This window comes from Mytilus trossulus, chromosome 5, assembly GCF_036588685.1.
Source record: "Mytilus trossulus isolate FHL-02 chromosome 5, PNRI_Mtr1.1.1.hap1, whole genome shotgun sequence".
Lineage (NCBI taxonomy): Eukaryota > Metazoa > Mollusca > Bivalvia > Mytilida > Mytilidae > Mytilus > Mytilus trossulus.
In genome coordinates, this window is record NC_086377.1 from 41946202 (window position 1) to 42090380 (window position 144179).

Sequence of the window (144179 nt, forward strand, 5' to 3'; positions counted from 1 at the left end):
AACTACAGATATAATGAATAATAGAGATAGGCCATTTTGTACATATTCCAAGGGGAAACTTGATTCAAAGCATTATTTTTTACTGTTTCGTTGCATTTGATAGAAAAAGAGGACTTTGTGGCAAATAAATCAAGATTTTTATAGAGCCTTTAAAACAGATTTTTTTTTATAAAATTTTAAACATAAGTTACTCACTTGATTTTCTATGATGTGCTAGTGTTTATTTTTTACAAAAAGTTCTAAGCAACCTGTAAATTCCAAAACACCTCGTGCTGAGTCACTAAAGTCGAGCGCACCCTAAAAGGTGTACTTGATTTTGGCCATATTTATATTTGTTTTAACCAATAACTACATTTATAAAATTGTTTTAAGAAAATCAATGCTAGCGCTGCATGCAATAATCCCATTTCTACTAGTCATCAAATTGCCAAATATGAGAGTACAAGGATAAAGGCTGTGGATTTTCTATAAAAATCTTGATTTATTTCCTACAAAGTCCTCTTTTTTTATTAAATTCAATGAAACAGTAAAAAATAATGCTTTGCATCAAGTTTCCCCTTGAAATATGTGCAAAATGGCATATCTCTAGTATTCATTATATCTGTTGTTTTGATACAATTGAAGTTTGAAAAGTTCGTACAGAAATGGCTCCAGAAGGGTACATAAACCTTAAGGATTATGTACCCTTGTGTTGCTCCAATGCTAAACATGGAAATTTTATAGAAAATCCACAGCCTTTATCCTTGTTCTATCATATTTGGCAATTTGATGACCGATAGATATAGGATTATTGCATGCAGTGCTAGCATTGATTTCCTTAAAACAAGTTATTGGTTAAAACAAATAAAAATATGGACCAAATCAAGTACACCTTTTAGGGTGCGCTCGACTTTATTTACTCTGCACGAGGTATTTTGAAATTTACAGGTTGGTTAGAACTTTTTGTAAGAAATAAACACTAGTACATCATAGAAAAGCAAGTGAGTAATCTATGTTTCAAATTTTATAACAAAAATCTCTTTATTAAAAGGCTGTGGATTTTCTATAAAAATCTTGTTTTATTTGCCACAAAGTACTCTTTTTCAATTAAATGCAATGCAACAGTAAATAATAATGCATCAAGTTTCCCCCTAGTATATGTTTAAAATGGACTGTATCTATTATTCATTATATCTAGTTTTGATACAATTGATGTTTAAAAAAAAATCGTACAAAAATGGCTACAGAAGGGTACATAAACCTTAAAGCATGGCAGGACCTTTAGATATGAAAAAAATAAATAAAGTCTTTGTTTGAGGAAAAAAACCAACTTACCTGGTTTTTGAGTTAGCAAAAAGATAGCAAAATAAACAGACATACGAGTTTCATTTGATACGGTCCACTCAGTTACACAGTTAAAATCACCTATTGTTTGCAGGTGTCTATTGTCTCTAGTGTCCATTTAAATCAAAACAACTCACAACAACGATTATACTATTTACTATCATTCTCATATAAACTCAAAATACGCCAAATAGTTAAAAAGAACTAACCGAGCACCTATTGCGACAAACTCAACAAAAAACAATGCATACACATATGGATATTTCTTTCTATTGGCGATCATCCTTTTAAATTTAGTCATTCTTTATAAATTATGGTCATCCTTAACAATTTACCGTCATCTTTTAACCAATTACGGTCAGCCTTGTTATGAATCGCTAATCCTGTTACGGTCATCTCGATTACGATTTACGGTCATCCTAGCGAATTTTTCAAATCCAAATTCCCGTTTTATACACGTTCCTCGGTAGAGATTTGTGAATTCCGTGTGAATCTTTTATAAATTAACATCGTATCAAAGTATGCTTTGTAAAGAAAATGATGTAGAAACCCCTTAACAGACAATAAAAATACTGACCTAATTTTTCAGCTGACATCTTGGGATGACCGTGAATGCAGTTACGGTCATCAGCTTTACCCCAGTGGATATGCATGGACAATGGTGATCGGATAACTTAAATAAAGGTAATTATTTAAAATATAAATAGTTTTATATTCTGAAAAGTGAGATTATTGCTTAAGGAAACCTTATAAATCAACTTTTGAGAAGTTGTACCATTTCCAAGAAAAAATAACCATATTTATGTCAGAAACAATGTTCAATAGACCTCTTTGTCTGAAAGTCAGCCCTACAAAATGATATTTTGGACTTTTTTGTCACACTATATGCAAACAGGTAAAATTTAACCTGTAGGTATAATTTATTTTGATGGAAACCAATGAAACATTTATATCAAAAAGCTAGTAGCGAAATTAATTTGTGATTTTCCATAAACATAACAGGCAATGGGCCCATGCTTAATGGTGTGCTTCCTTAATATATGCCGGTGTTTGGTCTCAGTTTACGAGAGAACTATCCAACAACAAATTTCACTTTAAATTAGGGATGTAAACTCGGTAAAGAATTACTAATCGAGTACAGGTTGGATATAACGAGCGATTCTCGGGTACTCGCTCGAAAAAACATTTTAAAAATGGAAACACAAAATTATACCCATTTATTGTAGTGTGAGTCATTGTGTCATGGACGAAAAACTTTCAACACTATTACGTAGGACTTGCTAATAGTTCCCAAGGAAAATATACCCCAATTAATTACACATGTATTACCTATACAAATAAAGTAAACTGACATATATCTAATCAATCAATTAATAAACATCTATAGAAAAATTATTTCTCAAACAACAGTATTTAGGAACCGTAAAACACATTTAATGATCAACAAAAGGGTGATGATTAGAACTTACTAATGTTCTAAATTATTTTCTTAGGGTCGACACTGGGTGCAACGTTATTTCTTTTTATTTAGAAAAAAATTCTTGTCACTTTTTCTGAGACGAGGCGATTTCTCAAATTTTGTACGTAACTAACAGTCCTGCTAATGAACATATTTGCGTTGAAGGTACAGAGGTAGGGAAATGACTAGCTAAAAGTTTAAAGCCTTGGAAAGGTGCTCATGTTCAAAGCTTCCTCTGCTCGGAGAAATACAAATGACAATTTAACGCAAAGATTCGAAACGTAATTTAATTTTGATTAACTTGATAAATATCTAATTTCCTGGGAGGCGCTCTCAATATTTGTTTTTTGTCTAAGGCTACAGCATTTTAATTCCTTGTTTGACGGACCCGCCCGCAACTATTTTTTACTGACGGATTTTATTTTTCAATATTCCCGCTTCCCGAATCAGGAAAAGGGTATTCCCGCGCTGTTTTTTGTTGTTGTAAACATTAAAAAGATAATAGCGATCCAAATATATAAACATTAGTTTCCGTCCCCCTTAATTACATTCCCCTGCAAAATCATGTGGATTTTCGTTGTCTCCTAAAGTATGCATAAGGAGAAATGTTGTGAGTACTCTCAGATCTGTTTCTAGTGTCTTTTGTTGTCGGGATGTATAAGTACCCGGCCACGTCCACTTGTATTTTTGTCCATCTGATGAGTTGAGCCTTTTTCAACTGATTTTTGTTGTTCGTTCTTATGCTGTACTGTTATACCACTGTCCCAGGTTTGGGGGAAGGTTGGGATCCCACTAACATGTTTAACCCCGCCACATTATGTATGTATGTGCCTGTCCCAAGTCAGGAACCTGCAATTCAGTGTTTGTCGTTTGTTTATATGTTATTATTTGTTTTTTGTTCATTTTTTTATATAAATAAGGTCGTTAGTTTTCTCGTTTGAATTGTTTTCCATTATTATTTCGGGGCCTTTTATGCGGTATGGGCTATGTTCATTGTTGAAGGCCGTACGGTGACCTATAGTTGTTAATAATGGTGTCATTTTGGTCTCTTGTGGACGGTTGTCTCATTGGCTATTATACCACATCTTCTTTTTTATATTAAACTGCAATATTGTTTGCAAGCGTTATAAAGAAGATATATTAAAGTCAATGAACATTATTGGACATGTTTTGACCATATGATACTAGATAGATGTATAGTTCCTCGGGAAAAGGTTCTTGAAATAACATAAATATGTGCCCTTTGTACTAAAAGGTGGTTTTTACAACTAAAAAAAACTTCTTTATATCACTTGAAATGTACTCCTCATTAAAGGGATCGTTAAATTATTGAGGGTTTTTTCCCCACCTGATTTTGACTGGGATGGAGAATTATCTCATTGGCGCTTATTATATGACCCATGCAACATCTTATTTATACATAAAGTACCAAAGAGAAAAAGAATAAAAAATGAGAACATTTAAACGACTGAGACATAGACAACCAACTTATAACACAAAAACTGAAATGTACACACAACAACGAGCAGCTCTTACCCTAGCACGTTTGAAGTGAACACATGTGTTCTGATAAGATGAGCAGTTCCATGCTTCTAGCTGTCATGTTGCTAGTTATGTCATGTGGGGTGAAGGAGGAAAAACATCTATGACAATCCAATGGAGATAACTTAAAGCAGGTTTTTTTTGTAATTATCTTATTTTTCAAGATGAAACATGTGAAATTACATTATATAATACAGTATTAGACACAAGGTATACACAGTTAATTAATACTTGTCAGATCGATTAAATCATAATGGTATAATAAGATATAAATATTACAATTGATTTTGTTAATTAAATGCTGCTTCTAACAATTGCCACTTCTGATCCATTTATATTTTTTGTGTAGGGGTTAAGAAACATACAGAGTATTTTTCTATTTTAATCCAATACTTTAAATATTCTATCCCACCATATTTTGTGGGCAATACACTTTTACATCTACATTTGTATATAGAGTATTTAAATAACAACAATATATTATTAACTGTTTTACTGTCGACAGAATCCTCAGACACACCTAAAATGACCTCTTTTGCACTAAAAGGCAAGAAGATTTCATAATTTCTAATCCAATCTATAATGGATAACCAGAAGTTTTGTGTTACATCACATTCCCCAAAAAGGTGAAAAATATTTTCTTTAACGTCTGAACAAAATGTACATAGTTCAGTTTCTTTTAATTTACATTTATATAAAAAGGAATTACATGGTAAAATCCTATGAACAATCTTAAATTGAAAATTTTGTAAAAACGAATGTTTTGTTATAATGAAGGGCATGGAATAAATAGCATTCCAATCTGCAATCTGTAAATTTAAGTCTATTTCCCATTTTTTACGGGAAGAAAGAGATAATAATTTATTATCCTCCAGAAATAAATTATAGAAATAATTTACAAGACTTAGGTTCTTTTTTAAATTTATCTACTAATTTATTTTCAATATTATCAAGTTTAGAACTACCTACTATCCTAGTTTTCCATATATTTGGAATAGCACTTAAAATACCATAAAACTCGACAAAATTAGTATTGAAATTATACTTTTTCTCAAATTCTTCATATGAGAATAATGTATTATTATCTGACAACAGATCATTGATGAAAAATATGCAATTTTCAATATATTTACCCTTCAAAATCATCTTGCCATCCATTTTGATGTTTGGATTTAGCCATATGGACTGGGACAGAATATCGGTGTTGTTTCAACTTTCAATTTATTTTTCAATTTTGAAAAATTAACCAGGATATCATGCCAAAAGGGATTGACTTTTTTTGCTAAATAAAGCAATCCTTCCTTACTTAAATGTAAAATTTTGTCCCCCCCAAAATTTTTGTATATAACTAAGCAGCAAAACTTTCCAAGGAGAGTAATGTTGGGGGTCTAGTGATTTATACAGCCAAGACATTTTTACGCTATAACAAAAATAGTAAATATTAGGCATCCTAAGACCGCCATCACAGTGTTCGGACATAACCACTGTTCTTTTCACTTTATCTGGTTTTCCATTCCATAAAATTTGAAAAATATATTTTGAGTCTCCTTCAAAACCCCATCTGGGGGGTTAGGGAGGACAGTCAGAACTTGAACCAGAATAGGAAGTGCTAAAGTTTTAATTACAACCACCCATCCAATATATGTTAGTTCTCTATAAGCCCAAGTATTAATAAGTGACTTGATACTGTTTATCTTGGCTGTAAAATCACATAGAGTCTTATACCTTTTTGCAAGCTCAAACCATATACTTAAAAGTTTGAACCTCCCAGAAAGGTTCCAAACAAGATTTTTTTCTGGTAAAAGATTTTCCATACTACATTTTTTTTATCCAATCCATATGGCCTCAGTTTTGTCAACATTACACCTGAGTCCAGCACATTCTGAAAATTTATCAAACAAATTTAGACATTGATTTAGAGACTTTTGGTCACCATCCAGGACAAAGGAAGAATCATCAGCATATTGACTCAATAAAAATTCTGAGTCATTAATAGTTACTCCAGCAACATCAGAGTCATTTTTAATAGCTGCACTGAGTAGTTCCAAACTAAAATAAATAGATGAGGAGACAGAGGATCCCCTTGACGAACCCCTCTTTTCAATGAAAAATAATCTGAAATATATCCGTTTTTTAACACTGCACTAGAGGCATCACAGCAGCATGCCTTAATCCAACTTATAAATGTTTGGTCAAAGCCATAAAACTGCAACGCCTCTAGTATAAAAGACCATTCGACCGTGTCGAAAGCTTTTTCAAAATCACTTAAAGCAGTTTATTTTAATTATTTCTTTGTAAATAGGAAAACAAAACATTTCAGTTGTAGATGGATTAAAGAGATCTCGAATTACAAGTGGTAAATCAAGTTTTATACCATCTTGTTTTGATCAATATTGTCAAAATCTATTAGTTGTTGGTTACCAAAAAAAATCACTTGCCTTTATTTTTCAAGCTCCACCTCAAAAATTGCAAGGTACCTTTTTTTTATTATTTTTTATCGCTGGCCCAAAAAAATCCATGGATGTGAAGTTAGCAGCCGGTTCGTTATTCGATCTTCAATATCCAACCGGCTGCTAGCAGTCGGTTGGATATTTAAATTTATCTGAAAATCATAAAAAATCAATATTTGATAACAATAAAAGAATGATTTTAATAGTTCAAAGGAGCGAACAGAAACGTAAGGAAATCGTTTTATAACCCTATCAAGTTGTCTTAAACTCTCGTTGTCCTCGAAAATAAACCCGTATCAGCATGATCAGTGCTTATGTAAGTTGCATATTTGTTTTTATGATATATAGGTTTTTATCAATAAAACGATATCAAACAATGTTATTTTCTATTTCATATTTCTTAAAACAAAAACAAACCCGATGACTCTTGAAACATTAAGAAATATAAACAAAAGAAATAAGGAAAGCCCAAGAAACCGAAATATATAGTGTAAACCTACCTGAGACCACTTAAATGACAGTCAGACCCCCATGTTCTTTCAATGTACATAAAACTGGATGAATTCATAGACTCTGTATATATAAAGAATGTATCAAAAGGATTTTCGAGAATAAGGATATCTTCGATATCTATGGAGGGCTAAGATTGTCACTCTTCAGTTGAAATTGTCAAAATGTTAGGACAAAGGGCACAGGGCAATGGTGATAGGCCCATAATTTCTCAATATGCCTAATATTAAGCAGTTAATAGGTGGAAACAAACGAGGCTAAAAGGAATTTTCGTACACTTCCTGTCTTCTATTTTTACGGAGGGCCAAAAGTGCCAGTTGGATATTCAAAATATTTAGCGAAAACCTACCTGAGACCGCTTAAATGACGGTCAGACCCCCCCCCCTTATCTTTCAATGTACATAAAACTGGATGAATTCATAGACTCTCTCTCTCTAAATATATATATATAAAATATATACAACTCGTCTAAACATCAACCCAACAATGTTAGATCTGTAAATTTGCTTTCGCAAATTTTTGGTTCCTCCCTCGCCGGGATTCGAACCCATGCTACTGTGATATCGTGACACCAAATCGCCTGCACTGCAGCCGTCCCGCTTAACCACACGACCACCTGGGCTCTCAAAAAAAGAGCCTTCGGTGGGCATGTGTTACCTTTCCACGTCAGTTTTAATCCTGTCAAAATTTCAGGACAAAGGACACAGGGCAATGGTGATAGCCCCCTGATCTCTAAATTTGCCTATATATAGAGTCTATGATTTAGTTAAATATAATGAACTTTGAAAGACTAGGGGGGTCTCAACATTATTTAAGCGCTGTCAGGTAGGTTTTCACTTTATATTTTTTGGGGGGCTTTCCATAAATATTTCCATTTATATTCCTAAAGGTTTTCTAGAGTTAGCGGTTTTTCTTTTTTTGTTTTAAAAAATATCATGTATAAAAGTACATCTTTGAAGTTTTTTTTTTATTAACATCAATCTGTATTACATAAAGACAAATATGCAAGTTAGAAAAGGGTTTATATTCGATAACAACAAGAATTTACGACAGCTTGAAGAGGTCATGAAACAACTTGCTACGTATCTTATCATATTTTAACTATGACAATCATGTTTTTAATGTCAAAAAGATGTTTTTTTAGGATTTTCAACTTAATTTTTTTAATTTCCAACTGACTTCTAGCAGCCGGTTGGATATTGAATATCGAATATCGAATAACGAACCGGCTGCTAACGTCACATACATTAATCCCTAGAACAAGACATTAAATTTATGTGTCCTTATTGTAAGAAAGCAATAACAGTTTACAGGACACTTATAAGTCGAGTATCAAATTTAGTATTGCAAAAGGCCGATAATACACATGTTAATAATTTCATAGTGGAAAATCGATGAAACTGCAATTAAGAATTGTTGAGTGCGGTAAATAAAATGAATACACATCAATAGTTTAAGTAACATTTTTAACTGATAAATTTCAAAAAGCCAAGTTTTACATTGAATAAGATTGAAATACAATTCAATTATCTCCGTTCTGTTGCAAATTAAACATGTAATTGCATATTTCAATCATTGGTGTAGTGTACAATCACATAACATACAAATTTCACGGAACGTTGTTGTCATCATCAGCACCATACGCATTTGAAGTATTTGTTATCAAAACATGTATAACAGAGTCTTTCTTCTTGCAATCGTACTTTAGAATAACAGAATATATAATGTATAAGCAGGAGGCAAATAACTTTTAGTTTAAACAGTTCGAATATGTTCCTGAACGGTTACTTAGAAATGACATGTAAAATTGGAACTTCTATTTATATTTGATTTATCAAATTGTGATGTATAATACACTTTAGAATAACACGACATGCTTGATATGTATTTCCTTAAATCAAAATAAACTTTTAGATTCTGCTTAAATAAACTTATCTAGAACAAAATATAAAAGTAATCTCAGATCTGTACTAAGTATCTGTTTTGTTTTTTGGATGTACGAGTACCCGTCTACGTCCAATCTGTGTGTAATTAAATGTATCTTTTTATATATCCACGAGTTAAGCATTTTTCAACTGGATTTTATAGTTTGTTCTTATGTCGTGCTGTTACACCACAGTCCCAGGTGAGGAAGGGTTGGCGCCTTCAAACTAGTTTAACCCCGTCACATTTTGTATGTGCATGTCCAAATTGGCCTGTAATTCAGTGGTTGTCGTTTGTTGATGTGTTACATGTTTCCTTTTCGTTTATTATTTGGCTATTAGTTTATTGAATTGTTGGCTTTCAAATTTTTGTAAATCCAGGAAAACGCGTCGGACTTACAATTAAAAGAATTTTATTTTCATTTGTTATCATACAGCCATATTATCAAACCATATATAGCATGTGAAGGTTTAACATTGATCAATATTTTTAAAGTGGTATTAATCATAAACAAAATGTATCCCCTTTTAAAGAAAGTAAAACAGTTGTTTATCATTTATCATATTTCAGCAACAACCAATATCTTGGTGAATTACGAGTAACCAGCCAACCAACACGAGTATGGAAGCAGTCGACATTCTAGTGGAACACAGAGTGGTGTTTATGACAATATTGAGATTGTCGGTTATACTAATACTCAGATGAATTGCAATAACGAGGAATTGTACGAGAACATTTAGATATTTCTTATTTTGTTTATTTCATTATTACTTTAATTATAGTTTGTTTATGATAAATATAATTTCATTCTAATAACACATTAGACATTTTTGAATTTCTAAATATCAATGATTTTTATACATCGGTTCTTATTGGCTCTTAACAAATTTTCAGTGGCTACGAGTATCCTCAAATGTGTACTTTGTGTCTTTTGTGTTATGATGAATATATTAATACCATGTCTGCTCTGTCCTTTCGTAAGATGTATTTCTGCTTTGTATCGATTGAATGAGTTACGTCGTTTAAATTGAGTAGTTATGTCTGTTTTGCTCGTGCTGTATTGTTACTTACCTGTTCAAGGTAATGGTATGGTTGGCGCGAAAGAACTTATTGAACCGGCCACATTATAATGTGCCTGTTCGAAGTCAGGACCATGTTTATGGCGTGTAAATAAAACATCGTCATCCATTCAAGTTCACACTAAGTTAGTGTTTCACAAGCTGTTCCAGATGTGAGGTTGAAAATACAAAACGACGTTCAAACTCATAAGTCAAAGACAAACTGGCAACACCATGGTAAGAAAAAATCAACCAAACGACAGTCTACCAATAACAATATAGATTTTCAAAGATTAGGCAGGGTGGATGTAATCTGGGAGATAAAATAACCACATGTAGGCCTGCTAAATAGAAATATAAATTTTCCAATTGAATCTTAGTGTCCTTCTCTAGTTTTCGAGAAATTTGCCATATAATATTATATATTTCATGTGTAAAGTGATCATAACTATTAGAATGTACTTTATTCAAATACTTTTTTTTTTTAATTTGCTGTGTCTGACAAACAATATCCAAATGGGGTCCATACTGACATGCAAGTGTTATGGCCTTTAAGTTTATCAGTGCTTTGACCATGAATTGTGCAATTTTTCTTATAATACCTGAAAAAGTTACTTCTAATTTTGTTTTCCAATTAGAATAAGGGGAATGAGGTTGTAAAGTTACATTTCTTCAAAAAGACAACACTTGTCATCCACTTGTTACGCACATATATATAATTCTGTGTTCAGATTGGAATTCTGTTAATTACAGATGTTTTTGTTAGAATAAAACGTTTTCCCTTTTTTGTTTCTATATGTTTTCGTTATATCTGGATACGAATACTTGTTGTTTATTCTTTAGTTTTCTATATTGTGTCATGTGTACTATTGTTTGTCTATTTGTCCTTTTCATTTTTAGCCATGGCGTTGTCAGTTGTCGATTTATGAGTTTGACTGTTCCTCTGGTTTCTTTCGTCCCTCTTTTAATGCTCATTATTATGATTAATTGTATTATAAAAAAATATATACCAGTCCTGTTCAGAATAAAGGCTTACACTTCAGGTATAATCATTGATGGGTTATTACAATTACAGCTTATTGATAAACTTCTCAGATGAACGAATTCCGTATTGAAAATAAAACATATACAAGGAAGAAATGACGTATACCAATTGACGAAACAATGTCACCCAGGCCTTTCTGTTTTGTTGTGGACGATGTAGCATTGGTAAAGGCCGTACATTGACCTATATTTGTTAATTTGTGTGTCATTTGGACACTGGTGGAGAGTTGTCTCATTTGCCAGTATACCATATTTTCTTGTTTATATACACCTATGATACTGCAAGAAGGGAAATGTTCGGTGATAACACGTAAAGTATACATATACACAAAAAGCGCAGTTTGGCATGTTTCAAGTGACTAATTATGCTGCAAAAACCTTGATTCGGTTTAAATGATTGCCCTTTGGTCAATGTAGTTACTAGTGTTATGCATATTTCGGACACTCTGACAATAAATGTACTATACGCATATACAATGTCTATAAAGAATTATCAACAAATGACTACAATTGACTCATGTAATTTAACTATATATCTTTACAATTGAGAACAATATCTGCATTTACTGAGCCACATGCATAATTTAAAAGTTATGTTTGCATAGCCTTATTTAGAAGTTTGGGGGTATAACACTATTCTAAATGTTAGAACGATATCGTTATTTGTAAGTGTATCACACCTAATTATGTTGACCGCTAGTCGTCTGTTTGCACGTTTACTAGTGGTTTTGTTTTTCATTGTATGATGTGTACACGTTAAACCTACGATCATCAACCTAGTATACAAATAAGATGGAGACAAATAATGTTTTGCTTTATTTGTTCTTGTACAAATAATACTTCGTTTCAATTGCTTGCATATATACCAATATAGATGTTTGGGATAAGAGTTCATTTGATTTTTTTGTTTATTTGTGCAAATTTAAAAAGACAATTATTTGGATTAAAACAACTTCAGTAAGAAGGGACATGTAAATTACATGATAGGAACATCCTATGCACAGTGTAAGAAGTAATACCAAAACAAATATAGAACTCCGAGGCAAAATTCATTGGAAAGTCCCTGATCAAATGGCAAAATCAAAAACTCAAACATATCCAACGAGTGGATTGCATCTATCGATTCCTGACTTGAAAAAATGATTTTTGTATTCAGAAAATGGTTGATTAAACCGGGTTTTACAGCTAGCATAACCTTTCACTTATATGACAGTCGCATACAATCTCATTATATTAACAACGACGTGCCACCAAAAAAAACATACATATTGGATAAATATGTCAAAATAGGGATACAACAGTCAACATTGTAGTGTTATATCCAAAAAACTAACAAAAGCACAATTACACAATGATGGAATGTACTAGTACAGAGCCATGTCAAACAGAAATCACCGACAATTGATTAAACAGTAAAATGAAATAAAAAAAGGCTAAACAGAATTATGAAACTCGCTACGGAAAAAAAAATTCGATTGAAGTCATGTGCAAATAATTTTGATGTTTCGCAACAAAATACATAATTATATTTTATATCTTTTTAAATATATTTGAACTAAAAATTACCCGCGAAATATACTTTGGTTTATAAGATATATAGTTTTAATGTAAGGCAATATTAAGACCTTAATTCTTTTAGCGGATCACAGACAAAATAAAATCACTCAATATTACACCCAAATAAATGGTCTTCCCGACAGAAACTATTGGCGTTTGTGTTCTAATCGTAGGATATGTCAGTGTTATACCGTGGATTTAATTGGTGACATACAAAATAAAAACTGACACGGCTATTTTACAACAAATATTCTGACCCTGATTTGGTAAAAACATCTCTAGCAGGTTTACTAACCCCCCACTTCTAGCTGTTTTACCAACCCTCCAAAACATTTTGGCTGAAATTGTTTTGTATATGAATAGATCCGCACTTGATTTCAAGTGTTCCCGTGCTCAGACCCCTCCTCCATAAATATATGAGTGGGCTGAAAGTTTTATAAATTTATATGAAAGGAGGCACTTTCAAGCCGCACTTATGTACCAATTTTAGCCGAAAACCGAAGTAATTCCCCACCATTGAGAGAAAAATTCCTGTTGAATAAACCATAATACTTGCAGACAAAGAGGAAATGATGACGGCACGTAAATATTTGCTTTTTTACCGAAATATGTTTTGTAAAATGCTCCACTCCGCAAAACAATTGATTGTGACTCCCCCCTTCTTAACTTTAAATCCTGGATCCGCACCCAAATTCTGGTGTTTCCGTGCTCAGAAACACGCCCATTTATGAATGGACTAAAACAAATTATGCATTAATATACGATCGGGTTGGTCACATTCATGAATGGGAATGGGTCACACGGAAAATATCTTCACGTGTAAAAATCATGTTGACGAGAGCGCCAAGGGAATGTGTATACATATTAAAATGGGTTTCGGGGTAGGGTCAATAGTTATGACGACAACAAAACTTCAGAACCAAACGTTGCGAAGGACGGTCGATCCGAACTGGTCTTTTCCCGATTTTAACCGCCCCCTCCAAATACCCATAAAAGATATTGAAATGAACTTATAATAAATTACGCTGGTCATTACCCTTTTGTTGTATAAAACAATATTCGCTGATTTTATGTGAAGGAAGATAACGCGACACCCAATTTCAACTATATTCTATTGGACATATAGATACAAATCAGTTTATCACAACCAGGAAGTTAATTTTGGTAAGTACACATTTCTTTTCATTTCGGTTTCGTGTCATATATTCCGAATGAAAAAAGAATAAGTTTGTTCAACTTATTTAGAACAAAAGTATGTACCTGGGTTCATTGCTTTCGGTTGCGTGTTTGAGAATTTCTATATTGTTAAATATATTAGTATAAAGAAAATTTGTGTTGAAAAAAATATAGTTGTCTGCTAGGTGTACTAAAGAAATATTAAATAAACAATACACTTTTGTAAAACATTATTATACTGTAGACGATATTCAGTTGTAGAAATATATGTTTTGCTTCTTATTCATCAGCTTCGTGGTTAATATTTATTTTGATTCTAAACGTTACTTTCATGTAAATGACAAGTCTGTAAATAAATGCCATCACAGTGTATACAATTGACAATTAATTTAATATTTTGTTTTGGCTACTGATTGTTTGAATTTGATAAAGAAGATGTGGTATGATTGACAATGATACAACTCTTCATCCAAATTACAATGAATAAAAACAGATATAGTTCAAAGTACGCCATCAATACGGAGCATTGGCTCACACAGCATAACAAGCTATTTTTGTGCCTAAATTAGGCCGTTGGTTTTCTCGTTTGAATTGTTTTACATTGTCATTTCAGGGCCTTTTATACCTGACAATGCCGTTTTGGGCTTTGCTCGGTTTGCTTGAAGGCCAAATAGTGACCTATATTTGTTAATGTGTGTGTCATTTTGGTCACTTGTGGAGAGTTGTCTCATTGGCAATATTCCACATCTTCTTTGTTTCATGTTCATTGCAAAGATGTACATGGATAATGGAATAAAGATACACTTACATAGACAAATATTCAAATTGCATTCCACAACAGAATAGTCATACTATGCGTTACAATTACGAAAACATAAAATCAGCTTACGCTTTAATTTGTTGATTCCATTTAACAAATAATGTTTAACGTGTATGATAAAAAAAATTAAAACAAAACCGGTATACTTGTGAAACATCGAAAAAGGTTCAAAGATCACAAAACTCTCAGGTGCATTTTTAGAAGTTTGTATGGCTAATTAATTTCAACTTGACATAAAGGATATGTTATATACGCCTTATACCCTTTAAAGCTTGTTAATAGTAAAAACTATTTTTTCATATTATTACATAACTCCATTTTATTGCAGACGACTAACACAGTACTTATTAAAAGAACACATGTACCGATTAATTGCTGTGGGATATACAAGATTTTTGATTTTGCTCTTCATAAGGTGATCGGAAATACACAAGATTGTTTAGATCTTGATGTAAACCTGCGCATATAAGAACATTTTATCAGAATAGTAATATAATGACAACTAGAATGCTGTCTAATCGATTGAAACATTACGATTTGGCAGCACAAAAAATTCCCAACCAGGTTTAATATGAGGCTTGCTTTTCGTCAGAAGCAATTTTAGGCTTGTATTCTGATAACTATTTTCATAAAATTCTAAGTGTTTTGTTTTAATATTAAAATATATTTTGAGAAAAAAAAATGTATGTTTAGTACAAGACATTTAAGCAGTCCAAAAATAGCATTGCGACATATTTCAGATATACGTATATTCCTGAATTCTATAACTATTTTCACTATATTTTGCAACACGTAAGTCGATGGAAAGTATAAATGAAGCAAGTTTATCTAAACAAACATAATATTAGCAAGGCTCAACTAAAAATTATCAAATCACGTCCAAAATATGATTCTGGTGAATCCCCGTTTTCTTTTTTTAAACAAGGAAGTTTTCATTAAGCAGTTTATATATTATGTATTTAAAACATTTAAGGTCGATAATTCTATCAACATGTAAGTATATTGTATATTTGAAAGTTTTTTAAAGAACAGGTAACAATAAAAAATTATTCAAACTTTTCTGCAACATAAATTCTATGTAAAGCTTGATTTGCAATTTCTAAATACTATGCTTCAATTTGTGTAGTATTTTGGATATTTTTCGATTACATGAATGAAGATTATTTCAAAAATAAAAATGGCAGTAAATTGACATGTTTTGTCTCAGGCAATAGTATAATTAAAATGATGTCCTTTTTTGAAGAAAGCATATTTGAAAGCTTTTTTTTTTAACTCTCCGAAAGGATAATTCTCAACATAACTTTATTTCAGAATTCAAACAATATATTAAGTATTGTACGATATATATATTTATGTATATATGTATATATAGCTACACATATTTAATCAGAAAGACTGAGGTTTAATTCAAACTCTTAGCAGAAGGCATTTCTTTAAACATTTCTTTAGGTGCCACATAATAATCAAAATTGCAATGAATCATAAGGCAAACATCATAGACATCTTAATTAATCTTATATGTTATACCGGCAAGAACTTTGTGCGATTAAAATGTGTTTGATAGAAATGTTAACCGAATGAAATTGCAACAGTAATACATAGTAAGTAAACAGTCAATATGCACAAATACGATAAGTACATAGAAAAACAAATCAAATTAATATCTTCCTTGAAGTGACTCATTTCATTTTTTTTTAAATCTCTTTCAAATGTTTTTGATAATGTAGAAACTTACACAGATATAAGTATGCATGTGATGTAAATTTTCAGTATCTTATACGTTGAATCTATATTATTATATATGTATTAAATTTCATTTGGTGATCACTCAGTTTGAAAACTTGATGATATAAATATGCATGTTCACATTCAATGGGACATTATAAAAGAAAATGAGCCCGCATAAAGTAAATAGAACAAAATGTTTTTTTCATATACTACTATAATTGTCATATCGTTTTGCAAATTTCAAAATGTGTGGTATTATTGATTATTGTTTGCATTTGCTTAATTCCTTTTACTAAATAAATATGAATAATTTTTATTTGACGTTCTTCAAACGCTTAGAGTACAAACCCGTGATAAAATTTGAATATATTGTTTGTGCTGTTCCGATCACACTCCCACGTCGTTTGCTTTTTTATGCACTGGACTTCGTTAAACGTAAGAGACAGGGATCTTTAATCATTATCGATTGTAATTAATTACATGTTATCCAGTAACCCCAGTAATCTGTAATCGAAGGCATTTTCTATTACATTAAATCGAAATTTATAATGTGTAATCGATTACAGCAGAATAGTGATGTAATCATCGATTACTTTTCGATAACATTTCGATTACTGTAGTCAAATGGCTTCATGAAATATAACCGTTTTTAATGAAAATATGTATGTATTTATTACTTTGTTGAACAGATAAAATAGAATGAATAAATATGACTATATAGTTTATCAACTGTCTTTAATTTATATCTATTGTCTCATGCTGCATTATGATCAACTAGCTCCCCTACCCAATTAAACTGTATACCTAGCTTTTGAAACAAATGGATGTATGTGCTTTTCTTTAATTCATTACCTTTTATATACTATATGTAATATGAATATAGATTTGAAGTTGAAGTTAGAAGTTTTCTTAAATAAGAAATATGACTTAAGCTAAGTTCTGTACACCATAAAAGTAGTAAGTTCATTTGTTTAAAAATACCATCAAACACAATTTTCATTGAGGGTTTGAATTTAAGTTAGAATAGACAAACAGTTGATTCAGTATAAAGTCAACATACACATAGAAATTAAAAAAGTACAGACAATTCTGTTGACATTGAAATAATGGCTTTCCATTGAATTTTTTTTCAGATACAGATACATGTATCCCGTTTTGACACTATATATATATTATATATATCGTTTATAATTGGTTTATAGAATACAAAATTCTGAACAGACGTTTTGTCTTCACTAATCATATGATCAAATTCTTCTTATCAATAAGATACAGACTTTCATTTCAATTATGTTCCCCATGTTATATATCGTACTACATTGGCAGTTTTATTACCTGTAAATAGGGTGGTTATCCAAACAAAAGGATAAATTCTATCTTTAGAACTAGCTGAACACATTTTTTTCATATTTGTTTTCCAAAGAAAAAATCCAACATTGTGATTGCCTTTTTTAAATAAACCTGTTTTGATGAACAAAAACAAAAAAGCTAAGTAACTTAATTCAGCACTTTTTAATATGCATAAGTGATTGATGCAATGAAAGGTCATCTCTCATTCATGTTGAAAGTAAAAATGTCAGTTTACTCTGTTCTTTTACGCCGCTGTAAAATTAAGTTTATTTACGGGAACGGCAAATGTTTGCATTCACCTAGAGCACTTCCATTCAAATAGTTCCCGTATTTTTCTTAATAAAAAAGAAATTATCCATGGGGGCTTTAATTTATAACTTTTCAATGTTGTGTTTTGTGTACTGTTATTTGTCTTTTTGTAGTTTCATATTGTAGCCATTGCGTTGTTAGTTATTTTTTCTATCTATGAGTTTGTATGTCCCTCGTCGACGACGACTAAATAGTGTTCATTTATTGGAGATAGGCGAAAGATACCAACGGGACATACAAATCTATCAGTCCAAAATATTGTGACAACACATGGCTGAAGAGAAAAAAACAAACATATACTACACTGCATACAAAATTTTAGTCTAAGCAATAAATGATTAGAACTGTAATGTTCAAAATGTCAAATTCTTCCTTCTTTTCAGTGGTGATAAAAACTTGAATGCTTTCCCAAATCATGTGAAATGTATGTATGTGAATTCAAGAAAATAAAAATGTCAGATACAGGGATTATATTTCATTGAGAAAGCTTTTTGAACATATCTTGTAAGCTATAATTTATGGATACTATCAATTGTGTAAAATTGAACGAAACGAATTTATTCCTCCAACTACAGATAAAGAATACTGCATATACAGCTAAGTTTGCTTCATATCTTGACTTACATCTAGAAATTGACAATGAGGGTCGGTTGAAAACCAAACTTTACGACAAAAGAGATGATTTCAGCTTCTCAATTGTGAACTTTCCTTTTCTATGTAGAACCATTGCAGCAGCGGCTTCATATGGAGTACATATTTTCAAATGGATACGATATTCCCGGGCTTGTATTTCCTATCAATATTTCCTTGAAAGAGGATTGCTACTCACAAGGAAGCTTTTAAACTAAGAGTTCCAAATGGTGAAGTTGAAATTATTTCTACGTATGTTTTACGGACGCCATCAAGAGATGGTTGACGGTTATAAAATAAACGTTTCGCAGATGATATCGGATATTTTCCTTAGGTTGCAACTACAATACCCTTCCCTTTTCACGAATGTGACCTACCGAATTAGACTATTTACCGGATTTGTAAAAACATGAGCAATACGACGGGTGCCATATGTGGAGCAGGATCTGCTTACCCTTCCAGAGCACCTTCAGACCACCCCTAGTTTTTGGTAGAGTTCGTGTTGCCTTGTCTGAAGTTTCTTTGCTGTGTCTTCTGTACTGTTAGTTGTATATTTGTCTGTTTATTTCTAGCCATTGCGTTGTGAGTTTATTTTCTGTCCATGAGTGTGACTCTCCCTCTAGTATCTCGTGCCTCTTTTATTTATATTAGAATCAAGAGTATAGGCAACCCTTTAGAGATAAGCTTGTATCCTTTCATTGGTCATCAGTGGATTAAGGCATTACATGTATCTCTTTTGCATATATAGAATAACTATGGCTGTCACACAAATGTTTCAACGTCACATGTGATTTAAAAAGATGGATATAATTCAAGATAAGTATTCTAATCAAGTTATCTGATGATTTTATAACAAACTCAAGAGTATTTGTATATAATTGTGTTCGTAATAGTGCATTTAACTATGTTGATCTCTCTTCCAATATTAAACTGTGTAAAACAAATGAATAATATTATCATTATTAACACTGTATTGATTTAGACTAATTACTGACACTGGAATATTAAAACTGATATGTGGAATTCATTCCTTATCCCAACAACGCTGTTCATATGTACCCGTGTTGCTGATGGACAGGATGATGGTAAGTAGTTATGTTTAAAGTGTATGTTATCTTTATTTTCTTCCAGAATTATAATATACACATAGCTAATTGAGAAAAAATGGCATTGAGGTATTTCTATTTCATTCTCTAGTATAGTATAGGTTTACTATGGACTTTTCGATTAGATTTTCCTCTGAGTTCAGTATTTTTTGTGATTTTACTTTTTTTTAGAACGTTATTAAACAAAGTATAGGCTATTTGGACATCTTTACTTCTGTTCAGTAATGTTTAGAATTACCATTTTCGCAAATCTATCGTGTGGCTTTATTTGGAACAGATAATGACCCATATTTAGATAATGCTAAACACAAGTGTCAATGTAAAAGAGAAAGAGAAACTTCACACGAAGATAATAAATACAGGCATCTAGACATGTTCAAGAAATTATTTTGTATAATTAAGTTATTATTTTATCATTAACAGATGACTTACGACTGGTTGATGGTTCCCATTCCAGAGAAGGGAGACTTGAAATATTTCATAATGGCATATGGGGCAGTGTCTGTGACGACAATTTCGATTATCCTGACGCAAGTGTTGCATGTAGACAATTAGGTTTTCGGTATGGAACATATTGATGATAAAAATAGAACGTTCTTAACTATTTTCAATGAGTAGTCCAATAAATTATAAATAATAAAATAGCTGTTTATTCGGTGTGAGCCAAGGCTCTGTGTTGAAGGCCGTACATTGACCTATAATATTTTACTTTTATAAATTGTTATTTGGATTGAGAGTTTTCTCATTGGCACTCACAAAACATATTCCTATATCTATAGGCAAGGACCTCATAGAAATTGAAACAAAATATTACAAATTACATTATAAAAAACATTGAAACTAATATCCATTGAACAAAATTATAATAAAAATGTTTCCTTCGAACAAACATGTAACATTGCAATTCAGTGTTGTCCGACATTTCATGTACATTTGTGTAATATAATTTAGCATTATAAACTGCTTTCTGAAAAACACAATATTTTGAGAATGATACCCCTTTGATATGTTACTAATTTAAATTAAAAAGAAATCTAATTACATCATAAATTTTTTAACTTGAAAACATATCTGCAGAAGTATACATTCAATTCAATCTTTTAGATACATTTCATTTTAACGCTGTTATATAAATGAAAAAAAATAGAACACATATTGCAAATAACATGTATACTGTATCGTTTCTGTCATATTTGTTCTTCACTTTCGGTTTCTCTTCGAATAACGCAAAATACGTGGCTGGATTAAGAGTAGATGACCGTTATCAGAAAAATAGTCACATTGGCTAGAGGTATAGGGGGAGGGTTGACATCTCATAAACATGTTTAACCCCGCCGCAATTTTGCGCCTGTCCCAAGTCAGGAGCCTCTGGCCTTTGTTAGTCTTGTATGATTTTAAATTTTAGTTTCTCGTGTATAATTCGGAGTTTAGTATGACGTCCATTATCACTGTACTATTATGCATATTTAAAGGGGCCAGCTGAAGGACACCTATGGGTGCGGGAATTCGCGCTACATTGAAGACCCATTGGTTGCCTTCGGCTGTTGTCTGCTCTATGGTAGGGTGGTTGTCGCTTTGAATTATTCACCATTTCCTTTCTCAATTTTATACAGTATAAAACTAAAAACATACAAAACAGGAAGGTAAATCTTGAGAAATAAGTGATTTCTGAGGCAAGTTTTAACTTATAACATGTTTGTGTTTTGTGTTTTGTGTGAGGACATTTGTGTAGAAGGCATTCATTAGATAAAATTGAGATATCTTTCAATACACTTGATATACCATTTCCTGTTAACAGGTGTTTATCAGAAGTACAGACTTATACTCAAGGGGGCTACACTTCAAAAATATGGATGGACGATGTGGGTTGTAATGGTTTGGAAACGTCGTTAAAGAAATGTTCGCATAAAGGATGGGGAAGTCATAACTGTGGTTCACTTGAAAATGTAGGCATTCGATGCCTTGGTGGATGCGAAGGTGACGTAGAATAGTAGTTCTTATAACCTTCGTATTGAAATATCACTGAAAGTTATACAGAATTGAAGTGTTACATCTGCTTTTTGGATAACTTTGCAGCAAGATTATAATTTTCTTTACAAAAAACCTTTAGATAATAAAATCAAAAAAATTACGGATACAATAAAAGACCACACTATTATTTATCATGTTTTTTTATAGATTTATTTGGTATTTTAGCGTGTACCTTTTTTTTCACAAAAGCGCATGTCTGTGTTACGTCTTACTTTGTGGTTGATGACAGGAGAAAAAAAACTGCAATAACAGTATAACTCAGGTATCTATGAGTTTCAATGACTGGGAAGAGTAATAATACGCATTTCAAAACAATTTTAATTACAAACATGCATATCTTATGAATGTATTTGCATTCAAGGCTGTGAGTTCACTTTGCATAATGTTAACTATAAATGTATGCCGATTCATCATTATAAAGGCCTCGGATGTTCTTTATCTTTGTTTTTGTTTATATTGAATTAACGTCTCTCAGATAAACATTTTAAGTGTGTAGGTTGCACTTCTGTAAATATTTACAAAACACCTTTTAATAGGAACTCCCTTTGCGGCTAAAGCTGAGCAACTTTTACTTTACTTTTTACTTTACATGCTTTATAATGAAGTTTTGTACAAAATTATATCATATAATGGAAAGTGTATATCCACTTCTTTTGTATTCAAACGTCAAAACATAGGGCTAAGCGGCATATTTTCACCATTTGTGGTTTTTTTTTAAGATTTAAAGTTTAAACCTTTACTGAAATTTGGTATATCCTTCTTTCACTCAAAATTCTAAAATCGCCGCTTCCTTTTGTTTTTAGACTGGTAATATTCAAAGTTATTTCTCTATGAGATAAAAAATATATATCATAAATTGTATTGCAACCAGTCCATAAACAAATCAAAATGTGCATGATTATTAAATATCTCCATGAAATAGGCCTGGCTTGTGAAATGCAACATATATTATCTTGAAGGAGATTTGTGGTTAGTTGGAGGAAGTGATAACGGTCGTCTGAATATTTTTCATAGTGGTTCGTGGGGAACTATCTGTGACGACAACTTTGGATCAATAGACGCAATAGTTGTCTGCAAGCAACTAAAAATGCGGTGAGCTTTATTTTATAATAGGCTTCATTTGACGTACGTTACAAACAACAGACCTTTTTATTAAATACATGTGGAAATAAAATACCTTGAGAAATAGCATTCAATCGAATCAGAGTACGTGTATCCTGCGTAATTTGAAACACAAATTTTGACCGTCTCATAGTGAAAAACATCATGACAACGAATACTGCAACATATTAACATGGACCAACAGAAAATGAATTGGATATAAAAAATGAGAGGTGGTATGATTGTTAAAGAGACAACTGTCCACAAGAGACAAAATAACACAGAAATTAACAGCTATATGTTAGAGTGCTGCCTCCGACAATGAACAAAGCCCATTCCGCAAGGTCAACTATAAAGGCTCATTTACCAAACTCATCATAAAATCTTAGAATGTTTTATTTTAAACAAAGCAGAACAGTAAGGCCGAGCATAAATGATGATCACAGCTAAATTCAATTGTTTAAGAACATGGGATGTAATAAATCATATTGCATTTCTTGGTCTTACTATGGTATCTTATATCAAATATGATTTTTTTTTTGCAATGCAAAGGGCTACAAATGTACAACATTACACTGCTGCAGATGGAAATGGAACTATCTGGCTTGATGATGTTGCTTGCAATGGCCAAGAAAATAGACTTGACTACTGCAATCATAAAGGATGGAGTGTGCATAATTGTGGACATAACGAGGACGTTGGTGTAAGATGTTATGGTGATTACGGTAGTTTAGAAGGTAAACCGTATTTAAAATATAAAGGTAACGAAATTATATCATGTATTTTCAACTAAGAAACAAGAACGATCATTAAATATTTGTTTTACCATTACAAGCTACAAATGTATAGACAATATACATCCCTGATAATTCAAATTCCAGTATATGTCAGCTGTCAAATTGTTTATTTCTATATAAGTTAACATTGTTTTTGTATCAGTTAAGTGTGTCTGTTGTTCCCTTGTTTTTCTACTTTACTTATAGTTGATGTGTTACCTAGGTTCCCGATTGGTCCCTGGATTTGTATTCGCTTAATCGATTGATAAATATTTTTTTTGTGTTTTTTTTTTTTTTTTGGAAAAGATGTAATATCATATTGCGTTTATTTAGTATAACAATATAATCGAAACACCCATATGACATGCATATTTGGTTGGAATATCGATATGATAGCTGACATGACGAGTCCAAATGATGAACATGGTTAGCAATTGCAGATCCCATTCATGCATTCATCAATGAGAAAACCTATAACATTGCAGCCCAACATGTAAAACGATCCAATCAAGAAAACTGACGGCTTTAGTCATTAAAAAAACAGTAAATGAAAATCAAATATGCGGGATTTTCTCAATGTGTTGAAGACACATTGGTGGCATTGTGATGATTTTTTATCTTTGAACGACAAATGAACGACTTGTCGTCTTTTTGGTGTCACATTTTCCGTTTCCATTCTCAATTTAATGATTTACACCAATTGGTTTTACGACAAACTATTAAACTACGACAACAAAAATGGCCTATTTCACAAGCCACGTCTCGTTTGGGGAGATAAGTAAAATTGGGAATGTTACCAGTATCAAAATACATAGTATAGGCGAAAGTTGACTATTGACAAAGACTCAAAGTGAATATACCTGTAGGATTAGCACATTATTTCAACCTAAGTCATGTAAAATGCTGGGCATATAATTGTTAAAAAAAATATGCTGTACAGCCCTTTGTTTTGATATTTGAATAAAACAGTGTGCATTTTAACTTTCTATTCTATATATGTTTAACGAAACTTCATAGTAAAAGTGGCACAGCTGTTACCTCAAAGGAATATCTTTGGGACATTGCATTTTTTATATTTTATTTTTGAAGAAGTGTCAACTTTAACTATTATTCAAGATTGTCATTAAAACAAATTATAAGTTTGTGGAATGTTAAAAATATCTCAATGTAATCTTAAGTACTCAATTTCACAATAAATACCAATTAATATTAAACTTGTTATTCTTCTGATTTTGTTACTACAGGTGATCTACGATTACTTGGAGAAAATAATCCAGAAGAAGGACGCCTCGAGATTTACCACAATTCTCAATGGGGAACAATATGTGATGACGGTTTCGGAGCCACGGATGCTGTTGTAGCTTGTCGACAACTTGGTTACAGGTAAACAAGCAACATATACCCCGTTCTCATGAAGGGAGCTATATTGTATCCGTCTATCAGTCCATCGTTATTGTTCCTCTGAGTCAGTATGACACATGAAATTATTACTGCATCTGAAGCTTAAACTAAAAATTACGATTTCCTGACATTTTGAATCGAGCTTTATGAGACTTTATTGTACTTTGTACTTTTCGTATGAACACTAACACAAACATTTGCAATGGTCATTTCTAACCTTTTCGTCAAATCAAGGCTTGCTAAATTTGGAAATCTAGGTTGATTTTGGTGTTTTATTATATGTTTTTTTTTAAACCGGATATCATTTCATGATAACATTTTATCGAATTCTGTTTGGTACAGGTTGATTTTTTTTATTACTTAAATAGTTAAGAAACAGTTATTTTTTTATTAACAGGAATAAGCAAACCAACACATGCTTATTCGCCATGTTCATGGGCTCAGCTATAAAAAGTTAAATTGCAAAAATACTGAACTCCGAGGAAAATTTTAAAAAAGAAAGTCCCTAAACAAAAGGCAAAATCAAAAGCTCAAACACATTAAACGAAGGGAAAACAACTGTCATATTCCTGACTTGGTACCGGCATTTTCTGATGTAGAATGGATGGATTGAACCTGGTGCTTTAGCTAGCTATTTTTACACCATTTTTTGACCACAAATAATGTAAGTTATTATTTCAAATTAGGACATCGACTCCAACAGTGTACACATATGGTGGTGGAATAGACCCAGTATGGTTAGATGACATGGCATGCAATGGTACCGAAAGGAGAATTGCTAATTGTAGGCATCCAGGTTGGGGTGTCGAAAATTGTGGCCATAGCGAAGATGTTGGTGTAAGATGTACAGGGGAATATGGTGGTAAATAGAAATTTAGTTTTATAAAATACTATTATTTGTATCCGTTGTATGACAGTGCAATATGACACGACTATCCAAATATAAACCGTGTGACTCGCAAATCACGATTATATTGTCATGGTGTACTATCGTTAAATGATTGGATGTGTATGTTGATATACTTTCGATTACAAGTTGTCTGGCGTATTAAATTATATTCCTGGTAACTTTGATCATTATTTACACTTCGGGTCGTTACCACTGCTGGTATACGTTTCGTCTCCGAGAGGAACAACAGTCCAGCAGTCAGCACATGGTAATTTTTATAATTTTCCGTTACAAAACTTAGAATATTTCAAAAAAATCAAATTTGTACTTGTTTTGCTTTATGACTTTTTATTTATCTGAGCGTCACTGATGAGTCTTATGTAGATAAAATGCGCGTCTGGCATATTAAATTATAACCCTTGTACCTATAATAACTATTCACAACACTGGGTCGATACCACTGCTGGTGGTCGTGTCGTCCCCGAGGGTATCACCAGCCCAGTAGTCAGCACTTCGGGGTTGACATGAATATCAAGTACATGGTAATTTTTATATAGATATAGGAAGATGTGGTGTGAGTGCCAATGAGACAACTCTCCAACCAAATAACAATTTAAAAATTAAACCATTATAGGTTAAAGTACGGCCTTCAACACGGAGCCTTGGCTCACACCGAACAATATATCTACTTTTACAAAACTTTGAATATTTCGAAAAACAAAGAATTTTCTTATCCAGGAATGGATTACCTTAATCGTATTTGGCACAACCTTTTTTTTGAATTTTAGGTCCACAATGCTCTTCAACTTTGTACTTGTTTGGCTTTATAACTTTTTTGGTGTGAGCGTCACTAATGAGTCTTATGTAGACAACACGTGCGTATGGCGTATTAAATTATAATCCTGGTACATGTACCTATGATAACTATTTACATCACTGGGTCGATACCACTGCTGGTGTAGTTTCGTTCCAGAGGGTATCACCAGTCCAGTAGTCAGCACTTCGGTGTTGACATGAATATCAAGTACATGGTATTTTTTACATATCTACTGTTACAAAACTTTGAATATTTCGAAAAACTAAGGATTTTCTTATCCCAGGCATGTCTTACCTTAGCCGTATTTGGCACTACCATTTTTGAAATGTTGGGTCCTCAATGCTCTGCAAATTTGTACTTGTTTTATAACTATTTTTATATGAGCGTCACTGATATGTCTTATGTCGGCGTACCGCGTGTCTGGCGTATTCAATTATAATCCTGGTGCACTAATATATTATGCATTTATGAATGTCGCTGTCCTGATTGTGATTTTGTTTAATTGTACTTGATTCCTATCCTGTAATTTTGCCATATTTAGCATTGACATAAACATTTGATGTTAGGCTAATAAAAATTTATATGTGTATTGGTGTGTTGATGTGTAAGCAAAATTTTAATTTCCTATTGTTTTCCTTTCATGGTAAATATGTGACCCTGTTTTTTTTTGTTACCGGGATTAGTTTAATTGTTACCGATTTGTGGCTATTGGACAGTTATATACTACTGTTGCTTTCATTCAAAATTTCGAAATAAGACAGGAATTGTCACGAGAATTATTCTAGAACAATCTATATAGATACTAAGAGCAGATTATGACAGAAGCTTTTCGTAAGGGTTGTTAACCGTTATAGCATAACAAGACCATTTCGGCTATTATCTCGATCAGTTTTGGACAGATCTAACATATAATTGATATTATGGCTTTAACTTTTGACATAATGCTAACATGTCTATCGTTGAATTTATCTTCTCAGTTCTATATTTCGAAAAGTTTAAAATTTGTGTGTGACCTTTCATATATTAATTATTTGAAATTTACAATGGAAATGAGGAATGTGTCAAAGAGACAACAACCCAACCAAACAACAGAACACAGTCGAAGGCCTTTTAAAATAGAGTCTGTTTTATATGAAAGTTGATTTGATTTTTCGGGGTAAATCCCGAAATATTTTAAGACATCTGTGTTATACATGTTGTACATTGTACTTAGTTTATGTTGTCGGGATATTTCCTGAAATGTGTTTCAGATCTGTTTGTTAAAATGCTCTCTGCCAACATATACATGATATATGTAATAAATAATAATGTTGAGAATGATTTCGGGACATTTCTCGAATAAATCATTGTCACAAACATCTTTACTACAAAATTTTGAAACTTTCATATATTTCGGGAAATTTCCCGAACAATAAATGTAAATCTTATCAATTATAAGAATAAAAACATGGAATGTTGTAAAAAAAAATTGTTTCTTTATGAAATCTTCATTCAATATATGGTAAACATTGAAAAAGATTATAAAAAGGAATAAAATGGATGTTACTCTTTTAAAATTGAGGCTGTTATAAGTATTTGAAATTGGCAATGGAAATGAGGAATGTGTCAAAGACACAACAACCCAATCAAAAAACAGAACACAGTCGAGGGCCATCAATGGTTCGTCAATACAGCAGTCAATCCCGCGCCTGAGGTGTGCTTCAGCTAGCCCCCAGACAAGATGTTAACTAGTTCAGTGATAATGAACAAGATACTAAACTTCGAAATATGTAAATGTTAAAAATCTAAATCATACAAGCCTAACAAAGGTCAGATGCTCCACACTATGGACTGGGGCAAAATTGTGGCGGGGTTAAGAATGATACAAATCTCAATCATCCCTTATACCTCTAGCTAATGTAGCAAAAACAAACACATATCAATACGCACAGTAAATTTCAGTTTAAAAGAAGTCCGAGTCCGATGTCAGAATAGGTAACAAAAGGAACTAAATAAAAGGACAATGATACATACATTAAATACATTGACCAAGGACTTAAATACAACAACCATAATTATATACATATACTTCCTATTAACTTCATAAATGTGCCAAATGTATATTCAACTAAACGGTAAAGTTATATCAAAGCGTCAAATCTCCAAATTTGACAAGGGTGTATTTTCCAACCTCCTATTAGGTCTACTTATATCGACAATATACTGAACTTCGATGAATATCATTCTTGAACATCTTAGTTTGCTTCATATTCGAATATATGTTAACATTTGGCTAATAAAAAAAAATTGATAATAATTTGATACAATGCCTGTTGGCCATTTTGTTTGGTAAGAGTTATTGGGCAAAACAATTAGTGAATTATTGCGTGTTTGGGGAAAGGATATTGTTTTTCAATTAATCAGATACAAACATTACCTACATTAAGTTTGACAACGTCGTTGGTGTATATTTGGGAAATATTAAGAAATTGATATAACCAGAGTGAATTGTCATCAGAATTGAATGTTTATCAAATGTTACAGTAAATGGTAATTGGGGTTATTGGTCCGCGTGGTCACCTTGCAATTCAACTTGTGGTTCTGGTACAAGACATAGAACAAGACGATGTGACACTCCTTTTCCAGCATTTGGTGGATCATCGTGTACTGGAAACTCAGGGCAATCCCAAACGTGTTCTGGAAGTTCTTGTCCAGGTTTGTTTTTATCATATTTATATTTTATCAACTTTCTATATTGGAGAATGAGATGAATATATAGTAAAAACGTATTCAGCGTTAACTGTTTTTTTGTGAGTAGCTACATACACATGTGCATGTTCGTTTATTGTGAATGTCTAGATGTTAAAATCAATGCAATATATGATGTTGAATACCTAGGTATAAGATGATTACATGCATTTGTCGTTTGGTATATATCTTGATTAATAGATTTACACAAGAGTCCAGTTTAGAAATGCAAGCTGCGACGGTAATAGTTTACAGCAAGGAATATCATCTTGTTTGAATATATTGTTTTTGTTTGTGAGTCTCTGGTTTTTTTTTGCCTTCCAGCTATGGAGCAGCAGTAAATAACTACTTCACTGCAAAAACTCAGCACTACGAATGAAATAACTGAAAGTCAGATGTAGGTTAAAAATGTTTTTACACGAATGACATGATAAGCCATAAATGCATTGTAATATGAGTGCATGCACATATTTATATGCGAATGATAACATGATATAACAACAGTATTAATGTCGAGTACACTTACATATCACTTATTTATTGGTCAAATCTTTTTTCTCGAAATACTGCGCTTACTGTATTTTACACTTTTTCTTATGTAAGTGAGTGGAAATTGGGGATCATGGTCGGACTGGACAATCTGCAGTTCTAGTTGTGATTCTGGCCATCAAAGGAGATCCCGTCTCTGTAATGAACCGGTACCATCATCAAATGGGGCATACTGTAATGGAAATTCATTCGAAGTACTAAACTGCAGCATTGAAAGATGTACAGGTACGGCAGGCTCTTGAATTGTGTAAGAATTGTTTGATCTACAATTAATAAAATATTCTTAACATTCATAGCAAAATAGATAGATTACTTTGCTGGTTCTCGGTTTTTTGTTGTTGTTGCTTGTTTTACTTTTTTTTGAAAACAGGCAAATAATTCTTCAATATATGAATTCTATACCAAAAAATATAAAAAGGGAGATATTTTTTTACTTCCGGTTTGAAAATTTGCCTTTCCGGTATTGTTTAATAGTTTACTGAACACTGATTCTAATAATATATAGTTCTTTATACTTTTACATTAATTGAGTACAAAAACGTAGTGTAAAATGTCCGATGGCTTTATCATGTATATATATGAGGTAAAAGTCAACAAAGTAAAGGTCAACATATCGAATGTCGAATCAGTTTTTGACCTTGACCCTAATATCAAGGTCACGAAACAAGGGCGTCAAATAAAAAGACCCTCAATCTCAATTATATGATGAATGAGGTATATCGCCATGCGTGTAATTTAAAATTTAATAAGGAAGAAAACTATCATTTAATGTCTCTTAACCCTTTCAACTCAAATTTACGTATTATGACATGTCGCAACTCACAATTCTGTAAAAATATTTTGTTGATATCTTACAAAAATTCCTGAAAATAAATGATAACTGGCAAAAATCTAAATTTTTAACATCACCGTCTCCTTGGCCTTGACCTCATTTGTGTGGACCAATGACCTCAAATCACAAGACCCTAGGCCTCTATCACTTGTGTTTTTTTCTAGTTACAAATACTTTTCACTTAAATCAAATACAAAAGGGGAAATAACTCTCTTATGGAGTCTTTGTAAAGCTTTGGTCAAAATAAAAACGTAACATTCTGATGATATTACGAGCAATTTAGAATAATTCATTCGTCACTTTCTTTTACGGTTGCAAAGATCTCATTTCAAGAAAAACAGTATTTGGGGAGATAACTCTCACAAAGAAAAGTGTTCTGTTAAACAGGGTCAGTTTCAAAAGCGTATAGACTGTATGATATCATACACAATAAAACTAAGCGACATCTTTTGAAACAAAAATACAGAGAAAGTAAACAAATTAGGCGGAACAAAAAAAAATATTTAAAGAAAATCAATAGGTCTTTCCATGGAAATACCTAATTACTCTTTTTTTCCCTTAAAGTTAACGGAAACTGGGGATCATGGTCCGACTGGACGGTATGCAGTTCTAGTTGTGATTATGGGCATCAAACGAGATACCGCCTGTGTAATAATCCGGCACCATCATCAAATGGCGTATACTGTTATGGAAAACCGTTCGAAGTACTAAACTGCAGCCTTACAAAGTGTACAGGTATGTTTGTCTTTTGTGTCTTTAAAAAATTTAATTGTGACGAACAGTAATTAATCTTTAACCTTTGCTGTCTATCTATTCAAGGTACAAGTAATCTTAGCCGTATTTGGCACAATGTTTTAGAATTTTGGATAAAAAGTGAAAGAAAAAACAAACGAGATACAGATTCTGCATAGTTAAGGTAGCACAATACAAAGATTTTATAACTCCAACTCCCAAGTTTTAAAATGCTGTAACTGTCTTGATAATGCTTAAAAATTTATAAAAATGGTAGTTTTGGATAGCTAACAGATTACTCTTTTAAATTAACGCAATGTTAGTATTATGCAACAATTATGTAACCAATTATAATGTTAACTGTGTCTAAAATATTTTTCACCAAATTTCCACTTTCAAATGAAATTAGCTTCTGCATAGGTATACCTAGAGGGTTTATTGTATTATATGTTGTTCCTATGGCCATTATCTACAAAAGGGTGTCTCAGATTTCAGATAGAATAAATTTTACAAATTTTAAAGCTAATTAAACATTATCTTCTTTTATGTGGTTAGGATGTTTATACTCATTAGAGATTTACGAGAGAATGGAATACTATAGAGACATTCTGAGACACCCTTTTGAAGCCCATGTTGATTAAGATTTCGTTAAAATTTTCTGTATAGTAAAAGAGATGAAAGAGCTAAATTCATTCAAGTGAACTTACCTAGATTTTGCCACTAATTACGTAATAATTAATTACATAATGATTGCATAATAAAAATATTGCATTCATTTAAAAGATTAATCTTTTATCTTTCTATGTATACCTGTTTTATTAATTTTTATGCATTCATACGAAAGTTACAGCATTTCAAAGGTTAGTGATTGGATGTAAACAAATCTTTGTATTGTGCTACCTTAAACACGCATGGCGGAACCATGTTGTAGACTACATCAATTGTATTCGTCCATTTTGTAACTACTATCTAAGTTTAACAAAAGGTAACTTTAAAAATATCTTAAAAATCTGCTACGTTCTTAATCTAACAGTTAATTTAGTGTAAATATTAATGACATCGTGTAATAATGGTTTTAAAAAAGAAGTAGAACATAAATTGAGATCAAAATATCTATATGAACAGTTGCTATTGATTTTATATAGTACACATTTTTCTAAAATGTGGGGAAATTTATGATTCAAAAATAAATCAGGCTAATCACTAAGTGTGCTTTTCTGGAGTCTGTAACTAAACGGTTGTCTTGTGTTGCTGTTTCTCATACTTGTTTTTCAATGATTGTTTTGTGTTGTGGCGTTGCACCACTGTCTCAGGTTTGGTATAGGGTTAGCGAAACCAACCTAGCTAAAACCTACTGCATCTTAATGCACCTGTCCTATGTCAGAAGCCTACCACATTGATATCGCATATGCTGTTAACAATTACTCCTCTGACACAGCTATCTCACTTTTTTATTTAATCTTTTAAGTTGATGGAAGTTGGGGAGAGTGGAGTAAGTGGTCAGATTGTAATGCAACTTGTGACGGTGGTGTACAGAAGCGTACGCGTTATTGCAACAATCCATATCCTTTTGTTGGAGGATCTGCATGCTCAGGGATGGCCGACCAAATACTAATATGCGCAGAGATTATTTGTCCAGGTGAGTGATTCTTTTCTTAAAAGTATCAGTGTATCCATCACAGAGTCTATATAGTAACAATCGTTAATCAATTTATATCAATCAGTTCGGATGAATATGTATACCAGCATGGCCTTTTTAAAGTTTGTACAAATTTCGCATTTGTATGTTATTTTGTTTCTATTTTTATTTTTTATTTTATTGTATAACTTTAAATAGTCCAAGGACACAGTAACTGTCCTTTGGTTTGGTTTTCGTTGTCTACGAATATAGTCCCTAGTGTGGACAGTGTATAATTTGCAAACATTTTCCAAATTAATTTCTTGATATTTAATGCATGAAATGTAAAGTTGGGCAATGAAATTGAATGTTAAAAATTTGAATGCTGAATCTTAATGTTAAGTAGTGAGTTGGTCCAGTTGAAAATGTCATACTGAATTTCAGACCCTCTTATCACAGTATTGTCAATATATTGAGTTTGAGCTGGTAGAAGTTTCTATAATTTTGATAGTAGTTGTCCCATTAGTAGTACACTACACTGTGAACTACTTTTTTAGAAAGACTAGGTGCTATTGTTCTTATTTGATTTTATTGTCCAAAAGAAATGCGTTACGAAATAACTATGTTCTTGGGCCAAATAAACAGAGCTTAAAGTTTAATTACCGTTTATCGATTTTTCACATGTATGAACAACACATTAATATAACCTTCATGAATATTCAAGTCAAATCCAAGGAGTGAACATTCCACACGAAACCAGAAATTATCAAATGTATGTCACCGTAGGGCCTTCAATATTGAGTAAAACCCATTACGCATATACACCAATTGTATTTCATTTGTTGAGAAACTGTTATGATTGGGCATGAGCATTAAGAATACTTTATAGAAAAAAATTAATTTACATTCATCTATCTTTTAGTTTTTGGAGCCTGGTCAGAATGGGGAGTTTGGAGCTTATGTTCAACCTCATGTGGTACAGGAAATAGGACAAGGGGAAGACTGTGTGACAATCCTCCTCCCTCTCATGGTGGAGAGTATTGTAATGGCGATACTTTGGATTCGGATACTTGTAATACTCATGAATGCCCAAGTATGTGTATCGTATATATTATGTTAGTTTAGTTTTTCTTTTTTTTCAGACATTATCTTCCATATATAGAGAACGAATTAAAATAAATATCAATATATGCAACAACTTTAAAATCAAATGCTATAATTGATAACCTGGGAATGAATCGAGCGTTAAGGTAGGGATTCTTCGAAATAACATGTTACGTAAAGGAAGAAAAATATTTGTTTTAAACCTGAAATTTGAACTGTTCTGGTACAAAACAAAGAATCTAAAAAAAAATATCTTCTGATTCAATTTAGAATAAACATGATTCAGATATGTTTCTAACTCAGATACACATTATGTTTATTGTTTGGGAAAAAAACTATGTGGAAAACCATGACGATAAAAAAAAACAGCACTCCGAACTTGCAAACGCTGTGCGCTAATTCAACACTCAATTGCTATTACTGTTGCCTTTATATAACTATTTTTTCCTACTTGATGCGGCCTTTTTCCTACTTTTTTTTCTCATATGTTTATTAATTACTTCTTTCAAATGCTTTTTAAGATAAGTGTTATCTGTTTGAAATTATCAGTTCCACTTTTAAGTAAAATAATACTGTATAAATAATGGGCGTCCATTTCACTTTTCGGTGATCAACTAATTAGGTATGATAAAAACATAACTTTATAACTTTGAGAGCTTTATAAGGTGAAATACCACCAAATCATGGTACGTCACATCCGGTTGCATACGAAAGTAGGTCTAAAAAAATAGTCCCTTGAATTTGACCGTTGTAGGTAATTATTCCTACATTTTATTGCAGTAAAACTATTTCTGTATCATAAACACATGTCTTGGGTATTTCAAAACACCATTATTTTTTATTTGTGATTTCTATAGAAAATTTTGTAATCTTGAGGTTACATGGTGACTAAACCTTGTACAACGATACAATAAGGGGAGAAATTTGATTGGTTAACTTCCAATGATGGTTATTTTCTAATATGCAATGAAATGTTATGTGAAACATTTTCTATAGAAGTGGACAGGATAAAACTTTACTCATGCCAAGTATTTCTTTATTTAAAACAAAGATAAATTCTGCACAATTTTTTTAAAAGTGCAAATTTAACAAAGACTAATAGAGGAAAATCAATGGTGGTATTACACCTATAACAAAAACAAGGACCAAAACTTTAAGTGTCATATACATTTAAGATTAAAATGACAAATAAGCAACCTCAGTTTACTAATAAATTCGAAACTATCAACATGATCAACTGGAAAACGATAGAAATTTAAAAATTAATTTAAAAAAAGTACGTCAGTGTCAGTTCAACAGTCTTATTGATGATGACATTAAACTACCTTTTTACGGATTTATTTGTGAAGTAAAATTGCTGATCTCAATAGAAATATTCAATTAGTTAACAACATAACAAATATCAAAACATTGATTTACTCACTCCGTTGTTTCTATAAGTTATCATGTTTAACTTTTGCAAAGGGTCCACATTTTATAAGAAAGTCTTAAGAAACAACACTGTGTATACATTTTTCCTATACAATGCAGACTACATATACGAGAACTGGTGTGTTCAACAAAACAACTAAAAGGACACAATCATTATTGATGGTTTTTTTTCTTTTACTTCAAATTGTTAGTTTTTCTATCATTGACATATACTCTTATTTTTTGGTTGAATCCATCTATAATAATGTTCCTTAACCAATATTCAGCATTCAAGTACTAACCACTTGTAATTGGAACTAAACTACGTATAGTACCTACTGTCGACATATTATGCTGTTGGTGTTTTTATGTGCAACTGTTGTGATTCAAAATATTCCAAGAAGTCTGATATATTGTCAGCCTATACAATGCGTGTTGCAATGATGCAATATTTGTACATTCTCTGCATTTATGACTCCGTTCAAATGAATATATTTGACATATGGTTGTGCTATCTTTTTGTTGTTGAAACAAATACAACTTTATCATCTTCCATAATTTCAGTCGATGGTGAATGGAGTGAATGGTCATCTTGGGAAATTTGCAGTGTGACCTGTAACGGAGGATTTCAGGATAGAAATCGGAAATGTGATCATCCACCACCATCTAACGGAGGAATGTATTGCAATGAAACAACGACAGAAAGTCGTTCTTGCAACATCGTTAGCTGTGAAAGTATTTCATGTTTAAAACTATTTTTTTTAAATCCTTAAAAAAACAATGGATATGCTAAGAACAAACATAATTGTTTGTGACAACATCAACTATGTTTCTTAAGCAACCAATCAAATGTTGATTGAGCATATAAAGAGTAATACTCTTATTTTTTAATAACATTCATATAGATATATATATAATAGTTAATTGCTTAAAACATATTAAAAACTGATTTAATCTGGTGAGATATTACTTGTTTTAATGTGTCGAAAGCGTGCAAAATAAACGCCTCAAATGGTGGATGCAATTGTATAATATTTCCCCTTTTGCATTCTATGTATTTGTATTGTCTCCTTCTAAGTTAATGTAAACTCTAATCCGACATACTTCTAATGTCGGACTGATGAATGAATTAACCTTGTAATTTTTAAATTTTACCATATGATATTAGTTAATAATATCAAACAACACTTTGTAGTTGACGGACAATGGAGTACATGGCAAGAATGGCGACCTTGCAATACAACGTGTGGGAACGGATCCAAACACCGAATCCGGAAATGTGACAGTCCTTCGCCGTACTTCGGGGGCTCTGAATGTATCGGACTTGATTTTGACATTCAAACATGCTATCAAGACATATGTCCAGGTAAACTTATTATTAGTCTATACGTCCCCATTTTATGTTTATATGCAAACTTCTAGCCACAGGTGTTTTTGCCTCACTCTGTAATTTAACTCTAAATACTTTAATGTTTTACAGACATATGTCTGTTGATTGTGCTGGTGTTTTATTATAGCTATAATCATCAAGGAATGTAAGATGACGCTCAGTAAGTTGCTTCTATATCAATGGATTGTATGATACCTCTATCTGGCTTAGTCTAATCTATTGCTAGTCTTGACAGTTATCATACCTAAAGTAAATGTTTTTTTCTAGGAATTGCGGCTTCTTTAATCGATCTTCGATAATCGAAAGCAGTGAATACTGAAAGTTGTGTAAATAACACCAACATATAAACAACAAATCATTATTTAATTCGTTTGAAAAATATCCTATATACATTTTTCATCAATGGTTAATTCAGAATTTGAATTTATGCAGTGTAAAAGTTGCCATTATCTTCTATTTAATGTACACATTTTGTATTACACAGATGCACATCTACAAGTCAAAGTGGAAACATCAAATACGGTCTCATCTGCACTGCTTGGAGGTGTGGCAGTTGTTTGTATTATCGTTACTGGTGTCATTACATGTATAGCTTTATTTGTATTCCGCAGGTTCAGACCTACTAAAGTTGGTAAGTGTATGTTAAATATCACTTGAAAACGAAATAAATATATATACATATAGAAAAAACATATATTCAAATATATAAAAGGACAATGTTTCAATAAAGTTTGTCAATTATTAAACTTTTGATCAGGAAAATACCACTTTACAAAAACATTATAAAACTGGTCAATAAATGAAAACGTTTAAATGTGTTGCATTAGTTGAGTTTCTTTAGTAGGAATTTACGTTTAGATAAAATGCATAGAGAACCAGACATATTAAAGTTAACTTCTTTATAAAGTCTGAATGGGATATGTTCAAAATCACTTCTTTTTTTCAAGTAGTCTAAATACTTAATCAAATATGAATGAAATATATTTTCAGGGAGTTATGGCGAATTTCCCGCTACTTTTGATATATCAGTATTTTATTTGTACCTTATTCCAATTCATTTACAAAATTACAGCTTATAAACGTAACTGAGTCAAAAAACGAAAAACATTATAATTCAAATATTTTATAATGAAAGTTACATAAACAATATTGTGTTAGGAAACTGTTATTATTAGCGATGAAACAGTCGAATATATGATCACATGATGATTTTACCTCTTCGTTGAATGTATGGTGTTTTATTTCTTAGCAAAAAGAAAGAGACATGGATGGTAAGTTCTTATCTAATTTTCTTATAGTATAATTTGTATCTGCAACAATACATATTCGAACTGATTCTTCTGTTTGAATGCATCGTGAATTGTGTATATGCTTTATGCAATCTAAAAAAATATATCGTTTACGTTTTACTGATATTTTTTATTTTTCACTGTCTTAATTCACGTCAGTTTGTATAAACCACATTTTAAAAATTAGATAAAAAAAATACATGCATTGAGGTTATTTTTCATTGTATAAAAGCACTCATAGTAACACAACAAACCCATAGCGACGTCTTTATTGTCATATCGTTAATCGCCAATACACAATTATCAAAGTGTAACATAATCTATCAGTGATTACCATACATCCTTTATTTCTGTTTCAGCAACACCGAACGTCTAGATGAGTTAAGAGTAACTAGTCAACAAAATGATTATGATTGCATCGGAAGGGCTAGTGGTATACAGAGTGGCGTTTATGACACCTGCAGAAATACTAATAGTGATGCCTATGCTAATACACAATTCGCTGCTGAAAATATTGAAACAGGTGCTCGTGCTAACCATTCATGCAATGCTGACAATATGGAATCAGGCGCTCATGCTAACATTCCATGCAATGCTGACAATGTGGAGGAACTATACGAAAATCTGAAAATAACCTGAAGCTGTTTGATACAACTGAATAGTTATAAAACTTTTAGTGTTATGACATTCCGACTTATATATTTATAATAACACTAATATGGTCATCCATTGTTTGTTGGATGTGTACTGTTTAATATATTAGTCTCAGATGCATGTTTTTATCAGTTGGTATTGGCATTGCAAACCTAGTAGCTGTCATTAACAGCAACTTCTCTCAGATATTTCCTTATTGTCTTTTGGTTGTGTGTATATTTAAGTACACTGCTACGTCCATGTTGTGTTGTGTAATATATGTTTCTGCTCTATATTGATCTGATAAGTTATGCTCTTTTCAACTTATTTGATAGTTTGGTCGTATTTTGTACTGTTACACCACTGTATCATTGTAGGGCTTCGGAGGTGGATACCGTCAAATAAATTTAACCCCGTCACATTTTCTTTATGTCTGTCAAAATTCAGAAGACTTTAATTCAGTGCTGTCATTTGTTGCCGTATAATATATTTGTTTTTCTTTCATTGTCGTTTATCCTTTAATAAAAAAATCAGGCCGTTAGTTGTCTTGTTTGAATGTTACCTTTGTTGTTTCGGGGCCTTTTAAATCTGAAAATGTATTCTGGGTTTACTAATTGTTGAAAGTCATTCGGTGACCTATATTTGTTAATGTATGTATTCTGTTGACTCTCTGCTTTGGGTAAATAAAGAGTGACTATGCAACAATTCTCCTCATACATAGAATTGATGGGAATGCGAATCAGAACAAATGCAATGTATTTGTTTAAATAAGTACGACAGATTAAAATATGATATATATGAAGGTAGGGTATTTGTGTCGTCTTTTACCACACACATGTTTGATGCGTATTTATTTCAAGTCGCTAAACGTTATATTAAACTTCTTATACATTTGAATACTAATAATCTTAAATATCGTTAAGTATGTACGACATCAATATTAATAGAGCTAATGAATATGTGTGTGAATATTTTATTTTATTTAACACTACAACGTGTCTTTTTTTATAACTTGGCTACAAAACGTGTCAATATGAACTCGGCTATAACACGTGTTAATATTGTTCACAACAAATTGTCAATATAATAGTGTCTACAGCACTTGTCAATATATTACACTCGGCTACAGAACGTGTCAATATTGTATTGTCCCCAATACTTTTCGATATTACAGTGACAACACCATGTGTCAATATTTATTTGGTTTCAACACGTTTCAATATTATAGTGACAATACCATGTGTCAAAGTTTACTTGGTTTCAACACGTGTCAATATTTGTTTTCTACTTCACTATATTCCGGCGGAGGAGCAGATGGGGGACTTCCTACTGTCCAGGCTGATGCAGGAATATTGGTGTAAGCTAATGGAGGCGGCTGATTTAATCTTTCTCTATTGTACAGATCTCCAGAATATAACTGTTGTGGTGTTTCTTTAGCCTGTGTGAGCTGCATTTGAAGCTGTATATTTAAGTTCTTTATCTCCGTCAGTTCTTTTTGTAGGGTTGTTACCTGATCTTTTAGCGAATTGTTTTGATTTTTTGTTTCAGTCAACTGTTTGTTAAGTTTTTCTTTTTCTCCTGTCAAAGTCTGATTTTGTTTCTTTAATTGATCATTTTCTGCATTTCCTTTGTTCTCTAACTTGATGGCGGCTTTTGGTGCTGCGGTCTTTGGTACCACCTTGTGTGAACGTGAATGTAGTTTCTCGTTTTCTTTTGATCGGTAAGAACAACTAGCTAAAGTAGTTAACCCGAAAAGCACTAGACCGACAATGAAGCACATACAAAATGCTTTGTATGTAGCGTCACTACAGTGGTCTTCTAAACTGGTTCTAATCAAAGCACTTGTTTCATTTCGTTCACATTCCTGCAAAGCCCTTGAATGTTCAGAAAAACCACCAAGGAAAACTGCACCGACAACGAATGCAGCCGTAGCTAAGAAAAGCAATAACCATATGCATCCAATCTAAAATTAAAAAAAACGTAACATTAACTCATTTTATATACTAAACGTATAATCCGACACATTTGGCACCAGAAAAAAATTGATTAAGCAAACTCATCATGTATACCAGTATAATATGCCTAATCCAACACACTTCGCAGCAGAAAAAAAATGTCGGATAAAGAAGGGTGTTTTTTTTTTGCAAGGATATTAATATTTTGGGACAATTAAAATGTGTCGGTTGAAGCGGAATGATGGAATACTCAGGTGTCGGATTAGCCAGGTCACACTGTACTAGGATTAAAACATACCACACTTACTACTTTAATGTTCCGATCTGAATTAGTCGTTCTGACTTTGTATATAAACAGGAAACAGGAAATGAATAAATATTTTAGAAAATAAAAACCCAACACATAGAAATGAAGCTAGAACTCAACATGAGTACTAAATACTTTAAGCTTAGTTTTTAATACTAAAAAATCGTCGCAGCGCCTATCGATATCAGCTCTTATGTGGGTTTTTTCTCATGATACTGGTTGGAGATTTATGACATACGATCTAATAGTCTTCAGAAATTGTGGCATCCGGTTGATGTATACAGAGTTATCTCCCTGTAATGTTATGTACCGCATCAAAGTGTTTAGAGGTTCTACATATAAAATCATAAACCTATATCAATATTCATTAATAAACTATATAATCATCTGTGTACATGTACAAATGTAGTTATGTAAATAAAAATAAATCTTTTTTTTTTCTAAATCTAATTTGACTATCAGATGTGGGTACAGGTCTTATTCCGCCATAGGTTTGGTGTCTCGCGGTTCTAACGTCAGAAGCCTCTGGACGTTGTAAGTATTGTACGGGTTTGTTGTTATTTTTATTATTTATGTCTTTCGGAATTTGTGTGTAGGTTTATAAATAAATGATAACTTACTGAATCATCAAGTTCCTTCTGTTTGTTCCCCCTCACTTTGGTTACAGCAATACATGCCCATATAGCATTTAACAGTGCCTAACAAAATAAAACATGATCTTGGTAAACTGTTTTCATATCACCGACTTTTGACTCCGGAGTTTATATTGTTTCGACAGATTACCTAATCATTGGTATGACATTCTGGTACTCGGTCAAGCAAAAGCAACGTAAATATGTAGGTCATTTGCAAAACTTGCAACATATTTTAGATTTCTTTTCTTTCGATTTGAGATACGAAAAGTATCAATGCAAATGTAAGGTGAAAGTTCGAGCCAGCCTTGTCAAGCCATTATTAAAACTTAAATATCCGTCGAAAATGAGATACAAAACTAAGATAACATATCAATATGTTTTGCTTATTTTGTTCCTTAATCAATGCTCTTTCGACGGAAGTACATGTATCAATTTTAAATTATTGATTTTGTTTAAATCGTATCTAGGTACAATTTTTAACTTTATCTAAAAAGGACAATATTTTAGCGGTAAATTTATATTTAATTTCGATTTTTTTCATTTACATCAATCCATAATTCTTATATGATTTGCATATCTATAAATACTTGAATTGAATTGGTCAATTATAATTTTTCTCTGAATTTACACTTCGATAAACCATGTTTCCGAAACTACTTGTGTAATCTATTCATGATTGATGCACAAGCTTGCAGTGATCATGGGATTTTCAGCAAAATGTGATTTAAAAACAATTGCATAACAGTTGAGACTATTCTAGTGCATATATAACAAACAAAAAAATGTATTGCACTAAATCTTCGAAAATGTATAAAAATAAGATTTAATCAAATTCAGCGAAATTTCATGAAGGATTTGGCGAGTTTACGTCATGGCAAAACACGAAGTCATACCAATGGAAATGTTCAAGGGAAAAATTATTTCGTTACGTGTACGCTTCAAATTCGGATAACATTTAATTAAAATAAAGTTTTTGAGGTAGGTGCTATTTCATTTAAGATTCCGCTGTATTTATCGGACATTTATGGGTTTTAGAAAGTCAAGATGGCGACGTAATCCTTACTTACGACTTGCCATTGTGCTTTTGATGGTAAATATATATATAGTAGGTCATCAACAAAAAATTGTTTATTAAATATCACAAATGTTTGGCTGAAGAATTATAAGGATTGATGTGTAAACCGATGCTCTTAATAAACATATTTTGACATGATGAATACAAAACAGTTCCATTGCAATGCATACTTTTTCAATATGTGTCAATGGATAATTGAGGGGTTTACAGAATACAAAATGATGGGCAGAATACAGGCGTATATAAAGAATAGAGAAAAATGGACCAAAACAAAGAACAGAATATAATCATAAGCTTACAGACCAAAAAGATAAAGAATACAGAATAATCGACAGAATAGAGAAAAATGACTTGACAATTTAAGATAACAGCAATTTGCCTTTTCAGAATCTAATGGGCTGTGGGTTATTTCATTGTTCGTACACAAAAATGACGTCGCATCATTGGATTGAGTTCCATTGATAAGTGTGTTTTAAACCAATCACAACGTTTTGGTGTACGCTTTAGAAAATATTACTCAGAATGGATTAGATTCTTAAACAACGAATTGAGCCCCTCCCTCTAATCCAGACCCTCGTACTATGCAAACAACAATTGTGGAAATATACCTGCGCCATGATTTTAGTGTGACATACAAAACGGTACATTCATTTGGCTATCATACTAAATATATTTAAAATTTATAAGCTCCATAGGCTTATGCTCCCTGAGATATATCAAGATTTTACCTATTGGTTTTCGTATAAACGCTCTGTAAGTTATAGATCCCTCCGCGGATTATGCTCCCTGGGCTAGATCAAGACTTTACCAATCGGTTTTCGTGTTATGGCTTTTTAGGTTTAAGATCCCTCCGCAGATTGTTGTTCCTGAGATAGATACAGAATTTACAAACGATTTTCGTGTAATTGACCATTAGGTTTAAGGTTCCTCCGCGGATTTTAGATCTAGATACCCAGTGTGTTAACCTTAATAAGTTGAATGCGACGTCACTTACCACTGGGGCTATAACAAATGCACCAATGTAGTACTGGTACCATTTACTAGTGTCCCATGTCTCATCATTAGAAAAATATTGAGCTCCAATTCCTCCCAGTACAAAAAACATACATGCGCATACAAGAAAAAATGCAAAGCTACAACAAAGGCTATCGACAGATTTTTCTTTATCCGCAACTGAAATAAAATAGAAAATTATGTATCTGGCGTAAATATAAAATTTCAATCCTGGTATCTTTGATATGCGTTTATTTTCATTTGTATTTTAATAAAATGTTCATATTGTCATTAATAATCAAATCTTATGAAGAATCATTGTGTATACAAACATATCTTTCAAATACCAATAATGACATATTCAATACGATGTTGTTGTTTATCGAGCCCGTAATTAAGATGAATTCCATGTAAACTTTTCTATATTTTTCATATATACATTTACTTTTCTACATTGGCTAGAGGTATAGGGGAAGGGTTGAGATCTCACAAACATGTTTTACCCCTCCGCATTTTTGCACCTGTCCCAAGTCAGGAGCCTCTGTTAGTCTTGTATTATTTTATTTTAGTTTCTTGTGTACAATTTGGAAATTAGTATGGCGTTCATTATCACTGAACTAATATATATTTGTTAAGGGGCCAGGTGAAGGACGCGTCCGGGTGCGGGAATTTCTCGCTACATTGAAGACCTGTTGGTGGCCTTCTGCTATTGTTTTTTCTATGGTAGGGTTGTTGTCTCTTTGCCATATTCCCCATTTCCAGTCTCAATTTTATGTAAAAGATAAGAATGTTTTCCATGTAATCAGATCTTTGATATTTATTTGTTTATTGTTTTTTATGTTGATGTTGTTATATATTTGATATATTAAAACACACAATTCAAATGATCTCAAATGTACAAGTATTGCTAAACACCTAAGAAAGATTGTCCTTTATTTTGTCGATACAGATAAGTTGATATTGCACAAGTTCTTCATTTCATTTCCGATCTCTACTGTGTGTCTTATGTGAGTTTGTTAATTGTTTTTGTGTTATGTGCTGATCCAATGCTTAGGTATCTTGTCTACTCTTTAATATTGTTGTTTTTTTGCAGTTACACAACTGTCCCGGGTATAAGAAAGATTCTCCTTCATTTTGTGGATACCGGATAAATTGATAGTGTCTTCATTTCATTTCCGATCTCTACTTTGCGTCTTATGTGAGTTTCTTAATTTTTTTTGTGTTATATGCTGATCCAATGCATAGGTATCTTGTCTACTGCTTTAATGGGTTTTGTTTTGGCAGTTACACAACTGTCCCGGGTTAGAAGAGGAAACTATGCGCATATAACATGTTTTCCCCGCCTAATTTCTGTTGTGCTTGTTGCAAGTCAAAACACTGTGATTTGTTGTTTATAATATGTTGAGTGCCAATGAGACAATTCTCCGTCAATATAACAACGAAAGTATAAAATGCTACCAATTATCGGTCAAATTACGGGGTACGGCCTTCAACGTGGAGCTTGTGTTTAAACCAGAAAATAAGTAATTAAAAAGGGGGGGAATTTCTAGGCTACTGTAAAACAATTTAAACAGGATAACCAACATTCTAATATATAAAGAACGAGAACAGTTTGACAGGATCTAGATGGCGCCAGGGGTAGTCGGGAGCCTTTTCACGCTCCTCGTTTTTAGTCTAATAAACCGTTTAACACCAGATGATATCATACTAAACCATCAGAATCATCACGGAAACAAAATTAGCTGTGAAACATTTATAGTCAAAACAGGAAAACAAGTCATACTAAATGATTTTGTGTTAGATTAACTCTACCCCCGATACGATTTACAAAACATCAATGGCGGCCATACAAAAATAATAAAACCAACAAGAAAAGTAACAAACATTCAATCTTATTTTATGTGTTTACTGTTGATATTGAGCGGAGACATTTCTTTAAATCCAGGCCCCACAAAGTTTCCATGCGGCATTTGCAGCAAAGCTGTTAGAAAAAATCAGCGAGGCATAGTATGTGACGAATGTCAATATTGGTTTCATGTGAAATGCATCGACTTACCTGTTGCAGAATACAACATATTATCTCAAACATCAGATAGCTGGTACTGTAAATCGTGTACCTTACCACAATTTTCAAATTCATTTTTTGACATTAGTCTGGAGGAGAAGTCAAACGCACCTAGCCAGAGTTATCTCCCTTCTTCACCTGAGGAGACTTCCGATGTCAACAGCAGATGGCAGTTAGGTCCGCTGCTGTATGCCCTGAGGTAATCGGTGCCCTCAGGTAATCGTGGCAATAGTGCCCATATGCGTAGTAATAACATGATCTAAAAATAGAATAAACTAAAAATACATCATTGTACTTTCTATTTCGACTGACAGTATATGTGCGAAAAATAGGAGAAAACAGGAACACATACATTTTTTTACAATAAGTTACGACAAATAATTCACGAAAAAAATCCAAATATTCGGTTTATTTGTGATCATTGCAACGTGAACAGATATTTATTTAGTGAAACGTAAATGACTTAAAATAATTAAAAAGATAACAATTTTGAATGGCGATTAAAACTTTTATAATAATAGTTGTCAAAAACTGGTTTCATAGAGATTTATGTAAATAAATGTATATACAATTATTTAAACTAACTATTAAAGAATAAAAGTTATCCACACATGCCTAAGGCAGCAAACATTTGTTTAACGGGGGGGGGGGGGGGGGGGGGCATGGATTTTTTTCCTTCGGCGAAAGACAATATTTTTTGGAGAAAGGTCGAAAACATTTTTTCTTTCATTTCAATTTTAGCATTACATATAGTGGCAGAACAATTAGAAACAAATTTGAAAATGAAATGATTGCTGCCTAAGTTTCGTGAATGTCCTGTTAAAACTTTGACTATCATTGTGTTTGGTAATATATGACACTTACAAATGGACAGATAACGCATATATTGATTTTGGTTACTTCTTTTAAAGTAACATAAGTAGAAAATGATAAAATTTAATAGATAGCTAGGTTATTAAAATCAGTCCATCTTGTTCGACTGCATGAGGAGCAGTGGCGGATTCATTCATTTAAAAAAAAGGGGGAGTCCCCAATCCAGGACACAAGGAGGGGGTTCTAACTATATGTTCCCATTCAAATGCATTGATCTCCAAAAAAAGGGTTCCTATCCCCCAGAACACCCCTGGACCCGCCACTGAGCTGTTACAAAAAATATCGCCTTAAACTGTCACGGCATTATTTGAATTTAAGTGTACTGCATGCATCTTGCACTGTAAGATTAGCATTAACACTAATGCAAAATTGTTTAATAATTACCACTTTCGTTGGTTTTTTCTTATCTTTGTTTGAAATGTATTTTATTTAAAGCTTCTTTGTGTACTATTCTTTGATTATTCGAAAGGGGTAGTAGATATATATATATATAGAGAGAGAGATGAGTAGTTATCATTTCTGTACACTAAAAATAAATACTTCGTGTATTGTATCAGAGATCCTTGTTTAATTCCTACGAGCAGGTAACACCTCCCGAAACGAAGCTTATTTTTATAAGCTAGAGTTAGAGGAGGGGATAAGGTCTCTGCACAATGCTAGGCGGTGTTGTCGTAGAAGTTAGAAATAAAGTACAGGTTCCAGCCCCGGCGACGGGGAGGAAGTTACGAATCAAATCTACTCTAACGTCGTTAGGTTGATTTTCTAGGCACTTTATATATACATATATATACAACTAAAATAGAAGAACCAAGATAACGATATGTATGCGTTCAATAATGATACATATATATAAATGAAGCTGTGGTATAAATCCCAATGAGACAACTGTCCACAAAAGGACACAGAAATTAACAACTGTAGGTCACCGTACGGCCTTCAACAATGAGCAAAGTCCATATCGCATTGTCATCTATAATTGGTTCAGAAATAACAATGAAATCCAATTCAAACGAGAAAACTAACGGCCTTAATGATATAAAACAAATGAACATAACAAATATGTAGCACATACTAGTAAACAAACGACAACCACTGAATTACAGGCTCCTGACTTGGGGCAGGCACATACGTTTTTTTTCTCATAAAAGTTGTACAAACAATCGATATGGGAAAAGTATTCCATCAATTATATCAAAGTATAAATAATCATAAATCTTTATCATTTAAGCAAAGCATACATTTAAAGATCCGTATTTTACTCGATTGGCTTTAAAATAGTTAATAATATATGACACTAACATATGGACAGATTACGCATATATTGATTTTGGTTACTTCTTTTAAAGTAACATAAGTAGAAAATGATAACATTTAATAGGTAGGTTATTGAAAATCAGTCCATCTTGTCCGACTGCAAGGAGGGCAGTGGCGGATCCATCCATTTAAAAAAGGGGGTTCCCAATCAAGGACACAAGGAGGGGGTTCCAACTATATGTTTCCATTCAAATGCATTGATCTCCAAAAAAAAAGGGTGCCTATACACAGAACACCCCTGGACCCGCCACTGTACCATTGTTCAACTACTAAATTGTCTGTTTTACTTACTAGTACACTTGGTACAATAAAAAAAACCTGATAATAAATTGTTCAAATAAGGCCTTTGAAAATAGTGGAATAAATTACCTTTGGAGTGTCAAAAACTCGTTGGAAGTACTTGATAAATTGCATGCATATATTGGTGATTTTAAATCTGTTGAAAGTTTTGATTTGTCTACCCTATATACCACTTTGCCTCATATTCTTATTAAGACAAAATTCACATCCCTAATAAACTGGGCATTTAAAAAGTCGGAATGCGAGTACATATGTTCAAACTCTTTGCGATCATTTTTAAGTAGCAATAAACAAAAGAACTATGTCAATTGGACATGGTTTGATACTATTTATGCGCTTGAATTTTTATTTGATAACATTTTTGTTCGCTTTACAGATTCCGTATATCGTCAAGTTTTTGGAATTCCAATGGGGACTAACTGTGAACCAATTATTGCGGACCTGTTTTTGTATTGTTATGAGTTACAACTTATGACTTAAATTAGCAATGACCCATCAAAACAATATTTGATACAAAATTTTAACAATACTTATAATAGATATTTGGATGATATATTGGCTCTCAATAATAACGACTTCCGTATGTATACTAAAGAAATTTATCCTGTAGAACTTACTTTAATTAAAGCTAATGATAACAATGACCACTGCCCTTTCCTCGTTCTTGATATCTATATCATAAACGGGAAGATTAATACAAAAAATGTTGATAAGAGAGATGTTTTTTTCATTTCCTATTGTTAATTATCCATTTGTAGATGGTGACGTTCCCTTGTCTTCATCTTATGGTGTTTATATATCTCAACTTGTACGATTCTCTCGTGTATGTAACAACGTAATAAATTTTAGCGAGAGAAATTTATGTATTACATTGTACTAAAAAATTATTACACCATGGTTTTCGATATCACAAACGGGTCAAAACATTTACTAAATTTTATCATCAGTATCAGGAATTAATTCGTAAATATAACTCAACATGCAGACATCTTATACGTTCAGGTATTTCACATCCAATTTTTTTATGGAAATATTCTATATAAAGAACAAAAATGTTAGTATTCTCCTCAGAAACTAACAAAACCTTTAAATAGACTTATTTAAAAGGGATATAGTTACGATACTGGTTGTCAGGTCATTAAAGATTGCATATTTTGGCTTTAATATTGATTCACTGATAGAGTCTTTGAATCGGAACTAAACACATCTATTTCTAATAAACAGTTGTTGGCATGACACGGGTTATGTTCTTCTCATATATTTTATGATAGTATGATACTAAACCCCTAACGGGAGGGATTGTGTCTGATATTCATATGATGAACACATAATCTTTCAATCAGTTTAATTGAGGTCTGGAGCTGGCATGTAAGTTAACTGCTAGTAGTCTGTTGTTATTTATGTACTATTGTCATTTTATTTATTTTCTTTTGTTACATCTTTTGACATTGGAATCGAACTTCTCTTGAACTGAATTATAATGTGCGTATTGTTATGCTTTTACTTTTCTACACTGGCTAGATATATAGGGGGAGGGTTGAGATCTCATAAACATGTTTAACCCCGCCGCAATTTTGCGCATGTCCCAAGTCAGGAGCCTCTGGCATATGTTAGGCTTGTATGATTTTAAATTTTAGTTTCTTGTGAATAATTCGGAGTTTAGTATGACGTCCATTATCACTGAACTATTATGCTTATTTTTAGGGGCCAGCTGAAGGACACCTACAGCTGCGGGAATTCTCGCTACATTGGAGACCCATTGGTTGCCTTCGGCTGTTGTCTGCTCTATGGTCAGGTGATTGTCGTTTTGACATATTCACCATTTCCTTTCTCAATTTTAATAACTATGTTTCCGATTTAATTTTGTATTCTATAAACGGCATCTATATATTTACACTACAAATCTACAACTCTAAGTCTATGGCTACACGTGCTGGTCTTATCTATATTCATGCATACTATTCATTAGCTGTGTATGAGTATTAAAATCGTATCATACGCGATGATGACCAGCCAGTACACACTGTAAGGATTTTATTCACCAGTATTAAAAAAGAGAAACATTGCAGTACGAACAGTAGTCTATTTTTTTTCATTTGACATTACTTTGAAAGTAACGTAGTTACAAGCACAGATTATATAGTATATAACTGCTTTTTTAAAATGTTAATTGTCTTAATCAATCTTATGTGAGAGATGTTGGATACGTTCAAGGAAACACCTCACATCTCAAGTGGACTTTTGTACATGGTCAGATAACCTTAGGTCATCTTTAAATTACTGTGTATTTCCTGTATCTCAGATCATATCTATGATTGCTCACATGGTGAGGTTACCTCAGGTTACCTCTGTATGATTGAACATTGTGAGGTTACCTAATATTACCTCTGTATTGCTGTACATGGTGAGGTTACTCTGTATTACTGCACATACTCGTATTACCACACTTTGTATAAACTTTACAAAACATTATTTTTTTTAGTTTTCCTCAGGGCACTTCTGCATTTCTATACATGGCCATGTGCACATGTTAACTAATGTCATTTCTTAACTACTGTATATAAATATGTAACCTCAGAATACCTCTGAATGTTAGAATATGGTGAGGCTACCTAAGGTCACAACTTCATGGTCATTGTACAAGCTGCATGTTACCACAGATAAACTTTGCAAAACGCTTATTTTCTACAAACCTCAGGTTACCACAATTGAAAGTTCATAACTCCCTTCGTCAGCTTAGTCAGTCCAGGTTACATCTATGTTCTTTTTTTGTTACGCACAGGCTACCTCAGGTCATCTGTAAATTACTGTACATGACCAGGTTACCTCAGGTCATCTGTAAATTACTGTACATGACAAGGTTACCTAAGGTCCTATGTAAATTACTATACATGACCAGGTTACCTCAGGGAACCAATGTACTACTGTGCATGGTAAGGTTACCTCTGGGAACTATGGTACTACTGTGCATGATCGGGTTACTTCAAGGAACCATTGTTCTACTGTGCATGGTCTGGTTATCTCAGGGATCCATTGTACTACCGTGCATGGTCATGTTACCGAGGGAACTATTGCACTACTGTGCATGGTCAGGTTACCTCAGGGAACCACTGTACTATTGTGTATGGTCAGGTTACCTCAGGGAACCATTGAACTACTGTGCATTGTCATGTTACCTCGGGGAACCTTTGTACTACTGTGCATGGTCAGGTTTCCCCAGGGAACCATTGTACTATTGACATGGTCAGGTTACTTCAGGGAACCATTGTACTACTGTGCATGGTCAGGTTACCTCAGGGAACCATTGTACTTCTGTGCATGGTCAGGTTACCTCAGGGAACCATTATACTACTGTGCATGGTCAGGTTACTCAGGGAACCATTGTACAACTGTGCATGTTCAGGTTACCTCAGGGAACCATTGAACTTCTGTGTATGGCTATGTTATCTTCGGGAATCATTGTTCTACTGTACATAGTCATGGTACCTCAGGGAACCATTGTACTGTTGTGTATTGTAAGTTTACCTCAGGGAACCATTGTACTACTGTGCATAGTCAGTTTACCTCAGGGAATAATTGTACTACTGTGCATGGTCAGGTTACTGAGGGAACCATTGACTTCTGTGCATTGTCATGTCTCCTTAGGGAATCACTCTACTACTGTGCATGGTCAGGTTACCTCAGGGAACCATTCTACCACTGTGCGTGACAAGGTACCTCAGGGAATCATTGTACTACTCTGCATTGTCAGGTTTCCTCAGGAAACCAGTGTGCATTGTCATGTTACCTCAGGGAACCATTGTACTACTGTGCATGGTAAGGTTACCTCAGGAAACCATTGCAATACTATGCATTGTCAGGTTACTCAGGGAACCACTGTTCAACTATGCATTGTCAGGTTACTCAGGGAACCACTGTTCAACTATGCATGGTCAGGTAACCTCAGGAAAGCATTGTACTACTGTGCATTGCAAGGTTACCTCAGGGAACCATTGTACTACTGTGCATGGTAAGTTTAGCTCGGGGAAGCATTGTTCTACTGTGCATGGCCAGGTTACCTCAGGGAACCATTTCACTACTGTGCATGGTCAGGTTACCTCAGGGAACCATTGTAATTCTGTGTATGGCCATGTTACCTCAGGAAATCATTGTACTACTGTGTATGGTCATGTTACTACAAAGAACCACTGTACTTCTGTGCATGATCATGTTACCTCAGGGAACCACTGTACAACTGGGCATGGCCAGATAACGTCAGGAAAGCATTGTACTACTGTGCAGGGAACCTTTGTACTATTGTGGATGGTCAAGTCTCCTCAGGGAATCATTGTTCTACTGTGCATGGTTATGGTCCCTCAGGGAATCATTGTACTGCTGTGTATTTTAAGGTTACCTCAGGGAACAATTGAACTATTGTGCATGGTCAGGTTACCCAAGGGAACCATTGTTCTACTGTGCATGGTTAGGTTACCTCAGGGAACCATTGTACTACTGGGCATGGTCAGATTACCCCAGGAAATCACTGTACAACTGGGCATGGTCAAGTAACCCCAGGGAACCATTATACTAATCTGCAGGGAACCATTGTACTGTGTATGGTCAGGTTACTTAAGTGAATCATTGTACTACTGTGCATGGTAGGTAACTTCATGGAATCATTGTACTACTGTGCATGGTCATGTTACACCAGGTAACACTTTACAACTGGGCATTGTCAGGTAACCTCATGAAACCATTGTTCTACTGTCCAGGGAACCATTGTACTATTGTGCATGTTCAAGTCTCCTCAGGGAAACGTTGTTCTACTGTGCATGGTCATGGTACCTCAGGGAACCATTGTACTGTTGTGTATTGTGAGTTTACTTCAAGGAATTATTGTACTACTGTGCATGGTCAGGTTACCTCAGGGAACCATTGCACCACTGTGCATGGTCAAATTTCTTCAGGGAACCATTGTACTACTGTGCATGGTAGGTAACCTCAAGGAATCATTCTACTACTCTGCATGGTCAGGTTACTTCAGGGAACAATTGTACTACTGTGCATGGTAAGTAACTAGGGATACATTGCACTACCGTTCATGGTCAGGTTACTTCAGAGAACCTTTGCACTACTGTACATGATCAGATTACTTCAGGGAACCATTGAACTACTGTACATGGTCATGTTACCTCATGGAACCATTGTACTACTGTGCATGGTCAGTTTACCTTAGGGAACCATTGAACTACTGTGCATGGTCAGATTACCGAGTGAACCAATGTGCTTCTGTGCATGGTCAGATTACCTCAGTGAACCATTGTGCTTCTGTGCATTGTCAGGTTTCCTCAGGGAACCATTGTACTACTGTACATGGTCATGTAAACTCAGGGAACCACAGTACTACTGTGCATGGTCAGGTCACCTCAGGGAACCATTGTACTACTGTGCATTGTCATGTTACCTCAGGTGACCATTGTACATGTACTACTGTGTATGGTCAGGTTTCCCAAGGGAATCATTGTACTACTGTACATGGTCAGGTTACTGCAGGGAACTATTGTTTTTCTGTCCATTGCCAGGTTACCTCAGGGAACCATTGTACTACTGTGCATGGTAAGTTTATCTCAGGGAACCATTGTACTACTATGCATAGTCAGGTTACCTCAGGGAACAATTGTACTACTGTGCATTGTCAGGTTACCTAGGGAACCATCGACTTCTGTGTTAACTCATGTCTCCTCCCATTGTACTACTGTGCATGGTCAGGTTACCCCAGGAAATCACTGTACAACTGGGCATGGTCAAGTTACCTCAGGGAACCACTCCACTACTGTGCCTGGTCAGGTTACCTCAGGGAACCATTCTACCATTGTGCGTGGTAAGTTACCTCAGTTAATCATTGTACTACTCTGCATTGTCAGGTTTCCTCAGGAAACCATTGTTCTACATTGTTCTACATTTAACCTCAGGGTCATGTTACACCAGGTAACACTTTACAACTGGGCATTGTCAGGTAACCTCATGAAACCATTGTACTACTGTCCAGGGAACCATTGTACTATTGTGCATGTTCAAGTCTCCTCAGGGAAACGTTGTTCTACTGTGCATGGTCATGGTACCTCAGGGAACCATTGTACTGTTGTGTATTGTGAGTTTACTTCAAGGAATTATTGTACTACTGTGCATGGTCAGGTTACCTCAGGGAACCATTGCACCACTGTGCATGGTCAAATTTCTTCAGGGAACCATTGTACTACTGTGCATGGTAGGTAACCTCAAGGAATCATTCTACTACTCTGCATGGTCAGGTTACTTCAGGGAACAATTGTACTACTGTGCATGGTAAGTAACTAGGGATACATTGCACTACCGTTCATGGTCAGGTTACTTCAGAGAACCTTTGCACTACTGTACATGATCAGATTACTTCAGGGAACCATTGAACTACTGTACATGGTCATGTTACCTCATGGAACCATTGTACTACTGTGCATGGTCAGTTTACCTTAGGGAACCATTGAACTACTGTGCATGGTCAGATTACCGAGTGAACCAATGTGCTTCTGTGCATGGTCAGATTACCTCAGTGAACCATTGTGCTTCTGTGCATTGTCAGGTTTCCTCAGGGAACCATTGTACTACTGTACATGGTCATGTAAACTCAGGGAACCACAGTACTACTGTGCATGGTCAGGTCACCTCAGGGAACCATTGTACTACTGTGCATTGTCATGTTACCTCAGGTGACCATTGTACATGTACTACTGTGTATGGTCAGGTTTCCCAAGGGAATCATTGTACTACTGTACATGGTCAGGTTACTGCAGGGAACTATTGTTTTTCTGTCCATTGCCAGGTTACCTCAGGGAACCATTGTACTACTGTGCATGGTAAGTTTATCTCAGGGAACCATTGTACTACTATGCATAGTCAGGTTACCTCAGGGAACAATTGTACTACTGTGCATTGTCAGGTTACCTAGGGAACCATCGACTTCTGTGTTAACTCATGTCTCCTCCCATTGTACTACTGTGCATGGTCAGGTTACCCCAGGAAATCACTGTACAACTGGGCATGGTCAAGTTACCTCAGGGAACCACTCCACTACTGTGCCTGGTCAGGTTACCTCAGGGAACCATTCTACCATTGTGCGTGGTAAGTTACCTCAGTTAATCATTGTACTACTTTGCATTGTCAGGTTTCCTCAGGAAACCATTGTTCTACATTGTTCTACATTTAACCTCAGGGAACTATTGTACTACTGTGCATTGTCATGTTACCTCAGGGAACCATTGCACTACTGTGCATGGTCAGGTTACCCCAGGAAATCACTGTACAACTGGGCATGGTCAAGTTATCCCAGGGAACCATTATACTAATCTGCAGGGAACCATTGTACTGTGTATGGTCAGGTTACTTAAGTGAACCATTGTACTACTGTGCATGGTAGGTAACCTCATGGAATCATTGTTCTACTGTGCATGGTCATGTTACACCAGGTAACCACTTTAGAACTGGGCATTGTCAGGTAACCTCAGGGAACCATTGTACTACTGTCCAGGGAACCATTGTACTATTGTGCATGTTCAAGTCTCCTCAGGAAAACGTTGTTCTACTGTGCATGGTCATGGTACCTCAGGGAACCATTGTACTGTTGTGTATTGTGAGTTTACCTCAAGGAATTATTGTACTACTGTGCATGGTCAGGTTACCTCAGGGAACCATTGCACTACTGTGCATGGTCAGGTTTCTTCAGGGAACCATTGTACTTCTGTGCATGGTAGGTAACCTCAAGAAATCATTGTACTACTCTGCATGGTCAGGTTTCCCCCAGGGAACCATTGTACTACTGTACATGGTCAGATTACTTCAGGGAACCATTGTACTTCTGTGCATGGTCAGGTAACATCAGGGAACAATTACACTACCTTGCCTGGTCAGATTACTTCAGTAGTCATTGTACTACTGTGCATGGTAAGTTTTCTCAGGGAACCATTGTACTAATGTGCATGGTCAGTTTACCTCAGGGAACCACTGTACTCTTGTGCGTGGGCAGGTTACCTCAGTGAACCACTGTACAACTGTGCATGGTCAGGTTATTCATAAAGATAGACAAGAATGAGATTGACATATAACTTAGTAGACTGAATTTTTTTCTGAACTCATTTTTTCTGTTTGTTTATAGGTTTATGGTGAATGGAAACATAAATATAGACTTTTTAAAAAATCTTGCATCTTTTGGGGATATCATTCCAAGAAAGTGGAAGGATATCATGTTTACTTGAAGTGGTGAGGTCTAGTAAAAATAGCAAACAGATAGTAGAAAAAAAATGAGTTGACTTCACGATTGCGTAACGTTTTATTCTTCGTGGCAAGACCCCCTTTTTTCAATTAAATCACAATTTCACTTTGGTACATACATGATATAAACATGAATTTTTTTTCTAAGATCAGCTGTTTTGCATGTAAGCCTATGGAGCAGTCAATAAAAAGACTGCAACCTTATGTTAATTTAATTTTAATCGATTATATTTACTGTTATTTTTTGGGTTACCTGAGGTAATCCTGTTATGAAAGAATACTTCGTAGATACTTTGCTGGTATATACATTTATGCTGTAATTACACAATTTCTTAATTTAAAATGTAGGACTTCATAGATTTGTATTGTTTATGCGATTATATGTAAATGTTACATGAGTTCACTTGAGTTAAATGGGTTGTATTTGGTGCTATAATTGCGGTTACCTGAGGTAACCCTGTCATGAATGAATACTTCGTAGATACTTTGCTAGTCTTTACATTAATTGTAATAAACCAACTTATTCATTTTGAATGTAGGACTTCATTGAAGTTATATTATTTATGGGATATATATGTAAAGGTGAGCTCAAATAACTTCAGTTAAGTGGGTTATATTTGCAATTATATTTGGGGTTACCTCAGGTACCCCTGTTATGAAAGAATGCTTATTAGATAGTTTGCTAGTGTAAACATTTATGTTGTAATCAAATAAATTCTTTATTTTACATGTAGGACTCCACACATGTAAATTGCTTACGCAATATTTAAAACATGCGATCTGTCTTAACTCGATATAAATGGATTATACTTGTAGCTATTTTATTGGTTACCTGTCATGACAGAATACTTAGTAGATACATTGTTGGTATATGTATTTATGGTGTAATAAACCAACTTCTTCATTTTCAATGTAGGAATTCATTGAAGTTATATTGTTTATGTGATGTAAATGTAAAGGTGATCTGAATTAACTTGAGTTAAATTGGTTGTAATTGCTATTATTGCTTGGGTTACCTCAGGTAACCCTGTTATGAAAAAAATATATATATATGTATACATTTGTATTTTAATCACACCATTTCTTAATTTAAAAATGTAGGACTTCATAGAGTTGTATTTTTTATTTGATGTTATTGTTATGGTTACCCGAGGTTATCCTGTCATGTAAGAATACTTTGTAGATAGTTTTCCAGAATATACATTTAAGTTGTAATAAACGATTTACTTTTTTATAAATTTGAACTTCATAGATGTGTATTGTTTATATGATATTTAGGAAAGGCAACTTAAGTTAACTTTATTTGAATTGATTATATTTACTGTTATATTTGGGGTTACCTGAGGTAACCCTGTTATGAAAGAATACTTCGTGCATACTTTGCTGGTATATGCATTGATGTTGTTATTACAGAATTTTTTAATTTAAAATGTAGGACTTCATAGATTTGTTTTTGTTTATGCGATGTATAGATATATGTTACCTGAGTAAACTTGAGTTAAAAGGGTTGTATTTGTTGCTATTATTAGGTGACCTGAGGTAACCCTGTCTCTCAGGTAACCCTGTAATGAATAAAATCTTCGTAGATACTTTGCTAGTGTTTACATTAATTGTAATAAACAAACTTCTTTATTTCAAATGTAGGACTTCATGAAAGTTGTATTGCTTATGTGATGTACATGTAAAGGTGAACTCAGTTAACTTCAGTTAAGTGAGTTATATTTGTAATTATGTCTGGGGCTACCTCAGGTACCCATGTTATGAAGAATTCTTTGAGATAGTTTGCTAGTGTAAACATTTGTGTTTTAATCGGACAATTTCTATATTTTAAATGTAGATCTTCATAGATGTGTATTGTTTATGTGATATTTCTGAAAGGCGATTTAAGTTAACTTGATACGAATGGATAATACTTGTTTCTATTTCATGGGTTACCTGAGGTAACCTATCATGACATAATATTTAGTAGATACTTTGCTAGTATATCCATTTATGGTGTAATAAATCAACTTCTTAAATTTTAATGTAGGAATTCATTTAAGTTATATTGTAAATGTGATGTATATGTAAAGGTGATCTGAATTAACTTGAGTTAAATAGGTTGTTTTTGTTGTTTTTGTATTGGTTACCTCAGGTAACCCTGCTAAGAAAGAATTCTTAGTAGATACTTTGTAAGTGTATACATTTATATTGTAATTCAACATTTTTTTAATTTGAAATGTAGGACTTCATAGATTTGTATTGTTTATGTGATGTATATATATAAAGGTGACCTCAGTTTACTTCAGTTAGATGGATTATCTTTGTTATAATTGTTATGGTTACCTGAGGTAACCCTGTAATGAATGAATCCTTCGTAGACACTTTGCTAGTGTTTACATTAATTATAATAAACAAACGTCTTTATTTTAAATGTAGTACTTCATGAAAGTTGTATTGTTTGTGTGATGCACATGTAAAGGTGACCTCAGTTAACTTCAGTTAAGTGAGTTATATTTGTAATGATGTCTGGGGTTACCTCAGGTACCCATGTTAGGAGGAATGCTTTTGAGAAAGTTTGCTAGTGTAAACATTCATTTTGTAATCGGACAATTTCTTTATTTCAAATGTAGGACTTCATAGATGTGTATTGTTTATGTGATATTTCTGAAAGGCGACTTAATTTAACTTGATATGAATGGATAATACTTGTTTCTATTTCATGGGTTACCTGAGGTAACCCTGTCATGACGGAATATTCAGTAGGTACTTTGCTTGTATATCTATTTTTGGTGTAATAAACCAACTTTTTCTTTTTAAATGTAGGAATTCATTACAGTTATATTGTTTATGTGATGTATATTTAAAGGTGATTTGAATTAACTTGAGTTAAGAAGGTTGTATTGTTGTTATTGTATTGGTTACCTCAGGTAACCCTGCTATGAAAGAATTCTTAGTAGATACTTTGCTAATGTAAACCTTTGTATTGCAACTTCACAATATTTTAATTTGAAATGTAGGACTTTATATATTTGTATTGTTTATTTGATGTATATATATTAAAAGGTGACCTCAGTTAACTTGAGTTAGATTGGTTATCTTTGTTGTTATTGTTATGGTTCCCTGAGGTAACCCTGTAATGAATGAATCCTTCGTAGAAACTTTGCTAGTGTTTACATTAATTGTAATACACAAACGTCTTTTTTTTTTAATCGGACAATTTCTTTATTTTAAATGTAGATCTTCATAGATGTGTATTGTTTATGTGATATTTCTGAAAGGCGATTTAAGTTTACTTGATACAAATGGATAATACTTGTTTCTGTTTCATGGGTTACCTGAGGTAACCTGTCATGACATAATATTTAGTAGATACTTTGCTAGTATATCCATTTATGGTGTTGTTATGATATTGTAATTATTATGTTTATTTATGTTGGCCTAATTTGTGTTGTATGGCCTGATAGTTGTTTACCAAATAATCTTATAACTGTGCAGTTTAGAAATCACTGGAACAATCACAGATACTTATGGAATGATTGGAACTTTCTATTTGACGATTCTAGAATGATCCTTATAAAAGATGCGTAATTTAAACTTCTACGTTATTCCAGAAACTTCCGTTGTAACTTTCCAGGATTTTCCACAATGTTCCGTTCTAGCGTGTTCTAGAATAATCCGTCACAACTATATATATACAGACACTAAAGTTAAACTCTCATAATTAAACTTGGACATAGACATTGATAGACATTAGTATTCACAGCATTTGGATTGACACTTTTATTCTACAAACAACATCATACTGGATTGTGACATTAGTAGTGAACGTAATATTCAAATTGGATTCCGAAAGAAAAAGATAACAGATTGGACTCATATTTTGACAGTTAAGTTAACAGTAATATTTGTGTAATATCTTTTGTAAACTTTTGTATATTAAATATTGTTAAATTTTACTATTGATTTGTGTCTTTTGTTGGCTACAATTTAAAGGCGATTTCTGGCCGTAACAGAAATTGGGGGCTCGTCCGGGATACTGAACATATTTTATTCAAAATTTGTTTAATATTTTTATTATAACTAGCCAACAAAATACTACAAAATGGCATTTGATGCTTGTAAATTTTTGAAAACGCCAGACCTGGAGAGTTTTGATAATTTAAAGAAAGAGGAATTAGTGTTGCTTGCTAAACAACTGAAATTAGCTTTTAAAGTATCTATGAGAAAACAAATTATAAAAAATTTGGTTATAGACAAACTAGTTGACGCAGAAATTTTAGGTGAAGAGGCTCTTGAACTTAAGGTCGAAAATGTTGACGCCTTTAAATTAAAACAGCTTGAATTAGAACATGAACTTAGATTAAAAGAACTGGAAATGAAGGAAAGATTGGAAATGGATAAACAAGAAAAAGAAGATGAATTCAAATTAAAACAAGATGAAATTAAATTAAAACAGGCAGAACTTGAAATGAGGGAAAGGCTAGAGATGGAAAAACTGAAAATTGAAATGGTCAAAGAAGAAAGCAACACTAAAGTCCAGCCAAAATCAGATTATTTTGATGCAGCAAAAAATATACGTTTGGTACCAAAATTTTGTGAAAAAACAGTCGACAAATATTTTCCACAGTTTGAGAAAATTGCTAATAATTTGAAATGGCCAATGCCGTATTGGACTACGATGCTGCAAAGTGTTTTTGAGGGTAAGGCAGCTGAAATATACTCCGCACTTCCATCAGAAAAAAGTTCTGATTATGACACTGTGAAACAGGAAGTTTTGAAAGCCTATGAGCTAGTACCAGAAGCATATAGACAGAAATTTAGATCTTATAAAAAGTTTGATTCGCAAACCTATGTGGAATTTGCTCGGGAAAAAGAAGATCTATTTGATAAATGGCTTACTTCAAAGAAAACAAATAACAATTTTGATCACCTAAGACAATTGATGTTATTAGAAGAGTTCAAACAATGTGTTCATTCAGAATTAAAAACACATTTAGACGACAAAACTGTTGAGTTAATGCAGCTGTTATTTCAGATAATTATACTCTTTCACATAAAAGAAGTTTCAAGGGTCAAAATGTTAATACTTCCAGTGGAAATTACAAAAATCAAAGCACTGAGCATACTGATAGTAAGCCTGTTCCACAGAATAAGAGTCAGTCCAGTTATAATATGTCTAGTCCAAAATTTGATACTTTTGAGAAGAAGTCACTGACTTGTGCTTATTGTAAGAAGATTGGTCACCTGATGGCTGATTGTTTTAGACTCCAGAAGAAGAATGAACGAGATAATAAGCCGAAGACCAGTGCTTGTACGACACCTTATATTACCAGTACATTGGAATGCCCTGCGCGTCAGGCTTTTAAGTCCAGTTTTTGTGATTACATGGAGGAATACAAACCCTTTATGTCTGATGGGTTTGTTTCTATTGTTGATGATACCACTCTTCAGCCTATTAAGATTTTACGGGACACTGGAGCTTCTCAGTCTTTATTGTTAGAAGGTGTGTTGCCTTTGTCCGAGAAGACTTCTGTTGGTGCCTCCATTTTGTTACAAGGTGTAGAGTTGGGTTGTATAGATGTTCCTCTCCATCGTATTTATCTGAAGTCAGATTTAATAACTGGACCAGTTGTTGTAGGTGTTCGTCCTAATCTCCCTGTTGAGGGTGTTACCTTATTGCTAGGAAATGATCTAGCTAGGAACAAAGTGGTTGCTGAACCAATTGTTACCAGTGAACCGGTGGTGGATGTTAAATCCCTTGAAGATGATGCTGAATTATATCCAGCTTGTGTTGTTACTAGGGCGATGGCTAGAAAACAACAAGATGAGATTTTGCAAACAAACAAGTTTGATTACATGGACCTTTCTGACTCTTTCATAGCTGACATTGAAGGTCCTGGTAGCTCAGAAAAGGCCATAGTAAGACCACCTAGTGATAACAAGAATGTTATTATGCCATGGCCGGACGTAAACAGCCATTCATTAAACAGAAAGAACCTTTTCGAAGAACAAAATAAAGACATTGAAGTTCTTCAGCTCCGCAAAAGGGCTCAACCACAGGAGGAAGCAGAGAAAGTGGCTGAATGCTATTTCCATCAGGACGGCATTTTAATGAGGAAGTGGAGGCCTCCTGATGCTACCCCAGAGGAGGAATGGAGAGTGGTATACCAAGTGGTGGTGCCTAAAGTTTATCGGCAAGAAATTATTGGTCTTGCCCATGACACCCCCTTGGCTGGGCACTTAGGTATAAGGAAGACTTGCCTAAAAATATTGCAACATTTCTACTGGCCCAGACTTAGAAACAATGTTGCAGAATACTGCAAATCATGCCATATATGCCAGGTTGTTGGTAAGCCTAACCAGAAAATACCACCAGCACCTCTTCTGCCTATTCCAGCCTTTGACGAACCTTTCAGCAGAGTTCTAATTGACTGCGTTGGACCTTTACCAAAGACAAAGACTGAAATGCATATTTATTGACAATCATGTGTACATTTACCCGCTTTCCTGAAGCTATTCCGCTCAGAAATATCAAGACACCTACTATAGTCAAAGCTTTGATCAAATTTTTCACATTAGTAGGACTTCCTAAGTCTATACAGTCCGACCAGGGATCAAATTTCATGTCAGGTTTATTTCAGCAAGTCGTGTACCAGTTGGGGATTGCTCAGTACAGATCAAGTGCTTATCATCCAGAATCTCAAGGTGCCTTAGAACGTTTTCATCAAACATTGAAGAACATGATTAGAACTTTTTGTCTTCAATTTGACAGAGACTGGGATGATGGAGTTCACTTTCTACTTTTTGCAGCCCGAGAGGCTGTTCAAGAATCCCTTGGATTTAGTCCATTTGAGTTGGTATTTGGTCATACTGTAAGGGGACCGTTAAAATTGATTAAGGAAAAGTGGCTTACTGAACATACTGACTTGAATCTTTTAGACTATGTATCTAGATTTAAAGAAAAATTGTATACTGCTTGTCAAATTGCTCAGAAAAACTTGAAAAATGTACAGAACAAGATGAAAATATGGTATGATAAAGATGCCAGGGACAGAGTTTTTGATCCTGGTGATAAGGTACTTGTATTTTTGCCAGTCCCTGGACATCCTTCACAGGCTAAATATTGTGGTCCTTATACAATAGAGAGTAAAATTAATGATTTGAATTATATTGTAAAAACTCCAGGTCGGCGCAAACAAAATAGAGTGTGTCATATTAATATGTTAAAACCATATTTTGAGCGTACTAATGTATGTGATAGTAAACCAGTTGCCACTTTAGGCATTGTTCAATTTGAGAACAATCATGACAAACCAGATGTAATTGAACCAACTTTTAGTTGTAAAACTATGGAAGAAACAGTTAGATTGAAAAATTCAGAAATTTTGACAAATTTAGACTCAAAAGTTGCACATCTGTCTTTTGATCGTAGAGAAGAAATAAAAACTTTGGTATTTTCTTTTAAAAATCTTTTTCCAGATGTGCCAAACAAAACCACTGCTGTTTGTCATGATGTTGATGTAGGAGATGCTTCTCCAATTAAGCAACATCCTTACCGGCTCAATCCACTCAAACTTGAAGTTATGAGAAAAGAAATGAAATATATGCTTAACAATGATATTATTGAGCCGAGTAACAGTGAATGGAGCTCTCCTTGTCTACTTGTGCCAAAACCAGATAAAACCTTTCGTTTCGTGACTGATTTCAGAAAAGTATATTCAGTCTCATAATCTGATTCCTATCCGATTCCAAGGATAGATGATTGTATTGACAACATTGGTCAGGCAAAATTTGTGAGCAAATTTGATTTATTGAAAGGTTATTGGCAAGTTCCATTGACACAGAGAGCTCGTGAAATATCAGCTTTTGTTACACCAGATGGCTTATTTCAATATACTGTAATGCCATTTGGCATGAAAAGTGCTCCAGCTACATTTCAAAGAATGATCAATAATGTTATAAAAGATTTAGACTGTTGTTATGCTTATATTGATGATCTTATTGTATGTAGTGATAGCTGGGAACAGCATTTAACACATTTGTATGATACTTTTGATAGATTGTCAAAATCAAATTTGACTGTTAATCTTGGTAAAAGTGAATTTTGTCAGGCCACTGTTGATTATTTAGGGCATACAGTTGGCCAAGGTCAAGTAAAACCTATAATGGCTAAAGTGGAAGCTATTTCCAAATTTCCTCCTCCTACAAATAGAAAACAACTTATGAGATATTTAGGCATGATTGGATTTTACAGGAAATTTTGTTCAAATTTTGCTACTGTTGTTCAACCATTGACTCATCTTTTACGAAAAGACTCTAAATTTATCTGGAGTGAAAATTGTCAAAACGCTTTTGAAAATAGCAAATCACTTTTAATTAATAGTCCAGTTCTGATTACTCCAGACTTTGAAAAACAATTTAAACTTGCCGTTGATGCAAGCGATGTAGGAATAGGAGCTGTTTTATATCAAGAGACAGATGATAATGTTGAAAAACCTATATCATATTTTTCTAAGAAATTAGATAAACATCAGAAAAATTATTCAACTATTGAAAAAGAGTGTTTTGCAATGTTGTCAGCACTTCAACATTTTGATGTATATTTGAATCCAACTGTGCATCCTATTCTTGTTTATTCTGATCATAATCCTCTCACCTTCATGCATAAAATGAGAAACAAGAATCAGAGGTTGACTAGGTGGAGTTTATTGTTACAAGAATATGATGTAATTGTAAAACATATTAAGGGTAAAGATAATGTAATAGCTGATGCTTTATCTAGAGCTTATTAAATCACTTTGTATATATTATGTATTTTTGTTCATATTATTCATGATAAGTTTTTGTTACACTAAAACTTCTTTTAAGGGGGGAGGTGTTATGATATTGTAATTATTATGTTTATTTATGTTGGCCTAATTTGTGTTGTATGGCCTGATAGTTGTTTACCAAATAATCTTATAACTGTGCAGTTTAGAAATCACTGGAACAATCACAGATACTTATGGAATGATTGGAACTTTCTATTTGACGATTCTAGAATGATCCTTATAAAAGATGCGTAATTTAAACTTCTACGTTATTCCAGAAACTTCCGTTGTAACTTTCCAGGATTTTCCACAATGTTCCGTTCTAGCGTGTTCTAGAATAATCCGTCACAACTATATATATACAGACACTAAAGTTAAACTCTCATAATTAAACTTGGACATAGACATTGATAGACATTAGTATTCACAGCATTTGGATTGACACTTTTATTCTACAAACAACATCATACTGGATTGTGACATTAGTAGTGAACGTAATATTCAAATTGGATTCCGAAAGAAAAAGATAACAGATTGGACTCATATTTTGACAGTTAAGTTAACAGTAATATTTGTGTAATATCTTTTGTAAACTTTTGTATATTAAATATTGTTAAATTTTACTATTGATTTGTGTCTTTTGTTGGCTACAATTTAAAGGCGATTTCTGGCCGTAACAGTGTAATAAATCAACTTCTTAAATTTTAATGAAGGAAGTTATATTGTTAATGTGATGTATATGTAAAGGTGATCTGAATTAACTTGAGTTAAATAGGTTGTTTTTGTTGTTTTTGTATTGGTTACCTCAGGTAACCCTGCTAAGAAAGAATTCTTAGTAGATACTTTGTAAGTGTATACATTTATATTGTAATTCAACATTTTTTTAATTTGAAATGTAGGACTTCATAGATTTGTATTGTTTATGTGATGTATATATATAAAGGTGACCTCAGTTTACTTCAGTTCGATGGGTTCTCTTTGTTATTATTGTTATTGTTACCTGAGGTAACCCTGTAATGAATGAATCTTTCATAGACACTTTGCTAGTGTTTACATTAATTGTAATAAACAAACGTCTTTATTTCAAATGTAGGACTTCATGAAAGTTGTATTGTTTATGTGATGCACATGTAAAGGTGACCTCAGTTAACTTCAGTTAAGTGGGTTATATTTGTAATGATGTCTGGGGTTACCTCAGGTACCCATGTTATGAAGAATGCTTTTGAGAAAGTTTGCTAGTGTAAACATTCATGTTGTAATCGGACAATTTCTTTATTTTAAATGTAGGACTTCATAGATGTGTATTGTTTATGTGATATTTCTGAAAGGCGACTTAATTTAACTTGATATGAATGGATAATACTTGTTTCTATTTCATGGGTTACCCGAGGTAACCCTGTCATGACGGAATATTCAGTAGGTACTTGGCTTGTATATCCATTTTTGGTGTAATAAACCAACTTTTTCTTTTTAAATGTAGGAATTCATTTAAGTTATATTGTTTATGTGATGTATATTTAAAGGTGATTTGAATTAACTTGAGTTAAGTAGGTTGTATTGTTGTTATTGTATTGGTTACCTCAGGTAACCCTGCTATGAAAGAATTCTTAGTAGATACTTTGCTAGTGTATACCTTTGTATTGCAACTTCACAATATTTTAATTTGAAATGTAGGACTTCATAGATTTGTAGTTTATGTGATGTATATATATTAAAAGGTGACGTCAGTTAACTTGAGTTAGATGGGTTATCTTTGTTGTTATTGTTATGGTTACCTGCGGTAACCCTTTAATGAATAAATCCTTCGTAGAAACTTTGCTAGTGTTTACATTAATTGTAATAAACAAACTTCTTTATTTTAAGTGTAGGACTTCATGAAAGTTGTATTGTTAATGTGATGCACATGTAAAGGTGACCTCAGTTTACTTCAGTTTAATAAGTGGGTTTTATTTGTAATTATGTCTGGGGTTACCTCAGTTACCCATGTTATGAAGTATGCTTTTGAGATAGTTTGCTAGTGTTAACATTTATGTTGTAATCAAACAATTTCTTTATTTTGAATGTAGGACTTCATAGATGGGTATTGTTTATGTGATATATTAGAAAGGCGACTTAAGTTAACTTGATATGAATCGATAATACTTGTTTCTATTTTATGAGTAACCTGAGGTAACCGTGCATGACAGGATATTTAGTAGATACTTTGCTAGTATATGCATTTATGGTGTAATAGACCAACCTCTTAATTTTCAATGTAGGAATTCTTTGAAGATATATTTTATGCGATGTATATGTAAAGGTGATCTGAATTAACTTGAGTTAAATAGGTTGTATTTGCTGTTATTGTTTTAGTTACCTCAGGTAACCCTGCTATGAAAGAATTCTTAGTTGATACTTTGCTAGTGTATACATTCATATTGTAATTCCACAATCTTTTAATTTGAAATGTAGGACTTCATAGATTTGTATTGTTTATGTGATGTATATATATATTTAAAGGTAACCTGGGTGAACTTGAGTTAGATGGGTTATCTTTGTTGTGATTGTTTTGGTTATATGAGGTTATATGAGAATACGTCGTAGATAGTTTTCCAGAGTATACATTCAACTCCTAATAAACCATTTCCTTTTTCATTTGGACTTCATAGATAAGTATTGTTTATATGATATTCAGGAAAGGCGACTTTAGTTAACTTAATTTGAATGGATTATATTTGTTGTTATTTTTGAAATAACATGAGTTATCTCTGTTATGAAAGAATACTATGTAGATAATTTGTTGGTATATGCATTTATGCTGTAATGACACAATTTCTTTATCTAAAATGTAGGACTTCATAGATTTGTATTGTGTATGCGAGGTTTATATAAATGTAACCTGAGTTAACTTGAGTTGAATGGGTTGTATTTATTGTAATTATTCGGGTAACTCATGTAACCCTGTCATGAATGAATACTTCGAAGATACTTTGGTAGTGTTTACATTTATTGTAATAAACAAACTTCTTTATTTTAAATGTAGGACTTCATGAAAGTTGTATTGTTTATTTGATGAACATGTAAAGGTGATCTCAGTTTACTTCAGTTAAGTGGGTTATATTTGTAATGATGTCTGGGGTTACCTCAGGTACCCATGTTATGAAGAATGCTTTTGAGAAAGTTTGATAGTGTAAACATTCATGTTGTAATCGGACAATTTCTTTATTTTAAATGTAGGACTTCATAGATGTGTATTGTTTATGTGATATTTCTGAAAGGCGACTTAATTTAACTTGATATGAATGGATAATACTTGTTTCTATTTCATGGGTTACCTGAGGTAACCCTGTCATGACGGAATATTCAGTAGGTACTTTGCTTGTATATCCATTTTTGGTGTAATAAACCAACTTTTTCTTTTTAAATGTAGGAATTCATTAAAGTTATATTGTTTATGTGATGTATATTTAAAGGTGATTTGAATTAACTTGAGTTAAGTAGGTTGTATTGTTGTTATTGTATTGGTTACCTCAGGTAACCCTGCTATGAAAGAATTCTTAGTAGATACTTTGCTAGTGTATACCTTTGTATTACAACTTCACAATATTTTAATTTGAAATGTACGACTTCATAGATTTGTATTGTTTATGTGATGTATATATATTAAAAGGTGACCTCAGTTAACTTGAGTTAGATGGGTTATCTTTGTGGTTATTGTTATGGTTACCTGAGGTAACCCTTTAATGAATCAATCCTTCGTAGAAACTTTGCTAGTGTTTACATTAATTGTAATAAACAAACTTCTTTATTTTAAATGTAGGACTTCATGAAAGTTGTATTGGTTATGTGATGCACATGTAAAGGTGACCTCAGTTTACTTCAGTTTAATAAGTGGGTTATATTTGTAATTGTGTCTGGGGTTACCTCAGGTACCCATGTTATGAAGAATGCTTTTGAGATAGTTTGCTAGTGTAAACATTTATGTTGTAATCAAACAATTTCTTTATTTCAAATGTAAGACCTCATAGATGGGTATTGTTTATGTAATATTTCTGAAAGGCGACTTAAGTTAACTTGATATAAATGGATAATACTTGTTTCTATTGCATGGGTTACCTGAGGTAACCTGTAATGACAGAATATTTAGTAGATACTTTGCTAGTATATCCATTTATTGTGTAATAAATCAACTTCTTCATTTTTAATGTTGGCATTCATTAAAGTTATATTGTTTATGTGATGTATATGTAAAGATGATCTGAATTATTTTGAGTTAAATAGGTTGTTTTTGTTGTTTTTGTATTGGTTCCCTGAGGTAACCCTGCTATGAAAGAATTCTTAGTATATACTTTGTAAGTGTATACATTTATATTTTAATTACACAATTTCTTAATTTAAAAATGTAGGACTTCATAGATTTGTATGGTTTATGTGATGCATATATATTTAAAGGTGATACCTGAGTTTACTTGAGTTATATGAGTTGTATTTGTTGTTATTGATTTGGTTACCTGAGGTAACCCTGTAATGAATGAATTCTTTGTAGATACTTTGCTATTGTTAACATTAATTGTTATAAACAAACATCTTTATTTCAAATGTAGGACTTCATGAAAGTTGTATTGTTTATGTGATGTATATATATGAAGGTGACCTCAGTTAACTTGAGTTAGATGGGTTATCTTTGTCATTATTGTTATGGTTACCTGAGGTAACCCTGTAATGAATGAATCCTCTGTAGACACTTTGCTAGTGTTTACATTAATTGTTATAAACAAACTTTTTTTATTTTAAATGTAGGACCTTATGAAAGTTGTACTGTTTATGTGATGCACATATAAAGGTGACCTCAGTTAACTTCAGTTATGCGGGTTATATTTGTAATTATGTCTGGGGTTACCTCAGGTACCCATGTTATGAAGAATGCATTTGAAAAAGTTTGCTAGTGTAAACATTTATGTTGTAATCGGACAATTTCTTTATTTTAAATGTAGGACTTCATAGATTTGTATTGTTTATGTGATGTATATATAAAGTTACCTCAGTTGACTTGAGTTTAATGGTTGTATTTGTTGTTATAATTGGGGTTACCTCAGGTAACCCTGTCATGAATGAATACTTCAGATCATTAATTGAACTTTTATAAAAAAAAAAGTTTATAATTTTACCAGACATCCCCACCCTACACGTACATACGAAATGAATGATCGGTGAATACAAATAATAAAGTCATTTGGGAAGTTTGTTGACATCTTTTGTATTTGGTCACATTAAAATTTGGTATTAAGATCTATCTAAATAAGAACTATATTTTCGTGCGTATTTAATCAATGGCGCATTACCACGATTACCTCAGGGCACCGATTACCTCAGGGCATACAGCAGCGGACCTAACTGCCACCTGCATGTCAACACGGTGTTTTCCCATCTGAGAAACGTGCGGAAACTACACCCAAGAAACTTTATTACAGCATACCTAAACATCAATAGCATAAGGTATAAATTTGATGAAATAAAGGAAATATTAAATGATAAAATTGTTGACCTTCTATTCATTGCAGAAACAAAACTGGACGTCTCGTTTAATGACAGTCTATTTGAAAGTGAAGGGTATAAACTTTATCGACGTGACAGAAATGCCAGCGGTGGTGGTATCCTTTCCATCATATCATCAGATATTCCGTCCAGCAGAAAGATTAACTTAGAATGTGAGACAATAGAAAATATATCACACGAGGTGTACATCAATGATAAGAAATGGTTGATAATGGGAATGTACAAACCCCCTTCAATGACGGGAAATACTTTCTCAGAATCTTTTTCAAAGAACTTGGATAAAATAACTGTAAAATATGATAATTATATTGTACTTGGTGATTTGAATTTTGACATGTTAATTTCTGACAAATGTCAACCTTTAAGTGATATCTGTGATATTTTTGATTTAGATCAATTAGTGAAAGAACCAACTTGTTTTAAAAAAGATTGTAGACCATCTTTAGTTGACGTCATTTTGACGAACAAAAAGTCATCCTGTTTTAAAACCTTAAATTTTCCAACTAGTATTAGTGACTGCCATAATTTTATCTCTACCACTGTAAAGGGTCAGTTGCCTCAACAGCAAAATGAAAAAAATATATACAGGAGCTATAAAAATTTTGATATTGAAAACTTTAATAATGATATTGCTAAAATTAAAATTGAAATTGTAGATGGAGTAACAACTGCAGAACAGGTAAATGAGATCTACCAAACATATGAAAATAACTTTATTAAAACACTAGACAAACATGCACCTTTGAAGTCAAGGTATCCCAGAAAAAGTCCTCTTCCATGTATGAATGGAGAATTAAGAAAAGCCATATACAGAAAACACATGCTATTTTCTCAGTACACCAAAAAAAGAAATAATCATAATTGGGAAAAATTCAGACAGCAAAGAAATTTGGTAAATAAGTTAAAAAAGAAATCTATGAAAATATATTTTTTAGAACGCTGTTCTGGAGGATCAAAAAGTGCTGGTTTTTGGAATACTGTCAAACCTTTCTTTTCAAAAAAATGCAAATCCCAAGGGCAAAAGACTATTTTATTTGAAGAAAACAAAATTATAAATAATTCAAAAGATGTATCAGATATTTTTAATAATTTTTTTGCTACTGTCGCTGAGAAGATAGGAAATGATGTTATATATGATCCATTAAACAATCATAGCATAAATGCCATACATGTACATAAACAAAATCACTTGAAAACAGATGCCAATTTTAAATTTCAAAAGATGACATCAGAAAAAGTGGAAAAAATCATAAATAAAGTTAATGTCAAAAAAGCAACTGGATCAGATGGGATACCAGCAAAAATAGTTAAAGCTAGTAAATCTGTCGTTGCACCTCAGCTAACCAGTCTTATAAATTTGACTGTGGACACGGGCATATTTCCAGACAAACTTAAAGAAGCCCAAGTTACACCCTAACATAAAAAGAGTGACCCACTACTTAAATCAAATTACAGACCAGTCAGTGTGTTACCTATTTTTCAAAATTTTACGAAAAAATATTTGAAATACAGTTATACGATTTCTTTGATTCCATTTTTAACCCTTATTTATGTGCTTTCCGTAGAGGACATGGATGTCAGACTACGTTGCTCAGATTACTGGAAGACTGGCGTAAAGCTTTAGACAAAAACTTATATATAGCTGCAGTTCTTATGGATTTATCAAAAGCTTTTGACTGCTTACCTCATGAAATTTTAATAGATAAATTACTAGCATATGGTGTTTCTCCACATTCAGTATCTTTATTAAAATCATATCTTTCTGATAGAAAACAGCAAATTAAAGTAAACGGTGTTCTGAGTAGCTGGGCTGACATCCAAAAAGGGGTACCCCAAGGTTCTATATTGGGGCCCCTTTTATTTAATATTTTCATAAATGATATTTTTTATTTTGTTAAACATGGTACATTATATAATTATGCGGACGACAATACTCTGTCTTTTAGTAGTCCGGATTATGACCATCTCATATCAACATTAGAATCTGAGTCTCAAGTGCTTATTGATTGGTTTAAAGAAAATAAGATGCAGGCAAATCCTCTGAAACTCTTCTTGAGAATGCAAAGGTTCCAACCCTACAAGTAAGACGCATCAGGACAATGGCACTTGAGACTTATAAAATTTTAAATAATTTGGCTCCTGTATGTTTACAAAATTTAATAAAAATTAAACACACTAAATATTCTTTTAGATACAGCAATATTTTGGATGTACCACAGGTAAGAACTACCTCATATGGAAAAAAATCTTTTAGTTTTGCTGCTGCTACTTTATGGAATAGCTTACCTGACCACTTCAGGACTGTTAACAGTTTCTCTCATTTTAAGAGTCTTGTACAGTCCTGGAGTGGAACAGAATGTTTTTGCTCTGCCTGTAGAGAACTTTGTGTTACAATATTTATGCTTTTTATGTTGCATTAACAGCCTGCGTTGCAACTGAAATTTTTGTTTTTTACCTTTTAAAATTTGAAATATTTGAAATTTTTACTTTATAAATCATAAATTAGTTAAAAATTAATTTTTAAACAGAAAATTTTTAAAAATTTTAGTGCTTCATATATATGTTTTGGTATTTTGCAAGGTAGTATATGCTATTTGCTTAGAGTTAATTTTTGGTACTGCTTCTTATTATTTATTGCATGCTGCATGCCTTGTTTTATTTGTTATTGCATATGTTTTTATATTCGGTGAAAAGCTCATTGTTTGTCAATATGCCGAATCCAAATAAAGTTTTACTTACTTACTTACTTACTTAACCAACATTCTAATATATATAAAGAACGAGAACGATATACACATATGGACGACACCAATAAGAGAAAACCACGTACATTTGCATGCTAACTGAACAACAACTTACTGAATAGTGTGTTCTTTTGTTATGACATTGCACGGTATGGGGAGGGTTAGAAGCCCGCTTATATGTTAAATGCCACCACATCCCGAATGTGCCTGTCCAAACGTCAGGCGCGTACCTTGCCTATATACTGTGTAGTTGTTTTCGAGTGGTTGTCGATGGTTGCTGTCTGTCTCTTGTTTATAGATATAGGAAGATGTGGTGTGAGTGCCAATGAGACAACTCTCCATCCAAATAATAATTTATAGAAGTAAACCATTATAGGCCAATGTACGGCTTTAAACACGGAGCCTTGGCTCACATCGAACAATAAGCTATAAAGGGCCCAACAATTACTATTGTAAACTATTCAAAAGGGAATACCAACGGTCTAATCTATATAAAAAAAAACGAGAAACAAAGTGTTTGAATACTAGTACTAGTTAATGTGTGTTGTCATGTCAGGCCTTTCATGGCTGACTTTACGGTATTGGTTTGCTTATTGTTGAAGGCGTACTATAACCTTCAATTACTTGAATCACTTTGATTATAATGGATACTCATTAGCTACAGTTCCACATGTCCTTCGTTTTGGTAGACATTAGAACACTTACATTTTAAGGAAAACAACTAAAGCTAATTTAGTGTTTGACCATTGCATTTAATAAAGCCGACTACAAAGGTACACATGTTTGACCAATCACATGTTAGTGACAAGGATTGAACTGTATCCACTCCTTGCTTTATTTTAAAACTTCGAAAGGTAAAGCAAACAATGATACATTAGAATACAATATAAATTAGATATCCACCAGACCTATAGCGAAATATTATGCATGTACCTGATACCATTGTTTTCTGTGCTGTTTGTCTTTCCTCTGCAATTTTCTTCTATCTCCCTACAATTAGTCATAAAAGATATGCATACATCTATATGCTATCATTTTAATGCTAATTTAATACTCAATTCTCAATAAAGTATGGTATTTCAAAAGATTATATTTGTTGTAATGTAAAAAAAGGTTGCCGAAATTTTGGGCCACGCTTCTTGTGTAGTTATTTACCATGGAAAATACAGGTTTCAGAGCTTTTTAAAAAGGAATGCAGACTATACATACATGTAGCTGATGTTCTTGCGGATCTGGCCGTTGCCCTCTGTTATTTATTATATGTAATACATGATGCTGCCAAATTTTTTTATATTCTTATCATCTTTATACAAATGATATTTCGTGTAGTTGCTCGGGTCAAAATGAACAATCACAACCTTGTGCCGATAAACGGTCTGATATGAAAAATAACATGTAATTATCTTTTTATCATATACTTCAGCAGAAGATATACAGACAAGAACTATAGAAATAATTTTGTTTGTCTTTGCAATTTCAATAAATATTTACAGACAACCAAAACAAATTCTTTACTTTAATTGTTTTATTGATATAACAAGCATTTTATTTGTTTTGTCATGTTCTTCAATAATATTGTCACCTCATTTATGTCTTTCAAAACAAGTTTCACTTAATTCATTTTTGCTCCTCAACTATTTTGGGAAAAGTTTTATCATTTGCCGTTTTCCGCGTTCTGTTGTCGTTTTCAGTAAAATTTCCGGAAATGCACGAAGTTGCATGTGATAAACGTCACGGAAATTAACGGAAAGGCATGTGATAACATTCCGGAAGCAGTCAATAAAGGTACCTTTATCAGCCCGCTATGGAAATTCTAAAAAATCTGGTCAATAAACCGAGCAATTCTTTCATAGCCTATTGATATTTTCAAATGTTATTGAACTGTAAAATTTTAGTAATATTTTATACAAGTATATGATAATATCAGATATTGACATGACATCTGGGATTTACTTGAATAAAATATTACTTACATTTTACAGTTCAATAAAATTTAAAAATATTAAAAGAATTACTAGGTTTGTTGACCAAATTAGTACGTATTTCCTAAGCGGTCTAATAAAGGGACCTTTCTTGACTGCTTCCGGAATGTTATCACATGCCTTTCCAATAATTTCCGTGACTTTTATCACATGCATTTCGAAAACGACAACACAGTGCGGAAAACCGCAAGTGATTTAAAACTTTTCACAAAATGGTTAAAGAGCAAATTTCAAACTAAGAAAATGATAATTGATGTGAAAAGATAAACACAATGCAGGTTATTTCAATAAAAAACAATTAATAGGAGTTTGGTTGTCCCTAAATTATTATTAATAATTTTATTATAAAAAATCATTGAACGACAACATTTTAATTAATAGTTCCTGCCTGTATTTCTTCTGGTGAAGTTTACGATAAAAAGATCATAACATGTGATTTTTCATATCACACCTTTTATCGGCCCTCGTTCATGATATTAGCCCTCGAGCCAGCGGTTATTGTGCCGATATCATGACCTTAGGCTGATAAAGGGTCTGATATGAAAAATGCCATGTATTAATCTATACTTATCATATACTTAGACTAAATATTATATGATTTTTACCGTATGATTATAGCATTAAATTAAAATATTTTCCATATTTTTCGAATTGGTGCTTAGCGGGCTGATATGAAAATTTTATCACATGCCTTTCCGTAACGTTATCACATGGCATTCCGGAGATACTCGGTATATTCCGGAAAATACACCTCAATTCTACGTTTTGAGTGAAAAACATTACAAAGTAGTGTACTAAACAATTATTTAAATTCTGGAAAGTATGATTGTGTAAAATAACTAAATTAAATTAAAAAGAAAAAAAAAGAAAAAAAATTGTATTTTTTAAGTTTTTCTGAAACTTAGAAAGTTACTTTAAAAAAGTTGTCTTTTCCAGACAATGTTTATTATGTATATTGTTGAATTATTTTTTTGTCAATTTGTCCATATAAAATGTGTTTTTTTCTCTGTTGCGGCATATGATAGAAAGATTTCATATTAAATGTATCAAATTTTAGGTTCGACGTCCGTGAACTTTTTACTCTTTCAACTTCTTTTCGGGAACCACGTAAAGGGATCAATATATGAATCTTTTATTTTTCTCTACTGTTGAAGCATATGATACAAAGATCATAACATGTCATTTTTCATATCGCATGTATTATCATCCCTCGGTCAATATCAGCCCTCGAGCCATGCGGCTATTGGGCTTATATTGAACCTAGGGCTGATAATACATGCGATATGAAAAATGCCATGTAATAATCTGATAATACAAAATGTTTCATTTAAACCGTCATGTCACTGATCGTATATATATAAGTATACAAATATCATCGCAGTATTTTCTCTTGATATTATTACAATATTTTATTCTTGAAGTACATTATATACTTGGTTATATACACTCACCTTAAACAAGGGTTAAATCCGACATTTAATTTGAATTAAGTCAGTCATTATGCATAAGTCTGTACGAATATAAACCTTTAAAAGGCTCGTTTTTGTTTACTGGTCTCCATGATGGATTATAGTATTAATATAATTGATCGAACAAGTGTCCATGTATTGATCTTGAAAGTATATAAACATACATGTACATGTACAGTATATATTAAATATGCCAAAGTCAAAATACAAGATTTTTAATTTACACGGATTGTAGATCTTAACCATGATCTAACCATGAAACAACATTGATACATGCAAAGCAACAATAACAAAAACTCACTCAAAAAGAATTAAATTACATCAAAGGAACAGAGCTTTTATTGTTGTTCTTCATCTCATAATCACAGATGAGACCTACACAAAGCTACAAAAAACATTCACCTCATGCAAGGTTAGGACTGCCCCTAGCACCGACGTCAGTGAGATACTAAGCAAAACTAGTTTGAATAGACTTCGTTAGGCGTAACCCCACCTTATCGGACCCTGTTAAAAGAGAACATACTGAAAAATATTAAATATCTAAACAAAATAATTCCTATGCTTAATTATAAATCTTAAACTGTGTAGCATATAGTTTAATATTTAAGGAACAAAATGAAGAATGAAGGACTGTGTATTCAAATAAATGTTTTATAAAATCTCCTAAATGATTTCAAAAAATATTTCAATAAGAAGCATCACCACATTGTATAAACCTTTAAGAAACATTAATGCACCCAAGTCAGATTCGGATAAAGTTGAGGGCAGCAAGCCTGGGGTTATATATTTGTTTAATGCATCTAAGTTGTACAAGGTGTTTTACATTGTTGGTGTCTCCCCTTTCTTTCAAAATCCTGAATATACATATGAAGAGTCTTTGTTACACCTCCTACAGGTAACTAAAGATTCCCCAATTACATCTGCTCATTATACCTGCAAATTCTGCAATCAATGCCCGTTTATTTGTCTAGACCCGTTTTTCTATTAACACATTTACTTACCGGTATGTTAATTCTCTCGTGATGCTTAGACCGTTAAGAACTCTTTGAGGGGTCCGTAGGTGGCCTGTTGCAAGGCAAAATTTCTGTCCCTATCCAATATAGTTTTACCCTCACTTTCCAGTGGCAGTCCAAATTTACCCGACCATCATCCTAAATGGCCTATATTACGACTGGACCTACCTATTGTATTTATAGTTAACTTGTTCTCGTCCTGAACATGCATGAAAAATTTGCCACTGGACGTTGAGAAACCAACTATCAATTAATCAATCTCTTTTGATGTGCAAACAATGCTAAACATATGGTAAAAAATGATTTCTCTAGCCGTACAATCATAAAAATTTCGAGAAATATGATCGTTCTCAGAATCCAACCAATCATCATGATGTGAAAGTACTTTAGTTTCTGGGTATCATTTATTGTTGGTTTAAGGAAAAAAGTACATGTGTTTGGGGTTTTGAATTCGCGGTTTTTTTATTTTCTGAAGAAGAAAAAATCGAGTGAAGAATTGAAGCCATCAGAAACAAAGATTATTTCTAATAATTATATGATGTTTTGCAATGATTTTTGAACATTGCAAAAACAGGTGTTCATTTCCACTTACTTGTTCGTCTTTAACTTAAACATTCATCAAGAAATGCAAAACAAAGAGTGAATTGTTGCACACCTGTAACTAGAAGTTATAGCAAGACAGATACAAAACAAAAACTTTATTTAAGTCTCACCACTTGTATACAGCTTTTTAAAACAACAAGAGATACTATATAAAGAGTTATATGAGAGTCTATAAAACAATAAAACTATGGCACTAATTAATCCAAGATCGAGCTTAAAATAAAAGAACATCAAAGGTGTTTTTAGGCAATACACATGTCACAAATAAGTGTTATAAAAGCAACATAATATAGCATATCGATTATTGAAAGCGATCCATTTTAACTATAGATGCGATGAATTGTCACTGTTAGTGCAGTCATTTCTGATGTGGAATTTTCGAAGATGCGAGGAATTTTTATTGTAGAAGTATGTGATAAATTAATGCACTTGAATCAAATGATAAAACTTAGTTGATGACTTTAGACTTTATGATAAATGTTTTTTTCAAATTGAAATACAAACTCCTCATTCATTCTTTATCAAATATAAAGCTTTTCAAACTTGTAACAAAACGCTTCTCAAAATGTCATATTGTATTCTTCAAATAACGTTTTTCCTTGATTTAAAAAAAAATCAAAAGATATTTCTGTATTTTTTTAAGTCAAAGATTGATATGGCGGAGTTTAAGTGCAGTCTGCGTAAAATAGAGACGAGTACATTTGAGGACGTTATCTTCCACGCAATACATACACTTGAGAAAAGAGAAATATGCATCTTGAAACGCAATAGTGACAGAAAAGCTTATAAAAGATTAACTTTCCCAGTTGAACCCTCAACTGCTTCAATATCCATATTCTGAAAAAGACAGTTTTTGGTAGAATAAATGTTCTTGACTCGATTGTTGCTTGCATGATTTTTACTGTATAAGGTGAAACGGTATGTGAAATAAATTATCCACAGTCATTAAAACATGAAATGTAAGGTGTGTGGGCGAACTTTTTTGTTTGCATTGGTACGTGACGTAGAGCACCCTTGATACAAAAAAAAATTATCCGTAATGCACAGCTCGATACCAGAGAAGGATTTAGGGGGGACAGGAGGTTGCTCCATTTTTGGGAAAACATTTGGTTACTTTTATATGGAATCACTGGAGCGGGTCCCCTCTTACGCAGTCATTGGGCCCCTACTTATGAAAATTTCTAGATCCGCGAGTGGATACTACCACAGAGGTCAAACAATGCACATTTGGGTAATTGTACACGAAATGCATGCTACAATTCAAGTTTGATAATCATAGACCCTTTGGACCTCTATGTGGGCTATTTCAGTAACTTGGCAAAAAAATCCCAAATTGGTCTGATCCCTGATCCCGCTTACTGCTTTGTCAGATTCTCGTATCCCGCTTATACTATGCATTTCTCATTTTGGGAAAATTTCACGACACAATCATTTGACTTTCACGTTTCACGCTTACAAAAACATCGGCAATTCCGCATCACGCTTATTCCCCAACGCGACCCACTATTCCACTCTTTCCTGACTCATATTAAGCCCATTATAAATATATTAAACAAGTGTGTTTTTTATCCCTTCTATCCCGTCTCGTTTCGGTTTGAGCCATAGGTAGATAAGATGCCATATGTGACAATGAGACAACTCTCCATCCGAGTCACAATTTATAAAAGTATACCTTTATACGTCAAAGTACGGTCTTCAACATGGAGTCTTGGCTCACACCGAACAGCAAGTTATAAAGAGCCCCAGTGTAAAACCTTTTGAACAGGAAAACCAACGATTCAATTTATATCAAGATGTACGTAATTAGTGATGAAGTGTCATGGAAATGGATAAAAAAAACAAGGATATGGAAATGGATTAAAAAAAAACAAGGATAAAGATCCCTATACGATTTATAAGATATTAAATGGAATACATTTGAAATAAATGTCATTTCTATTGAATTTATTTAGAGTGTTTTAAACCAAATTTTCCTCCGTAAACTAAATTTTATCAAATCCGTCTCTTATTTATCTATTGCTTGAGCAAGTCGGATAAATTAAGGCTTTACAGCTAATTTCCTAATGCATGTAAAGCAAATCTTTGGTTGACTTGCTTGTTTTGTTTGTATAATTGTTTATACACACTTTGTAAATAAGATTGACATCTTTAAACAATATGTATCGGCATAGTTTAACCTGTATTTATATAATTATTATATTTGAATTAAATTGGGTGTTATCATAATGATCGTACACTAAGAAAAAACAAAGCAAGCACGCTAACTTAAGTCTTGCTTTACGTGCTAAAAAAAGATACGGTGTAATAGATAAAAAAAAAAACAAACCATACAGTAAAAATGCTCCGCATATACAATACTAATGAATCGCTCTACAGTGAAAATGAAAGAATAGTATCATTATTCGACAGTAAACATGACTCGCATAAAGAAAGCATCATAGTGGAATTCAGTTCAATATGAAGAAACGGAATGACAAAACCTTTTCTACGTTATACAACTTTAATAATTGTGTTGAAATGAATATTTTTTCTGCAACAACATCTTACCTGTTCGTTAAAAAACACCTGCAAGATCTGTTCGTGAAATGTCCTAAATATTCCCCGATTGGTAAATATTTTACAGCTATTTGGCTTTAGGCGCGTAAAAAACCCGTTCGCATCTCTAACTTTGTTTTATTAGTATTATGTGTTTCTTAACATATACATTTTAACTAATTTTCTTCATTTTCTTCAAAAAAAAAAAAAAAAAAAAGTAGTATGTTTATTTATCATTCTTCATCAGAAATTTCTGGCAAATACAGTGAAAAGATATTTTAGGATCCGCACTTTACATACACTGAATTTGATAGGTCGTTTCGCGTGTTACTGTCCTACTACATCATCGCGCAGAATACACATTGACTTTTTAAACTCTGATCTGCCATTTTCTTATTATACAGCTAACATTTCTAGAATGATAACAACATGTCCCCCCTTCCCCCTTATAAACCCCCCAAAAACCCACTTATATATTTTCCATCTATACATATTATAAGAGTAATTTTGTCGGGTCAATAGACGATTAAGTAAAACGGGAAAACAATTTAAAATAGGGAGGTGGGTAATAATCACCATTAAGACAAATGTTCACCTTTGACAAAATGAAATAGATGACAAGTAATCATCGTAATATTTTAGCAATTAACAACCCTAGTCATACTATATGATGGCAGAACTAAATCAGACAAGAAAGAACGGCTTGGTTATATACAGAACTAGAAACGAAACTTGAATATGGTATACAACAACAAACGACAATCCCGGAGTTACAGGCTCCTGAACTCGGACAGGCTCGTAGAAAGCCGTTTAAGGTAAAAGACATCACTCAATGATCATAACCAAAGCAGTTGTGTCTGGTATATAAATATAGATATAGATTCATCCACTGCAATAAGTACAATGTATGCTACGATACAGTAAGATACAATGTATAAGTATTTAAAACGAGAGTTATATTGGAGGAATCTGTTTCGCTAACTAAATTCATCCTTCCTTTTTAATAGATTTGTAGAACGTTGTGTTCTTTATATTATATAATATGTGACGCCATTAGGCATGTTCGCGTTTTTTCACGATATTACAATAAGAAATTCGGAAGAAACCAAGAAAATTTTACGTCAAAATTTAATTTCGACTAATCATTTTCTAAGAACAGTGAGGAGAAATATTTTCTCATACCGATCAAGAAATGTGAAAATATCACAACAATTATAGAAAATAAAGTTCTTGAATATACCGTATGACTAAAAATGTCTTTGGTCTAGCTTGTAATTCTAAGATGAGAATAGTTGATGGCAGATTAAGATGTGTTGATAAAGCACCATTGTAGTTGAAAAGTTTAGATTAGACGGCAAACGTCTGAAAGTGACGTTATTACATTTTTGTAATTAAAAAAATGTATCTAAACGAAAGACAGAAACATGAACTATAGTATTTACATAAAACTAGAGATCTACGCTTGATATAATATTTGTTGATTGGGTTGCCATGTGTCAATGTGTCATGGAAACAATCATGTCAAGGTCAGAATATGGATTCGGTTATTTGTAAGTCAAAATTGTGAGCTATCGACCTGTAGATACATTTGTAAGTAATTAAAACTTCAATGCGTCAACTTTTCTGATGGAAGAGTCTTGAAAAGAGTATCTTTTGACAGGGACATGAACTTGAACTGATAAGTTGAAGGACACAGTTTGAAGATGTCAATCATAGGATTTTCTCAGTACCAAAGGGTCAATCGTTGGGTTGAACTTATCATAATACGTCTATGTCAATATAGATCTGTCGACAATTATTTAGAATAATTTGTATTTGTAAAGATGAATCATACGTTTCACAGAGAGTAAAAAAAACACACAGCTATTTCTGTCAGGATTGGGTTAACAAAATAGCTAGTAAAAGTCAAAACAAACAGAATAGTTGGCAAATTGAACACAAACATAGAGACTTATACAAATGTATACACGGTCTATAAAATGGGGTGTAAAAAATTATTAAAAAAAAAAAAATTCAAAGGAAAAAACTAAAATAAATTGAGAAAGTAGATAATTAGACCGACATCTAAAAATACGACTGTGCATTGCCTTATCGGTAATACTTTTACATTTGGACGTTTACAAATTCCTTTTTTTGCGTGTTTGTTTGTTTGTTTGTTTGTTTGTTTGTTTATTTGTTTGTTAACGCAGTTAGAATTGTATCTTATTCTCAAATGAAATAGAAAAATACACAAGGTAAGCAGAACACATGCCCTGATTTGAACATTGCATTGACCAGGATCATTTAAGTTTAACATGGATAATCTCTCTTTGATCTAGCTGCATACTAAAGGTAGTCGTACTGTACTTTCTTATCCAATACTAGTGTAACTTCCTCCATATTCAATTAGCAGAGCACATACACGAATTATGCATGTAATAAGAACATAATGCAATAGAAATGTCGTCCTTTGATATGCAGTCGTTATTTATATATTTCGAATTGCATACTGTTGTGTTTCTATCGAAATATGATACTCATGTACATTATCATGGTCTGGATTGGGAGTTCTTCATTTCTGTATCCTTTTATTTAGTCCATCTTTACATTATTTTAACACTTCATTTTGTCCATTCTCTATGATATTTTTATTAGTTGTTAGTGGCTTTGAACTAGCTGTCAGATAACTGTGAGTACTCTCAGTTCTGTTCCTAGTGTCTTTTTGTTGTCGGAATGTACAAGTACTTGGCCACGTCTAATTGTATTTGTGTCCATTTGATGAGTTAAGTCTATTTCAACTAATGTTTATAGTTCGTTCAAATGTTGTACTGTTATACCACTGTCCCAGGTTAGGGGAGGGTTTGGGATCCCGCTAACATGTTTTACCCGCCACATTATTTATGTATGGGCCTGTCCCAAGGCAGGAGCCTGTAATCCAGTGGTTGTCGTTTGTTTATGTGTTACATATTTGTTTTTCGTTCATTTTTTATATAAATAAGGCCGTTAGTTTTCTCGTTTGAATTGTTGTACATTGTCATATCGGGCCCTTTTATAGCTGACTATGCGGTATGGGCTTTGCTCATTATTAAAGTGCGTACGATGACCTATAGTTGTTAATATCTGTGTCATTTTGGTCTCTTGTGGACAGTTGTCTCATTGGCAATCATACCACATCTTCTTTTTTATATTTATAGCTGTGGTCCAATTTTTTTCTTTTTTTCTATAAATTTGGTCCAATTTGCTATATTCTTTATATGTGCTCTCCTTGTTTATCCAATCCAGACCCTCCTTTTAGATTGTTATTTTTTTTATTGTTTGTCTTTTAAGCTATGCTCTGTTATATGGTCTGGAGAAGGTTTACAGAATAGAGAAAAATTGCCAGAAATAAAGGAAATAAAGAAAAATTAGCATACAATATAAAGAATAACCGAGTGAAAAAATAAGAAAGTAACATAATGATTATAGAAATAAAAAGAGGGACGAAAGATACCAGAGGGACAGCATTGCCAAATAAACGATGAACCGAATAAAGATATCAGTTAATGAAGAACTTATTGATAATTAATATAATATATATTTTTTACAGAATTAACATTATTTTTAAAGTCGTTAATATTTCATAATACAGAAACGAATATTCTTCAATCCAGACACTCTGTACTGTCTGTCTATTGTCGACTTAAGGATGTAATTATTCTTCTGACGTTTCAGTCTCATTCAGTCTCATTGAAATCTCGTTCTGTAATTATTTCCAAAACATGGGTAACGAGTGGAAAATAGCAATGAATTTGATAAATAGCACAATCAAACTTACCTCTGTGAAAAAAATGGGTATTTCCAATGAGAAGCTTCTTAGTAATCAAATTTTTAAGCCAAAATCTTAAGAAAATGGATGAGGGATACAAAAAATTATTTTACCAGAAACATGAACTTCTCACATCCCTTTTTTTATATATGTATTTTTTCAATCATTTATAACAAAGAAGTTGAAAAAATATGCAATTTGTAATACAAATTGAGAAAATTACAAACTTACTTAACTAACAACATGGTAAATTTGACACAAAAAAGCATCAAAATACGATAAAACTTTCTAATAAGTATTACCACCTACCTATATTGTTTTAACTCTAATTCATTCAGATTGGTCCCCTCATCTTTATTCAAAGACAAAGTATGACAAAAAATTTAAATGTGGAATTGTGATTTTTTTCATGATAATAGTTCAAAAATGTCATAGAAGTGAGATGGTTAGCTAGTTATAAAACCAGGTTGAATCCACCATTTTCTTCATTAGAAAATACCTGTACCAAGTCAGGAATATGACAGTTGTTATCCATTCGTTTGATGTGTTTTGACTTGATTTTACCTTATGATTTAGAACCTTCCTTTTTGAATTTTCCTCGGAGTTCAGTATTTTTGTGTTTTTACTTTTTAAAATTGATGAAAAATGGGAAAATCATCAAAATTGTTCACTTTCAAAGAACCGTAGCTAAAACGAATTGCACCACTATATGATTTTTTTCTTCACCAATTATTTTTTTACAGTCATATAAACCCCAAAAATCAGGTTTAGAAAAAAGTTTAATTCTAGAAATGTTTGGCTCTTTAAAGGTGTACATCCTTAAGATTTTGGATTATCATCTTGTTTGATGTTTTTCCTTCAATAAAAAAAAAGAGAATACATGCATGAGTGTTGATGTCAGATGCAAACTACAATGTATACTCTCCAGCAAAGACACGTACATCCTCATTTAATGTCTTTGTAATGAATAATTGGTATCAACAATTTCTTTAGCATACTATTTTTTCAAAGATACTTCTTAAATATTAACAACAGAATTCTGTGAATAAAAGATTAATTTTAAGTTTGATATTTGAAACTTAAAAAAGCACAATTTTAACAAAAGCAAGAGAATGTTGATGATTATGTGAAAAGTCAGGTCGAGCGTGCAGTGTCTCTTAAGCGAGATGTAATTCAATTTGAATTAAGATTTACTATTATATGCCTCATTTCTTTCATTTTTTTTTTTAATTCTATGTTCTTGAATTAGGTCCTCGGTGTTCTCATTTGAATATTTTATATACTTCTCAATTACAACCTTCGTTGGCTGACTATGCGGTATAGGCTTTTTCCATTGAAAGCCGTACGGTGACCAATAGTTGTTCATTTCTGAGTCATTGCCTTTCTTGTGAAGAGATGTCTCATTGGCAATCACACCACATCCTTTATTTTAATAACTCAGTCTTCCAAGTTCTGTGTTTTTATTTTTTGGTTGTAATCCCCATTGTTACCACTAAATGTTGAAGTTCTGTAAAATATCTGAAGTTCTTTCAAGATAATATTTCAAATAAATTAGATGTCTTCAAATTTGAGGCAAAGACAAGATATTATGAAAAAACTATATGTACAAATGTATATATGGGAAGATCTGATGCTTATATGGATCGAAAAATACAGAATCTCAAAAACATTTTTAATCCTGCCGCATGTCTTCGCCTGTTCCAAGTGAGGAGCCTCTGGCCTTTTTTAGTCTTGTTAGTTTCCTGTGTATAATTTGGAGTTAAGTATGCGTCTATTATCACTGTACTAGTATAGATTTTTGTTTAGAAGCCAGCTGAAGGACGCCTTCGGGCGCGGGATTTTTTTGCTGCATTAAAGACATATTGGTAACATTCTGATGTTGTCTATTCTAAGGTCGGGTAGTTGTCTCTTTGACACATTCCCCATTTCCATTCCCAATTTTAGAAAGTATTTACTGGGAATAACAACGCCGATCAAAGAATTTCCAAATACACATTTTGTTCTTAATTCCGGCTTTCTTTGTATCAAATCGAATACGCACTTTTCATAACGCATGTACGTTTAATATTAACGTAACATAACATTTTTCATTTGTATGTGGTCATACTTTTATCTGAAATAAAAATAATGTCTGTTAAAGTAAAAATGTTATGATTGATCTCGTCTGCCTTTTAAGTTGTTTAAGCGACAACGAAAAAGAGGTTGTTGACCTACTTTTTTTCAATAAAACTTTCTGTAATTGAAAATAATTGCATCACAGTCACACGATATTTTATATTGAATTAGATCCTCATGTTTCCGTAAATTTATATTAGAACTGTAAATTTTAAAATGACATTGTTGACGTTTCACTTTTTCATTCTCCGGGATAATTACACAAACCCGCTTTATTTGATGGAGAAAATGTCGATGTAATCTGTTTCGTGTCAGATAATGACACGACGTGATTTGTCTGTATTTTTAGTTCGAACATGATAAATCCAAACACGGTGGGAAAGTTTTTTATGGCAAGCATATAAAGAGGAAGAGAAACTAATAACGCCATTAAAAAAAATAATAATAAAAAAAAAAATTCACTAAAATATCGAACTCAGAGGAAAAGACAAAAGGAAAGGTCCCTATACAAAATACGTAATCAAAAGCCCACGTACATCAAACGAATGGATCACAACTGTCATATACCTGACTTGGTACAGAAATTATCTTAGGTATACAATGGTTGATTAAATCTGGTTTTAAAGCTAGTTAAACCTCTCACCTGTATGCCAGTCGCAAAAATATCATGAAAAAGTTACGAAAGAGATAATCAGGAGTTGAAGAAAAACTCATAACGCCATTTAAAAGAGAGAAAGAGATACACAAATACAAATAATATTACATTGAAAACGAACCAAGCCATACCCGAAGGTGATTGTAGATGCATCGGATGGGTAGCTGATCCTGAACGACAAGTTGCATCAGTCACGTGGCTAATAACAGGATATTGTATATTTTCATTCGCAGATCTCACATGCAATCTAGGAAAAGATGACCAGATTGTGGTTACGCCAATTTGAACATATCCTAGTTGATCTGTGAAACAGAAAAAAAGAGAAGTCAAAAGTGCAGTAACAAATACGAGAATCATTATCTTTAAGTTTTTTTTATAGGTACGAATAGTTGCATTTAATCAACTCATCATAATATTTCATATTAACATTTGATAGATTAATACACCACTTGGCTTAGGTTAGCAATGCTGCCTTTGTAGCTGCGGAATCGTAACTTTTAGATCCTTATGAAATTGTTTTGACAATTTGTTGGGGTTACAAAAGTGCTGTACATTTAAATTCTTCATCACCCTGCTCGTTCGAATTTAATCTCTTAATTCAATAGGCTATAAACAAGACAAACACAGATATAGGATAAGTTGTTTGCAGTAATAGTTTACTTTCTCTTTCGATACACTATTCGATTTCACTTTATTGTAGAGATTTCTTCGATTCGAACAACATATTAATACATGACATATAATATTGTTCCTCTTTCACATAGTTTCTTTTTCCTTGGCTAATACCTCCAACGCCTGAACGTACAATAGGCATACATGTAGCAGCAACTGTATATGTACCAATGTGACCAACTTTAATTCGACCTAACTGCGAGCACATTCGATACAAATACATTAAAATGTCAAACTTTATATTATAGCACCATAAAACGCCAACACTTTCCTCGTGCATTATGCACCTCACATAAAACTTTATAAATAGTATATACTGTTGCAGAATCAGTATCAGAACTGATTCCTATCTATAAATAATTACTACAAATAGCAAACGGGAAAACCCAATTTCAAACGAAATAAAATATATTTAAATTTTGATTCGTATATAAGGCATAGTTATTCTGTCACCTATTGAAGAAAATAGCCAGTGCTAAGCGGTTGATCTCCTTTGTAGTCATTTTGTTCACTATGACAAAATATGTACTTCAGAAAAATGTGACGAAACATTTGACGTTTTTTTAACATACTAACTTTTTTTAAATAACATTTTCCGTCAAAAAGGTACACCGTAATAGGTATTCAACATATCTTTATTGTTTCTATTTATATTTAGGTATCTTGTTTACCTGACTTTTCGGTATGGGTTTTGCTTATTGTTCAAAGCCATACAGTGATTATAGTTGTTACTATATATGTGATTTTGTATTCTGGTGGTGTGTTTTCTCATTGGCAATTATACCACATCTTTTTTTATATACAGTATACATACCACGTTTATAACGCGTCAAACTGCTGACCAAACTCATAGTCCTTCTAATCAGAAGAACCTAAACACATTATGACGAAACTATTTGTTAGACAAAAACATGCAACTATTAGACAGAGAGACAACATGAAAACGATGTATCCCAACTCTTAATAGTTATATAAAATACTAGTATATAAGACATCATTTGTATTAGATAGCTTATAAAATGTAAACGATATGGATATCGTCACACACTTATATGATACTCGTTTATCTGACGCCGGAACCTTCAATTTCACAGTCGAAAATACACTGTAAACGTTGTTGCAAAACAAGCAAAATATCAATAGACAAACAATAGTGCATAATACAAATAAAGAAAACTAAAGACTGTCCAAAAGAAAAAGCTAATCTTGCTCCACATTTGTCACCCGTTGTGTTGTTCATGTTATTACCCGGTAGTAAGTTTAATTCGGTAAGTCACGTTCGGGAAAAGAAAAAAAAAGTTACTCTCTAACTGTTGTTATCTGCGTTTTTGGTTCTCAATAGTAAACGTTTGAATTTTAGTATCGTCTAGCAATTGGGTTTCATATGCATATTGTATAATTACTTATAGCACATTGTGTTCTTGTCAAATTGTTAAAACCATTTTGTCCCTGAAATCTCATCACGTCTGGCGTCTGCAGATAATACATTGCAACGAGACTTGTCTATTTGATTCAAGTGTAACCTTTTTTTAACACTTTTTAAAAAATGTGTTTATGAGTACGACAAAAGATAAGAATAGGATTAACGTTCGGCATTTATTTTCGAACTAGAAATACGTCTATTACACAAATTTATCCTGCAATTGGGTGTCTTACTATACAGATACAGCCCTACAAATATCACTATACTGTATCTGTATACTATACAGATATCCCTTTAACGCTCCGCCCTCTGCCGGACAACGTTTGTGTATAGCTGTTGACGATGTTGTATAAACCTGTGTGATCTTAAAATGTGTATTGCAGTCGCATTCTAATGACGTATTGTTGACCTCATGCGAACTAAGTTAAAAGATTACTTTTATACGTTCTGTTTGTTTTTAAACCATTCTTCAGAGCAAACAGACAAACATGAACAGCAATAAGTTCTTCGACGACACCATCGATTGAAAACCTTGAATGTGAACATGTGTAACGAAATCAATCAAGTCGGTTTCAGCATGCATGTTAAGTGAATATCAAGTTCAGTTCAGAATTCTGAAGCGTAGAACAACTTGTACACTTCTGTCATGTCTGTTTCAAATTCGACAAAGTTTTTTTTTTTTTTTTTTTTACTTTTAAAATTAGTTGTTATGTTAAAATAGTTAAGTATTCATCTTGGGTTATGTATTATTGTTGACAATTCGAGATTCTTTTCTTGCGAACCCGTCTTCAACTGAATGTGTGATTTTAATATTAATACGCGGGCCTCGTGGGCTTTAAATCGAAAATAAATGCAAAAAATGTGACTTTTGGTGTCTTTCAAGGCACAAACAACATTCATAATTAATTGCAGGATAAAGACAATAACTGTTTAGTGTCTTTAAATAGTAGATGTATTTGTACTTAGCTCGAAACAGGAGTAATAGTTAGCTGAAGCTCGCATTACACCTGTTTCTTAGCCTCGTAAAAATACAGTTGATATCTAAAGACAATCAACAGTTGTTGTCTCGATAACTTACTAACTGAAACAACGTTATAACAATCAATTTGTCAAATAAGACTTAAATTTAAAAATTCAGAGAGAAAAATGACTGTCGGACTCATTAGTTACACTTGAATCAAATTGATAAGACTCGTTACAATGTATTATCTGTTTTGTTGATGTGCTTATAAATCATATTTTCGGAAATCAAACCAGACATATTAAGGAAATTGATATTTTTTTTGCGAGGGCAAAGTGACACAATCAGCTGATAAAAAAGTGAGAGTAGACAAGCCAGGGAAACACCCTAGTTACACAATTTGTTTACAAAGTGATTATTGAATTCATATACAGTGAAACCTGGCTAAACCGAATCCTGCTTAACCGAAAACCTGTTTATTCCATACATGGACCGTCATATTAAATTATCTGTGTTTTGAACCTGATAAAACCGAACAACAAAAGTAGTAAGTCCCGAAGAATTTCGTATAAACAGGTTTCACTGTATATAAAAGGAAAATAGTATTACCTATTAAATGCAGACAATATAGATCGAATCTGTTTTTAAGTTTATGACATCTGTACTTGACTTGTGAACCATTAAGTGTCTACAGATTCTTATAATCTCATTATATTTTTTTTTAATTTAATTTCAGTTGCATAATTTGTCAATAAAGAAACGACCCGATACATTGTTTGTTCAGGAACTCTTTCAGTTTACTCTAGTTTATGTCAATAGACGTAATAAAGTTTCAGAAAATGAAGTTTTTTAAAAACATCACAATATTAGAAAGTGTCGTAATTACTTACAATTACAGGAAAATTTTAATCTGAATGCAAATTATTAGACTATACTGAAATACTGTTTACAATTTAGAATCATTTTGAGCTATTTAGACCATAGTAGCTTCGTCATTTTGGTTTCTGGTAGAGAGTTGTCGCATTATCATTCAAACCACATCTACTTATTTTGCTATTGACAGACGTGAATAAAAACGTACATAGCTGTATTAAAAGTTTTATGTCACTGTTCTATCTATTCTGCCAAAATAACGAGATCTAAATTGTTAGACGTCATGACGTAGAAAAAGAGAATTATACAATAGGTTGTTGATTACAAATTTCACCATTCCTAGTCCTTTTTTTCACAAAAATAATATATCTAATCATTAACAAGTTCCAAGTTCCGGTCGATATCGATACAAATAGTATTTGTCACATGTACATGATGTAGTTTCCAGTTGTAAGAAGAGAACCAGGATGGTTGACAACTGCAGATTTTATATTAAAAACAGAGAAAACTGTATACCTTATAATCAGCAAGACTCTATCAGAAGACAATAAAATACACTTTATGACTAGAAAAGACGTAGACCTCAGCCACATATCCTCATCACATGTTTTTACATATAAAACTCCTTTGTTTCTGTAAAACGCCATTTTAATTCAGTTGTTTATAAGATTTTGTAATGGTATTGTTTTTAATAAACCGTGTTGTTGCTGTTTTTTACAGTCTGTAAGTTTTATTTGTGTAAAAAACGTTTTTCTAGTTAAAAAGTTAAAAATGCCGAACGTTTATCACATTCTTATCTTTCATCGTTCTCGTAAATTAATTTTTTAAAAGTGTTGAAAACATAAGTAACACTTGAATCTAACTGATAAGTCTCGTTACAATGTATTATCTGTTTTGTCAATGTGCTTATAAATCATATTTTCGGAAATCAAACCAGACATATTAAGGAAATTGATATTTTTGCAAATCCAAAGTGACACAATCAGCTGATCAAAAATGACAGTAGACCAGACAGGGAAAAAACTCTAGTTACACAATTTGTTTTCTAAGTGATTATTGAATTCAAATAAAGTAATGAAAAAATAAAGTTACATATGAATCCTATTGATAAGTTTGGTAACAATGTAAAATCTGATTTGTTAATGTTAATATAAATCATATTTTTGAAAATTGAAATTGACATTTTTGAACAAAAAAGTTACACAATCAGCTGATAAAAGTAGACCAAATAGGGAAACACCTAAGTTATAAAAAAGAAGATGTGGTATGATTGCCAATGAGACAACTATCCACAAAAGACCAAAATGACACAAACATTAACAACTATAGGTCCCTGTACGGCCTTCAACAATGAACAAAGCCCATACCGCATAGTCAGCTATAAAAGGCTCCGATAAGACAATGTAAAACAGCTCAATTGAGAAACCTAACGGCCTCATTTATGTAAAAAAATGAACGAAAAACAAATCTGTAACACATAAACAAACGATAACCACTGAATTACAGGCTCCTGGCTTGGGACAGGCACATACATAAATAATGTAGTGGGGTTAAACATGTTAGCGGGATCCCCCCCCATAACCTGGGACAGTGGTATAACAGTACAACATAACAACGCATTTGTTTACTGAATTCATATATATAAAAGGAAAAAGGAAAATGGACAAATCATTTATTTTTAAAAGTAAATCATGTTTTATTAATAATTTTCACATTTGTTAGTGGATGCATCAAGTATCGGTTCCTTATAGCGGCCTCTTTAACCGATAGTAGTATATAATACATTGTGTTGGTACTGGCTAGTTTATTTTGTCTGTAATACTTACATTTATCAATAATGATATATCCAACTAATTGTTAGTTAATTAAAAATATAGATATATTACAATATAAACATATATAAACATATTAATCTATCAAACGCAGACAATAAAGACCGAATCATTTTAAATTTATGACATCTTTACTTGATGTGTGAGCCATTACGTGTTTTGGGATTCTTCTAATATCACTTTATATTATCTATTTAATTTTATTGTATAAGTTGTCAGTAAAAAACGACCCAATGTATTGTTTTTGTTTCAGACATTTTCAGTTTTCTGCAGTTTATGCCAGACGTGATTTAATTTCAGGGACAAAATGATTCCAAAAACGTGACAAGATAACAAGGTGCTATAAGTTATTACAGTAACTCTATAATGTTTATCTGAATGCAAATTTCTAGACGATACTTAAATTCAAACGTTTACTATTAAGAACCAAATATGACTGATAGTATATAGTAAATATGACTGGACAATTGTCTCATTGACAGTCTCATTTTTATATTGATAGACAACAACAAAATGTGCGTAGCCGTTTTAAAAGTTGACCAACCTGTTTGTTACAAAAAAAAAGACTAGTGTATGTCCTTAAGAATGTACTAAGCTAAAATGATAATAAAAAAAATCAGAATTTAAAATTGATTTTATAAGTCGGAAGGACATTAGTCAAGGAACAATCAGTTAAACATATAGGTTAAGGATCTCCTTGTCGAGATGATTTTTTACTAAATGTCTTGGAAGTGCTGTCATCGACTTTTACTTTATATTTACATTGGTAGTATTTGGGTCTTCAAAAGAAAGATAATCTAGAATCTGTTTATACTTTGGTAAATTACATTTTTTAAGCTGATGAAGTCTTATATGAAAAAAGAAATGGATGTTATGGGTCAAAATAAGTAACGCTGCATCGTAGAAAAAGAACTAAAGATTCAAAACATCTGACACAAGTTCATTAATCTGACCTAAGTTTATCCTTAATGCGCATCTTAGTTTTCAACTGTTAAATTTGTAATGTATTCTTTGACTTCTCTCAAAAGTTTCTTTAATTACTTTCAGCACCTTGTAATCTTGATACCTTTATGGAACCATTTTTTTCTAAAACTATTATCACGTCTGACATTAACTACAGTAAACGAGAAGAGTTCCAAAAACAAACAATGTATCGGCTCGTTTCTTTATTGTCAAATTATGTAACAAGAATTAAATAGATAATATAAATGTGGTAATAAGAATCTTTAGACACGTGATGGTTCACACGTAAAGTTAAGATGACATAAACATAAAACAAATTTTGTAACTTGGGTGTTTCCCTGTCTGGTCTACTGTCACCTTTTATCAGATGATTGTGTCACTTTGGTTTTGCACAAATGTCAATGTCCCTAATATGTCTGGTTTGAAATATTATCTATAAGCACATAAACAAACCATAATTCATAATTCATTGTAACGAGACTTACCATTTGGATTCAAATCATGATGTCAATTATTTTTTCAACACTTTTTAAAAATGAGTTTACGAATACACCGACAGATAAAAATATGATTAACGTTCGGCTTTCTTTTCGAACTATAAATATGTCTACTCATCAAATATCACTTACTAACTGAAACAGAAACAACAAGATTTACTAAAAAGATTACTAAAAAAATAAATCAATTTAAAAGAAGTATCGAATTAAATGTAACTAAATACACGCACATAAAATATGTGTATGTCCTTTTACAAGATTGGTGTCACTTTCTTTAGTTTGTTTTACAAGTTTCAAACACAAGTATTGCTTATTTTCCTGTAAATAAAAACTCTCATGCACGGTATGCAATTCTGATATCCAGCACAGTTAAGAACCATAGTTGACATAACGAAACATCTATTAATACAAATGGTATTCACTAAGATATGGATCTTCGTACGACAATACCATACACTGATGAGCAGTTTAATGCACGAAATAATTTGCCAAATTTGTTTTAGGAGAGATAACGCTCTAGCTGAAAAAAAAACACGTAATCATTAAATGTTTAATGGATCAACACAAGTTTAAGGATGAATGACTTAAGAATAACATTTTCTCCTACAACGACGATAATAGATATCTGACTAATAACCAGCGGCTAATTAAATGCTTATTCTGGCCAATAAAAAAGGTATTGTTAAAAATGGGCCTTAAATTGGGTAATTTTTAATAAACAAAATATTTTATAATTTTCTGTTTGCACGTCCTGACGGCTAAAAGATTGAACCTCGCCATTTTGATAGTGCATATAGAAGTAACATAACACTTTAAAACAAATCTTAACATTTTATTTACGTCTCTCAATATAAAAATAAAGAAAATAAAAATTCGATGCGAAAATTTTCTACCAGAATCCAAATGAAATAGCTACTATCAGTTTTATATGGTTCTTAAAAGCGCATTACTTTATCTAAATAGTAGAAATTTGAATTTAAGTATCAATTAGCAATTTGCATTTTGACCAGAATTTTATTTTTTCTGTAATTAATTGCGACACTTTCTAATCTTGTCATGCTTTTAAAACACTTCATTTGGTGATATGTTATCTGTTGATATAAACTACAGTTAATTGAACGAGTTACTTAACACACAAAGCAGTGGGTCGGTTCTTTATTGAAAAACTATGCAACACGAACAAAAACGAGTTTAATAAAGTGAGACAATAAGAACCTTCAAACAACTAATGGTTTACATGTCAAGTTTCTTTGATTTCAATAATCACTAAGTAAACAAATTGTGTAACTAGGGTTTTTCCTTGTATGGTCTACTGTAATTTTGTATCAGCTTATTTTGTCACTTTTGTTTTGGAAAAATGTCAATTTCCTTAATATGTCTGCTTTGATTTCCGAAAATATGATTTATAAGCACATTAACAAAACAGATAATACATTGTAACGAGACTTATCAATTGGATTCAAGTGTTACTTTTTTTCTAAACACCTTTTTAAAATGAGTTAACGAGAACGACGACAGATAAAAATGTGATAAACGTTCGGCATTCTTTTTAACTAGAAAAACGTCTATTACACAAATAAAACTTACTGACTGTAAAAAAAAACAGCAAATATAACTTACTCACTAAAACAGCATGATCATTAAAACGATTTATTAAAGTTGTGTATTTAAAAATCTATGATCTTGAAAGGTCTTTAAAACAGGAGGCCATAACTGAATCAGAATAAGATTACCCTTCCGGAAAACTTCAACGAAGATTTTATAATTTCAGCAGTGGTGTTCTACGAGTCTTCCATGTACAAAATAGTGGTATTATACTTCAAATACACATATGCGCGTTTGATTTGCGTCTATCAAACTGAAACTAAAAAGAAATATTTTGATTGCAATCAGACAAAGATTTTGCTGTAATTAATTGTTTCACGTTGTTTTCTTTGGGTGTTTTTATATAAAAGCTATAACAGTATACCAGTGTTTCAAAGTTATGAATCGATCGAAAAATGTATTCCGGGCAATCGAACCAGAACCGAGGGTAACGTGTCAACTATAAAAAAAAAAAAATTCATGCACTGCACTATAATCATGTTTGACATACATTATAGAAATCTGAAAGACGATGTGTTGTGCTAGTGCTTTATTGACAATTTGAGCAACTGGAATTAAATAAAAAATCTAAAGTGAGATTATAAGAATAAATGAACACTTAAGGGTTCACACTTCAAGTTTAGATATCATAAAATTACAAAATATTCAATATATATTGTCGGTGCTGAATTGATTATACGATTTCCATCTTTTATCTCTATTTCTATGGATTCAATAACCACTTAGTAACTCAATTGTGTAACTAGGGTTCAATCCTATTTGGTGATCTGTCAACTAATGTCAGCTGGTTGTGTCACGATGGTTTTGCCATAATGTCAAAACTCGTTTGTCTGCTTTTATTTGGTTTCCGGGGAAATGATTCATTCCAAACTTTAACAGAATACTCAAAAGATGATAAAGACATTGACCTTTTCCTTTCAAGTGATACATTTTTATGTGAACAACGAAAGAAAACGTTTCATGAATTTTTGGCAAATAATTCAAATTAAAACTACATTTATTGCATATATTATAGCTTGTTGTAAATGATTTCTGTCGTTGATGATAGTAAAGAACCTTTTCAGCATTAACTTTTTAGTATGAAAGTACATGCATTTTAATGATACAAGTCTATAGACGGTGACTCATAGTTGACAAATTCTACCGTAACTCATAGTTGACAATTTCTATCGTAAAATATGCCTGAAATAAAAGAGTGTCGTTGATAAACTGCAACGATACAGCTAAATACCAGAAAAGCAACAGTAAGTTGAGTTTTTATTATTCTCACAAATTTGTCTCATTTTTGTAAGCCATACAGTTGCCTATAATTTGCCTACGTCCAGTTTACTTGAACTACTAGTATGTGGATAGTTGTCTCACTGACAATCCTACTTAATATATTTCTTTTAAAAAAAACGATGTCAACAATGACGGAACTATTGTTAACGATTGCGACATTTTTTTGTATCTGTTTTGATTTTCTTAAATCAAAAACTAAATTATATTACAGGAATTGTAATCATAATAAAAGCGAGGTGCAGTTTTGTTATTAAAGGAACCGCGTCAATAGTACGAATAGAAAATACATACAATAATAGCATTTCGAGTAGATTAAGATTCGATGAAAAATCTAATTTAAACAAAACAAAAAATAAAAGTTGTGTCTAAATGACTTCCTTATTGCGTTCATGAGTTGAGTGAACGCTAACATAAATACAGCATACGTCAATTTTATCAAAGGTATACATGTTTACAGAGCTCATACTATGATTAAAATAAACCTCTGCTACGAAAGAATGAAGCTGAACGCGTGTAGAATTTTAACAAAAACATGTTAGTTCTCTTCCGTATTATGTCAGAATGACATGTTATACCGGATAAAGTCAAAATCAGCTATCTTGAATCGAAATTTTTCACGAAAATAAGATTTCAACTCACTCAGAAAAGTTAACCTAACATGGTTTTGTTTCAATTACCTTTTTAGTCATACATGTATATATAACTCTTAGAGCATTCATGTATTGTCTTGGCTATTGGTATCTAGGTTTTGATACTTCAATATAAAGGTTAATAAGGAAAAACAAATACAAAGTGCTATTTTGTTGTTCAACACTGGACACTGCTTGGTTGAAGTTTTTTTAATATCTGAAATTAGGGTTACATCTGTAGAATCTGGATATAACTTACTCCAAAGTACGCTAGTGTTATTTGTTTATGAACTGTGAACTTTTCTATAGTTTATCGCTTTTTGATAATTACAAGAACAGTATTTTTGATGTGTGATGTAGGATAACTGTCTCGGTTGTCTCGTTGTAGCGTGTTCGCTTCGAGTGTCAGATATCGTGAGTTTTAACCACGTCCGGGTTAAACAAAATACTTTAAACTGCAATTCATCATCATCGTTGTAGGATAACATGTTTACGTCATTCAACATAAAACTGTGATGATCAAATACAATTTTAATGATTGCGTTTTTACTTAGCAAGGGTCCTTTTGTCCCTTGACCAATCAATATGACCTTTTAATGATTGCGCTTTACTCTCACAATATTTATATCTATCCTTGAGCAACGTTCTTGAACTTGTCTTTGATTGAAAATGATGTATGATCAAATGAATAATTAGACAATATCATTGAAATCAAATTGAACACAAATATGGCCATTTAATACGAGCTATAAACTGGTCATGTAATGATACTTGTGCTTTAACCATATTGTTTTTCAAAGACCTTTTTTAAATCTTAAAGTAGATCTTTGTAGTGGATCTATTAGTTTCTGCTACATTGAAATTGTTGTGGGTTTACACTAGAAGGAATTATTGATGGGAACATCTGCCAAATGTTCATGAAAATCGTATTGTTATCATACACTTTATTTTGAGAGGTGTTGGTAAAAATGCATTTTCTCACTTGTTAAATGTTTTAAACTGAATATTTGCTCTTGGATATTTTAAATAGGCCACTCATGAATGAAACGAGGACTATTGATTGTCAAAATATGTTTCATACTTGTATACATGTTCATACATTGCAAAACTGCTTCTGCTATTCAATTGTTTACCGTACATCATATTTGATTGTGGATTATGTTGGTCAAGTTAACATTTTGACAAGTGTGTGTTTAACACAAAATATCGCATATTAACGGCACTCGGACAATAATACGGTAAAACAGTTTCATTCTTGTCTTGATCTTTATATTCAGCACTCTGTAGAACTGTTGAGGCGTATATATAGGCCTACACGTAAACATGCTAATGTTCTAAAACAAATCAAATATTTTCTTATTCCAACAGTATTAATCTAAAAACAGTACAAGGTTGAATTAGTTGCTTAAAACAAGTCGACTTTACTTTTCGGCTTTTCAAAATTATATATGGCTGTACTTTTATAATACATGTACACCTATGATCTTTATTTGTGAAACTCATTATTTTTTGTGAAAGGGGTTCAATTATTTCAACTGTTTGTTGTCTAGGCGGAAACATTCTGATGACGTTCTATACATGCATTTGACAGATAATTAATCTAGGAACTCATCAAAACATTTCAATACTAGACAACATATGTATTTTACTAAATATTTGATAGTACAAATCGAAATTTGTATAGACCAAGAATAACTAATTTTATCATATACTTACTTAGCTTTTAGAAACGCTTCCATTGTCCACATTGTATCAATTTTGTTGGACAAATATTCGAATAACTCATTGTATAGATAAAAATAAACAGTGAAATATTAGAAAGCAAGATTACTTATTATATGTATTGCAAACAAATCTGATATGATATGACTTGTTGTCAATGCCGTATCAATCATTGCCAAATTGATAATATCAAATTGAGTTTAAGTATAAATTTGATGAATTGTTTATAAAATTTTGATATTCACACATTGACACTTTAACTTTATCAAAGCTATTTAACAGTGTGATATATAGAGAATATCATATGGCGTTTTCAATATCGCATCCGTATCAACCCGAGACAGCAATATAATCCCAAGAGCTCTGCTCGAGGGATTATATTGGTTGAGGGTTGATACGGTGTGTGATATTGAAAAAGCCATATCATATACACTTTATTATATACATATACCTGAAGTAGATATTTTTTTTATGTGACATGACGTCATACAGATAAGAAGGTTTGACATGACGTCATATAGAGTGAATTCAATCGATGACGTGACGTCATACAGATTAAAGGTGTGATAAAGCTTTTGAAACCGTGCTGATATCGATATCATCACGGGTGGCTGATACAGCACGCTTGCCATTGATTGTATTACACATACAAGTTATCTGTATTTATCATATACTTAGCATTAATATGATAGCTTTTGCATATGTGTAACGAACGGAAGTACACAAGCCATAATTTCCCACCCAGGCTGATAACCCATATCAGCCCGGTCTGATAACCCATATCAGTGGCGTCTCGTGCAAAAACCCATAACAGTGCTTCTAGTGCAAGTTACTTCCGGTGTTAACGGTATCGGTTGTTTATTTTTCCATTGTGACGTCAGATATTGATGACGACGTCAAAATTTACGGGAACTTTTGTGGGGATAGTTTAGTACTAGCTAACAAATGACATTGGCAATTATGAATCATTTTATAGTACAACAAACATGGAGTAATAATGATCATGAAACTCTTCCAAATATTTAATGTTTTAAAATGCCTCTATAGGAAATGTTACCATACAATGTACATATATATGGAGGTAGTGATGCTGTTGGTTGACAATTATAGTATATTGGATTTATAACTTAACTTCTTTATAAAGTTTTTGACTGTTTTAGTTGTTGCATTTGTTTTTTTTTGCCTTACACAAAACTATTGTCGGAAGTATATGATAAAGCGATTAATACATGGCCTTTTCCATATCAGCCTGGGTATCATCCCTCGACCCATATCAGCGCCTCGACTCCGTCTCGGGCTGATATGGGGGTCTCGGGATGATACCCAGGCTGATATGGAAAAGGCCATGTATTAATCTCTATTTACTACTAAGTATATAATAAATCACAATACACATCCATCAAAATCATAAATAGGAGGACATCATAAACGTTCAAAAATTATACAAGTACAGAAATCGTGTTGATAAATACCAATATCAATGAACAAGACAAATTCCATTTTCTATGTATATTCCTTGGTTTATGCAAAACGTCTTTGTAATTAAAATGTTATACTTTGTAAGGGTATTTGTCGACATCATTTTCGTTGTCTCTCCAAAACATACCACATACCATTTAAAGGGCATTGTATACCTTATACAAAGATTTTTCTGCTGACAGGGGCAGAATTAAATTGCATTATTTCACCGTTATTAGTGTCCTGACAATATTCGAGTAATGAGTGAGAATTCATGGTTTCGTATTATTTCCTTGTTATTTATGAAACATTGATAGAGCAATACACATTATCAATGATTTTTTTGTCCAAGAACATATAATTATGGAACCATTTGACCAATTTTCAATTCTTAACATCTATTCAACAACGACCATGTGTAGAGAAGAAATAGAACATCGCCTCTATGTCATACTACTATCTGTAATTTCACAGTTTGAGCATTGGAACTCGTGTATTCCTAAAAGAATCTCAATGAATAATCCCTTCAAATAGAAAAGAAATCAAAACAAAGTTAGTGCCTTTAACACTATATTATTTATTGCTGTTACTAATCATGTCAATATTCATTATTAGATAATAAAGATTGAAATCTGTATATCCCAATGTAAGACATCGAGTAAATTAAAGCTAATAATATATAGATCTACAACATATTACTAAATATTTTGACTGAAAATCGCTGGCGTTTACTTTCATATATTAATTCTCGTGCTAGGCATAAATTTGCTTTAAACATTTTAAATGATGTATCGTCAATTCGAGCTGTATTTTTGTCATAATAGCAGAGGGTTTGGCTAGCTATTAAACAAGGTTTATCCTACTATTTATTTGTTAGGATGTTCTGTCAGGAAAATGGCAGTTGTTATCAAATTATGTACGTCAATGTTTGTCTGAGTTTATTTATGAAGTATTTCAGTGTTTCTTTAGTTTCGTTTTTAGTTAATGTGTTTCCCTCCGTTTTGGTTTGCGACACAGATCTGTTCCAATGAAATCAATTATTGATTATTGTACGCCTGTATACCTGATATACCATGACTATCCTAAAAGGTGATTCGCTTTTAATTATCGTGAAAGCATGTGTTCAACATTACGACAAAACAAAACATATGCTTACAGACTAACTATACATTTTGATGAAATATATTCGTAACACTTGAGAAAGATCAACATGTCACTAAGTAAAGTGATTTTTGACGATACTCATGTTAACCAAAATCTTAACATTAAAACAAGAACAAGGGAATTAAAATCTGAGAGTATATTAATCGGGTAAGGAAACCACATTGTCAGATGTCTGAACAAATTAGTGGCTCATAAATATCGTTTATCAAATTGTAAATAATCATGTTGAAAATTCAAGGTCTCTAGGGCAGCCATCTGAATCGTATATTTAAAGCTTACTGACATACTTCTAAGTATGATACTCTTTGGAAAGCGAATGACATACATTTGTGGACTAAATAGTATCGTTTAATTGCAACCAACAAATCAAAAATATTTCAAAAAAATTGATAAGATATGCACAATATGATTCAAATATTTGTAGGAAAATCATTATGACATGAATATTTTTTGAATCAAATTAAAATCAATGTATCAAGTGTTGTAGCTCAAATACATTTAAATCCAAACTATTATTATTTCACTTGTTGAATGTTAACTCAAATACACAAAAGGGATTTAAAAATATTCAAAAGTTATATTTACATCATCATGATTATGGTATTGGTAATTTTAACATTCGATTCAATGTCTATTGATATATTATATGTATATCCTCACTCTACATAATGTGGTTAATACACTCATCATAGATACCAGGACTAAATTTTGTATATATGCCAGACGCGCGTGTCGTCTACAAAAGACTCGTCAGTGAGACTCGAATCTAAATAAAGTTAAAAAGGCCAAACAAAGTACGAAGTTGAAGAGCATTGAGGACCAACATTTCTAAAAGCTGTGCCAAATACAGCTAAGGTAATCTATGCATGAGGTAGAAAAGAATACGCATACATATGACGCAAGTGAAGACATGTTATGGTGAAAATATCTTCAACAACTAAATTAAACAGTGCTCCTGAAAACATCAAACCAAAGTGCTCCTGAAAACATCAAAGACAATCATTTTCTTACTGTCACACAGTACATAAAGATACAAGATATATTCAACGTTATGCAATGCCAAAAAAAACTACTTTCACTTTGGTAATTCTAATGATAAAAAAAAATACAAAAAAATCAACAACAATTGACGCTATTGTGTAATGAACTACACTTTTAATGAAATACTTATGATTACGAATTAAGTTTTATCTTTATGGATGTCGTTTTCCGTTTACTCACAAGTCAACTTATTGCATTGAAGACTTCAAATGACAGCTTTTATCAATTTATGTTTAGAATGTTTTTACTATTTATTGACAAATTACAGTCCCTTTCTTAAAAATAAAAGGCCCATATCTTTTTACTGTTTGTGCAATGTTATAGAATATATATTTTGTAATGCGTTTATTTTTTTCACAAACAAAGCAACAATATTCCGTTTTGTTCAAAATCAAACTTGAATGTTAAGACATTGTATGTTGCCTATTATTCTATATAAGATTTCGACTCATATCATGCACAGACCGACTTACGAACCAACAGAAAAACCATTTCTTAAACATACATAAGTTATGTGTACTGTTGTTTAGACTTGTTCGGTTACGACGTCTTAATTCCCGTGATTCTGTTATAACTTTATTAACCTTTTGCATTAGTTTTTTGATATTTTTGTCTTCTTTTTATGGTATTTTTTTTTCGCCCAGTATTGTTTCAAATCAAGTGTACATTCTTAATTGTTTTAATTTTAATTAAAAAATGAAAAGTAGTCTATTAAATTTTATAAACATTGTTTTGATGACATGTGTCGGTTGACAGTAAGTTTACTCATTATTGATACCAGGAATACAAGTGCACACTTACGCCTAGTCACAGTTGGAAATTATAACCAAGTAGCTCAGCACTAGAAGTACAGATAGCATCTTTTAAATCTGCTGTAATTATATTTCGAAAAATATTTTGAAGATATTTAAAAAAAAAAATGTTTGTGTTGGACAACTCCAGAAGATAACTTAATTGAGTGTACTACTGGTGCAGTAAAATCACTATTTAAACTTTGCTGAGCTAGTGCAACCATGAAGTGTATTAGATTAAGAAACACAATGGATTGACCAATTATGCAGTGCACTCCTTGTGTAAATCGATGTAAGTGGATGACCTATCAAATGATTATGCACTTGACATATGTCATGTACGTACAATTTTAAAGGTAATTAAATCTTCTTTCGCAAATCAAAGACAATAACAAATTCTATTAATAATGCTTGTGATAAAGAGTGAAGCCCTTTAACGATTTATTGGTTAGTGTCTAATGACCATTGACATTACCGGTGCTTCCAGTCCTCATGATGTTATAGCCTTTAGTAAATTGCCAATACATTAAATGCACAGTCATCAAGTGCTTATCAGATTGGTTTTTGCAATTGTCTCATACTTATTGGTTTTACTAACTAATACTATACTTGAATAGGCTTTACGTACTGTTGCACTACATCTTATCACCAAAACTATTTTTCTTCAATTAATGTGATTTATTTCGATAAATGAATGATTTATAGATGAGGTATTTGACATGTGTTTAAAAATGTAATTTCATTGGAGTGGTACGTCATGTTTACACATATGTTTGCGAGATGATAATAGTATGAAAGATGACTAATACATTGAAATGACTGTGTGTTGAGTTTGGTTATCACATGCCAAATAATTACGGAAATCGAAACATATTAAAGCAAATTATGACAAAATCGGACTTTTAGTATATTCAAATGGTTATATGCAAAATGACAATAAACTGTCAATTGTATCTTTTCAGTCATATGAAAAACAGAAAAGTGACAATGAGAAACTCCAATTTTTCTAGGAGAGATAATAAGTAGTAGAGGTCACTTAACGTCCTTCGAAATGAAAAACATACTTAGTAGTCGTCTGTCGACGGCTTCGACATAACAAATGTATATCAGTTCAAAGGTAATCTGAAATAAAACATTTACGATAAAATACTAATATGCTCACAAAAACAAATGACAAACACTGAACTGCATGTTAGTGCTTGGGACAGGCACGTAATTATAGATTATCGTTGGCTATCTCAGCGAGATTAACTTTCTCGCTTGAGCCGGTCACGGCGAAAGCGAGAAAAGCAATTGAGTTGAGATGACCAATGATAATCTGTTTATCGCTATTTTACCTATGACGACATTGTCAATTTCATGTCAATTTCATTAGCAACGCCACGTGGCTCCTTATTTTCTAGCAATAATTTTCCATCTCCAGCGAGTAGCATGATCTGAAAAATATCTTAAAAAAATATCAAAGGAAAAATGCACAAAATAGCGATAATGAATGTTACTTGGATACGCATGTTTAAGAGCAGTAAATATTGCATGTATGTTCAGTACAAAAGCAAACATTTGTGCGTTTGTTATTCGATGAATGAAAGGCGTGACATTTTGACCAACACGAATATTATGGGGGGGGGGGGGCATTATGGATAAAAGTGGAATATATTCCTTAAAACTGATCACCAAAACATCGTTTGACAAATGATCTTTAACGTACTGAGGGTTTGACAGTTTCTGAATGTATTTAAGAGGCCCTAAGCGATTTTGATCAGACGACGCTGTTTTTGCAAAATAAAAAAAGGTCCATTATTTGTTTCGTCTTTGTCCGTTTGTGTTACATTTTCAAAGAAACACAAAACGGCATTTGGAAACTCTATAAACAAAACAACGCAAATATGCAAAAATATGGAAACGCTATAGACAAAGCAAATATGCAAAAATGAAAGACACGAATATTACAAAATCACAATAGTACAATTACACAATAGCTGGATGTATAAAAAAGTGCAAGGAATAAGAATAAAAAAAATCATGAAGATAAACAAAAGATGTATCACAATACTTCAGATTGTGTAACACACTAGTGATCTATTTTTTTTTATCAATATCTGTATTCCACAAAAATATGAGTATTCATAGTAAGACAGAAGGTTTTTTTCAACTTATTAAACAAAGAACAATCTAAAAAACATAACATAAAAAAGAAAAGCGTCGAGAACCTACAACACACAACATTACAATGCAACGTGAATTCCTACAATGACGAACAGTATCGTATGGTTTCCAGAAATTTACTAGTAAGCAGATCCTTGTCAACTATAGGCACTCGTCTCATTTAGCTACAGAAGTAAACCATTTACAACTAATATCATGAGTTTGATGGTTTGTCTAATCATCATTCTTGCAAGCTTCTGAAAAATATTTGTTGATTTTATTCAAGTTTTATTATTATACTTCGATCCACTTAGAAGAGTGTGAAATAGTACTGTTAACACACCTATGTGGTTTCTTAAGCCTCCCAAGCTAGTTTCATTTAAAGCCGATCATATTTCGACTTTACGGTTTACAATAAAGCTTCATTTGACGGTTTATGGTATAAAACATTAACATGATATGTTCGGGGCCTTTGTAACCGTACTAAATGGTATGTTTTGCTCATTATTGAAAACTGTACTTCGACCAATAGCTGGTAACTTCTACATCATCTGGTCTCTGTTGGAGCCTTGTGTCATTGCCATATCTTTCTTTATAATAATTGTGTCCACCATACAAGCGTTGAGTCTTATTTTGTCATGGCAGAAGTTGTTTTAATTATGTTATTTACGCTGTAACCTTTTATGTAACTGTTTTTGTAACAGGATTTATACCTTTGATTCATTGCTTTTTTTATCTCGTCATTTAATTAACTTGTAGACAAAACTCGTATTTGGCGTGCAAAAATGAGAGCTTGTATCTATAATGAGTCTATTTATTAACGAATAGAAACTAATAGGGAAATCATCAAGATAAAACTTTGATTGTTGTTTATTAACTCTTTATTTGAAATAAAGTCCCTTTAATCTAACGCACTAGATGACAATTTATTAGTTTATCCATTTATTCTTGCTTTCTACTAGATATTTATACATATGTCAGGAATAGTATCACACAACCACTAAGTATTGTTATTTGATGAATTTCGTAAGTACTAGTAGAATTTTCCTGAAAGATATACTTTTATGTTTTGTTTATTTGGAAATTGAAAACCGATACATATACAAAAAGAAGATGTAGTATGATTGCCATTGAGACAACTATCCACAAAATACCAAAATTACACAGACATAAACAACTATAGGTCACTGTACGGCCTTCAACAGTGAGAAAAGCCCATACTGCATAGTCAGCTATAAAAGGCCCCGATAAGACAACGTAAAACAATTCAAACGAGAAAACTAACAGCCTTATTTATGTAAAAAATGAACGAAAAACAAATATGTAACACATAAACCACTGAATTACAGGCTCCTTCCTAACTTGGGACAGCCACATACATAAATAATGTTGCGGGGTTAAACATGTAAGCTTTATAACAATAGTTTAGAATGAATAAAGTCATTATAAACTGATCATGAAGATTTATTTGTTCTTTGTCAATATATATGCGTATAGTTTACTGTGTTCTAGTATAATCAACTTAGTGGATTCAATATATATATAACTATATTTTCAGTCTGTCAACAATGAGGTTGCAGTTTCAAATGCGACAGTTGCGCTGAAATCATATCTTAATTATTGAGAATTGTAAGTTTTATTATTGATGGACGGTGCTTTTTCTTTTCTCTCTGTACAAATAAAATCTATTCGCTTTGATAATACTGAATGTTGTGTTAAAAACTAACTTCATTTCAAGATTTTCCATTTTCTATCCATTTACAGCTTATATAGTGAAACATGTCATATAAATCTCTATTAGAAGATGATCTGGTTGCGTACATGTAACTCTGCTTTAACCTGAAAGCGAGTCATCCCCTGTCTTTTCGGCCATATTAAAGCATTGACAAACCTGAACTCTGTTATCAAATAATAAATACATTAGATGTATGTTTCATTGTTATACTTTATTTTGATTGGCTAACTGCACATCACGTGTAATTCCGTAAGCAATTGCACCACTCAATAAAACTTTTCATTCATGATAGCAAGTGGTCCCACAATAAAGTGCAAAGGTGAATAAAATACGAAATTTATAAAATTCGTGTTTTCGTGATCAAAGCTAAAAAATGTAATTATACGTATTGAATGCTTCTTTTTGTAACTTTTTAGGGTGGTAAAAGCGTTGACCGTGCGCACATTTTTAGTATGAAGCGCTTCCGCGCTTCATACAAAATGTACTTTGGTCAACGCTTTTACGACCCAATAAATTTACAAAAAGAAGCATTAAATTCTTAAATTAAACTTACAATGACAAATGTGTCTTAATGACTCGAATGTCACTGATGAGTCTTCTATAGACGAAACGCGCCTCTGGTGTATATGCAAAATGTAGTCCTGGTATCTTTGTTGAGTTTATTTCCTTATTCAATTTTATGAGTTGAATGAACGATTACATGAATATACCAGAAAATCTAACTGAGCAAGGATATACATGTTTTCACAGTTAATACTATGATGAAAACCTTTTCTGCTACCAAAGAATGAAGTTGAACGCGTAGAAATACAATCAACAAATGCGTTTTAGTTCTCTACCATATTATGTCCGATTGTGCCATAATGTTATAAAGTGAATAGTAAAAATTTGTTATCTAGAAGAGTGAGAGATAGGAATTTTAACGAAAATAAAGTTCCAGCCCAGTCAGCTAAAGTTTGCCTTTTAATGATTTGATTCGTTTACCACTTTTGGTCAAACATGTACATAAGTCTTAGAGCATACATGTATTCTTTTGGCTATTGATATCAAGGTTTTGTGATCCTTTCAAAGAAAGGTAAATCAAGAAAAAAGCTTTCATCTCACAAAATTTAGAAAGTGTTATTTTGGTGTTCACACTGAATTTAAATACATGTATCATAAATCCTAATATTAGGCGTACATCTGTAACATCCAGATGTAACATACTTGAAGTTACATCAGTCTAACTTGTTTATGGTGTGTGAACTGTTAAATAATTAATCAATTTTCTCTGTTTGTCTTTTTCGTTTTTTAAAGCCATTGCATTGTCAGTTGATTTTCGATTGATGAGTTTGACTGTTCCTCTCGTATCTTTCGCCCCTCTTTATTCATTTGTTGAGGATTGAAATTCAAGTGTGTGAGGTAGGATAACTGCCTCGGTGGCATCTTTTTTTTTAATGTCAGATGTTGTGAGTTTAAATCGCGTCCAGGGCAAACAAATACTTAAAACAGCAGTCCATCATCATCGTGGTAGGACAAAATGTTATTTCTACGTCATTCATCGTTAATTTGGAATGACTAATAAACCCTTAATGATTGCATATTTGATCCAGCAAGACTGATATTCATCCTTAAACAAAGTTCATGTCTTTGATTGAACATGATGTATTATCAAAATGATAAATTGAACAAATTACCAGAAGTATTTACTAGGAAGCAAGTTAAAAACAAATATGGCAAATTAATACGTGCAAAAAATTGATCTTCAATTTACAATGATATGGTCGTACATCACCCTAACCTTGTGAGTGTCATTATATTGACATACTGAATTTGTAAAACTGATTTACAGTGTTTTATTTTTTATTGTAATTTTTCTGCAAAGTGCTGTATATATAAATGGTACATAGTGCCTGGGGGTCTGAATGGTGCTTACAGGATTTGGAAAAATTTGTGGAAATTTTTTCAAACACATAATTTCTATTTGAACTACATTGTATTATAAACCTACATCTTATTTATTAAGGGGTAATTGGTAATGAATGATTTTGTTTGTTGTATTCAGTGAATTGTATACCAGACATAGGTCTTGACCGGGAACATCTACCAAATGATTTCAGCAAAGAACGTGTTTAAAATCCAGAAACAGATAATACCACTGTGTGAGCTGTTTGCAGTTGTTCATAGACATCATGTAATTTGTTTGTTGTATTCAGTGAATTGTGTACAAGACATAAGACTTGACCGGGAACATCTACCAAATAATGTCAGCAAAGAACGTGGTTAAAAGCCAGAAACAGATAATACCACTGAGCAAGCTATTTGTAGTTGTTCACAGACATCATGTAATTAACCAAAACATGTCAATTGTGTACTACTAACGAAGTGCTTTAGTTATAAAAATTACGTCAACACCAAGCTTGTGTTTTTTAAGGGGGGTCATGCATACTCATTCTTTATGGAATTTCTGATCATCCGTATTTGTTATTTTCCTCCAGTCGCGAGAAGATGTCTATTCTATATATAGTTATAGCCGATAGAACATTTTCCACATCACACCACAACACAATAACTGCCAAGTTTTGCTATGCCAAAGGAACACTCATAATCAATAGTTAAAAATAGAGACACAACGCCATGACTATAACAGTACATGAACAGTATTAAAAACAAAACAAAATTAACAAAAAAAAACAGTAAACAAAAGTAAACAAAGCACAACATATATGTATATATATATCGATTGATAGTAATTTCACCACACACTGATGTGAAGCAACGATAAGTCTTCAAATTTTCAGTTTTATTAGTTTACTTATAATTAATATTCTCAGAAATCAAAGCAGACCTAAGCATGCTAAGGACATGGAAATTTTTTCTATTATAGATTAGCCTTCGACAATTACATTTCTTATCAGTGATGCCATAGGCACAAACTATAATGCAGAACTGCTCATATATTACATTGTTTAACGAACATCACACCCATCAATAGATAATACACCACGTTTTGAATTTTATTAAAAACATTAAAGGTCGCAATTTGCTGGTGCACAAAATATAATATTGTATTTCAAGAGACTGATAAGTTCCACTATAGTATTGATCATTGTATATAGCGCTTAGTTTACATATTTAAGTGCGGGCATCGTTTCGTTTTTTAATTATTGTTGAATTTGCGAAGCATCCTACCACACTTTCTTTTATTGTTTAATTTAAACTTATATAACATTTGATTCTAACTGATTTTGTAAATTAAAAATAAAACTATCTTTTTCAGCTATCTCAATTGCTTGAGTATCTAGTCCGAAACATTTTTATGTTCAAAACTTATAAATTATTTCTTCATTTAAACAGTTTGTTTGCTCGATATAATATAATGTTAAATAAATTTGATGCGACGTTTGTCATTAAAAGTGAGGGGTTTAGCGTTATAAAACCAGGTTCAATCTACCATTTGCTACATTTAAAAATGCATGTACAAAGTCAGGAATATTGCAGTTGTTGTACTTCCGTTTGATGTGTTTTATCCTTTGATTTTGCCATTTGATTAGGGACTTTTCATGCTGAATTTTCGGTTTGTAAAGTGGAATCAATTATTTTCAATTTGTATTTTGTAGGTAGAAACAAATGGATGTTGACTCTGTTGCCTTTCTACGGAAGCAATTGACAGGTAATTACTGTAGCGACTCGTCAGATTTTTGCATACTAGGCAAACTATATACTTTACTAAAAGTCTGGTAAAAATCCTTTTTTTTTATTTGAACGAAAATAACTTTATGTTTGCATATAACTAAAAGAAACGCTACTTGTCCGGTTTTTTTTAATATAGTAGAATGACGCTTTTTTAAGATGTCAATGATGATTCCAATATTGAATTAGTGCTCAACTATCCATTGTATCTTTCGCAAACATGTCTGATGTGATCCGACTTGTTATCCATGTCGTATCCTTCATTCCAAATTTGATCATACTAAAAAGAGACTTTTATAATGAAATTGATCAAGCGTTAAAATATTTTGATATATCGTCCATTGGCACTTTTCGTTTAAAGAATGTTATATAGCATCATGACTGATGCTCTTTACGCATTCATAAAAAAATATGTGTCACTTTCAAAGAAATTTAAATAAAATGAAGTGTTGATAGGATACGATATCAATGCACCAGACAAATTCTAATTTCGATATTATCTTTCATCCATGCGAAAATAATTTGTATTTTAAATGTCATATTTTTAATTGAACTTGTTAGTATCATTGCAGTTGTCTCGCCAAAACATATCATATGCTATTAATATTGAAAGGGCATGTTAATTTCTAATAAAAAAAAATCTTCTGCTTACACAGGCAGATCAAAATTGTATAATTTCCCTGTGAGTTGTTTTCTGTCTACATTCAAGTAATGAGTGATACTGCATGATTTTATGACAAAAATGAAAAGAATACCGAAAAATAATAACGTCAACTTATGGTTATGGTCTTGACACCAAAAAGGTACAACATAAAAACTACGAAAGTCAAAATACACTATGGTTAAAAGTACAAAACCAAATAAGAACAATTCTTTACACAAAATAGAAGACTTTCCAACACTCCACCCGAATTCTACAAAACCTTGTTCCTCATGTACTTCAAAGGGAAACATCGAGTTCTTTAAGAGGTAAAACCAATGAATGAGTTTTATGGGTTGTCGTTCATGACATAATAACTATCTTTTCAATAAGGTTGTTTTTTTATGTTGTTTCTTAGAAACAGTATCTTAATAGATGAAACCAACATCTATTTACTATCGCTAATCTAGACATCCTATTTTGTAAATTTTTTAACATAAATAATGCCGTTTTCTCGTTTAAATTGTTTAACATTATCTTATCGGGGCCTTTTATAGCTGACTATGTGGTATGAGCTTTGCTCATTGTTGAAGGCCTTACGGTGACCTATAGTTGTTAATGTCTGTGTCATTTTGGTCTTTTGTGAATTGGTGTCTCATTGGCAATAATACCACATCTTCTTTTTTTAATATCCTACACGAGAACGTATTTAAGAACTAAAAAAGAATGTCACTGTTCATCAATATCTATATAGTGTGGACACATATGTGGGTGTTTTGCATAAGTAAATTATATACTTTGCTCTCATATCCAAATGCTTTGCAAAAGTATCGAGTTACAACATACATATCTAGATGATAGAAACTTATATTTTTATTTGTTATTTGCTCTTCGGTCGTTGTTGTCTCTTAGACACATTCATCATTTCCATTCTCAATTGTAGGACAAACATTCAACTTTAAATACATATCAAATATATAAATAGTGTAGATAATTAACCAGTATAGTGTTTACAATGTATAGTAAACAAAGTATTATTGTTTTAAGAAATTACGTTATGTCACTGTGAACGATGAATGGATGTTTTAAAGTTCCCGATAACACCGAAATTGAAAGAGTTTGTGTAACTCAGTCTTTAGTTTAAACATATTTATTTATAGTGGATTGGTTGTTATTGCAACTATATTAACCCCCGTCCACTTTGTGGGTGCGAGTGCTGCCTGGTAGTGGCATTATACTTCTCCTTTTCGAAATCTACGTTTTTTACGTGCAAAATGTATGGCTCTCTCTTAATACTGTTCAGCCTTTTATCGTCCCCTTCCGACTGACTATCATCGTTTCTTCGAGACTATACTCTCAAATGGTTTCAAGATAGAGCCGAAAATTCAGTCCCTAAATGTGTATCCCCAGAGCGGGAAACGAACCAGGAACCTTTGCGTAAGTAGTCTTTTGTCACATTATTATTCATATAATAAGTGCTGGTGGGACATTTTATCAAACAATTAATTTGCAGTCATTAAAACAGTTAATGTTAATTTAAGAGAAATTAGTAAAACGTCTTCGAGCTATGAGCTTGAACGTTTGATCTTCAAAGTTGACTTCTTGAAGAGTTGTACTGTTCGTTAAAATAACTTTATGTACCCTTTCAAACACATTAAGATCATTAAACATCACATTTTGATGAGAGTAAATTCAGAAACTTGAATTACGTGCACAATGAATAGATGTATTTACAGTTTAACTATTGGTGCTTTAAAATAGAATATATGTATCAAGGATATAAAAATAGAAAAACGATTTTAGTAGTGTTTCTGACCTCAGAATTATAAATATATTGATACGAAAATATATGACGCAGGTGAAGACGTTAACTGATAAATGAAACAGCGCAGTTAAGATAATCAAAGACACTCATTTTCTAACTGACACATAGAACAAACAAAACGAGAACATGTATTAAATAGAAACAAAAATCTTTGATTTTTTGTTGTTGTCAATGACAAAATACAAACATTTATCGAATTATTGCATACTTTTTGTAATGTACTACAATTTTGATTGACTGAATGCGATTAAGAATTATTTTTTGTCTTTATGTCACATAATAAAAAGAGACAACAACAAAAATAACAAAAAACATTCACATGAAGTAGACATGAACATAAAGTGAGTGATTTGTTACCAAAAAAACCAACCTAACAACCTTACTAAATAAATGTTATTATTTACAAAAGCGATATTCTATTCATCTTATTTGTTTTGGGGAGACGCTGACGTTTTTCTGTTGCTGTTTACTTCTTCAGTAGAGCAAACGTCAAGCATAGATATAGGACAAAACATTTTTAAAACAAATGAGGGCATTAGTTTTCTCGTTTGAATTGTTTTACGTTGTGATTTCGAAGCCTTTTATAGCTGAATGCGGTATTGACTTTACTCGTTGTTGAACGCCGTACGGTGACCTATTGTTGGTGATGTCTGCGTCATTTTGGTCTCTTGTGGAGAGTTGTCTTATTGGCAATCTTACCACATCTAATTGTTTTCATATTTTATATGATATAATAAATTATGTTGAAATATAATTTAGGCAACCATCTAAATAAATGAATTATTATATATTTGATGTTGGTCAGCACTAGAGAGTAATCGAATGGTATGCACTTCTGGTGCATTACAATTGATCTTACACATTAATAGTATAGTGCAATTATGTATGTCATTATATTATAAACAAAATGACAAGAACAATAATGGGATTCTTTAAATTTAAACAATATAAGTGCGTGAATTTAAGAATGAATACATACTTGGCATATGTCATTTAACTTACTAATTTTTTAATATCTTTTTTTTTTAATTATTGAAAATCGTATTCGACAATCACATGATCTTTTAAATAATGAGTGTTGTAAATAGTTAAGTCATTTAACGATTTTGTTTAGTCTTTTGTAATCAGTAAGATTACCAGTGCTTCCATTCTTCTTGATGTTATAGCTTTTAGTAAATTGACAATCAATGAAATGCACTGTCAGCAAGTGCTCATCAAATTGTTTGCAGTTGTCCCAAAGTTATTGGTTTTACTAACTAATCATTGGCTTGCATATGTTGTCCGTACAGTAAAACTGAATCTTATCTTTTTATATGTTAAAAATTAACCTATTGGTGACATTCTGCTGTTGTTTTTTATATGGTCGAATTGTTGTCTCTTTGGCACATTCCCCATTTCCATTCTCAATTTAACATACAACCAGTTGGCGATAAAATCGAATTTATGGTACCTTCATACGCTGAAATACGTAAACAAACTTTAATTGCAGTTGTATATTTATACAAAAAAGGCGATGTGGTACCATTGCCAATAAGACAACTATACATACGTTATTAGGAAAACTAGTTTTGGCCACCGTAATGCCCAAGACAAAAACAAAAGAACCCTTTCCGTATATTTTATCACAGGTTCCGATATGAAAAATGTGAAACGATGTATATGAAAGAAGAAAAAAATAACAGCTTAATTTGATACAATACAACAAACGAAATAAAATATAACGCACACGAAGATAAACGAAACTGAATTTCATTTGATGGTTGGTAACATGAGCGTAAAGAATGTGGCGAGGTAAAACACGTTTTGAAGGCGCTAAACCCTTACCTTACTTTATTACCTGTGCCGACTGATCGTGTTATTGTTTATGGTGCTTGCTTTTTTCTATATAACTTCATTTACTTCACAATAAAAATTTCAAATCATAAAGCAGTCAAACTCATTATGCTCATGGCATTTATTAGTTAACCCATTGTTTCGGTTCGTATGTTTTTTTTTGGTTTTTTTTGGTGAATTGATTTTGCAAATTTTAGCATATGGTTCATGGTCGATCCATATCCATAAAATCCAAATGTCAAAAACAAAAAGACGTCGACATTGAGTTATCCCATATACCAGTGCATCTAATTATTCGGTAGAACTGTCAGGTAAATAATATTACTATTATGTCGAAAATTGATAAATTTACTGTATTTTCCTATGTGCGTCAAGGCTACTGAGCATTATAAAAATATACTGAACAGATCTAGATTGACTGCAGGTTAAAGGTTTATGACTTTATTTGAACTGATCTTAAATTGCTTAATTATTTTGCCGTCGTTCACTATCGGTATACATGGTTAAGATTAAAATAGCCGCTCAATACATCAAATATTTACTGAAGAGGTTATAATGTGTTAATATAACATGTTTAACGCTTTGAACTAGAATGTATTGAGCTCTAAGAAAAACATGTATGCGTTAGGATGGTGAACATGAAACATTGTCTTCTCAAAACAACCGTGACAAGACAAAGCACGTGCTCGGTACATTTTCTTTTAGATAAAGTTTAAAACACAATATTTATGTCAATCATCAGTATAACTGACAGCGTTATGTTATCCCGATAAAACAATGCAAAAACAAAATCGGGGTAACACAATAAACGCATTAAATATAAGAGGAGAACAACGACACAACACTGCAATGTAACGTACACAGAAACGGACCAAGTTTCAGACAAAATCCCAGGAAAATGAAAAGTATAACATCAAAACTAAATACATGAATTTGGGATAGACAAGTACCTTGACACGTCTTTTCGCAATGTGAATTTACACTAAAATAAATAAGAGAAAACAAACGACGCAACGTTAAAATGTAACATACACAGAAACGAACTATAATATAACAATGGCCATATTCCTGAATAGGTATAGGACATTTTAAACCATTTTATAGCATTTAAAACCTTATAAGCAATTATTTGAAACAATTAAGTGAATGTATTAATATACGCGAATATCAGCAGCAAAATATTATAGGTAAATCTAAAACGACACCTCGACAAAAGATGCATAGTGAAGATTTGATTGATTGTTACATGCATAACATTCATAAACTAATACTATGTGTATGTTGAGTACGAAAACAAACAGACCGTTGGTTTTCCCGTTTGAATGGTTTTACACTAGTAATTTTGGGGCCCTTTATAGCTTGTTGTTCGGTGTGAGCCAAAGCTCCGTGTTGAAGACCGTACTTTAACCTATAATGGTTTAATTTTTAAATTGTTATTTGGATGGAGAGTTGTCTCATTGGCACTCACACCACATCTTCCTATATCTATGTATGCGTTTGTTCTGCGAGGAATGAAAGGCGTGCAATTTTTACCAACACCCATGTATGGGTGTATATTAGAAAACAGCGGACTATATTCCTTAAACAGATCAACTACAGATCGTTTTGCAAATGTTCTTTAACGTAACAAAGGTGTGATAGTTTCTGAATGTATAAATAAGGCACCAATGATTTCAATCTCACGCCCGATGTTTTTGCAAAATAAAAAAAAGTCCATTATAATTTGTATAGTTTTGTCCGTTTGTGTTTTATCTTTAACATAACACGCTTTATTGCTGTGTGACAACTTCACATATTGCTATTTTGATAACATGTATTTTCACTAAAAGTATGAATTTATTATGTTCACCATTGTTCCATATAACAATTATACGTGGATTTCATGTATCCCATAAAATCTCACGTTACCTATTTGTAGTTTTACTACATATGTTAAATGCAACATTACATATTGTAAAATGTTAAATTTTCATCTTCATTCGTGTTTGTCATTTTGTAAAAGCTGCAAGAACATATTGCTTTTTCAAAATTGTTATCTCTGTTTTGAAATAGTCTGTTTGTATGACAAAACACATATCATCATCATTTTTATAGAATCATTAATAGTTTTAAAAATGGTTTCTCAATCTTTCAGATACATACACTACTCTGCCCAGCTCTTTCTATAACTTTCATGACATTACCTGTGCCAAGAATCCTGTTTTTGAAGCTTTGGTACATTTTGCCATTGCTTATTATGTTTTCGTGTATTTTCACGGTACACCAAAACAAAGCCGATTTATATCATAACAGTCATTCAAGCCCACTTTATAAATACCACCCAAAAACTTAAATTGATCAACACAAACTAATCATAAACATATTGTGTTCTTATTATGTTCATCAGAAGAGAAGGCAGATACCATTTTATCGGGGGCAGAAACAATGATGTTCATGGCAGATTTAACTCTTATGATCAGTATTATTCCGTGAGCATAACTAAGTACACCTACTTGCAATATGAAAATTCAGATAAAACCAAGTTTACAATGTATCGGTGGTATTCTCCATTTCAACTTTTATTGTTATGTGCGTTCAACATCGTCGTTTAATTTTGAATTAATTACTGATCAAAGAAAGCTTCTTTTCGATCTTCATATTAAGGTAGATTGATGGTATACCGCCATCTTGGATTGTACAACCACAGTACAAAATCGGTCTAGTTATTTGCCTAAATCTGCAAATTTGGAGACAGATTTGCAATTCAATTGTTAGAAGTTTTTAGTTGTTAATTAATTGTATTATACAAAATATTTTAACAAATATCATTTTCTTTGGTTTTAAAATTTATTTTTTTCAGATGAGCCATTTAAGGGGAGATTACTCTTTTAGTACAAAATTTATACTGGGCTAATAGGGACATTTTTTATATTTACTTGTAGCAAGAAAACAAGTTCGGTGACACCATGTTTTCTTTTTATTTTCTTAAAAAAAATTTTATGAAACCTTTCTTTTCACAATTTATTTCAAAATTCTATCTAATAGAATTTTTTTTATGCACACTTATGTGTTTTTTCATGAACAAACTAACCAAATTTTGGCAATTTTCAACGACTCATAGCTTGAAAAATAGCACGGTGACCCATACTTTTTATTTAATTTTTGAAAAGAGCATAGTAAAATCTTCATTTTGGCACATTATAAAAAAATTCGGTCTCAAAAAATATATACTGGTGATCTACCTTAAACCAAAGGAAGGTTTTCTCTATGCTATTTGGTGCTATCCATTGTATTATGCCTTTAAAACAAGTAAAGTTGTACTTGATGTTTGTCATTCTTTGAAAAAAAATCCTGGGTCCATCATTGCTTTTAAAATAATTGTATTACACAAAGTTATTCATGAAGGTTAATCCATTATTTATGTTTTTTTTCCCTTTTGTCAAAATGAATTGTGAAGAATGGACTCTGAAAAAACAGTAGAAAAAATAACCGATTTCCAATTTCGGGACTCTATCATACCAGGAATACTTCGAAACAGCATGGAAAGTGATTGATGGATTATCCGTTCAAGCACTATATCAATCAATTAACCATTGCATAGAATAAAACGATATTAGATGGAACTGTCACGAATCTATTAAAGAACGTTAGAAAGTTATGTTATAGTCAATTAGAAGTAATGGCTTTGTTTTGGCCTTTCTTGTTGCAAATGACGTTAAAAGTAAAACAAGGTTATGGAATGAAAAAAATTATCATCGTTTTTTTTTTACTGATGTTATGAATGAGTTATATACGTTTCATTGCTGGCACTTTATTAAATTAAGTTTACGTTTATCGTACTTTGTTAATAAAATACATAAAACAATATAAGACTATTCGCGTCACTGAAGAATGTTATATGCTGACGTCGAACAATTTAATTTTTAAGAGACAAACATATTGACAAATATATTAAGTATATTATTATATAGATAAGAATGCAATAATTTTATAATTTTAGTTCATTTAAACCTGTACATGTAAACTGTGTTTAAGGTAATATGATATTATTTTTTTTTATTTCGATATTTACTTTAACATGTTTAATAACTTAACCATTGGATTCAACTCGAAGTTAATTTTAACCGTTGTCATAAAATAGTTATATATTTCTTGTGATTTCTCTACATTACAAAGATTGAATTTCTTTTTTTCAATAGATGTTCTTTGATCAGCGAAACATTTCGTATAAATAGTTGCATTTGTAATCAATAAAAGGCTGGACATTGCGTAATGATGAATTCGTACGAATTTTACAAAGTTCAGAAATATAAAATATGTATTGTATAGAAATTTACAAACTATTTAAAACTGTAAATATGCCGAAAATGTTTGCGGGATATTTGCTTACATTTTCGATGGTCAAGACTGACTCGTTATATTTTAAAGCTGAAAAGAACAGTCGACTTAAAATCGGATCGATATTTTTCAACTATCAACGGTAAAGGACAATGGTGCAACATTTATCATAAACATTATCAATACAATCTAAACAATAACAACAGACAACAATTTGTATACCGATAATACAAGGATGATTGCAAAACTCAAGTGGATCCTACAAAATCCAAAACTGACTGCATGTTCATTTAAGTAGGTCCTTCAAATCATTTAACTTTTTTACAATAAAATATAATGTTATTGTTTGTAGTGCACAGTAAGATGTGGTCATTAATCCAAGATTAGTGAAACAGATAATCATGATAATTTACTTACTAATAATTCAAATGACAGCAGTGTCGTTGGAAAATGTATGACTTTCATATTGAGTATACAAATCAAACCGTTGGTTATTTATGTGGGAATATAATATGTTGGCGCTGTTATCCGTTTGTCATTGTTGGTTTTCACCCAGTTAATCTGAACTTTATGTATTTACTTAGATTGAATTTCTATTTTATATATCTAATCTTTTTTCACAAATATAAAATGTTAGTTTGATTTGAAGGTAAACGTACAACAAAATATTGTAATGCGTTTTATATAGACCCAGCTGTAATAAAAAAAAATCATGTATTTCTATATCAAGGCCTTTGTTCGACATAAGTTTGTTTCAGATTGAATAGCTTCTTGGACAAAATCGTTATTCAACTGATGCAACTTTTTCTTTCACAAAATGCTGTACTTTTATGATCATTAAAATTTAATAGATATATAAAACCTACTGATGCATACCATAGTAAAAACTTCTAAATTGTCATGTATGAGAAGATAATTAAACCCAAATCATAATAAAACTTGTACTATTCAACGATATACAAATTATTTAAAAAAAAATAATTTTAAAGTAAGCTACTAAAATACTCAGGTGACCAAGATGTATAATAACAAAGAAGAAAAATACAAATGAACTGATTTAATTAGTTATCAAAGGTACCAGGTTAATAATTTTGTACGCCAGACGCACGTTTCGTCTACATTGACTCATCAGTGACGCTCATATCAAAATATCAATAAAGCCAAACAAGTACAAAGTTGAAGAGCATTGAGGATCCGAAAATCCAAAAAGTTGTGCCAAATAAAGCTAAGGTAGTCTATGTCTAGGATAAGAAAATCCTTAGTTTTTGCACCAACAATCGAACACTAAGTATTTACGAATCGACCATTGACGACTACTGGATTATGGTTCATGCTTGATGTTTTGTGGAACAGTTATGTAACAGAAAACATAAGAACTAATTATACATAAATTGGCAAAAAACGGATTTAACTTATCATGATTAAAACAAAGAGTAAAACCATCTACCAAATACATACATCATTTTTTAGTAGCAATAAACAAAAAAAACCTATGTCAATTGGACATGCTTTGATACAATATATGTCCTTGAATGTTTACTAGATAACATTTGTGTTCGCTTTGGAGATTCCATTTATTGTCAGGATATCGGAATTCCACTTATTGCGGACCTGTTTTTGTATTGCTATGAGTTACAATGTATGACAAAAATAAGCAAAGACCCATCGAAACAACATCTATTAAACAAATTTAAATACTTTTAGATATTTGGATGATATTTTGGCTCTCAATAATGACGACTTCAGTATGTATACTAAAGAAATTTATCCTGTTGAAATTAATTTAAATAAAGCTAAGACTAACAATGACCACTGCCCTTTCCTCGATCTTGATATCTATATCACTATCGGAAAGCTTAAATACTAAAATTTATGATAAAAGAGATGATTTTTAATTTTCTATCGTTAATTATCCATTTTTAGATGGTGACGTTCCCTGGTCACCATCTTACGGTGTTTATATATCTCAACCAACGTGTACGACTCGCTCGTGTTTGTAACATTGTTTTAGATTTTAACGAGATAAATTTATTTATCTTACCTCCTATACATTTATAAGAATATGATTGGTTAATAGCGACCTTGTGGAGACCGTGTATATTCAATATCAGGTTAGTAGGGGGGCGGGTCTTATTTCAATACACGGTTAGTAGTGGATTTACAACTTAGGCATTGTTTGATTATTAAAAAGATCTGTTTGATATTGTTATATCAAGGTTGTTGATAATAAATACTGGTCGTTAACATTAGTTTTTTTTTAGTTCAGATCAATTGAAGAAAGTTCTTAAAATTGAAAACTTGAACAATTTTTATAAAGAATTAGATATGCCATGATAGCAAATAAGTCAACTTTATTCTGAATTCCACAAATAAAGATAGTGGTGAGACAAATTTGTTAGCTAGTGACCAAATATGATATATACAGGGTAAGTAAATTCCATATGGGGTTCGAGCTTCGCTCTTATCCCTTTTGGAATTTACTGACCCTGTATATATCATATTATGTCACTAACACACTATGTAACTAATAGTATTACTGAAATATTATTACACCAGGGTTTTCGATATCACAAAATAGTTAAAACATTTACTAAATTTGATCATCGGTATAAGGACATGATTCGTAAATATCGCTCAACATGCAGACTTCTTATACGTTCAGGTATTTTACATCCAATGTGTTATAAAAATATTCTTTATAAAGCACAAAGATGTCAGTATTCACCTAAGAAACTAACAAAACCTTTGTATAGACTTATTACGATACTGTTGTCAGGTCATTGAAGATTGCATATTTTGGCGTCAATATTGATTCACTCATAAGGTCTTTACATCGGAAATAAACACATTTATTCAAAAACCAGTTGTTGGAATTACACGGGTTATGTTCTTCTCATATGTGTTATGATGATATGATACTAAACCCCTAAAAGGAAGGATTGTGCCTTATGTTCATATTATGAAATCATAATCTTTCAGTCAGTTTAATTGAAGTCTGGAACTGGCATGTCAGTTAATGATAGGTTATGATATTAAAAAATAAGACATACATAAAACCAAAAAAATACAAAGACAATAAAATAATGCCGTTCTTTACTATGAGAATAGAGAAAAAAGTACATAAAAATGAAATGACTTCCAATTCTTGAAATCCTATTCAAGTCGCTATACTGTATCCTGTAATTACCATAAGAGTTCCTTAAACAACGTCACATCGAGGATTCATCAAAATACTCTGCTTAAAAGTTGGAAACATTTTATGTGCTACCAGATTTCTAAAGAGCTACTATGAAACTATCCATTTTTTAAATAGTCTGAATCAGACTTTGATAGTTTCACTGACTATGTGTGATGCTGAAATTTATAGAGAAATAGAGATGTATGACCGGAAATACTTAAAATGTATTTTGTTAGTTTTGTATGAATTTTAATTTTAGTTTCTTGTGTATAATTCGGAGTTTAGTATGACCTCCATTATAAACTGTACTAGTATGCATATGTTTTAGGGGCCAGCTTAGGGACACCTATACGGGTGCTGGAATGCTCGCTATATTGAAGACCCATTGGTAGCCTTTGGCTGTTGTCTGCTCTATGGTCGGTTGGTTGTCGCTTTGACACAGTCACCATTTCCTTTCTCAATTTTATACCAAAAAACAATATAACATGTCTAAGATGAACTCTGCCTAAAGGAATTTGAACACAATTTGTTAAAAATGTTAAATCATAGAATTTTATTCTATCGAGGTAGAATTTGTTTTAATTCTGAATATTACTCGGTAACCTTTCATTCCCTTGTTTTTGTTTCAGGGTTAAATACTTTGATTTACAGTTTATTTTTTTTCGCGTTCACTTACCTCATAAACACAATAAGGAAGTCATAAAGACACAAGTTTGATTGTTGTTTACTAAAAATGAATTCAGAGGATTTCTGACTCTACGTGAAATGCTTATATAGTATTCTCATTTTAGTACTATTGACTGAGTTTCTTCAATAACGAAATCGTTACAGTGATTATTTTGCAGACAAATTGACTTAGTTTTATATTTGGAAATTTCAAACAATTGAATACCTATACTGAAATTCTGTTCATAAAATGATTCCAATTGACTGATTTATTTTAATTCCTTTGTTCATGTGTTGTATTGTATTTCATTATGTTTATTTTTTTTACAGGTACGTATCCATTATTCAGAGTTTAGGAAGGTTGGGTTGCTAACCGTTTTAGAATATGTGGATGGCTTAAGCTAAGACCATGTAATCAGTTGTTGCAGGATGTCATAACTTGTTTCAGGTTCATTTTATACGATTTTTTTTTTATGTTAAATTTAACTTTGGATTGATTTTCATTTTGTGTGACCTGAACCTTTTATCAATAGCTATAGCTTGAGTTTTCATCTTAATAAAGCCATATTGTTTATGTTGTTATCAATTTTAAATCCCATTCACTGAGCTATTGTAATTATTCATGGTCGTTGGTACTATAGATATGTTTCACATTGACAATCGTACAAGATTCCCATTCAAGTGTCCTAGTAAAAAGTGTTCAGGTTGAAAAGTTATATGGTGCTGATTTATAGCATATAATTAAATATGTGACGTTCAATTCAATTAACTATCTTATTTAAATTTCACTCTCAATCACACAAAATACATAATGTTTTAGATATGTAAAAGTGTATAAAATAATTCATCGACTAAATTTAGAATCTAAATGCAAGTATGTCATTATAAAAAATATGTTATGTCCATTATATACATTATGAAACAGGACTGTGACTATTTCTTAAAACAAAAACGGCGTTATCACGGATAAAATCATAAAATCTGTAAATATAAACGCTACTTCAGTATGTTTAAGATTTTACTTTTTTCTTTTAATACCATAAGATATAACATTATATCATCATGCTTTGTTTTTTTTAAATTGTTTAGACGAAAGTTGTGATAAAGAGGAAGCGTTAAGATTACATGACAAAAAATTACATTTTCTGAAATATGTGTACTAGTATCACATATTTTGCCGTGTAAAAATTCAAATATCTATATCTCAAATATTAATGTGACATCTACAGTCTTTGGATTGTGTAAACTTCCCACTAACACCATACACCATACACCTATACACCAAACACCTTGTACCATTACACATACACTATTACCCATTATATCTACACGATCCGCAATTACCCATTATGCAATTAAATTTCAAATATTAAGATTATTATTATTGCTAATTTTTGAAATCCGAAAAATTTAAACAAAAAGAACTTTGTTTTCAACTATTGAACTGTCGTACATCATTCATTCACACCTTTCCCGATCGCAAGTTACACAATCACACCATTCCTCATACACCATTACAATATTCCCCTTACACCATACAGCATAGCACCATAGCACCATACACCTTACACCATTGCATTTTTGGGAAGTTTACACCATCCAAGGTCTGTAACATCGACATTTGGCAAAGTACATGAAATTTGTTTAGGCCTTTCTATAAATCGTAAATATTCAATATGTTTAAATTTAAAACTGTTCTTTATTGAATTAATTGTTTTTAGTTTGACGAGATCTTACTTCGATTGAGCTACTAAAAAAACATAAATTAACTGAAACATGGTAATATGTCCCAAAACTGCGTTTGAAAAATTAAAAACTATTTAATTATGAAAAGCAAACAAAAATGTGCGGGAATTTCTCGCTACATTGAAGTCATAAAACTTTCGAGCATGATTTTTGTACTCAGACTCGAAAATCAACCAATCAAATTGCTGGACTTCATGTTTCGAGCATGATTTTTGTACTCCGAGCACTGAGCAAAATTTTATGACTTCAAGGCCTGTTGTTGACCTTCTGCTGTTGGTTTTTTTTCTATGGCCAGGTTGTTGTCTCTTTGACACACTCCCCATTTCCATTCTCAATTTTATTTTTAATTCTCCGACATTGCATTGACATACTGTTGCTATTGATATGCTTAATTCTATGATTTTAAAATCGAATGAAGTTTAATCTTATATGAATACATTCAAACTCAAAATTGTAAACAATTAGAATAATGTTTCGACGACCGCAAAACAATCCATTGAAAAAACATATCCATGAGGTTATTATTGTCTCTCAAGGTTGTATACGTTCAGGGACTTATTGAAATGACATTTGTAAGTTTATAAAGGCAAAGCAGTTTGAAAGCACAAAAACAAAGTTTAATTGTATACTAAAATGATGACACTAAATGTAGTACATTTGTTATCGGGTTCGAATGAACTTGACTGAACTGATTTGCGTATACAAATGTAGCATCAATTAAATAGGTTTCGCTGATTTGTGTAAAACATTTAATGCATATTTAACAACTGTATAGGCATGCAAATTTGATTTAAAATCCTAGTGCGATAAACAGCTTTTTCCAATAAGATTACACTATATTCGTGTTAATTTTTCAAGTTTATCCAAGTTAATCACGTCGTTACGTTTGCATTTGATGAGACTTTTGAGAAATTTACAAAGAGTTGTATAATATTTATTTTTATTTAAATTATATTTACAAAACTTGTATGTCTGAATCTGTCATGTTGGGTTGTTTTCCTTTGTCCCTGTGACATTCTAGCACATACACATTTATTTTCTTTCGTATCGCTGGATAATTAGAAAGTATATAGCTAAGTACTAACACGTGCATAAAATATCCATTGAACAATAAAAATGTCAATATATTATTATCAAGATGTCTTAACATAAATCAACAAAGACGTCAAATTTGATGGGCTGTTAAATAAGATAAGAGGTAATAAAGTAATGATATTTGTCTTTAGAAGAACATTCGGCAAATATAATAGAGGACTTAAATCCTGGTGTATAGAACATAATGACATGATTCATTTATTTGGATTTTCTACATCAGCCATAGATTACCTTAGCTGTATTTACTTTATTTGGCCTTTTTAACTTTTTGGAATTCGAGCTTCACTGATTCTTTTGTAGACGAAATACGCGTCTGACGTATATACTAAATTTAGTCTTGGTGTCTATGATGAGTGTATTTACCAGGGATTTTCAACTCTTATTTGAATCACGTTTTATAGTGGTACATGTTAACAAAATGTACATTAAAGAATATAACCTACTGACATGACAGTTGATCATAGAAATTGTATGAATACTGTAAAATGACATATGTCAGAAAGTCTTCTAAATTTTAAGCTTTTGTTTGTTGGAAACATTTTTCAATTAAAATATCGCCCGTAAAATGCTGAAGCTACCTTCGTTATGACCTTGTTGACAGATACCTTATATATCTCAATAGTTTTTAAGGACATTTCAATATGTGTGTTTGTGACAGTTTAATGCCAGCATGATACAACCAGGAATACAAAGGATTTTTGTTTAGTCTTAACAATAAGTGCACAGGAAACGGAAAAGGAATTATTGGAAGAAAGTTTCCTATAAGTAGCTTTAGTTCAATTCCTCTACTTAGAAGTTAATTAACACAATTTGAATCCGTAGAACGGATGTCGTTGCTTCCAATTAGATTTTGTTTAGAATTTCATGCTGAGCATTTCATTATATGTGGTAAACTAAAACAATGTACCATTGTAAGTTTGTAGTAACAATAAAATTGACGTCCGTACTGTGTTAGCATTATCAGGATTATAAAACTTCATAACGGCAGTGTCAATTTAAACAAATAAATTAAACTCGCCAAGTTAAGTGTCTGATTATAAATTTTGCGCTACTTTAAAACACTTACTTCTAGATTAAAGCATTTCAATTTAATTAATTACATATGTTTACACTAATAAACACAATAGATAAAATTTCCTGTAAACGTAAGGTTAATCATATACAATTTCTAATCAAGTCAAATTAAAAAAAAATATTGTTAAACGCGGCTAGAAGATCACTTACACTTGTATATAATGTTGCTGTAAACCAACTTATTTTCGCGGATACCTTTTTTGCGTTTTACCCTCTCTTGCCAACTTCGCGGTTATTTAATTTCGCGATTATCTGATTTACTTGATGAAATTTATTAAGGAAAGATCAAAGATTGACATATTCGCGACGATTTATATTCACATTATTTTTCTACTCGCGAAAGTCGCGAACATAAGTTGGTTTACAGTATGTCGAAATTTATTCCTTTATATCGTGTAGCACAAACATCTTTTTTTTTCACAACATTAACATATTTAAAACTGGAGCATATATCATCATCCAATGAATGTTATTGATAAATTTTTCCTATTTTTGTTTCGTTTGCTCAGTTTACATTAGTCTAGTCGTTTTCTTTTTCTTCGGCGATGTTACGCATTGTGTCATTCTGGGTCTTTTGATAGCTTATTATGATATATTTTATGCCCGTGTGTATCATTTTGTCTTTAACAAAGAGTCGATTCCTAATAAATTTTACCACAGATTTTTAAAATTGAGCGTTCTGACAGTTTTGATTTCTAATATGAAACGGTTCTTTCTTTGTAATATATTTTTCATTACGTTAAATAGTGCAAGATTTATTATGAACATATTAAAATATAAAGAACATACAAGTGTCTTCACAAATTTAATTTCAGTCCTATATTATTTTCTTAAAGAAATATGTATATAGGCATATTTATATCATTAAACTTTTGTTTTCAAAAGTATAAAATAGAGAATGGAAATGGGGAATGGGGAATGGGGAATGTGTCAAAGAGACAACCCGACCATAGGAAAAAATTACAGCAGAAGGTCATCAACAGGTCTTCAATGTAGCGAGAAATTCCCGCACCGGAGGCGTCCTTCAGCTGGCCCCTTAACAAATATATACTAGTTCAGTGATAATGAACCCCATACTAGTTTCCAAATTGTACACAAAAAACAAAAATTGAAATAATACTAGACTAACAAAGGCTAGAGGCTCCGGACTTGGGACAGGCGCAACAATGCGACGGGGTTAAACATGTCTGAGATTAAATATAACGAATTCACTATTAACTAATAATTGTGGGTTAAGTTCTAAAATAGATTTGGATCATTCCTCACATGTATGAACTTGATTCAGTCTATGCGTTCAAAGATTGTTTAAATCAAACATCAAGTTGCTTATCCATTTGTTTGATGTGTTTGCGGTTTCGATTTTGCCATTTGATAACTAAATATTCGTTTTTTATATTTTGATATTTCGTTTCAAATGTATTTTATTTGTCTTAAATTTTTCCCAATTTTTAAATATGTGTTTTATAACTACTTTATAGTTTTTTTATCTTTCCAATTGATAATTAACTTCAGGTTACTTCTTGTTACAAATGCATTGCGATACCTTATACATGTTATAATGTACTCCTCATATTCATCGTGTTTGTTTCAATCTACTTTATTTTCATTTTCGTTTTCTTTACATGATGATTGATGGAAAGAAAACATATTAATGTCGTTTATATTTGTTTATCAGAAGTTTAAATATCTGAAATAGAAATTCAATCTCAAACGAGTGCAGATAAAATAGGTGGGCAACATGTAATGAATCAAGGAGCACAGCGCCAATATATTCCATTCCGACATTAATAACCAAGTTTTAGTAAATTAATATCAAAGTCATCAATTTCAAACAACTCTCTTGCCTTTTGAGTTATTATAAGTAAATTATCTATTCATCTAAAGCTCGATTGACGAAGTCATGTTAGTCTGTTAAGTACTTAAATTCATCGCAATGGATACATATATAAATAGAATACACGAAATTCACAATAACATATAGTACTCTTGGCTCTGATTAAAAGTTCATCACATATACCAAAACACAAACTTGAATACCATCTATCATGTCATCAATGTTGGCTATTGGGAAGAAAAACTAGAAATTTCAATCAATCAACAAAACATTTCAGAAAATAATGTATTGCTACAAGTTTTTCATATTTGCAAGAAAGTATTGACCACTTCATATTGACTTGTGATACTCTCTGGACTTAAACGATGCAACGCATCATTGAATCGATATTTCTGTTCTATCGTATCGCTCGAGCGCCTGCATATTGAGTATGCTTATCCGAACAGATGCAACTTTTTCTACATGTAACAATGGCATTACAAATAAACAAGAATACACTCACAGAATAAGACATTCACTAATATCAATTTAACACAGGTTCACACAAATTTGCTCTGTTTTCGTAGTTTAACCGTTGCATTTTCCGACGTCAACATCTTCCTTATTCAACAACCTGGTGTACTTGTGACGTAAGTTGTAACAAGAAAGGCCAAACTATGGCCATGACATTTAATTGACCAATTTCCAACTTTCAAACGTTCTTTAATAGACTCATGACAGTTCCATCCAATATCGTTCGATTTTATGTAGTGCTTAATTGATTGATATAGTGCTAGAACGGGTAATCCATCAAGTAATTCTAATACTGTTTCGAAGTGTTTGTTGTATGATAGAGTGCATACATTTGTAATCGATCCATTTGTCCTTCTGATTCTAATCATCACTTCTTTTCACAATGTATATTATACGAAAAAAGAAAAAAAACAGACTGTCATAATCATAGAATAAACCAAAGGTATGGCTTCTAACAATGGTTCTCATTTCGAATATACAAGTATCACTGGTGAATCTAGGATTAATGCTTAAGAAACAAATAGTGATATTTAAAACTTGTCATTCGAAACAAAATATATAGTACTATGTTGAAGTTTGAACATAATAAAAGAATGAAAGAATTTAGTAACCATTTAACTTTATGTTCCGCTATGTAAATGCGTTTGCTAAATATTCAATATGTGGTGACTGTGTTGAACACACATAACCAGTTAAATTGAAGTATGTGTCATATTCGGCTTTCGTCTAGAAATTAACGATTGTCTATGTAAGGCAAACTTTGTTAATAATAGAGTTCATTGCTGCTTTCTAAATTGGAAATATCCGTTTCTGTCAGAAAGAATACCATGACTGCCTGGATATGAGGTATACTAATACCAGCTCGCCGAATATGGCTGATTAATTAAGAAAATATTCAAACGGTCTGTCTGTCCATCTTGAGCACATTTGAACATTCAGCATTTGGGTGTAGTTTGTGTTGATCACTCTGAATGTTTCAGAAGCTGTTTTTGAACTAGGTTGTCTCTTCGTTCTGTTATGTTTTTGCCAGATCAATTGCTCTTAGTGTGATGTTGTAAGGGAAAATGTCTGCTTCTTTAAAACCTACTCTTTTATTGCCGTGTAACATTTCTTAAAAGATACCAAATGAATATTCAAACTCAAAAAGTCGAAAAAAGACCGACAACGCTATGGCGTAACATTTAGTATTAAAGAACAATAGACAAACAGTGGTACACAAAACCTAAAAAACTAGACTGAGCAACACGAATCCCAACCAAAAAAGACGGCGACCTTTGGTGCTCCGAATGCATCTGCAAATCATGCTTGAAATCTTGCATCAGTTGTGTAAATGGTGTAGCTCACGTTAATAAACACCAAGTAATGATTCATGTTCATAGTCTTAAAGTCACATTCTGGAAAATGAAGTCACGACTTTTTATATAATATCCCCTATCATATTCCAAAAATAAAGTATAATTAGTTGCAGACTAGCCAAACGTGCAAGTAATCAGTTTAGGTCATCATAAGCTCATTTATAAACGTAATAAAATGATGTAAGTTCATTTAATTAACACAGGTGCGATTCCTAATCTGTTTGACATTCAAATATCGATAATCAATAAAACACAAATTACAGATGAGAGTGTATTTTATGATAACGTCAGATAAAGAGTAATTGAAACTGAACAAAGTTTTCAGGTAAATGATAAGCTTGTTGAACCAATTACTATGAGACAATTACAAATATCTAATCCGATAAGCGCTTGGTGGCGTTCTTCTAATTGAGTGTCAATTAAATTAGGGATACAAGATCAAGAAGACTAAATGAACTTGAAATCTCACTGTCATACAAAGTCCCCTGAACAAATCGTAAAGCGGCTTAACCATTTATTTATCTGACTATTAAATGGATAAGTTATTGTCTTTGATTTTTGAAATAAGATTTTCGTGACCATTAAAACTGTACTTACATGATAAATGTCATTTTTTTCGTTTTTTCGGATAAATGTCGAAAGCTCATTAACTTACATCGGTGAAACCAGTTTTGTTCGTGCTATTGTGCTTTTAATATAATACAATGTATAGTTGCACTAGGTTAGCAATATTCAAATATCAATTCAAATCAATGCGCCAGATGTGGATTCGTTATACCTATGCAGTAATGATCAAACAAATAATAACAATATCTTCCAATAAATTTCTTCAATTGTAAATCAACAGCTTACAATAGTCCTTATCTGTTTTGATGCTAGTATCGGGCTATCTTTGTATTATTTCAATTGTAGACTGACAGCCAACTAGCAAATTTTATAAAAAAAAAACAATGTCGTTTTAACATGTTTAAAGACTACTCTTTTGTTTTCGGAAGCATTACAGAAATGTAAATATGCACATAATCAAAATAAAGAAAAGCTTGAAAATGTAAGTAAAGAATGATATAAAGTGAAAGAGTGTGCAGTTTAAACAAGAAATAAATCAGAAAACTAAAAAACAAATAGTAAAAAAACAGAAAATTTAGACACCAAAGCAGAATCCTTCAAACCGAATACGTACTCACAACACTGTTGCTTCCTAAAAAAATATACATATTTAAAATGTGCCTTGACCCTCGTTTTTAATGAAGAAATGCATGCTGTCGTATTTTCAAAATAAGGACTACTACAGGTGTTTAGACAAATATTATGTATACTGTATTATTTGTCCCATATATATATATTGTTAAAATTATTACTAACATTCATGTACATGTCTACTGTCCTCCTCTCCTTTGCATATGTTTTTTTTTCTGGTGGTTTGTATTTGGGTTTTCTAATGTTTCATTTGTATTCCTGATTTGAAGATGGTTGAACCATACCAAATACGCCATTTTCGGCCTTTCATTTGAAGAATATAGCAAAAGTCAATTATTAAAGAAACACCAAACACCTAAGTACCACGCAATAAAAATAACATTTATCAAAAGTAAAAGTAGTTTGTTCTATAAACTGAATTATGAGTAAAATAAAATTAAAATGCACATAAAGGATTAAACGTAACTATTTATCGAATATATTAATACAAAAATGTAATTTAAAAAACGATAGTGAAAATGAAGATCACACTATGAGTTTGAAACCCTGGTAACTTTCGCCCTTCTTGGTAAGGGACATTTTAGAAAGCCTAGTAGGTTGAACCTGGTTTAAACGTTCCTTCAGAGTTCGAAGAAGATGGTAAACAGTACCATACTACAAGATCATATTAAAATTACAAAACGAATCATAGAACTTTACAAACAGAAAAAATACCATTTCATTAAAAAATTACTCAAAAGTTTGAAGGCTTCAATCTGTTTATCTTTTGTGTAGGATCCGCAGCGTAACCAATGTTATCGCCGATTGAAATAATCTACTACTTGCTTTTCTGAGTATCTCATTATTCTTTGCTATTCTTTTCGGTGTTTTCGATAACCAGAGTCAATCACTATGTTATTGCTAGTCATATTTTCTTCCTATATTTGTTTTTTTCTTTGAGGAACCTGCATGCTTCATCAATGGTTTATATTGTCATTATATATTATAAATTTGGTACAAGAGAGCGAAAATAAAAAAACAAAGATTACAAAGTCATATGTGAAAAATAACAGAATACGCAAAACAACATAAAAAAACCTGAAGACTGTGCAACACTTAACAGATCAAACAGTTCATATCATTTACGTGGAGACGCGTGTCACATGTGGAGCAGGATTTTGTTACCCTTCCGGAGCACCTGAGATCGCCCCTAGTTTTAGGTGGGGTTCGTGTTGTTTATTCTTTAGTTTTCTATATTGTGTCATGTGTACCATTGTTTGTATGTTTGTCTTTTTTGTTTTTAGCCATGGCGTTGTCAGTTTGTTTCAGATTTATGAAATAAACTGTCCCTTTGGTATTTTTCGTCCCTCTTTTACATAAAATATGTCGGTAATCTTTGTATTTTCAAATAAACGACATCGACTACCGCCGCAAGAGACCTTGAAATTGAAATTGAAATTTCAATTTGATAAATTATATTTTTTGTCCCATTAACTTATTCAGACATATGAAACTATGGTTCCCCGACTCAATTAGAATAATCTTAAACTTTAAAATATTTTGTTTTATGATGAAGTATTAGCTTAACGTGAATATCGGTCAAAGTTAATTCATTTAGTGACATGTTGATCTTTCTGAAGTGTAAGTATTATATTTCATCCTTATCTATAGTCCCTTTGCAAACATTTGATTTGTATGGTAATGTGAAACGAATCCTTTTAAAACAAATAAAATTAAAACAAATTATTTAAAAGAATAGTTAAAGAAAACATCGGCTTTGTCTAGTAGGAAGGGAAACAATCAGGTTAACAGGATTTTCAGGCTCAAGCGTGGAATATCTTTAAAATACGACTTGCTGTTTCTAATACAAAATATTTCTATGTGTAAGATATTCCTGCGTTGTTGGTGACGTAGAAATATAGCATGTTATAATAAACACGTTGGAATTTAAAATATTTTGGTATTGAAAAGTTACCAAAGATATAAATAAACTCAAAAATCAAAGAGAACTGACGATATCAATACAAATAACAAAATTAAACCTAAAATACAAAAGAACTAAAGTACAAACGCAATAATAAAATTGAGAATGGAAATTTGGAATGTGTCAAAGAGACAACAACCCGACCATACGAAAAACAACAGCAGAAGGTCACCAATAGGTCATCAATGTAACGAGAAAAATACTAATTTCCAAATTGAACATAAGAAAATAGAATTAAAATAATACAAGACTAACAGAGACAAGATGCTCCTGACTTGGGACAGGCGAAAAAATGCGGCGGAGTTAAACATGTTTATGAGATCTTAAGTGTGTTAAATGAACTAGAGGCCAACATTTGGGACACATCATAAAACATGTGACAAATAAATTGAACAACGATTGTGTAACTTATCATATTTAAACCGTTAACAAGGGTGCATGAAACATTAGGGAAGCTTTTTTTATGTTTATCCTACAATATTTCTATTTGTTTTATGTTTTAACAAATACTTTTGTTTTATTTTGCTGACGTGTCTTGCATGAAACATAGTTAAAGCTGTATTGTCTACATAGTAAATTCTGCAATATTTGAAGTTGTTTGAATTTTCTTGAGTGTTCAAGTAACCAAAGACAGTGATTAGTATTCCCTATATGAATAATTCATTAACATAAGGAATTATCTTAAAAATGTATTTTTTTTTAACATTTTGCAATCATTTATTCTCAATAATTGTTAGCTGTAGTTCAAATATTCCTCCATTATGTAATATTGGCATTATTTTGATCAAAGATGTATATTTTGGTCTCTTTATTCCTTGTAATGTTTATGACTCGTATCCTTATTTTTTTAGTAATTACAGTGTGTGCGACATTATATCATAAACCAGCCAGCAATTTGGCTAGATCAAATACAAATGTTCTTATATAATACCATAGAGAATATATATACTCTGTTTTATCATTTTGAGTCTGTTAGGCTTTAACAATATTGTATTCAATAAATCAAATAATGCATTTCAAGCTATTAGTTCTAAACAATAGGATCTAGATCTAGAGACAAGCAATATCGTTTATCATGATATGTCAGTTTCAATATGGAAACATTAGTAAATACAACCCCCCGAAAAAAGATTGATCCTTTCGTACTTTGAGAAACAAGTGAATACAATAAAGGAAATTAAATGCATATAACGCTTTCTTACTATAGTCTGAACGTTAAACTTGGTGATTGGCATGTTTACATATAACGGTTACACACTTGTAATGCCGGTCCCGAGTCTGTAATTAAGGTGTTGTTATATCGGATTGTGTGTTTCTTATATTGGTTGACTGTCAATTGGTCCGTTAGTTTGTTTAAAACTAGTTTCCATTTTTTTAACTCACTATAGTATATGGCGTTATTTGTGTTTTTAAGGTCTTATTGTGCCTTATAATTGTCCTATGTGACCATTTGTTTCATTTTATACATTGAATGCATATTACCATGTGTTTCTTTTTTCTTCATTGGCTTGAGATAAATTAGATCAATTCTTCATTCTCACAACACATATTTATCCCGTCAGCATTTTTGCGCCTGTCCCAAGTCAGTATATTCTGGCCTTTGCTAGTTTTGTGTGGTTTTTTTTTAGTGCAGATATATGTTTTGGAGTTTAGTGAGACGTCGATTTTTACTGAACTAGTACACAGTTTTATTAAGGTGCCATCTGAGGACCACCTCCGGGTGAGGGACTTTTTCGCTGCCTTCCGCTGCTGTCTGCTCTTTGGTCGGCTGGTTGTTGATTCTGTGACGTATTCACCATTTCCATTCTCAATTTTATGCAATATACAATACATAAACAATGTTAGCTTCTTTTTTTTTTTATTGATAACTAGGTATATATTCAAATGTTGATCTGTTATATTATTGCTTTGTTTTTTTGCAGGGATGATTGTTCTTTTATGTTTAATTCGTTCTGTTTTTTTCTTCAATTAACATATATTATTTCATTATTATTGTAGTTTAAAATTATTTCTCAATTATCACTGATCTTTTGTTTTATTGGCATTATAGGTACTAGTTAACCAACGAAGAAGTATTATAATAACTTCTCTTAGTCATTTATTAGTTAAAATTCAAAAATTGTACAAAGGTCAAGCAAGTGTTTCAAGTGGATATTGATTTTCTTCCACAAACAATTCGTAGTTTCAATGTATCACTTTTCTAATTGATTTTTACAAAAGCATGATTTATCACGAAACGAATAACGCTGGAAAAATTCTGTATTTAATAATTTTATTCTTCAAATGAACGCAGACATCATACATCATAAATTGCCTTTTGCACAATGCCCTTTTATTAATCTTTGGTATTGGTTGTCGAGACAATTTCAAAGATGTTGAAAAATACCCTCACACAATATGACATTTAAAACACAAATATTTTTGACATTATTGAAGGAAAACAAAGTAATTGAAATTAGTCTGGATGATATTATATTTTACCAATACATATGTATTTGTGTAGAACAAATAAAATGAACACCAATACATCATGCAATGCATTTCTTTTATGAATGTGTAAAGTGATTATTCACAATATCACGTGCATTCATGAAATGAAAGTGATCCATTTGTGATACACCGAAATTTACTTAACGCGTGATCGAACTTATGCTACAACTCTATATGGTATTATCAATTTTAGAATGATAGATATGGTATAGACAACATGTCAGTCCAGATCATATATGTTTAAGAGTTAACATGCTGTAAGTACTTCTACACTCAGTTTTCAATCGATGCTCATAGATATTTAAACAATGAGTTATAGTAACATTTGATTCCAGAAAATTAATAGTAGGAGTAAAAATGTAAAATTTGTTATATTTGTTAAATAAACAATTGACAAGATTGAAATTCTTTTCGAATTTTATAAAAACTTTTTTATTTGTACTAAAATAATTTGTTTTATCTCGATTGTCTGCAATTTGCAGCTTGACAACCGTGCAATAGCTATATAATCGGTCAAGGTCGTATAATCAGCCAAGGTCGTTAAAAATTTCCATTTTTTGTTGAACAATTATGATAATTTTTACAGGTATAACTGTATTGTATAAAAGTACAAAATTGAAATCTTTGATAAGCTGACTTAATGAAACAAGAACTATATTGTAAAAAGTTAAAAATAACCATTTCGTTTTTTAAACTGTTGAGGACAATGATGAAGCTCGCATGAGTTTATTCTTTAAATATATTAATATACAAAAGTGATCGTATCAATGAATAGGGGTCATCTAAATTAAAATGTGCCAGAGTTAATATATGATCTTCACTAATTACCAATTGAATATCAAGCAATTGTTAAGTCCAATAGTATGTAACTAGGATACGTTGTGATACAAAAATGTTGCAGCGTTCAGTGTTTTAATATCTTTCTTTACTTAAACAAACTTTATTTCAGCATGCAATAGCAAGTTAAATAAATGTCGAATACGGGCTTTCAACTTATAATTTTTCAACATTAGCAATCAGATATTTAGCAAGAGATTATGCTAATTATATATTGTAAGATTGGAAGAATCATAAGTTTGGTTTATAGAATGATAAGTTAATTACAATAAGAACATCAATTATAACCAAAACAAATTGAAAAGCATTGATAACATCAATAAATGGTTTTAATGTTTTCTTTAAAGTACAAATTATTTATAAACAAAAATCTAAAATAGAATGGCTTACACAAATACGTGAATTGATTTTATTTGTAAAGTGCATGCGTGCAGTAAAAACAAATTAAATTTCGAAAAAAATTAAATGGTTCTTTTTCAACATGCAAGTGATTATTTAACTATATATAATTAGTTATTGCGATCATTTGATGCGAACATACACTATTATGTTAATATTTGTGATGCGTAACATGCTAAAAGCGACAATTTAAAAATATTCAACGCAATGATCAGAGAATCTAGATATCAAATACATGACAGACCTGAATTAACCACAATGATAAAACTGATATATTTCATCTGAAGTGTCAATCTTTGTAAAAATCCAGCAATTTAGAAGCATTTCAAAATAAGTGAAAAAAGCACTGAGATGTATGCATGACAGTTGTTCAGTTCTCTTGTGTTTTCTACTTTTAAAAGGTTTCAGTTCAACATGTAAATCTTACAGTTTTTTTTTAAGCACGATCCAATACATTAGGTTACAAAAAAATATTCCTTACAGGAGGCTTCCGAGACAATAGCAAGTTAGGTCCACCTCTCGTTCATTAGCGTTATTTTCCAATCACACGAAAACGAAAACAATTAATGTCAACTCTCTGCAAAGATATAAAAATATGGAATAGACAATTAGAAACACTGGGCATACAGAAGCAATGCATCTGTTATTGAAAACAAACAAAAGTATGTCATAGAACAACAGCGAAACCCAATGGGAACAAACTGTGCCCCTCTACTTGCTGACTTGTTTCTTTATTATTATGAGGCTGACTTCATGCAGGAACTTCTTAGGAAGAAAGATAAGAAGTTAGCAATATCCTTTAACTCTACTTTCCGCTATATAGATGACGTTCTTTCACTAAACAATTCAAAATTTGGTGACTATGTGGATCGCATCTATCCCATCGAATTGGAGATAAAGGATACTACAGATACAGTTAAGTCGGCTTCATATCTTGACTTGCATCTAGAAATTGACAATGAGGGTCGGTTGAAGACAAAACTTTACGACAAAAGAGATGAGTTCAGCTTTCCAATTGTGAACTTTCCATTTCTAAGTAGCAACATTCCAGCAGCACCTGCATACGGGGTATATATCTCCCAATTGATACGATATTCCCGTGCTTGCATTTCCTATCATGATTTTCTTGATAGAGGGTTACTGCTCACAAGGAAGCTATTAAACCAAGAGTTCCAAATGGTGAAGTTGAAATCATCCCTTCGTAAATTTTACGGACGCCATCACGAGTTGGTTGACCGTTATGGAATAACCGTTTCACAAATGATATCGGATATGTTCCTTACGTCGTAACTACAATCCCCTTCCCTTTCATGAATTTGACCTACCGAATTAGACTATTTACCGGATTTGTAATCACATAAGCAACACGACGGGTGCCGCATGTGGAGCAGGATCTGCTTACCCTTCCGGAGCACCTGAGATCACCCCTAGTTTTTGGTGGGGTTCGTGTTGTTTATTCTTTAGTTTTCTATGTTGTGTCATGTGTCCTATTGTTTTTCTGTTTGTCTTTTTCATTTTTAGCCATGGCGTTGTCAGTTTGTTTTAGATTTACGAGTTTGACTGTCCCTTAGGTATCTTTCGTCCCTCTCTTATTATGTTGTTTTTCAATTGGATTTTATGATTATCGAAAAGGTAACTCTCAGTGGTATTTTTAATCGCACAATACTCAAATGTAAGCATAAAATGTGTTTTCAAAAGGGAAAAGTACTGGTTGATTTTAAAAGTATAAGCGGTAAACAATAGTGAGCTTTTATAAGACAATAGTGATCGACGGATGCTTAACGTCCAGTGAAAAGGGAGTAAGTTCGGTAAGGGCCATATTTGGCCCCAATTATAAAGTTCATAGTTACAAGACAATAAATGTTTTAAATTGCCGTAAAGAAATGAGAGAAAACTAAACAGAACTGTTTTTGCCAAAATTTAATTCTAACACGTTGATTTTTACATCCCAAAAAGGTCAAAATAAGGGATTTTGGTGAAATTTGACAAAATCAGCTGGATTTCAACCAAAAAAAGGACCAGGAAACATAGAGCGCAGGCGTCGACAAGCTTTATATTCAAAGGAGACATGTGAAATGTCTTCACAATTATTTTTTTAAAAGATCTGTGTTGTCGACGTATGCGCTCTATGTTTCCTGTCCAATAATCTATGAAAATTTACCCATTTTCAATGATTTTTTCGTAAAAAATCAATATGAGTACAACTTGTGACGTCATAATGAAACACAGAAACGTAAATTTTTCAACAAAATGGCTCATATCCTAACTAGTCAATGTATTAGCTATAATTTTTCGTGATATTGGTTAATAAATCCATATTTGAAATAAACGCTAAAAAAGGGGGCCATTTTAGGACCTTATCGAACATGCTCCTTTAATGCATACTCAAGACGAGAAAATGTTAATGTAATATGACTATTAACCTTCTTTGAGCTTAACTCACACGTTAAACCGAATTGTTGTTTATTGTTAGTATACTTGAGCTATAATGATGACCTTTTTCTGTTAATTTTTAATTGTATTGTTTCAAAGGTTTTTTTTCAGGTTTTGGTAGACGTGTGCGTTTTGATGTAAAGCTTCTTGGGTATTTTTATTCACAATTGTTTAACAAAAAAAGACTACACTGACACCCATTATAGTTTACAGATAAAATCTCTGTAAGGCATGGACATTACTATAAAGTTTTTGAACAATTGAAAAAAATTAATCATATGTATAACTGCAAAAGAATATGATTTTTAACTGCAGTTCTATACCAAAGCTAATTGCTCTTTGCTCTCTTTCATTCCAACATTTATTGACTACTAATTATATGTACTGCTTTAGAATGTAAAACTATCTATAAGCTGCTTTTATATTTTATTTTGTTCTACTTTTTATTTCGAAGTTCCCTCGTCTTTGTATAATAGAAACCAATCACATGCGCCTGTGTTTTGTACGATTAACAGGATAAATGTATGAATCTGAAGTAAAAAATCATATAATTCTCACTTGTTTAGATCATACTACTTTAAAATAAGTATGTTCAAATTGTTGTTTATCCCTAAAAACAGCAAAATTAAATAGCGTTCTTGTGAATTCGATAAGAAGGTTACTATGTCACATGTTAAAGCAATTTATTGTAACACTGTTTTTTTTTTATTTGAACAAAACTGTTCCGTTCTTATAATAGCTGAAGATGAGTTGCAAACTATAGTTTTCACTTTATTTTCAAGAAATACAACTATAAAATTCCAATTAAATTTTATTAATGATCGTATTTAACTTTCAGCAATTTACAAGATTATGACGTATGGAGTGTAAATGTTACATCACAACGGATAAAAGGACAACAATTGTGGTAGTAGTATAACGTCAACAGAATCCAGATAAAAAACAATAATCCACAGACTTTTTAAAGAGAAAAATGCTTATCATATGATACGAACATACACAAAATAATGTGTGTCTTAAAGTTGTTTAAAGTAGTTTTAAATATGTTTTTTTTTAAATATTCAACCATTTAAGTTTTAAAATGTAAATAGATACAGGAAATAATTTCGCTTTGTTAATAAAATACACCTCAATGCTACGTTTATAGTGAAACATTACAAAGTTGTGTACAAAACAATTATTTTGATACTGGAAGTATATTGTGTAAAATGATTTAAATAAAAAATATAAAAAAAAGATATTAAGTAAATGCATTTTTGAACAGTTTCAAACTTAATTTAGAAAGTTACCTTAAAAAAAGTTGACTTTCCAAACAGTGTTCATTCTATATATTGTTGAATTTATTTTTCGTTCTTCAATTCGTCTATATCAAAATGGTTTTTTTTCTCTGTTGAAGCATATGATGGAAAGATTTCATATCGAATGTACTAAATTTGGGGTCCAACGTCCGTGAACATTCAGTCTTTTAACTTCTTTTTGGGAACCACGTAAAAGGATCAATATATGAATCTGTTAATTTTTTCCCTTGTTCAAGTATATGATAAAAAGATTAAAACATAATATTTTTCATATCGCATGTATTATTAGCCCTCGGTCAACATCAGCCCTCGAGCCATGCAGCTCTTGGGCTGATATTTAACCTAGGGCTGATAATACATGCGATATGAAAAATGACCTGTAATAATCTGATATTATCCTTCGTACTCATTGATAACATTAAAAAGAGTTTATGTTCATCAAATATTTCTAACAAGGACGAATAAGAAAAAAATATTTGTAAACTATTAACAAAAGAATATAAGAAAACGAATTGTCAAGATAAATAGTGCATTTTTATGTATTTTTTTCGTCTGCACATGTAGGCAAACGAAATATGTTGACTTAACAAACACGTTGTCCCAAATGTCTGCGTTTGTTTCTTGGGTTTGTTTTGCAAGACAAATATAATGATGTTGACAAATGCCCTAGCACGATAAAACATTCAAACACAAACACATTTTCTATAAAAT

The 144179-nt window shown here is 32.1% G+C and overlaps 3 protein-coding genes and 1 long non-coding RNA gene across 4 annotated transcripts; 3 read left to right on the top strand and 1 right to left on the bottom strand.

The window, feature by feature from the left end:
• The first annotated feature begins 23661 nt into the window (after positions 1-23661).
• Positions 23662-30518, top strand: LOC134717957 (scavenger receptor cysteine-rich type 1 protein M130-like). Its single transcript, XM_063580458.1, has 5 exons — positions 23662-23854; positions 25138-25276; positions 25981-26156; positions 29524-29694; positions 30331-30518. Exons 1-5 carry the CDS (start codon positions 23662-23664, stop codon positions 30516-30518), a joined length of 867 nt encoding a protein of 288 aa, XP_063436528.1.
• Positions 30519-31766: 1248 nt separating this feature from the next.
• LOC134719652 (uncharacterized) lies at positions 31767-34544 on the top strand. The gene is made up of 3 exons (XR_010107649.1): positions 31767-31843; positions 33309-33479; positions 34381-34544. It is a non-coding gene; the product is annotated as an uncharacterized LOC134719652 (long non-coding RNA).
• Positions 34545-36086: 1542 nt separating this feature from the next.
• Positions 36087-39630, top strand: LOC134717958 (netrin receptor UNC5C-like). The gene is made up of 6 exons (XM_063580459.1): positions 36087-36111; positions 36537-36707; positions 37168-37338; positions 37847-37993; positions 38612-38633; positions 39011-39630. The coding sequence occupies exons 1-6, from the start codon at positions 36087-36089 to the stop codon at positions 39288-39290; spliced, it is 816 nt and encodes a 271-aa protein (XP_063436529.1). The 3' UTR covers positions 39291-39630.
• A 690-nt stretch (positions 39631-40320) lies between these two features.
• On the bottom strand, positions 40321-77705 carry LOC134719653 (uncharacterized). The gene is made up of 5 exons (XM_063582628.1): positions 77589-77705; positions 75089-75145; positions 44251-44429; positions 42167-42244; positions 40321-41247 (listed from the first exon to the last, which is right to left on the bottom strand). The coding sequence occupies exons 2-5, from the start codon at positions 75096-75098 to the stop codon at positions 40555-40557; spliced, it is 960 nt and encodes a 319-aa protein (XP_063438698.1). The 5' UTR covers positions 75099-75145; positions 77589-77705; the 3' UTR covers positions 40321-40554.
• Positions 77706-144179: the final 66474 nt, after the last annotated feature.

Bases quoted from the DNA above. Each gene is read 5' to 3' on its own strand.
- LOC134717957 (XM_063580458.1), top strand. From the start codon at position 23,662: ATGCAAAGGGCTACAAATGTACAACATTACACTGCTGCAGATGGAAAT. The intron at 23,855-25,137 runs GTAAACCGTATT...TTGTTACTACAG, and splicing joins TGATTACGGTAGTTTAGAAG to GTGATCTACGATTACTTGGA. The intron at 26,157-29,523 runs GTAAATAGAAAT...CAAATGTTACAG, and splicing joins ATGTACAGGGGAATATGGTG to TAAATGGTAATTGGGGTTAT.
- LOC134717958 (XM_063580459.1), top strand. From the start codon at position 36,087: ATGCAGACTACATATACGAGAACTG. The intron at 36,708-37,167 runs GTATTTCATGTT...AACACTTTGTAG, and splicing joins CAACATCGTTAGCTGTGAAA to TTGACGGACAATGGAGTACA. The intron at 37,339-37,846 runs GTAAACTTATTA...TGTATTACACAG, and splicing joins CTATCAAGACATATGTCCAG to ATGCACATCTACAAGTCAAA.
- LOC134719653 (XM_063582628.1), bottom strand. The intron at 42,245-44,250 runs GTAAGTGACGTC...TTATTTTGTTAG, and splicing joins CATTTGTTATAGCCCCAGTG to GCACTGTTAAATGCTATATG. The intron at 41,248-42,166 runs GTAAGTTATCAT...TTTTAATTTTAG, and splicing joins AGAAGGAACTTGATGATTCA to ATTGGATGCATATGGTTATT.